The sequence below is a fragment of the Palaemon carinicauda genome, chromosome 23, assembly GCF_036898095.1.
Source record: "Palaemon carinicauda isolate YSFRI2023 chromosome 23, ASM3689809v2, whole genome shotgun sequence".
NCBI classification, from domain to species: Eukaryota; Metazoa; Arthropoda; class Malacostraca; order Decapoda; family Palaemonidae; genus Palaemon; species Palaemon carinicauda.
In genome coordinates, this window is record NC_090747.1 from 101,804,931 (window position 1) to 101,923,266 (window position 118,336).

At 45.3% G+C, this 118,336-nt stretch overlaps 2 protein-coding genes across 4 annotated transcripts in view; one reads left to right on the forward strand and one right to left on the reverse strand.

Annotated features, from left to right (window-relative positions):
- The first annotated feature begins 2,390 nt into the window (after positions 1-2,390).
- On the forward strand, positions 2,391-98,312 carry LOC137617309 (uncharacterized). Of its 3 annotated transcripts, none has more exons than XM_068347318.1 (8): positions 2,395-2,609; positions 16,294-16,488; positions 49,634-49,772; positions 64,051-64,187; positions 69,096-69,273; positions 69,671-69,821; positions 93,636-93,799; positions 97,668-98,312. In XM_068347318.1, exons 2-8 carry the CDS (start codon positions 16,298-16,300, stop codon positions 98,124-98,126), a joined length of 1,419 nt encoding a protein of 472 aa, XP_068203419.1. In that variant the 5' UTR covers positions 2,395-2,609; positions 16,294-16,297; the 3' UTR covers positions 98,127-98,312. The 3 variants fall into 3 exon arrangements, with proteins under 3 accessions (XP_068203421.1, XP_068203419.1, XP_068203420.1); XM_068347319.1 differs by lacking the exon at positions 2,395-2,609 and adding an exon at positions 2,769-2,791; XM_068347320.1 differs by lacking the exons at positions 49,634-49,772; positions 64,051-64,187 and having other exon boundaries at positions 2,391-2,609.
- Positions 98,313-103,548: 5,236 nt separating this feature from the next.
- The window catches only part of LOC137617312 (sphingosine-1-phosphate lyase 1-like), a 53,310-nt gene continuing 38,522 nt past the window's right edge, over positions 103,549-118,336 (reverse strand). Inside the window, exons 10-13 of the mRNA XM_068347322.1 lie at positions 113,091-113,193; positions 111,296-111,442; positions 105,152-105,272; positions 103,549-104,275 (exon numbers count right to left, since the gene is read on the reverse strand). Coding sequence (XP_068203423.1) covers positions 104,150-104,275; positions 105,152-105,272; positions 111,296-111,442; positions 113,091-113,193 — 497 coding nt within the window. The 3' untranslated portion in view covers positions 103,549-104,149. The remainder of the gene's footprint in view (positions 104,276-105,151; positions 105,273-111,295; positions 111,443-113,090; positions 113,194-118,336) is intronic.

A 118,336-nucleotide genomic window follows, 5' to 3' on the forward strand; every position in this document is an offset into this window, starting at 1 on the left:
ACCTCACCATCCTTGTGAGCTAAGGATGTGGGTTTGGGTGGCCCTATAGGTCTATCTGCTGAGTCATCAACAGCCATTGCCTGGCCCTCCTTGGGCCTAGCTTGGGTAAAGAGGGGGCTTGGGCACGGATCATATGTAAATATGGTGAGTCTCTAGGGTATTATAATGCTTGATAGGGCAATGTCACTGTCCCTTGTCTCTGCCATTCATGCGTGGCCTTCACTGTTCTATCTAGTTTCTCTTCCTCTTGTTTTGTTAAAAATTTTATAGTTTATATAGAAATATTTATTTTAATGTTGTAACTATTCTTAAGATATTTCATTTTTCCTTATTTCTTTTCCTCACTGGGCTATTTTCCCTGTTGGGGCCCCTGGGCTTATAGCATCCTGCTTTTCCAACTAGGGTTGTAGCTTAGCATTTACTACTACTACTACTACTACTACTACTACTACTACTACTACTACTAATAATAATAATAATACAACCGAAGTTCCCATAAGATTTTTATGCATTTACTTTTTAGTTAAGGAGAGAAATACCAGGGGCATCTATGGGTCTTCTTGTAACATCTGGCTAGTAATAGTAATGCGTTCGTTTAGCATTCGCAAGGCAGCAGATCGATCCCAGCTCCGGACCACCAGTTTAAGCTATTTATTGGGGAGGCCACTGCTCCGGTTGGGCTTGCCTGACTGACGTTCTGGTGATCATCTATTCTGGTGATACTGGAACTGCAACAAGACACCTTTACCTTTAAAATCACAGAATAAACCCAGAAAATCATTAGCAGCCATTACCTGGCCTTCCCTGGTCCTACCTTGGTTGGAACCAGGAGCAGATATAGATGATAAGGAGGAATTGATAGTGAATGTGTTGGGGTCTCCAGGTAAATAATTAAAAGGAAATGGAAAGTAAGGATTTTTCTCTGAGAGAAATAATTAAACCAAAGAAATACAAAATGTAAAGTAAAAAGAAATCTGAGATACATAATAAGTAGGATTTGATTGTGAATATGTTTGGGGTCTCCAGGTAAATTATTAAAATTAAATAGAAAAATAGGGAAGATTTTTATAAAAAAAAAAAATAATCCAATCAAAGAAATACAAAATTAGAAAATGCAGTACAGTAAAAAGGGGGTCTCCAGGTAAATGATTAAAATTAAGTATAAAATAGGGAAGATTCTTATAAAAGAAATAACCTAATCAAAGATATACAAAATTAGAAAATGCAGTACAGTAAAAAGGGGGTCTCCAGGTAAATGATTAAAATTAGATAGAAAATAAGGGAAGATTCTTATAAAAGAAATCATCTAATCAAAGAAATACAAAATTGGAAAATGCAGTACAGTAAAAACAGGGACACGTGAAATAGAAGAGCCTTTATAAGGGCGTCCTTACAAACTCCTTAGGTACCTTTACAAGCCACAGTTTTAGGAAGATTTGATACATTTTTTGCTATTTTGCCAGGAATATAGAAAAAAAAGGAATGAAGTAATTGAGCTCCAACAACCATACGACGAAGACCTGAAGAGAATAATAGGATTATTTTTTATTTAGTGAAACAAATATAGAAAAGAAAAAAGAAGTTTTAAACCTAATGTGGAAGAAAAGACAAAACAGTACAAGAAGATAAGAAGTTAATGCTCTTCCATAACATCATAAACTCCGAGGAAAAAAGATTAGTAAGAGAGATAATTGAGGATCAGTTGAAGAACCCGTATGGGAAGTGCTGGAGCAAGAGCGTAGAAGAAATCTGCAGTAAATATGGGATGGAAGTGGAAGAAATAAGAAGTTGGGGGAAAAGGACCCTGAAAAAAGAAATCAAGAAAAGAATTATAGAAAAAATAGAGGAAACTATTGAAGAAAAAAAGAAAATAATGAAAAAATTAAGATTTATTAAAGGAAATGGCCCTATGCCTTATATCAGAGAAATGTATCTGGATAAGGCATCCCTTGTGATGAAAGCAAGATTAAATATGCTCAACTTAAGAGCAAATTTCAGGGGAAAATATGATGACAATTTGTGTGATTTATGCAAAGAGGAAGAAGACACCACCGAACATTTATTTCTATGCCCAAAGTTAGAACAGCTGAAGAATGTAGAAATAAGTTTAGGTATGCTGAAAAATCCTAGCAGGGATCTGGCTGCATTTATAGATAGGGCAATGAATATAAAAGAAGAGTTTAGGAAGCCCAAACTGATTACCACAACAGGTTGCCAAAACTGATGAAAGCAAGGTGTTATCCTATCCAATTTCAAAGTAGAAGGGAATAAAAGTAAAGATTGAGAACCTCATTATGATATTAATTTATTTAAGGCACAGATGATATAAACTTAACAATAATAAGAATAAGCTTAGAAGCTTTGCACCTATCTATAAAGAGATAGAGTGACCGCAAACTTACTTTGCGGAGTGAGCAATAAGGAACCAGGACCAGGAACCAGGGTCTGCAGTCTGCACCTTCGTACTTTGTAGCTGAAATACCTTTTTGATAAGGACGCCGTCCTTGATATGCAATAAGATAAACTCGCCTGCTTGATTTGGAAACGCCAGAGTACCACCGTTGACATGACATAAAGCTCTTATCTTTATTTACCTAAAGCAAAGCAAGGTAAGACTATCCATTTCCTGTTTAAAATGGTAATATTACAGTATCTGGGTAAATAGTTAGTATTTTGAAATTGTTGAGATATATTTTTGGTTTTATATGTATTTTTGACCTTTTGTATATTGAATATCTGGGGTAAATTGCATTGTGAGTACCCTAGGCCTATTTACCCAAACCAAAGCCAGGTAAGATTATCCATTTCCTGTTTAAAATGGTAATATTACAGTATCTGGGTAAACATTTAGTATTTTGAAATTGTTGAGATATATTTTTGGTTTTTTATGTCATTTTTGACCTTTTGTATATTGAATTTCTGTAGTAAATTGGATTGTAGGTACCCTAGGCCTATGCTACCCATCATGTTCGTCTGCTGTTTAAAAGGGTCATATTACAGTATATGGGTAATTATTTAGTAATCTTAAATGGTTGAGATATGGTTTTGGTTTTATATGTAATTTTAACCTTTTGTATATTGAATTTCTGTAGTAAATTGGATTGTAGGTACCCTAGGCCTATGCTAGCCACCATGTTCGTCTGAATATGGAAACTAGGCCTATTCCTTTCCATCTAAAAATTATTGGGAACTTGCTTGGAGGCTTTTTTTAGCTCGTTGGGATAAAAATTTTGTAAACTTTCAAAAGTTATTACTGAAAAACCACACTTCAAAATGAAAACAAACCAGAATACATCTAATCTAAGATTCCCCACCTAACCTAATCTAGGAGCTGTGTCCTTACTTACTTACCCCTGCAATCTCCCTTTAGACTGCCATAACCTTAGCGGGGTGTATGTATGATAGCGGCCACCTGTATGTATGATTACGGCTATCTTAGAATATGCCAGTGTAACGGGATCGCAGGGGGCCATTTACCCCCCCCCCCCCCCCGCATTAGGTAAGTAGGTAAGGACACAGCTTATAGGTTAGGTTAGGGCGGAAAGTTTAGGTTAGTTGATGTCCATTTGTAATCCACACATGAGGAACTGGCCTCTATTATACAAAGGTTCCTCCTTAACTAAATCTGAGACTAAGGCTCAACCCTTTGTTCAATTTCCAACTGGCTTCTCTCCTAAATCATATTTCTTAAACCATAAAACCATCTTCATATTATCTTATTTCAGACCAAGATAAACAGCGTCTTCCCCATAGATAAAATTGATTGGGCAAGTAATGAGAAACTTTGTGCCTGTCTCAATGATCAACATTGGCCCAGAAAGGCTATTGCGTTTCCAACTAGGGTTGTAGCGGTAAATTTTAATATAAGATTAGTATGTTATACGGCTTTAAGCAATGGATACATGATGTAATTACAGGTGATTTGAAGGTTTTTGATATTGATTTCTGGCATAAAGCCATAATTTTTGCGTTATGGTGGGTCGACACCGAGTAATACTAATGAAACACTGACAAAACTCTCGATTTTTTGGTTACCAGGACGTCCGAACTCACAAAAATTGCGACTTTCCATCCCATTTTCTATTGAGTTGTTCATGCAGTGTTCGTCGTACTACAAATACCTAGTTACTTAATTGAGCTAATGATTTATTGGTTTTTGCTCTGCCGAATGCTCACTTCGCATGCGATTAAACATCTCACTATGTTCTGGCAAGCGTAATAGGTTTCACTACTCGTATAGGCCCATAGGCTAATATTTCGGCGTTAATTATCAATTATACAAACTTAATTTGATTATCTCGGTTATTATTACCCAGAGATTCATGGTTAGTGTTTAAACAAATTTACTAGTTATGATTTATTGAAATATGCTAATAAAATTGTTTTGGGAAAATTGTGTTAATGTAAAATTAAACTGTTGTAGCTTAGCTAGTAATAATGATAATAATAATAATGATGATGACGACAATAATAATGATAACCCTCTTAATCTAGCTTATGTAGGCCTAGGTAGTCCAACTTAAGATGTTGAAGCATATCAGACTAGGGTATGGAGGAAAATTTGCCTTTTCAGTTAATAAATGACGCTTTAATACCTAGCCAAATACATGAACCATATATTATTCCTGTGGCCTTTGTATGACAGCGGCTCAGGCCTTGTGGATGCATGAAAAATGGATTTGTTCTGTTACAAATACATACCTGTTTCTCTTTGCTATGGATATATTGTTCTGGCATAGCTGGAAACTAGCCAGAAACTTTTTACGTTAGGTAAAAAACCCGCCGCTAGTTAGTGGGGTAGACCAGTCGCCTTACTCACACACTCACCAAGTATATTGATCCACTTTTGTTTTTGGCAGTGTGGAGAGCATACATACTGTCTCTCTCTAATAATGAAACTGTCTGTAAATAAAAGTATTTTCAGGCGAGTGGGTTGGTTTAAAGGCTGCTCATATATGGCAGAGACAAGGGTCAGTGGCATTGCCCTGGAGACTGACCATACAGTGATGCCTCAGGATACGAAATTAATCCGTTCAGGATGCGGTTTCGTATCCTGATATTTTCGTATCCTGAGTCGCGTTTTACATGTAAATAGCCTAATCCGTTCCAAGCCTTATAAAAAGTCACCTTTTCTTTCATAAACACGCTAAACTGTAGTAATAAACATGCATTGCAGCCATTTCTATCATTCAATAATTAACACAACCATTAAAAACAGCCTAATCCATTCCAGAAACCACTATGAGATTATTCAGTAATGTAGTTATAGCCAAGTTATCCCCCCCAAGCCCAAAGAAAACGGTCCGTTTTCTTTACTACTGTATAAAAGTTACGGTACTGTATGTACGTAAAGCATTTAGATCAGTGAAGGTGTATTGTTACCTGTACGTACACCTAAATTAAGGATTGATACCTGTACACTCTGAAAAAAGGTTACAGTTAATTAGTGTAACAAAAAAGTTGAAACTTACCTTTTGATTGAGACGATGTCCGATAGCAAAGTCGCGGCAGAGGAGGATGGCATAAGGCAGAAAACGTAACAAGTGACAGACTACGTACAGTAATTTACACACTTAACACATTAACACTTAAACTTTACGAAATAAAAAAATGGCAGAAATAATTAACACTTAACATTACGTATGGAAAACTATAAAATGAAAGAAAAAATTACTTTAACACTTAACGGTAACATAAAACTTAAAATTGAATTTTTTTTTTTTGCTTTTTTATAACTTTACGTTTTTCTTATTTTCTAAATCTCTTCTACTTCTTCATCACTTTCTTTTTTCTGTTTCTTTTCTTTACTTTCACCTTCTAATTCTTCATCCCTTCCTCTTTTCTGTTTCTTTTCTTCACTTTCACTTTCGTCTTGGCCTACTAATACCGCTGGCCTCTTTAATAAGAAACTATCCATTGAAGCTTGTTTCTGCCTACTTTTCAACACATTTCTAAAATGCGTTAGGCAAACGTCATTGCAGTATTGAAGCGCACGGTTGGTATAAACTTTTTCTGGATGTTCCTTTTCGACGTAGTCTGCCATTTTATGGAAACATGCAAGAATTTCCTTGATGTTTGCCGTTTTCAAAGGTGCAACATCCTCCTCATCACCGCTAGAGAACTGCTCTTGAAAATCACTCACTTGCATCGTCTCCAACTCCTTCAAGTCGTCCGTCGTCAACTCCTCGTGGTGCTCCTCGATAAGTTCATCTATATCTTCCGCGCTAACTTCCAGTCCCATGGACGTACCAAGATGTACGATGTCAGCCACCTCAGACTGCTGAATTGGTTCAGGATCGTCAACGATCTCGGCTTCGCCTCCAGGCTTCCCGAACCCCTCGAAGTCTCGTGCAGAGACAGCATCAGGCCACAGCTTCCTCCAAGATGAGTTTAGGGTACGCCTCGAAACTTCCTGCCAAGCGAGATCGATGAGTTTGAGGCATATCACGATGTTGAAGTGATCTTTCCAAAATTCACGCAGAGTGAGGTTTGTACTCTCTGTGACTTGGAAACATTTCTTGAAGAGATGCTTCGTGTACAATTTTTTAAAATTAGAAATAACTTGCTGGTCCATGGGCTGGAGGAGAGGGGTGGTGTTAGGTGGTAGATACAGGACCTTTATGAAGGAATACTCGGCCAGAAGATATTCCTCGAGGCCAGGAGGGTGAGCTGGAGCATTGTTCAACACCAGCAGACATTTCATAGGGAGGCGCTTTTCTTCCAAATATTTTCGGACAGTCGGACCGAAGCAGACATTCACCCAATCAATGAACAGTTGCCTCGTTACCCAGGCTTTTGCATTCGCCTTCCACATCACGGGAAGGTTCTCCTTAATGACTTTGTGGGCTTTGAAGGCTCGGGGATTTTCTGAATGGTACACCAGCATGGGCTTTATCTTGCAGTCCCCACTGGCGTTTGCACAAAAAGCAAGGGTAAGCCTGTCCTTCATAGGCTTATGTCCGGGTAGCCTCTTCTCCTCCGCCGTGATGAACGTCCGACGAGGCATTTTCTTCCAGAAAAGCCCAGTTTCGTCGCAATTGAAAACTTGCTGCGAACTGTAGCCTTCCTGCAGAGTCAACTCGTCGAACGTTTTAACAAAGGCTTCGGCGGCCTTCGTGTCCGAGCTGGCTGCCTCCCCATGCCGTACCACTGAATGGATGCCAGTCCTTTTCTTGAACTTCTCGAACCACCCACGAGAAGCCTTGAACTCTGGGGGTTCCTGCTGGGATGTTCCTTCTCCTGCTCCTCCTTCGGCCTGAGCACGCACGAGATCACCGAAAATGGCGGAGGCCTTCTGGCAAATTGTAGTCTCAGTGATGGTGTCTCCTGAGATCTCTTTGTCCTTGATCCACACAAGAAGCAGCCTCTCCATCTCGTCATGCACGTGCATTCTCTTGCTGGAGAAAATAGTGACGCCCTTAGAAGGTGTTGCTGCTTTGATGGCCGCCTTCTGCTTCAGGATGGTGCCTATCGTAGACGGATTCCGGCCATACTCCTTGGCGATCGCACTTAAACGCATGCCAGACTCGTACTTTTTAACGATTTCAAGTTTCGTCTCCATCGAGAGCATTGTCTTCTTCTTCTTTACTTCGGCAACATTCTTGGGGCCCATGGCTACAGTAATACGTAATATAATACACTACGTAACGTTATATACATTCTATGTATAGTAAACACTAATACAGTACAGTGCACAGTAACGAATGTTTATTAACGATAACACGTGGCGTACGAATGTACTGTATATTAATACTAAGTCAAACAAGCGAAAGCACACAATGTCTGTTAACGATACCGCGGTCGGAACGAAAAGAGAGAGAGAGAGATGAACGCCCGTACGTAGGCAAGCTGGGATAGTTGCCGACTAATAGGAAAGCAGGGATCTTATGGGGTCAGCTAGCGTCTGAGTAGGGAGATAACCAATGGGTGAGCGGGAGGCTGTAAGTGAGTCTACCCAAGTTCAAAGTCAGGCGGCGCGCGCTTTTTAAAATTACTCTCGGCGAAGAGTTGGGATCTCGTAAGGTTTTCGTATCCTGAAATTTTATCCGTATCCTGGGGCATAAAAATCTTCGAATCACTTTTCGCATCCTGAATTTTTAGTAAGCAGAAACTTTCGTATCCAGAGATATCACTGTATATCAAAATCAGCGCCCAAGTCCCCTCTCAACCCAAGCTAGGACCAGGGAGAGCCAGATAATAGTTGCTGATGACTCATCAGATAGACATATAGGCTCCCTAAAGGTAAGATTTCAGACACTAAAGTAACTAACAAGTTTGGAGGGACCTCAATTCCCCATCTGGCGATCACGAGGTGGAGGCGTTACTAGTAAGGATTCGTCTCACCTGAGGTTTCCTCAATGGCTTAGAATTATTGACTTATTTCTCCGGCACCTCGATCCCTCCCTGCGGCCTCTGCCTGTTCTGTTTTCTTTGGAGGAAGAACTAGCATGAGTGTCGGTTATTGACCCCTGGATAACCCTCTCTTTTAGAGGACCCGGCTGTTTCCTCTAGTGAAGCGGCAACGCCACGCCCACGACCATAGGAGAGTCTCTCCCGTTAATGCTTGTGTCAACTCTTTAGGGCTTTCGGGTTACGCCGCTAAGGAATGCTTCTTGGAGGTGCTGATTTGTAGCACACAGCAGAAGCGCACATCTGCCTCTGATGGGGTCGGCCTTGAACTTCGCCCCCTGAGCCTGTGGAGGGATTTTTCCCTAGTAGGTCTTGCACCCCTCGCTGATGTGTCCTCTGCAACTCCTCACCATCAGAGGAGTTGCTGACTGGTTCGCTCCGGAGTCCCTGTTGGGCCTGCGATTCTTTTGGGAGGATTGGGCCAGCTTTAACTTTACTAAGGGAAAATTGTTCTGCCCTTGAACACTGGTGTCTTGGGCAATTTTTCCCCTCGAGAGGGGGGCGGGAGGTCTTGGTGAGTTTCGATACTCATTTGACTCTCTAGTTTGGTTTATGGTCAGCAGTGATAATGATGAGCTTACCATTACCATCTCGGAGTATGATTCATCTTAAAGGTTTGAGCATATACATTCTACAGAAGTACTGTAATCTATTTTGTCTGTGTTTATTGGTCCATGGGTGGGCTTATGCAAACGACTGCCTTTTCAACAAGTGTGATTGAAAACTTTTCATCCTTGTCTTTTGGAAGTCATTGCTTGTGACCAATCGTTTGGTTGGCAACAATCAGCTTAGAAGGTTTGCTTTAATGCCTATATCTGCTAGAGAGATAGTGGGTTACTTTGGTGTTTACCGGTCCGTAGGCAGACATAAGTGAACATTCCCATCCTAGCAAGTGCAGTTGGGGGCAACATTTCGTCTTCGCTTTCCAGAAACAGTTGCTTGCAACTGATTGCATGACTTAACACCGATCAACTTGAAAGGTCCACTCTTGGTGCTCCAGTCACCTGGACTGGAGTTAGAGGTGGTGTACAAGGGCACCATCCAACATCTCGGGAACAGCCATTTGTTCCGTAACGAAATACAAACCACGCTATTTAAATAGGGTATTACTTTCAGCGTAGCTGAAATGACGAGCCATTAGAATTTTAACGAGGGTTAACTACCCCCTCGCTAGTTAGCGGGGGGTAGGGGAGGGGTAGCTAGCTACCCCTCCCCCCTCACACACTGGTGAACTGATTCACTTCACTTTTGGCTCGGGTGATGGTCAGATGTTTCTGCTTTCACCCTCGCATTGACAGCCTTAATCTTTTTTGCTTTCTCTTTCAGTTTGTGTGTTTGGAAGTTGGCCTCTCTCCTTATCATGCGTAAATGCCCTGGTTACCCGACCGCCCTTGCGGGACTTATATGTCGGCGGTCGAGACGGAGCCTCACACCTTGTGTCCGTTCTGCAGAGGTCAACGGTGTGATAAGGATAAATTGTGCAGTGAGAGCAGGGAGTGGTCTACCTCCCAGTGGGAGAGGTTTTCCCGGCGACGGAAGAAGAAGTCTAAGCGGGATCTTTCTCCTTCAAGGGTTTCCTTGAAGAAGGAAAATTCCAAGGACTCTTCTTCCGTTGCCTGAACCTCCTCCGAAGCTCCCGCTCGATCGGTCTCTCGTGAGAGGCCGTCGAGTGGTAGCGTAGGCCGTTCTTTTGTTGACCGACCTCGGGGTTTGGGAGAGGGAGTTGCCTCCCATAGCGAGGCAGCTCCTCCTCCTCCTCCGGGGGAGGATTCATCTATTTATGCTTCTGTTTATAATGATGATTTATTGCAGCTTTGGGCTTCCTTGGGGCTTAAGGGTTCTCCCTCCAGGGAAGCCCTGTTTGACTTGATCCAGTTGGGCGCAGCTGTCAAACAGTCGTCGGTGATAGCGGAGGTTGACCCTCTGTCTATCGTCGACGTTGTTGTGGCAGAGGCTTTCGACGGGTCGGGCCAAACCCCTGCTGTTGTTGTGGATGTTGCTGAAGGCTCAGTTCCCCCCTCCAAACATCCTTCGAGGGAGGAGCTGGGTCCAACGGTCTCTCCTGCAGGTGATTCTCCCCCTCGGGGGAGTTCACTGACAGAGACTCCTCTTCGGAGGACCGACGATGGTGTTCCTGCTCCCAGAGGATGTATCCGTCGCAAGGCTCGCCCTCCTCTTCGCCGTAGAGGTCTTCCTTCTCCCCACAAGGGAGTTAGGAGGCGCCTCTTTGGCTCCTCACCCTCGCCGTCCCCCGCAGAGGATCCTCCTTGTCGTGAGTCGACCGTTGCAGCCGCATCTCTGGACCTCTCTGCAGATCATTCGCGATCTCCTATGCCTGCCAGACCTGCTGACACTCCTTCATCATTCGTGGCAGCGGATGCGCAGTGGGCGCCCTCGCACCCCGTTATCCAACGGGCACCGGTCCCTTTGGGGCAAAAGGGCTTGTCTCACAATGTGAGCAAGTCCCTTAAGTGCCAGGTCTTACCTGTGCGCCCACATTCTCGACGCGCAAGCCTTCTCCTGTTCCTGCTGTTGCTGAGTGTCATCCTGTGCCGGAAACAGCGCGCCAGCGATCTCATATGGCAGAGTCGACATGTCAGCGCTCTCCTGATCGCCATCGATCTCCTGCTCGCCAGCGCTCTCCTACTCGCAAGCGCTCTCCTGCGCGTCAGCGATCTCCTCCTCGCCAGCGCACATCTGCGCACCCTGATCCTGATATGCGCCCACGATCTCCAGCTCGCCAGCGAACTTCCCCTGCTCGCCAGCGCGTAACTACGTGCCATCGCTCGCCCGTGCGCCCACGATCTTCAGATCTGGGCGTAGGAAGGAAGCCTCATCCTTCTCCTTCTCGCCAGCGTTCACCTGCGCGCTCTCGGTACTTGCCCTCTCGTCAACCCTCGCCTCCGAGCCATCGCGCTCAGTCACCTTAGCGCCCACAGGTTTCAGCTCCTACCGTGCGCACTTCCAGAGGTGGACGGGATACGATGCGCCCACGAGCAGTCTCCTTCACGCTATTCTAAGCCTGCTGATCCTGCGCCCCATCTGTCTTCTCCAGATCGCGCACCTGCACGCCAGCGATCTCCGGCACGTCCGCGCGCCATCACTCTCCAGCACGCCCAAGTGCCCACGAGCCTGCTCGCGGAAGATCACCTGCGCGCCCATGCACAACCTCACCTGTGCGCAGTCGCTCACCTGCTCGCCCTGCGCGCCATCGCTCTTCTGTGTGCCATCGCTCGCCTACGCGCCGTCATTCTCCTGGTCGCCAGCACTCGCCCGCGCGCCCGCGCCTCCATCTTCGCACTCACGCACACGTGCGCGAACGTTCGCCCCCGCGCGAACGCCAGCGCGAGCCCAAGCGCGATTCCCTCCGGGTTTCGCAACGCGAGCTTCCTACCAAGTCTTTGGAGCGAGGGCGGTCAGGTCATCTTCATCACGGGCCCCCCCTGCAAGCGCAGAACAGCGCGCTCGCAGGAGGAGGGGAGGTCTTCAGAGAGGTCTAGGCACCAATCTTCTTCCCTTTCTTTTCAGGCAGGCCCTATGGTATCTACTCCGAAGGATCGCCCGATCCCCTTCCCTCCAGCGGGAGTCTCTGACGCTGCGTCTGTCAGTAAGCAGCCATGGTTTAGGTCCCTTATCAGAGCTGTCGTCCAGGCTGTTAAGCCTGCCTTCGCTGATTTGGGTCTCAAACCAACGGCAGCTCCGACCCCACTGAAGAGGAAGAGAGGAGTAGAGATCGTGGTGACTTCTCCCAGGGTCAAACTGGCTCCTAAGAAGTCTGTAAGGAAGGCTCCTTCCCCCCACCGACGTTCTCTCCTTCTCCTGTGGACGAACCTTTTCCGTCCTCAGGAGAATCTACCGAGGTGAGACCTTCTCCCACCGCACCAATGGGAGAGACCCCACTTCTTCCAGGATTCGACCAGAGCCAGCGAGACCCCAGGAGAACGTCCACGTGTCCCCCCAAGTAGAGCATCTGGGGACAGGAGACTTTACTGCCAGTTCACCAGGAGGAGAGCAGCAAGAGTCAGAAGATGCCGTCTGGCAAACGACCTTCACAGCCCACTACCTGCAGGACGTGACCCACAGGAGGCTTGATACGTTCTCTATCGGCCCTGTGGTGGCTGCACAACAGCTGGTTTAGAACCTCAGGCTCCTTAGTGGACAAGTAGCAGAAGGTTGAGGGTATTGTTACCCGGTTTAAGTCTGCATGAATGAAAAAGTATGCCTGGCCCTTACTCTTTTCTTCATCCTCCCCTCTCTTGGGGAAAGCAGCATCCTGGGTTCTCTGCACAGCTGACCTCAAACCATTGCAGGTAAACCATGTTTCCTTGTGTTCCTAGTATTAAGATGATACTGTCGCGTCCCCCATACCCTGACGAGGTGGTATTGGGAACGTCCTATCCTAGAATTCCATCTAAAGGATTCCAGGTCAACTTCCTAGGACGAGTGACACTTCATTCCTTCACACACAAGCTTACGTAGGCCGCATGTTCCTTGCAGAGCAAAGGATTTGCGAGGTGCAGGGACTCCTTATCTCAAGTGCTACACACTCGGATTCTGAGTCTCCGGGCAAACCCAAAGCCAGTAAGGCTGGGACTTACCACCCTACCTAAGGGTTAAGTCACCCTATTTAGATAGCGTGGTTTGTATTTCGGTTACGGAACAAATGACAAATTCATAGATAATTTGTATTTTTCCTAACCATACAAACCTTAGCTATTTAATCATACTTGCCCGCCATCCCTGTCCCCCGTGAAGTTCTACCTCTAAGCGATGTGAATCAGTTCACCAGTGTGTGAGGGGGGAGGGGTAGCTAGCTACCCCTCCCCTACCCCCCTCTAACTAGCGAGGGGGTAGTTAAACCTCGTTAAAAATCTAATGGCTCGTCATTTCAGCTACGCCGAAAGTAATACCCTATTTAAATAGCTAAGGTTTGTATGGTAAGGAAAAATACAAATTATCTACGAATTTGTCATGTTTTATTCAGATTGTTACCAGGCTGCCTCTTAAAGAACTGTCGACAAGCTCGAATCACTCATTATCTTAGTAGGAATCACAGTGCTTTGATAAGTATTCAGTGAGATCTGTATTTCCACTTGACTTATAAGATCTGCCTTACTGCTGGATTTCCTTGGATTAGTAGGTTCTCGTTAGTTTCTCAGGGAGGGATTCTCAGACGTCTCATGGAAGAAGGAAATGATTCGCAGAGGGTGTAAATTGGATATCTGAAATTCCTCATGAATTTACCACCGTCATAATTCAAGCCAAGACTTCTTTTGCAATCTGCTACGTCGTGGGGGAAGGACATCTCTCGTGGTACTGTATCCATTTAGTTTGGGTACCAGCTGTTGCTGTCCCGTTAAGAAGACAGTTGAGAGCCAGATAGGACAAGGCTGTTGCTAAACATGTTCCATTTACGAAATAAAGCTTCCTGTTTGGGACCAATAATAGAGATCTATCCCTGGCTATGGAATCATGCCTTTAATAATTGAGGTGGCGCATCAATGGTAGAGCAATCCTCATGAGTGTAGTACGGATGGGACTTTTTTCTTCAAAAGATGGTCTACATTTTAGGTATGTGACCAAAGTGTGCTGTGCCTGTAGGTCAACCCTGGACTGATTATTAGTTGGACTATGGACAGAGTATGCCCTCAGAATAGTCTCCTCCAATTTTAGGATATGAAGACAATTCCTCTCCTCCTTAGTACATGGTACAGTATTGCGGGTCAGAAACCGGAATGGGAGGAAACAATTAATGGTTAACTGGGTTACTCTTATTTCTGAAGACTACACCTGCAATGCTTTTTGTCAACACTGGAAGTAAAGGTAGGGGGAACAAGATCATTTTGTTTAAGGCTGAGGGAGGTCATTATAGAAGGTCTATGTGGTGCTGGTATTGAGGAGACATCAAATGACGTTTACAGCCCGTTACCTGCAGGATGTGACCCACAGTTCTTTAATCTTTTAGGGCCTGTTGTAGTTGCACTGTGAGTGGTATAGCTACCTTGGCTACTTTCACAGGACCTTTAGTATTGGATCAAGGGCATGCATTGTGTGTGATTCTGGAACGAAAGGAAAGATTGACCGGCCTTTTCTTTCCCCCTTCAGCCCTCCCCAATTGTTATGTACAGCTTCAAAGACCTTGTTAGCGTAACTTGATTTCGATGCATGTAGGGCCCATTCAGCTTTTGGCTGTTTTGTATGCGGGTACGGAAGTCTTTTTCTCACTCTCCATACAATGGGGAGTGTTACGAAGCCAGGCATACGACATGATTCAAGCAGAAACATCAGTCATATATACCAGGTCTACGACCCAGAGTTATTAGGCTTAGAACAACCCTTGAAGCAGGGGCGTGGACCTGCTGGCATTACAGTACTAAACCACTGATACATGTTGTGGTAGGATCCTTAACTCTTTCAGCATCCCAGATGTGTGAGTTCTAAGCGCTGTATACCAGGTTAAGTTTTCCATCTAGTTTGAAAGGGGCCTTCCTCCCACCTTTGCTCATACTGTATTTTCCTGACAGCACAAACCCCCTTGAAAGTCCCAGCTACTATCTAAGTGAGTTGTCAGTGTGCCAGTGGGGAGGGAAGGTTGCCGCCCCGTTACCAACCGGTAGTTATAAGTTTTTAATTGCCGTATTCCCATCTTCGGTGTTATCGTTCTCTTATGTAAAGGACTCATGTTTATATAGTTAGAAAAAATACAAATTACTTTGAAAAAAATTTCTTTTTATTGGCTCTGAGCTGAGTTTTTGCTTTTTGTTTATTAGAATTTCCATACCCAGAAGCTTTTTAAAGAATCATTATTTTGTAACTTCCATAAGAGTAATTGCACAGTTTAAAGAGTAGCCTAAATACTGGTACAAGTACTGCATATAGGCTAGTTGCCATATTCCACTACAATTGCATTTAGAAATAGAGTACTCTTTCTTGTCTTTGCTCATTACAATATTACATATTAGTTTATAAAACCTCCGAACTTAATTTTTTGTGATGGTTAGCTGCCCTGCACAATGTTTTAAAGCTATGGTAAAAGATTGGAGTAAGAAATTTTTGAAGCACTTAGATGGTTATGTTAGAGGAAACCAAAATGAATAAACCAAAATAATAAGATGTAGAGCAATGAAACTGTAACAAAATGCAACAAAGAATTTTATCACTGCCTGTGGTATCATGCAGAAGGCACACCATAGGAAGCCTCAGTGTTACCTACACTGAGGAATGAGTAGTTGTACGATCTATTACATTAACTTGTAGCCAGTTTTTAAAGTTGTGGAAATATTGGTTGTGGTTGTTATTCCATGTAATATAATTTTCTTTGTAAGCTTTCAGATTTTACTTATGTGACCCAAAGAGAAATTTGGAAGATTTATAAGTCCCGAAAGTCAGTGAAATTATTAAGCTTTTTTGTGTAGTAGGTTAGTTTATTTTAACAAGGGAGTTTTATCTATATATTTGAATTGATTAACTTTTTGAGCATCAACCCCTCACTGAAAAATTTGGCACTTAAGCCCCATGACCTTTTTTGGGACATTTTACTCAACTCATCTTAGCTAAAAAACAATAAGAGATAGACATTACAATATTTTTTATAACATGGATGATTAAATTTCCTTTTTTTATGATATATAATGTTACATGTTTTGTAAAGTTTTCATACTCATAAATAATAAAAGAAAAAAAAACGTAGTAACTAGATGTAAAATAATTCCAATGGCACCGAAGGGAGTAGAACTATCCCAACCTAAAATACGTCTAGTGGCTTTCAAAGATTAAGGATTTATGAGTTTGTAGAAGGTTTATCAAGTTTCACATTTATATGTGAGGAGTTAGATTATTTGAATGAAATATTAAATACAATAACAATTTGCTTTGACTTTATAGGAACATGAAGGTTATTGGCATAATTGGAGCAGGGGCCAGTGGTTTGTGCGCCGCTCGTCACGCTCTTGCTGCTGGTTTGACACCTGTGGTTTGGGAACAGTCAGCTGAACTAGGAGGAACATGGAGGTTATCTGATGAAGTTGGTGTTGACAAATTTGGGCTTCCTGTCCATTCTAGCATGTATCAGAACCTGAAGTAAGTTATCAAATGCTTATCGATAGTCAATTCTTTTCAGTGAGGCAGATTTGCACCGACTCGCAGGGGTGCCCTTTTAGCTCGGAAAAGATTCCTGATCGCTGATTGGTTGGACAATATAATTCTAACCAATCAGATGACAGGAAACTTTTCTGAGCTGAAAGGACACCGCTGCGAGTAAGTGCAAATGCGCCTCATTAAAAAAAAATTGAGTATAGTACTGTACAAGGTATTTGTTCCGTAACCGAAATACAAACCACGCTATTTACAAAGGGTTTACTTTTAGCGCAGCTGAAATGACGAGCCAATAGTTTTTAACGAGGGTTAATTACCCCCGCGCTAGTTAGCGGGGGGTGGGGAAGGGTAGCTTGCTACCCCTCCCCCCTCCACACACCGGTGACTTGCTTCACTTCACTTTTGGCTCGGCGGTGATCAGACGTGTCTGTTCATCGCCTTCGTGACAGCCTTTAATTTTCTTCTTTTTCTTTTCAGCTTGTGTGATTGGTTGGAAGTTGACCTTCAGTTATTTTCTTTTATTTAATATGCGGACATGCCCTGGAGTTGCCGGCCGTCCTTGTGGGACTTTCATGTCGGACGTGATTACGGATCCTCACACCCTCTGCCCTCAATGTCGGGGCCGACGGTGCGACCAGGATAACATGTGCTGTGAGTGCAGGGAGTGGTCTGCCTCCCAGTGGGAGAGGTTTGGCCATCGGCGTAAGAAGAAGTCCAAGAGAGACCGTTCTCCTCCGGGGTTAGCCTTGAAGGAGGAAGGTTCTCGGGACTCTTCTTCCGCCGCCCAAACCTCCTCCGAAGCTCCCCCTCGTCCGCCTCCTAAGGAGAGTCGTCCGAGTGGGAGCGCAGGGCCTTGTTCTGTTTCCCTACCTTCGGTGGGGGGAGAGGGCGTCGCCTCCCATAGCGAGGCGGTTCCCCCTCCTCCTCCGGGGGAGGTTATTGATAATAATGCTTTATCCAGTGATGATCTGTTACAGATTTGGTCGTCCCTGGGGCTTAAGGGCTTGCCCTCCAGGGTCGCTCTTATTGACCTTGTCTCGTTGGGGGCCGCTGTTAAACAGTCGCCGGTGGTAGCGGAGGTAGACCCTCTGTCTATTGTCGACGTCGTGGTGACAGAGGCCTCCGACGTGGCTGGGCCTTCCGACGCAGGTGCTGTTGCTGGTGATGGTGCTCTAGGCTCTCCTCCTCCTTCCGTGCATCCTTCGAAGGGGGAAGTGAGTCCTTCGGTCTCGACTGCTGCCCAGCTTCCTTCTGAGGGAAGTGTTTTGAAGGAGACTCCCCTTCGGAGGACCGATGGTCCTGACGATCTCCCCCGAGGCCGCCTCCGCCGTAAGGCTCACCGCCCTCTACGCCACAAGGGCCTCCCTTCCCCTTACAGGGGGACTAAGAGGCGCCTTTTTGGGTCTTCGTCCTCCGGGGGGGACTCTCCTCGTCAGCCTCAACCGACTTCTCCGCCCTCCTTGAACCTCTCTGCAGACCGCTCACCATCTCCTACCGGATCTTCGCCTTCTGGAGAACTCGTCACCCAACGGGCAACGGTCCCTTCGGGGCTAAGGGATTCTTCCCTTACGCGAGCAGGGCCAGCGCACAAGCGCTCTCCTGCTCGCCAGCGATCTCCTGCTCGCCAAGACTCTCCTGCTCGCCGACGCTCACCTGCTTGTCGGCTCTCTCCTGGGTTCGCGGCGAATTCCACAGCCGGTGGTAGCAGCAGGGACGCGTGCTCCTAGACGGCACTCGGGATCACCTCCATCCAAGCACAGGTTGGTATTGCAGGACGAGGACAGGTCATTACAGCATTCTTCCCCACCTTCTTTTCAGGCAGGTACCGTCGTGTCCACTCCAAAGGATCGCCCGATCCCTTTCACCTTAGCGAGGATTTCGGACTCTGTGTACTTTGAGCAGCAGACTTGGTTTGGTCCGCTGGCACGGGCGTTAGTGAGGGTTATGAAACCAGCACTCGCCGGCCAGGGTAACAAACCAGCGGCTGTCTCTCCTACGCTGAAGAGAAAGAGAGGAGTGGACTTCGTGGTGACTTCCCCCAGGGCGAAGTTGGTTCCCAAGAGGTCGGTCTCGAGGGTCCCCTCTCCTGCACGAGTACTCTCTCCTTCTCCCGTGGACGAGGCCTTTCCGTCCTCAGGTGAGTCCAGTGGGCCGGTAGTCTTCCCCTCGGCACCAGGGGGGGAGACTTCGCTTCAGGCAGGAGAATCGTCTCGTGAGGAAGGGGCCCCTCGAACCTCGTTGTTGGGATCCTGTATCCCTCCTAGGAGGGAACCCAAGGATTCCAAGACCATCCCTAAATCCTCTGCAAGGATTCGACAGGAACCCACGACTACCCAGGGGAATGTCCACATATCACCCCAGGAAGAGATTCCTGGGGCAGGAGACTTAGCTGCCAGCCCGCAGGGAGGAGAACAGCAAGAGTCCGAACATGCCTTCTGGCAGGTCCTAAGCCTGATAAGGCAACTTAACAGTCTTACGGATCCAGTCATCCCCCCCCGTGAAGGCAAAGACACGATTCTGGATGAAGTGTTTGACGTTCGGAAGGCACCTAAGACCAGTGCAGCTCTGCCCTGGTCTCGGGGGCTGAAGAGTGCCAGAGCTAGGGCCAATGCTCAGCTCGCACTTCTTGCCTCCTCCAGTCGTTCCACTGCCGGGAACAAACTCATCCCTCCTCCTCGCCTTCAGCAGAGGAGGTATTTCGAGATCCTGGGTGAGCACAACCTCGCTCTTCCTCTCCATCACTCTGTGGAGGAGCTGGCGAAGGGAGTTCCCTTGGAGAAACTCTCTGCCCGGCAGGTGTCGTTCTCGGCGGCAGAGATCCTTAACCACGAGAAGGTCGCTAAGTGTGCCATGCAGGCCACTTCGTGGCTGGACTTCTGGTTAGGATCTCTGGGCATCTTATTGCGATCTGAGGACTTGTCTAAGGAGACCAATAGGAAGGCCCTAGAGACCTTCTTGCTCTCGGGCACCCGCTCCATCGAGTTCTTGGCGCACCAGGTTACCACCCTGTGGGCCAACTCGGTGTTGAAGCGTCGCGATGCTGTGTCCGAGAGATTCCATCCGAAGGTCCCCGCCGTAGATGTGTGTAGGCTCCGACATGCCTCCCTCCTGGGGGAGAGCCTGTTTGAGCCTCAAGACTTGGAGCGAACGGCTGAGAGGTGGAGGAAATCCAGCACGGACTCCCTCCTCCACAGGGCCCTTACAACTCGGCCCTATAAGCCTCCAGCCCCGCCACAACAGCAGCAACAGCCTCGTAAGGCTCCCAAACAGGCACCGGCAGCTAAGAAAGTGGTGTCTAAGCCCCAGCCCTTTCCAGCCAAGGTCAAGAGGGGCGGTAAGTCCTCCAGGGGAGGCAAGACTTCTAGGGGTGGCGGCCGCGGCCGCAAGCCCTAGGGGTGGCAGTCCCCCTGCGTGTCCACCTGTGGGGGGATGCCTTCAGCGTTGCGTCCGCAGGTGGCAACATCTCGGGGCCCATGCTTGGACGATCTCAGTGATCGGCCAAGGTTATCGCGTCCCGTTCACGTCATCTCAACCTCCCCTGACAGCGAATCCAGTGTCGTTGAGCTCCTATGCCATGGGATCGGCAAAGGGGCGGGCCCTTCAGGCCGAAGTCGAGACCATGTTCGAGAAGGGTGCTCTCCAGGAGATCGTGGACGGCTCTCCAGGCTTCTTCAGTCGACTCTTTCTTGTAAAGAAGGCTACTGGAGGCTGGAGACCCGTCATCGATCTCTCGGCTCTGAACAGGTTTGTCAAACAAACCCGGTTCAGCATGGAGACAGCAGACACGGTCAGACTTGCGGTGAGACCACAAGACTTCATGTGTACACTGGATCTAAAGGATGCGTACTTCCAGATCCCATCCATCCGTCTTCCAGGAAGTACCTGAGATTCTGCCTAGACAACAAGATCTACCAGTTCAAGGTGCTGTGTTTCGGTCTCTCCACAGCTCCTCAGGTGTTCACCAGAGTGTTCACCCTGATTTCGACTTGGGCGCACAGGAACGGCATTCGTCTCCTTCGTTACCTAGACGATTGGCTGATCCTAGCAGACTCGGAGTCGACCCTTCTTCGACACCGAGACAGGCTTCTAGATCTTTGCCAGGATCTGGGGATCGTGGTAAACCTCGAGAAGTCCTCTCTGCAGCCGTCCCAACGACTGGTTTATCTAGGCATGCTAATAGACACCAATCTCCACAAAGCCTTTCCATCAGACGACCGGATAGCAAGGCTGAGGAGGGTGGCGGAACCTTTCCTCAGGCGAAAAGAACTCCCCGCCCAATCGTGGTTGCGTCTCTTGGGCCACCTATCCTCCCTGGCCCGTCTGGTTCCAAACAGCCACCTCAGGATGAGATCCCTTCAATGGCGGCTCAAGTCCCGGTGGAATCAAGGATCCGATTCCCCGGACACTCTGATCCCAATGGGGTCTCTGGAACAGACGGACTTGCGGTGGTGGCTGGCCGACGAGAACCTGCGAAAGGGAGTGAGTCTTCTCGTCCTTCCCCCGGAATTGACTCTGTTTTCGGACGCGTCAAAAGAAGGGTGGGGGGCGCACGTTCTGAACCAGAGGGCCTGAGGCCTTTGGTCAGAATCAGAAAAGTGCCTACACATCAACCTGCTAGAATTGAAGGCCGTCTTTCTGGCCCTTCAACAGTTCCAACGGTTCCTGGCGGGTCACTCCGTGGTGGTGATGAGCGACAACACCACGGTAGTGGCTTATATCAACAAGCAGGGAGGCACTTTTTCGCAACAGCTATCCCATCTTGCAGTAGAGACTCTGAGGTGGACCGAAACCCACTCGATAACACTATCAGCTCGCTTCATTCCTGGCAAGAGGAATGTGCTCGCCGACAGTCTGAGCAGGGCTTCGCAGATAGTGAGTACCGAGTGGTCTTTGGATCCTCAGATAGCCAACAAAGTCCTGACTTTGTGGGGTTCCCCGACGGTGGACTTGTTCGCGACAGCCTTGAACTTCAAGCTGCCCCTGTACTGCTCACCAGTCCCGGACCCCAAGGCACTCTGGCAAGATGCTTTCCAGCAACGGTGGGACAACATCGACGTGTACGCCTTCCCACCATTCTGTCTGATGAGAAGGGTGCTCAACAGGACCAGACTATCGGTCAACTGTTCCATGACTCTAGTAGCTCCGCTATGGCATCACGCGGAATGGTTTCCGGACCTTCTGCAACTCCTGACGGAACTCCCAAGGGAGCTTCCTCCACGACACGAGCTTCTCAGACAACCCCACTCCGGTGCCCCTCACAGGGCCGTAGCCTCGCTTCGGTTTCACGCCTGGAGACTATCCAGCGTCTCCTCGCGGAGAGAGGCTTTTCGCAACAGGTTGCGGAGAGAATGTCTCGGCACCTGCGAAGGTCCTCTGAGGGAGTCTACCAAGCGAAGTGGAGAGTCTTTTGTGGTTGGTGTCGTGGAAGGGGTATCTCTCCACTCGATGCCACTATTCCAGCAATAGCGGACTTCCTTGTGTATCTGCGAGAAGAAATGCGCCTTTCTGTCTCGGCAGTGAAAGGCTATCGCTCAGCCTTAAGCTTGGCCTTCAGATTGAAGGGCGTGGATATTTCTTCATCGCTAGAACTCTCTTTACTCATACGTAGCTATGAGCTTACCTGCCCCCAGTCGGAAGTGAGACCCCCTCCTTGGAACGTGGTTCGAGTTCTCAGGTGTCTCAAGAGACCTCCCTTCGAGCCATTACGCCAGGCCTCCGATCGCCACCTGTCTTGGAAGACGGCTTTCCTACTCGCCTTGGCCTCGGCCAAGCGAGTTAGTGAACTTCATGGTCTCTCGTACGACATCGCCCATTCAAGGGGATGGAGGGAGGTAACGTTCAGGTTCGTCCCTGAGTTTGTGGCCAAGACTCAGAATCCTGGAGTGCCGGATCCTCGGTTCGACTCTTTCAGGATCGCGAGTCTCCGTTCTGTAACAAACGACCCAGACCAGCTGCTACTATGCCCAGTGAGGTGTCTGAGGTACTACTTGAAGAGAACGGCTGCAGTCCGTCCTCATGTGCGAGCTTTGTTTGTGAGCACAGGCAGGACAAAGAGGAGGGTCACAAGGAACACCATCTCTGCTTGGATTCGAAGGGTTATCCACCATGCCCTGAATCCTGACCCTCCTCCGTCACGTCGCCCTCGGGCCCACGATGTCAGGGGTATTGCTACATCCCTGGCCTTCAAGAGAAACTTCTCTGTGACGCAGGTACTTCAAGCGGGGGTCTGGAAGTGTCAAACGACCTTCACAGCCCACTACCTGCAAGACGTGACCCACAGGAGCCTCGATACGTTCTCTATCGGCCCTGTGGTGGCTGCACAACAGCTGGTCTAACCTCAGGCTCCTTTTTGGACAAGTAGCAGTAGGTTGAGGGCGTTGTTACCCGGTCTTAGTCTGTGTGAATGAAAGAGTATGTCTGACCCTTACTTCTTTCTTCATTCTCCCCTCTCTTGGGGAAGCAGCATCCTGGTCCTCGCATAGCTGACCTCGACCTCTGCAGGTAACCCATGCTTCTTTGTGCTCCTAGTATTAAGCTTAATACTGTTGCGTCTCCCATACCCTGACGAGGTGGTATGGGGAACGTCCTATCCTAGAATTCCTATCTGAAGGTCTCAAGGTCAACTTCATAGGACGAGTCACACTCTCCTCCTCACACTACTTATGTAGGCCACTCGTTCCTAGCGATGCTAGGAACCTGTGAGGTACAGGGGCTCCCTCTCTCTAGTGCTGCTCACTAAGGGATCAAGCCCCCGGGCAAGCCGAAGTCAGTAAGGCTGGGGACTTTCCACCCTTCCTAAGGGGTAAGTCACCCTTTGTAAATAGCGTGGTTTGTATTTCGGCTACGGAACAAATGACAAATTCGAAGATAATTTGTATTTTTCCTAACCATACAAACCTTAGCTATTTACACATATGTGCCCGCCATCCCTGACCCCCAAGTCAAGTCCTACCTCTAAGTGAAGTGAAGCAAGTCACCGGTGTGTGGAGGGGGGAGGGGTAGCAAGCTACCCTTCCCCACCCCCCGCTAACTAGCGCGGGGGTAATTAACCCTCGTTAAAAACTATTGGCTCGTCATTTCAGCTGCGCTAAAAGTAAACCCTTTGTAAATAGCTAAGGTTTTTATGGTTAGGAAAAATACAAATTATCTTCGAATTTGTCATATTTGTTCCAACACCCAATACTAACGATTTCGCTCTTTACTATGGATATATATTATAGCGTAAGCTGAAAACTAGCCCTAAAACTTTTAGGTAGGTATACTGTAATTGCCTGCCGCTGGGAGACCAGCCACCCTTCTCACATGCACATCAGTGATATGATGCCACATTTTATTTTGGCTCGGTAGAAAGCGGATGTACCGTCATTCTCACGTTAACCCTTATTCCTTTTGAATAAATGATTGTAATTATGTATTGTCTTTCTCTTTTGAGGAGTTCTTGCGTATCGTGAGGTTTCCATACGATGCGGATTTGTCCTGGCATGGAAGGGCGCCTTTGCGGCACTTTCATATCGACCTCGTAGATGGATCCTCACATTCTTTGTCCTGCGTGCAGAGGCCATCTTTGTTCGCAGGAAGCACCGAGGTTTACCTTTCCATGTTGAGGCCCTCCTCACCGATTGGTCGCCCCTACAGGGCATTAGGAAATGTATACTGGATTTGTCCATGCTTTGTTCCAACTCTTCGGAGCATTACTTTACAGAGCAAGACGATGATGGGCTTATAGCATCTTGCTTTTCCAACTAGGGTTGTAGCTTGGCTAGTAATAATAATAATAATAATAGAGGCTGTTCACAGTCCTTGCCCTTCGCCATTGCGTCCATAGGACACATCAAAGTGCTCTGCGCTTTGTTAGGCCAGGACCTTTGGAACCTGCGTCTGGGGTTTCTCCCTCTCATGAGGAAAAACCTATTTTGTTCCGTAACTGGAATACAAACCACGCTATTTAAAGTGGGTAATTACTTTCGGCGTAGCTGAAAGGACGAGCCATAAAAATTTAACGAGGGATTATTACCCCACCGCTAGTTAGCGGGAGGTAGGGAGGGTAGCTAGTTACCCTCCCCCCTCACACACCTGTGTTGTAAGCTCACTGTGCTTACGGCTCGGGTGCTAGACGGACCTGTCTGCTGTCACCCTCGCCTACACGACAGCCATTAATCATTGCTTTTTCTTTCTTTTTCTCAGAGTGTTGTGAAGTTGGCCTCTACAATGCGGAAGTGCCCTGGGTTACCTGACCGCGGGACCTTCATGTCTTCCATCAAGACGGATCCTCACACCTTATGCCCTTATTGTAGGGGTCAGCAATGTGAAAGTAATAACGTATGTATGGAATGTAGGGAGTGGCCTACCTCCCAGTGGGAGAGGTATTCTCGGCGCCGAAGAAGAAGTCCAAACGGGATATTTCCTCTTCAAAGGTTTCGTTGAAGAAGGAAAATCCCAAGGACTCTTCTTCTGTAGCCCAAACCTCCTCCGAAGCTCCCACTCGGTCGGCCTCTCGTGAGAGGCCGTCGAGTGGTAGCGTAGGCCGTACTGTTGTTGACCGATCTCGGGGTTTGGGAGAGGGAGTTGCCTCCCATAGCGAGGCAGCTCCTCCTCCTCCCCCGGGGGAGGATTTAATTATTTCTCCTGTTAATAATGATCTTTTGCAGCTTTGGGCTTCCTTGGGGCTTCAGGGTTCGCCCTCCAAGGAAGCCCTGTTTGACATGATCAGGTTGGGAGCAGCTGTCAAACAGTCACCGGCGGTAGCAGAGGTTCACCCTCTGTCTATTGTCGAGGCTGTTGTGGCAGACGCTTCCAATGAGAGTGTTCAAACCCCTGCTCCTGTTATAGTTGAAGGCTTAGCTCCCCCCTCCGAACATCCTTCGAGGGAGGAACTAAGTCCAACGGTCTCTCCTGCGGGTGATTCTCGCCCCCGGGGGAGTTCACTGACAGAGACTCCTCTTCGGAGGACTGCCGATGGTTTGCCTGCTGCTCCCAGAGGACGCATCCGACGTAAGGCTCGCCTTCCTCTTCGTCGCCGAGGTCTTCCTTTTCCTCACAAGGGTGTTAGGAGGCACCTCTTTGGATCTTCATTCTCGCAGTCCCCCGCAAAGGAACCTCGTCCTTCAGCTACCGTTCCTTCTACTTCCTTGGACCTGGACCTCTCCGCAGATCGTTCGCGATCTCCTACGCCTGCCAGACCTGCTGACCTGTCTTCACCTTTCCTGGCTGCTGACGCGCTGTGGGCTCCCACACATCCCGTTTTCAAACGGGCACCGGTCCCTTCGGGGCAAAAGGGGCTTTCACACATTGTGTGTAAGTCCCTTAAGCGCCAGGTTTCCCCTGTGCGCCAATGTTCGCCTGCGCGCCAGCGCACTACTGCGCCCCAGTGCACTACTGCGCGCAAGCGCTCACTGGTTTCTGTCTCATCTTGCCAGCGCTCTCCTGCACGCCCACAATCTCCTGTTTGCCCTGCAGTTCCAGAGACTACGCATCCACGATCTCCTGTTCGCCCTGCAGTTCCAGAGACTACACGCCCACGATCTCCTGCTCGCCAACGGACCTCTGCGCGCCCTCGGCCTGATACACGCCATGGACGCCCTCGGTCTCCTGCTCGTCAGCGCTCTCCTGCTCGTCAGCGATCTCCTGCGCGCCAGCTCTCTCCTGCTCGCCAGCGCTCTCCTGCTCGTCAGCGCTCTCCTGCTCGTCAGCGCTCTCCTGCTCGCCAGCGCTCTCCTGCTCGCCAGCGCTCTCCTGCTCGTCATCGCTCGCCTGCTCACCCTCGATTTTCGGATCATGGCTCCAAGGAGAAGTCTTCTTCCTCTCCTGCTCGCCAGCGCTCTCCTCCACGATCGCCGACTCGCCATCAGACCTTGCCTGCTTGCCATCCCTTGCCTACGCGCCATCGCCCGCAGTCTCCATCGCGCGCCCACGCGCTCACTGCCAGAACTTCGCATTCCTGATGAGCGCCCTTCTGCGCGCCTGCGCGCTAGGGATATTCCCCCTGCACGCACGCACCCTACGGCTTTGGCCTTACGGGCCCTTCAACATCCTGTGACTGCACTCCATTCGAGGTCTCCGGAACGCACACCAACGCGCCCATGCGCCCCGTCACCTACGCGCCCACGCGCCCTGTCTCCCGCGCGCCCACGTGCCCTGTCTTCCGCGCGCCCAAGCGCTCTGTCGCCTGCGCGCCCACGAGCTCCTTCTGCTCGCCATCGTTCGCCCACGCGCGAACTCTCCTACGCGCCCCCTCGCCTACGCGCCCCCTCGCCTACGCGCCATCGCTCGCCTACGCGCCATCGCTCGCCTGTGCGCCATCGCTCGCCTACGCGCCATCGCTCGCCTGCGCGCCATCGCTCGCCCGCGTGCCCTCGCTCGGCCGCGCGCCCACGCGCTCCCTCACCCACGCACGCCCGCGCGCGAGCAATCGCCTCCCGAGCTAGGCAATGGCCTAGCGCGATACCCAGTATGATGCCCAGCGGGACACCCAGTACAATGCCCAGCGCGACCCACAGCGCGTGCCCACACAGGATCCAGCAGTACGACGCGTCAGGTCATCTTCATCGCGTAAGCGCAGGACAGCGCGCCTAACGGGGGGAGGAAAATCTCCGGACAGGTCCAGGATCTTTTCTTCTATAGCTTCTTCCTTTTAGGCAGACCCAGTTGTAGTTTCCACTCCTAGGGATCTTACGATCCCCTTCCCTCCAGAGGGTGTCTCTGACAGCACTGCTGTCAATCGGCTGCCCTGGTTTGGGCCCTTGATCAGAGCAGTTGCGCAGGCTTTCAAGCCCGCTTTCTCTGAACTAGGCCTCAAATTAGCAGCTATCTCGGCCCCCCTGAAGAGGAAGAGAGGAGTGGACGACGTGGTTACTTCTCCAAGGGCGACCCCCCAGATGCTGAAGCCTTGATGAGGATGGGGGGCTTAGGGATTAGCAGCTGGGCTCTAATGAACAGTGGGAACTACTTCCCATTGGACCTCGGTGCCCAGCTGTCGATCCAACTAAATCAGTCAGCACTTTCTCTTTTACTTTTGATAATTTCTTTTTTCTCCCATCTCTTCCTTTTGGGCTCGATATTGTTGACGACTTTGGCATGTTCGATTTTACTTTGGATGCTGCTTTGGATTTGGCAGAGTGTGGGTTGGACTGCATTCCATCTCAACCTGTGCCAATTTAGACGCCATCACCCTCTGGCAGACCCCATTGGGTGCAGACCAAGTCTGTTAAGAGTCGGGCTCCAGTGATCCGGTCTTAAGTCACCCATATTTGCGGGTAATGGGTGACGCCAGGCATTGGAGTCGACGGTGGGAGGGGCTAACTACCCCCACTGACCAGTGTACGCCCACCTTAAGAGAGGCAGCCCCTCTCTAATAGAGGACTGGTCCCCGCTGAAGCCTCTTCTCGTGTTGGGCCACATGGGATAGGAGGACTGACATCCTCCGATAAGAGGTGGATAACCCGGCTTGCTTTTTCAAAAAAACCCAACACCTCTGTTGACGACCTGGAAAATACAAACATGGACCTCGGTACAGACAGCTCCAACTCGGGTTCTAACATTGTAACGTTAGAACCTTATTCACGTCATGTGAATAATAAAACGCTAGAGAAGAAAGAGAGAGTGAAAAATGATGACAGTACAGAAAGATATAGAAAAGTAGAAGTATTACCTGGTCACTATGAAGTAGTGAATTATGAAAAATTTTTTATCTTGGAATTTGAAAACGGAAGAAATGAGCGTATAAATGTTTTTAAAGCTAATAGGGAAATAGTTACTTTATGTGGAGGGCAGCCAAAAATTTTACCCCAGGAAAATGGAAGTCTCTTGATAGAGACACTGTCCCCATTACAAGGTGAAAGGTTAAAAACACTTACAACATTGAATGGTCATAGCGTAAAATGCGTTTCGCACCCTACTTTCAACCAGAGTAGAGGTGTGATATATGCTCCAGAATTGTTGGATATAGAGGAGAAAGAAATAGAGGATGAACTGAAAAATCAAGGAGTAGTTAAAGTAGTCAGAATGAGAAAGAGAGTTGGAGAACAACGTATCCCTCTTGCTACTCTGATTATAACATTTGATCAATGCCGATTACCAAATGTTATAAAAGCTGGATGGCTATCTTTGAAGGTAAAACCATATATCCCGTCACCATTGCGATGTTATCATTGCCAAATGTATGGCCATTTAAGCCAGAAATGTAAAGAAAAACTAAACAATAAGCCAGCTATTTGTGCCAACTGTGGAAAAAGTAGTCATGGAGTATGCATAGAAAACCCTAATTGCATACATTGTGGGGAAGCACACCTAGCTACATCTAAAAGCTGTGTAAAGTTTATTTTTGAAAAAGAAATCCAGGCCATTAGGACCATGGAAAGGGTTACTTTTAAAGAGGCTCATAAAAGAGCTCTTGAAAAGCAAATAAGACCAGGGCAACCTTTTTCAATGGTTCTGAAGAAAAACTTGCCAAACCACACAGACGAAAATTATATCTCTACTTCTAAGATAAAGAAACAAATGAAAGTAGTTAAAGAGGTTGAAAGTCCCATCGAAAATCTATATCCAGAAATTGTAGAAAAATCAAAACGGATACTTAAAGATCTGAAAATTATTCAAAAGCCAACTACTCCGATTTTAAACAATAGTACAAACCTCTCGCAGGCCGTGTCCTTGCCTGATCTGATGGAGGTTGCACTCGAAACCAATTTACCTGGTGAACCCGTAGTGGGGAAGGTGCAAAAACCTGACAGATCACAACCTTTTAATCGGAAAAGAGAGAGACCTCCCTCCCTCTCTCCTCCTACCATAAGAAACATTAAAGTCACGACTTCCAATAAATATGATATCTTGTCTGATGATGTTTCTGAACAACTAGAAGGTAAATTGAACCAATCAGAAATTCAAGTTGAGGTCCACCATCCTCCTCAACAATTAGATCAAAAGGACACAAAGAAAAAGAGAAACACAAAACCCACTATATCAAGATCCTCTCTAGAGTTACCTCCGGGAAATATTGTTAGATCAAATATTGCCAATGGGAAGACTTCATCTAAGGTGTCTTCCAAAAAATAAAACATAGTTTTCCCTCCACTCTGCAATGGAATTGCCAGGGTTTAGGGGCGAAATATGAACAACTTAAGCTCCTCATACGTGAGCACTCCCCTATAATAGTATGTCTACAAGAAAGCAAGCTCGATGCTAATACTCCTTGTCCTCGAGAGTATGTTAGCTATAGGACACCATATGATCAACGAGCAGGGAACCATGGGGGAAGTCTTGTATACGTTCGTCGAGATGTTCCCCAAATATCTTTGTCTATCTGTACCCCTCTGCAGGCAGTGGCTGTACAGATTGATATAGGGAGAAAATACACAATCTGTTCTCTTTACTTGCCTCCAAATGATAACATCTCATATGATAATATAGTAGAGGTGATTAAACAACTCCCACAACCCTTTCTCTTACTAGGAGACCTTAATAGTAGACATCCTTTATGGGGTGATGTTTTAGCAAATGCAAGGGGTAATATTATATCGTCAATTTTGGAGAATGAAGATGTCGGACTCCTCAATACAGGAGAGCCCACACATTTTCATGTACAGACAGGTACCTTGTCCTGCATTGACCTATCAGTCGCAAGCTCTAACTGTCTTCTCGATTTTAATTGGAGAACATTAGATGATTGGCATACTAGTGATCATGCACCAATCATTATAAACACCAACAATGGTCCACCTTTACAAAGATCACCTCGATGGAATCTTGATAAGGCGGACTGGAATAGATTTCGGGAGTTAAGTGAAATTGAAGGAAATGCAGAACAGTTTGAAAGTGTTGATGATGCCATAGACTTACTTAATGGAACTCTTCACACAGCAGGAGTGAATTCCATTCCCAAAACAACTGGGATATTCAGACGACGACCAGTCCCCTGGTGGTCATCAGAACTAACTGCCCTGCATAGAGCCACAAGAAAGTCTTTAACTCGATTGCGCATGCGCCGTAATGAGGAGAATTTAGTCATATACAAGAAAAGTAGAGCACAGTTCCGCCGTGCCATGAAAGAAGCTAGGCGCCAGTCTTGGATGTCCTTTGTTTCCTCCATTAACAGTAGAACACCAACATCATCTGTGTGGAGGAAAGTCAAAAAGATAGCAGGCAAATTCACCCCAAACCCACCACCAGTGTTAAAGATAAATGGCAAGTATATGACTGGAGCAACCGAAGTTAGCAATGCCCTGGCTGACCATTTCTCAAATGTATCGTGCAAGTGTGAAGCAGCTCCTGGTCTCCAGTATAGGAGCAATGAAGAAAAGAAAGTTTTAAACTTCGCAACAAGAAAGCAAGAGTCATACAATTCTCCTTTTACTGAAAGAGAATTTGATTCTGCTCTTGCTACTTGTAACGATACAACCCCTGGACCCGATGGAATTCCATATGCAATGATTAAACATGTACCTTTTAATACAAAGTTATTTATTTTAAGCATTTTTAATAGAATATGGCATGATCATAGTTATCCAAGTGTTTGGGAACTAGCCATTGTTTTAGCCTTTTCAAAACCCGGTAAGGACAAGTTTTTAGCAGCAAACTACCGACCTATTGCATTGACATCTTGTTTATGTAAAATCATGGAGAAGATGGTCAACGCAAGACTGATTTGGTACCTTGAAAAGAAGAATATTTTATCACCCATTCAATGTGGATTCAGGAAAATGCACTCAACGACTGATGTGCTGATACAACTTGAGTCCTCCATTTGTGAAGCCTTTGCTTCCAAACAGCACCATGTGACAGTTTTTTTTTATCTTGAAAAGGCATATGATACCACATGGAGATACGGTATACTTAAAAGAATCCATGAGTGCGGATTGAGAGGTGAGCTACCACTATTCATCCAGTCATTTCTTTCACATAGAGTTTTCCAAGTGAGAGTTGGGGAAGCTCTATCACAGAGTAAGTGCCAGGAAGAAGGAGTTCCTCAGGGGAGTGTGCTGAGTGTAACCCTTTTTGCACTAGCAATTAATGGGATATCCTCAGTCATTCCCCGGGATGTTCTCGCAACATTATTTGTGGATGATCTCTCCATATCATTTGCTGGGGCCAGAATGGCAATGGTTGAGAGAAAAATCCAACTCTCTATTGATAAAATTATCCATTGGGCCGATATGAATGGATTTAAGTTCTCAACAAGTAAAACTACAATTGTCCATTTCTGTCGTATACGGGGAGTACATCCAGACCCGGATATATACATCAAAGGTCAACGGATCCCATGTGCAAGTGAAGCAAAATTTTTAGGGTTGATATTTGATTGTAGGCTTACATGGGTTTCTCACTTAAAAGCATTAAAAGCTAAATGTGTTGAAGCTATAAATCTTTTAAAAGTCTTGTCCCATACGTCATGGGGGGCAGACCGCAATACAATTTTAAAATTATACAAGGCCTTGATATTTTCCAAAATTAGTTATGGTTGTGAGGTATATTCTTCAGCCACCCCAAGCCGGTTAAAAATACTAGATTCAATACATCATGCTAGCATTAGATTGTCCACAGGAGCCTTTAGAACCTCCCCTATCACAAGTCTCCTTGTTGATGCTGGGGAGTTGCCTCTGGACCTTTACCGGATGTCCTCTATTATTCGGTATTGGTTTAGATTGCAAAGACTCCCTAATTCTTCAGCCTTTCAGACTGCAAGCCCTGTAAGGCACTCAACCTACTTTGAGTTGCACCCAAAATCTCCTCAACCTTTTGGGTTTCAGGTTAACCAATTATTAAACAATCTGGATATAATTAGAAATAAGGTGCTTCCATTCAAGGTATCATCAACGCCTCCATGGAGATTACCTGACATATCTTTTTGTAAATACTTTATTGGAGTTAAGAAGAATATGACTGACTTAGAATCCAGGTCTCTTTTTATGGAACATGTCGAAGAACATAGGGGATCGACTTTTATATATACTGATGGCTCCAAATCTGATGCTGGCGTTGGATTTGGAGTACATAGTAATGATTTTAATTGTAGAGGTGCACTTCCTCTAACAGCTTCCATATTTACTGCCGAACTGTATGGCATATTAACCGCTATTGAGAAAATAGCTTTGGAAAAGGAGGGTAATTTTACAATTTTTAGTGATGCAAGGAGTGTTCTTCAAGCTTTAGAAGTTTTTAATTCTAGTAACCCTCTAGTTTTAAAGATTTTAGAATGGCTTTTCATTATTGGACGGAAAGGTATAACTGTTCGATTTTGTTGGGTTCCAGCACATGTAGGTGTGTCTGGGAATGAGAAGGCAGATTTACTGGCGAAGAATGCGGCATCCGAGTTGCTACCAAGGAGGTATCCCATTCCATGTAACGATCTCCTACCTTACATCAAGAAATTGGTTTGTGATAAATGGCAACAGCACTGGGACAGTCAAGATGGCAATAAAATGAGGGAAGTAACAAATATCATATCACCTTGGAGGTATAACATGATTCCCCGAAAATGGGAGACGACTCTTTGTCGTCTCCGTATTGGTCACACACGGTTGACACACGAGTTTCTGCTGAAGGGCCAACACCAACCGTATTGCGAGGACTGCTTAGTACCTTTAACAGTGAGGCATTTGTTGACCGAATGCCCTAATTTTACTAACTTAAGAAATAGATATCTGTTTGAGGCTCGAGGTGAGGATGGTAGGTTTTTCCTTGCCAAGATTCTTGGACATGATGTGTCTTACTATGCGAGTGGAATTTTTAGATTTATTTCAGAAGCAGGTCTTCTGAAAACTATTTAAATATTGTAATGACTTCTTAATTTTTATGGTTTTAATTGAATTCTCTTTTAATTTTCATATACAGTAAATGGTATCGGCGTCAATGACCTTAGATGTCAGGATGCCAGAAAACTTTCAATCAATCAATCAATCAATCTCCAAGGGCGAAACTGGTTCCTCGGAAGCTGTCGAGGAAGGTTCCTCCCTATCCCCAGACTTTCTCTCCATCCCCGTGGACGAGGATTTTCCGTCCTCGGGATTCTCGTGAGGTGAGGCGTTCTCCCATCGCACCAATGGGAGAAACCCCACCTCGCGCCGAGAAGTCTCCTCGGGTGGAGGCGGAGAAGAGCCCCCAACCATCTTTGTTGGAATCCTGCATCCCTCCCAGGAGGGAGTCGAAGGACTCCAAGATGGTTCCGAAATCTTCTTCGAGGATCAGACCAAAACCAGCTAAGCCCGCAGAGAACGTCCACAAGTCCCCCCAAGAAGAGATTTGGGGACTGGAGACCTTGCTGCTAGTCCATCAGGAGGAGAGCCGCAGGAGTCGGAGCATGCCTTTTGGCAAGTTTTGGCTCTGATGAGGAACCTTAACGGATTTTCGGATCCAGAGATTCCTCCTCGAGAGGGCAAGGACACGGTCGTGGACTGAGTCTTTGGTACTCAAAAGCCCCCTAAAACCAGCGCGGCTTTGCCTGGTCCCAGGGGGTCAAGATTGCCAGAGATAAAGTCGAGAACCAGCTCTCCGAGCTAGCCTCCTCCAGCCGTTCCAGTGCCGGAAACGAACTCCTCCCACCTCCTCGGGTCCACCAGAGGAGGTACTTCGAGATCATGGAGGAGTCCTGTTTAGCTCTTCCCCTCCACCACGCGGTGGAAGAGCTCTCCAGGGGAGTCCCTCTCGAGAGACTCCAACCGGCCAGTGTCGTTCTCGGCCCCGGAGATTCTCTGCCAGGAGAAGGTAGCAAAGTGTGCCATGCAGGCCACTTCGTGGCTGGATATCTGGCTGGGATCTCTTGGCATCCTGATACGGTTCGAAGACTTGTCTAAGGAGAGTACCAGGAAGGCCTTGGAGACCTTCCTTCTTTCAGGCACTCGTACCATCGAGTTTCTGGCCCACCAAGTCTCGAACTTGTGGGCTAACACTATCCTGAAACGCCGTGATACGGTGTCTGAAAGATTCAACTTGAAGGTCCCCAACACCGAGGTCAGTAAGCTCAGACATTCCTCCCTTTTGGGGAGTAGTCGTTTGAGCCAAAAGATGTAGAGCAGGCGGCTGAGAGGTGGAGGAAGTCTAACCAGGACTCCCTCCTCCAGAGGGCTTTAACATCAAAGCCCTATAAGCCTCCAGCACCTCAACAACCTCGCCCTGAAAAGACGACAAAGCCGGCAATAGCAGCAAAGGCAGCGGTGTCCAAACAGCCCTTTCCCCTCAAGGACAGGAGAGGCAAGAAGTCCTCGTGTGGAGGCAAGAATCCTAGGGGGAGTTGCCGAGGACGCAAACGCTAGGATTGGCAGTCACCCCGCATGTCCACCAGTGGGGGGATGCCTCCAAACTTGCGCGAACAGGTGGCAGCAACTCGGGGCCGATTCCTGGACGATCTCCGTGATCAGCCAAGGATATCGCGTCCCGTTCATAACATCTCTTCCTCCCCTGACAGCGAATCCAGTGTCGTTGAACTCTCTTGCCATGGGATCGGCAAGAGGGCAAGTCCTTTGGGCAGAAGTCATGACCATGTTGAAGAAGGACGCTCTCCAAGAGGTCGTCGACGGGTCCCCAGGCTTCTACAGTCGACTCTTTCTTGTAAGGAAGGCGTCTGGAGGCTGGAGACCAGTCATCGACCTCTCAGCTCTGAACAGGTTTGTCAAGCAGACCCCGTTCAGCATGGAGACGGCAGACACGGTCAGACTCGCAGTGAGACCGCGAGACTTCATGTGCACACTGGATCTGAAGGACGCGTACTTCCAGATCCCAATCCTTCCGTCCTCAAGGAAGTACCTAAGATTCAGCTTAGACAACAAGATCTACCAGTTCAAGGTGCTGTGCTTCGGTCTCTCCACAGCACCTCAGGTTTTCACCTGAGTGTTCACCCTGATATCTTCGTGGGCACACAAGATCGGCATCCGTCTTCTCCGTTATCTGGACGACTGGCTGATCTTAGCAGACTCGGAGTCAACCCTTCTTCGACACCGAGACAAACTTCTGGGGATTTGCCAAGATCTAGGGATCATGGTAAATCTCGAGAAGTCTTCTCTGCTTCCTTCCCAAAGACTGGTATATCTAGGCATGATCTTGGACACCAATCTCCACAAAGCCTTCCCATCAGACGACAGGATAGCAAGGCTGAGGAAGGTCGCAAGTCTTTTCCTCAGACGAGACGAACTCCCAGCCCAATCGTGGTTACATCTCCTCGGCCATCTCTCATCCTTGGTCCGTCTAGTTCCCAACGATCGCCTCAGTATGAGATCCCTGCAATGGCGACTCAAGTCCCGGTGGAGTCAAGGACACGATTCCCCGGACGTCTTGATCCCTATGGGTCTCGCGGAACAGACGGACCTTCAGTGGTGGGTGGCAGACGAGAACCTACAAAATTGAGTGGATCTTCTCGTCCTCCCCCCCGGATTTGATGCTGTTTTCAGATGCCTCAAAGAAAGGGTGGGGGGCCCACGTTCTGAACCACAGGACCTCAGGCCTGTGGTCAGAATCAGAAAAGTGCCTCCATATAAATCTGCTAGAAATGAAGGCCATTTTTCTGGCCCTTCAACAGTTCCAACAGCACCTGGCGGGTCACTCTGTGGTGGTGATGAGCGACAACACCACAGTAGTGGCTTACATCAACAAGCAGGGAGGTACCTTTTCAGAACAGCTATCCCATCTTGCAGTAGAGATACTGAGATGGACCGAAGTCCACTGGATTCCACTTTTGGCTCGCTTCATTCCGGGGAAAAGGAATGTGCTCGCCGACAGTCTGAGCAGAGCGTCTCTGATAGTGAGTACCGAGTGGTCTTTGGATCGTCAAGTAGCCAACAAAGTCCTGACTTTGTGGGGTTCCCCGATTGTGGATCTGTTCGCGACAGCGTTGAACTTCAAACTGCGGCTGTACTATTTCCCAGTCCCGGACCCCAAGGCTCTCTGGCAAGATGCTTTCCAACAACGGTGGGACAACATCGACGTATACGTCTTTCCCCCGTTCTGTCTGATGAGGAGGGTACTCAACAAGACCAGACTATCGGTCAACCTCTCGATGACTCTCATAGCTCCGCTGTGGCATCACGTGGAATGGTTCCCGGACCTTCTGCAACTCCTTACGGAGCTTCCGAGAAAACTCCCTCCACGACACGAGCTACTCAAACAACCATACGCCAACATCTTTCACAAAGCCGTAGCTTCGCTTCGGCTTCACGCCTGGAGACTATCCAGCATCTCCTCGCAGAGAGAGGATTTTCGCAACAAGTTGCGGAAAGGATGTCTGGACACCTGCGAAAGTCATCCGCAGGAGTCTACCAGGCGAAGTGGAGTTTTCTGTGGTTGGTGTTGTGGAAGGGGTATCTCTCCACTCGATGCCAGTATTCCAGCAATAGCGGAGTTCTTCGTGTATTTGCGAGAAGAAATGCGCCTTTCAGTCTCGGCAGTGAAAGGCTATCGCTCAGCCTTAAGTCTTGCCTTGAGGCTCAAAGGGGTAGACATTTCTTCTTCGCTAGAACTTTCCCTACTCATACGTAGTTATGAACTTACTTGCCCTCAGTCGGAAGTGAGACCTCCTCCATAGAACGTGGTTCGAGTCCTCAGGTCTCTTAAGAGACCTCCCTACGAACCATTACGCCAGGCTTCAGATTGCCACCTAATTGAAGACGGTGTTCCCACTAGCTTTGGCGTCAGCCAAGCGAGTTAGCGAACTTCATGGTCTCTCGTATGACATCGCCCATTCAAGGGGATGGGGGGAGGTAACATTCAGCTTCGTCCCTGAGTTTATTGCTAAGACTCAGAATCCGGGACTGCCGGACCCTCGCTTTGACTCCTTCCGGATTTCGAGTCTTTGTTCCATAACAGATGACCCAGACCATCTCCTACTGTGCCCAGTAAGGAGTCTGAGGCTATACCTGAAGAGAACAGCTGCAGTTCGTCCCCAAGTGCGGGCTTTGTTTGTCAGCACTGGGAGATCGAAGAGGAGGGTTACCAAGAACACCATCACAGCATGGATTCGAAAGGCAATCCATCTGTCCCTGAATCCTGACCCTCCTCCATCACGTCGTCCTAGAGCTCATGATGTCTGGGGAGTAGCTACCTCCCTGGCCTTCAAGAAAAACTTCTCAGTGACGCAGGTTCTGCAAGCAGGGGTGTGGAAGTATCAAACGACCTTCACAGCCCACTACCTGCAAGACGTGACCCACAGGAGGCTCGATACGTTCTCTATCGGCCCTGTGGTGGCTGCACAACAGCTGGTTTAAACCCCAGGCTCCTTAATGGACAAGTAGCAGAGGGTTGAGGGCATTGTTACCCGGTTTTAGTCTGCATGAAAGAAAAGGTATGCCTGGCCCTTATTCTTTTCTTCATCCTCCCCTCTCTTGGGGAAAAGCAGCATCCTGGGTTCTCTGCACAGCTGACCTCAAACCACTGCAGGATAACCATGTTCCCTTGTGTTCCTAGTATCAAGTTAATACTGTCGCATGCCCATACCCTGACGAGGTGGTATTGGGAGAGTCCTAGCCCTAAGTTTCCATCTAAAGAACTTCAGGTCAACTTCCTAGGACGAGTCACACTTTTTTCATTCACACCCAGCTTGCATAGCAAGGTGCGAGCGAGGTGCAGGGACTCTTTATTGTTGAGTGCTGACACACTCAGATAATGAGTCCCCGGGCAAAGCCAAAAGCCAGTATTGTATGGCTGGGACTTTTTCCACCCTTCCTAAGGGTTAAGTCACCCACTTTAAATAGTGTGGTTTGTATTCCAGTTACGGAACAAATGACAAATTCGTAGATAATTTGTATTTTTCCTAACTATACAAACCTTAGCTATTTAATCAAACTTGCCCGCCAGCCCTGTCCCCCGTGAAGTCCTACCTCTAAGCAAAGTGGAGCTACAACACAGGTGTGTGAGGGGGGAGGGTAGCTAGCTACCCTCCCTACCCCCCGCTAACTAGCGGTGGGGTAATAATCCTCGTTAAATTTTTATGGCTCGTCCTTTCAGCTACGCCGAAAGTAATTACCCACTTTAAATAGCTAAGGTTTGTATAGTTAGGAAAAATACAAATTATTTACGAATTTGTTATGTTCCTGTTACGCGTAAGTGCGCAGATATCCCAGACCAACCTTGCTCGCCACTATATGAGCGCTCACCTCCTAATGCTGACCTCCTGCTAATGAAGGTCTGCGCATACTTGCGAACTCTAGCGAGTTTCCAGCGTGCTGTGCTTCAGTAGCGCCAGAGCACCCATATGTCTGCGCTCCCTATTGCTCTCTATGCTTCAGCAGCGAAAGAACAGTCTTAGGTGTGTGCTACTTTGATTGCCTGCCAACATTCTCCTCGTCAACTTGTGAGGAAACAGTTGTGCTCATCGGTGCGCTCCACTTTCACCTCCCGCTACCTCGGTTGTTCACAATGGAGTGCCTGTTTGTGATCCTCTTTGGCGCACTCGCGCTCACCAATATAACATTTAACACTTGCTTGTGAACACAACAGAACATCTAGTCGTGCTCCCCCTTTCCTGGGTACACTTGGAAGGGACTGCAAGCATACTGTACTCACTCCTGCAGTGCCTCAGCGGGTGCATGTCCTTTTACGAAGGATGTTCATTGATTCCTAGAGCTAATCAAGCAGTGCAGTAGGCGATTTCCAGACTGGCCCCAACACCACCTATCGTTCCCCCCGGCAGGTGCTTCTCTTATTTCTTTAGAGGCATCAGAATTTTCTGGAAGGAGCAGTCCACCCTCAGTTCTTAGACTAAGTAGCACTACCTTGAGACAGGCTCTTCTAACTGCTCCTTGCTCTTTTTTCCTCAACAGAAGAGAAGAGGGGAACTGGAACCAACACCTCCCCCAGGGGATACATTGCACCCGAGGAATAGCAGGGGTTCGAGATCTCCAAGATAGAACTCGTTCACTGACAATTATCGGCTTTCACCGATAGAGATTGTCCAACCTGAATCTTGCGCTCCTCCCTCGTAGGCAGCAGTCCCTTCTCCCATACCTCCAAAGGTTTCGTGAACTAAGGAGGATACGAGAAAGAAATCTTCACCTTTCCTTTTGAATGGCTCAGTTCAGCCCTGAGAGAGGAAAGACACGAAGAACTGGACCTTGAAATCCAGATCCGTGGAAGTTTGTTCTTGGTTTGGCATCAGCCTCAGGAAGACCAGAGGTCTCAAACCCCTGCAATGGATTTACCTGACGACTCTGACCCACCCCAGGCTCCTGTGGGTGTGAGCTTGGGAGTGGATGATCCATTCAATGATGGCTGAGACCATTCCAAGGGCATGCTGCCTGTTTCCACCAGTCCTAAGAAGTCCCCCTTAGAGCAAAAGAAGTTGGATCATGTCTTCCTTCAGGTTTTATCCTGCATAATGAAGATAAACTCCTTAGGCGATCTAGCCCATGTTACTCCAAGAGAAAGGATAATGTTCTGGACCTTTTCTATGATACTCCCAGACCACCAAAACTTGGGTAACCTTGCACTGGTGTAGGGGAGTTATGGGAACCAAGAAGAAGGCCTTTGCTCAGGTAGCAGGAGTGTTCCAGTTCCTCAGGCCAGTGAACTCATCTCGTCTGTTTCCTCCACTGTATCTGCAAAAGAGGAAGTATTATGAGATAGTTAACAATGATCTGTCTTCTGTGACTTTACTATGTCTTTACTCCCGGAGGTTATCCAACATCTCCTCCCGTCGAGAGGCTTTTCGCAAGCAGTGATAAAAAAGATTATCTGGATACCTCAGGGAATCTAACAGCAAAGTGAGCAATCTTTTTTAGTTGGTGACATGGAAGGGGGTATCGCTCCTCTTGACGACACTATCTTAGTGATAGTGGAGTTCTTATTATACCTTCGGGAAGAAAAACTCTTTTTGGTCTTGGTGAGGAAAGGTTACCACTCAGCCTTGAGCCTTGCCTTTAGACTAAACAGAGTTAACATTTCCTCCTCGATGGAACTGTCTCTCCTCATACATCATTTTGAGCATTCTAGCCCTCAGCCGGAAGTCAGACCACTTCCTTGGAATGTAGTTCGAGTACTACGAACCCTGAGGTTTTTATTAAAAAGGCACCATGTCTTATTAGTTTAGACAAGCCATTGTGAGACTTTTAAGGGTACTGAGGAATTACAGGTACTGAATTTTGAAACAACTTAATGGTCATGAAATCTATGCTATTATTTGTTAAAGGTAATATGGGAGTAGACACGATTATAAACTACCTCCCAGAGGTTTCCTACTACTTATGTTAGATTTTGTCCTAGAAACCTTACTCGTAAAACATTAAGAGATGCTTCCTATTATCATTATTATTGTTGCTGGTTATTTACAGTCTCCCAAGGTAGTTGGGGCTCCCCTATACTTCCTCATCATCCTCATGACACTCTTATCAATCTGTTTATGGCATGGCACTCGTGGGTTATATGTTTCTGTGTTATAAGGAACATGTAAGTACTTTTGTTACATCTATGACTTCTTTTTGCCATTGTCAAGACTATATCATGATTTTATTAAGTGTATCACTTCTTATCATGACCCCTTGTTAGATCTAGAGCTTCTAAATCACTAGAAACATTCCAGGGGCTCATTGGCTCCAAATACCCAAACTTTACAAGCAGGTCAATAGTTCACCTAGAATACTCGTTACCTTAGAGTAATAGGTATTTGTTCCGTAACCAAAATACAAACCACGCTATTTACATGGGGTATTACTTTCGGCGTAGCTGAAATGACGAGCCATTAGATTTTTAACGAGGGTTAACTACCCTCTCGCTAGTTAGCGAGGGGGTAGGGGAGGGGTAGCTAGCTACCCCTCCCCCCTCACACACCGGTGAACTGATTCACTTCACTTTTGGCTTGGGTGATGATCAGACCTGTCTGTCTCACCCTCGCATTTTTGACAGCCTTAATTTGTTGTCTTTTTTTTACAGCTTGTGTGCTTGGAACTTGGCCTCTCTCCATCATGCGGAAGTGCCCTGGACTTCCCGACCGCCCTTGTGGAACGTTCATGTCGGCGGTCGAGACTGACCCTCACTCCTTATGTTCATACTGCTGAGGTCAACGGTGTGATAGGGATAAAACTTGTAGTGAGTGCAGGGAGTGGTCTACCTCCCAGTGGGAGAGGTTTTCCCGGCGACGTAAGAAGTCTAAGCGTGACCTTTCTCCTTCAAGGGCTGCTTTGAAGAAGGAAGGTTCCAAAGACTCTTCTTCCATTACCCGAACCTCCTCCGAAGCTCCCACTCGATCGGTCTCTCGCGAGGGGCCGTCGAGTGGTAGCGTAGGCCTTTCTGTTGTTGATCAACCTCGGGGTTCGGGAGAGGGAGTTGCCTCCCATAGCGAGGCAGCTCCTCCTCCTTCACCTCCGGGGGAGGATTTTGATGTTGATGACCCTGTTTCTAACAATGATCTTTTGCAGCTTTGGGCTTCCTTGGGGCTTAAGGGCTCGCCCTCCAGGGAATCCCTGTTTGACCTGATCCAGTTGGGTGCAGCTGTCAAACAGTCGCCGGTAATAGTAGAGGTTGATCCTCTGTCTATTGTCGACGTTGTTGTGGCAGAGGCTTCCGACTGGTCGGGCCAAACCCCTGCTGTTGTTGCGGATGTTGCTGAAGGCTCAGTTCCCCCCTCAAAACATCCTTCGAGGGAGGAGCTGGGTCCAACGGTCTCTCCTGCGGGTGATTCTCTCCCTCGGGGGAGTTCACTGACGGAGACTCCTCTTCGGAGGACCGACGACGTTGTTGTTGCCCCTCGAGATCGTATTCGCCGTAAGGCTCGTCCTCCTCTTCGCCGCAGAGGCCTTCCTTCCCCTTATAAGGGAGTTAGGAGGCGCCTCTTCGGTTCCTGGCCTTCGACGTCCCCCGCAGAGGAGCCTCCTCGATGTGAGCAGACCGTTGCAGCTGCATCGCTAGACCTCTTAGCTGATCGTTCGCGATCTCCAACGCCTGCCAGACTTGCTAGCCTGCCTTCTCCGTTCGCGGTAGCAGATGCGCAGTGGTCGCCAACGTACCCCGTTTTCCAACGGGCACCGGTCCCTTTGGGGCATAAGGGCTTATCTCATAAAGAGAGTACTGTAAGTCCCTTAAGCGCCAGGTGATACCTGCACACCCACGTTCTCCTGCGCGCTGTAGCGCGCAAGCGCTCTCCTGTGGACCCTTCGGACTCATCACGCCAGCGATCTCCTACAGCGTCTTCTCGCCGTAGATCTCCTGCTCGCCTGCGCGTCAGCGCTCACCTACGCATCAGCGCTCTCCTGCTCGTCAGGGATATCCTGTGCGCCAGCTCTCTCCTGCTCGCCAGCGCACATCTGCGCGCCCTGTTCCTGCTGCGCGCCCATGTACTCCTGAGCGCTCACCATCGCCTGCTCGTCAGTGCACATCTGCGCGTCCTGGTCCTGATGCGCGCTATACGCACCAACGTTCACCTGCGCGCCCACAATCTCCGGATCTGGGTGCAGGCAAGGAAGCTGTTCCTTTGCCCCCTCGCCGTCGATCTCCTGCGCGGCCCACGCGCCAGCCTTTGCCTGCGCGCCATCGCGCGCACTCTCCTGTGCGCTCTTCTAGACCTGTTCGAGTCTCTGCGCGCCCACGAGAAGTCTCCGGTGCAAGCCCGCAAGCGTTCGCCTTTACGCGCCACTTCACCTTCTGGTCCTGCGTCCCAGCTGATAGCTCCTGACCACGCCACTACGCGCGAGCAATCTCTAACGCGCCAGCGATCTCCCGCACGCCCGCGTGATCTGTCGCCTGCGCGCAAGTGCTCTCCAACGCGCCCGCGCGCCCACACTTCAGATCGCCGAAGGTCTCCTACGCGCCCACGCGCTAACTCGCCTGTGCGCAGTCGATCGCCTTCTCGCCCTACACGTCATCGCTCGCCAACGCGCCATCGCTCCCCTGCGCGCCGTCGTTCTCCCGGCCGCCAGCGCTCTCCCTTACAACCGCGCACTTTCACCTACGCGCTCACTTGCCTGCACGCCCGCGCGCCCACTCGCCTGCGCACCCACACGCATGTGCGCCAACGTTCGCCCGCGCGCGACCCCGTGATTTTACAATCGCGCGAGCGCCAGCGTGACCCCGACCGCGATTCCCGCCGGGTTTCGCAGCACGGGTAACCTTGCAAGTCTTCTGGAGCGCATACTTCCAGATCATCGTCGTCACGATCTCCACCCCGTAAGCGCAGAGCAGCGCACTTGCAGGAGGAGGAATCATCTTCAGAGAGGTCTAGGCAACACTCTTCTTCTTTTCAGGCAGGCCCTGTGGTGTCCACTCCTTAGGATCGCCCTATCCCCTTCCCTCCAGCGAGAGTCGCTGACACCGAGTCTGTCAGCCGTCAGCCTTGGTTTGGGTCTCTGATCAAAGCGGTCGTCCAGGCTGTTAAGCCGGCCCTCGCAGATCTAGGCCTCAAACCAACGGCAGCCTTGTCCCCGCTGAAGAGAAGGAGAGGAGTGGACTTTGTGGTGACTTCTCCTAGGGTTAAACTGGCTCCCAAGAAGTCCGTCAGGAAGGCCCCTTCCCCCCCTCAGACGGTTTCTCCTTCTCCTGTGGACGAAGCCTTTCCGTCCTCAGGAGAGTCCAGCGAGGTGAGACATTCTCCCACGGCACCAATGGGAGGAACCCCACCTCGAGTAGGAGAATCGTCTCGTGTGGGAGCAGAGAGGAGCCCTCAGACTTCTGTACTGGAGTCCTGTATCCTTCCTTGGAGGGAGCCCAAGGACTCGAAGACCGTCCCTAAGTCTTCATCCTGGATTCGACCAGAGCCAGCAAGACCCCAGGAAAACGTCCACGTGTCCCCCCAAGTAGAGCAGCTGGGGACAGGAGACTTTGCTGCCAGTCCACAAGGAGGAGAGCTGCATGAGTCGGAGCATGCCTTCTGGCAGGTCCTGAGCTTGATGCAACTCAACAGGTTCGAGGACCCGGAGACCGCCCCTCGCGAAGGCAAGGATACGGTTCTGGACCAAGTCTACGGGACTCAAAAACCTCCGAAGGCCAGTGCGGCTCTGCCCTGGACCCAGGGGGTTAAAAGCGCCAGAGACAAGGTTGAGAGCCAGCTCTCCGAACTCGCCTCCTCCAGCCGTTCCTCTGCCGGCAACAAACTCCTCCCACCTCCTCGCGTACAACAGAGGAGGTACTTCGAGATCATGGGGGAGTCTTGTTTAGCTCTTCCTCTCCACCATTCTGTGGAAGAGCTCTCCAGGGGAATTTCTCTTGAGAAACTCTCCGGCCGGCAGATGACATTCTCGGCTACAGAGATCTTGAGCCAGGAGAAAGTCGCAAAGTGTGCCATGCAGGCCACTTCGTGGCTGGATGTCTGGCTGGGGTCTCTGGGCATCCTGTTGCGATCCGAGGACTTGTCCAAGGAAAGCACCAGGAAGGCCATTGAGACTTTTCTCCTCTCGGGCACGCGCACCATCGAGTTTCTAGCTCACCAAGTTTCGAACTTGTGGGCAAACTCGATCTTGAAGCGTCGTGATGCGGTGACCGAGAGGTTCCATGCGAAGGTCCCAGCCGTGGATGTCTGCAACCTCAGACACTCTTCCATCCTTGGAAAGAGCCTGTTTGAGCCCAAGGATGTGGAACGGACAGCTGAGAGGTGGAGGAAATCGAATCACGATTCTCTCCTCCAAAGGGCTCTTACATCCAGACCCTACAAGCCTCCAGCACCTCAACAACAACAGCCTCGTCAGTCTAGGACATCGAAACGGGCTCCAGCAGCAAAGGCAAAGGTGTCCAAACAGCAGCCCTTTCCTGTCAAGGACAGGAAGGGTGGGAAGTCCTCCAGGGGAGGCAAGAATCCTAGAGGGAGCGGCCGAGGCCGCAAACGCTAGGATTGGCAATTTCCCTGCATGTCCACCAGTGAGGGGATGCCTGCAGAGTTGCGCGTTCAGGTGGCAGCAACTCGGGGCCGATTCCAGGACGATCTCTGTGATCAGCCAAGAATATCGCGTCCCGTTCATAACATCTCTTCTGCCCCTGACAGCGAATCCAGTGTCGTTGAGCTCCTATGCCATGGGATCGGCAAAGGGGCTAGCCCTTCGGGCAGAAGTTGAGACCATGCTCAAGAAGGATGCTCTCCAAGAGGTCGTCGACGGCTCCCCAGTCTTCTTCAGTCGACTCTTTCTTGTAAAGAAGGCGTCTGGAGGCTGGAAACCCGTCATCGACCTCTCAGCCCTGAACAAGTTTGTCAAACAAACTCCGTTCAGCATGGAGACAGCAGAGACGGTCAGACTTGCAGTGAGACCGCAAGACTTCATGTGCACACTGGATCTAAAGGACGCGTACTTCCAGATCCCAATCCATCCGTCTTCCAGGAAGTACTTGAGATTCAGCCTAGACAACAAGATCTACCAGTTCAAGGTGCTGTGTTTTGGTCTCTCCACAGCACCGCAGGTGTTCACCAGAGTGTTCACCCTGATATCTTCGTGGGCACACAGGATCGGCATCCGTCTCCTTCGCTATCTGAACGACTGGCTGATCCTGGCAGACTTGGAGTCGACCCTTCTTCGACACCGAGACAAGCTTCTGGGAATTTGCCAAGATCTAGGGATCATGGTAAATCTTGAGAAGTCTTCTCTGCTTCCATCTCAACGACTGGTATATCTAGGCATGATATTTGACACCAATCTCCACAAAGCCTTTCCATCAGACGACAGGATAGCAAGGCTGAGAAGGGTCGCAGAGCCTTTCCTCAGACGGGAAGAGCTTCCAGCCCAATCTTGGTTACATCTTCTAGGTCACCTGTCCTCCCTGGCCCGTCTAGTTCCAAACGGCCGCCTCAGGATGAGATCCCTGCAATGGCGGCTCAAGTCCCGGTGGAATCAAGGCCATGATTCCCCGGACTTTCTGGTCCCTATGGAGCCTGCGGAACGGACGGACCTGCAGTGGTGGTTGACCGACGGAAACCTTCGAAAGGGAGTGGATCTTCTCGTCCTTCCCCCGGATTTGATGCTGTTCTCGGACGCGTCAAAAGAAGGGTGGGGGGCCCACGTTCTGAACCACAGGATCTCAGGCCGGTGGTCAGAATCAGAAAAGTACCTCCACATCAATCTGCTAGAAATGAAGGCCGTATATCTGGCCCTTCAACAGTTCCAACAGACCCTAGCGGGTCACTCTGTGGTGGTGATGAGCGACAACACCACAGTAATGGCTTATATCAACAAGCAGGGAGGTACCTTTTCACAACAGCTATCCCATCTTGCAGTAGAGATTCTGAGATGGGCCGAAGCCCACTCAATACCACTATCAGCTCGCTTCATTCCGGGCAAAAGGAATGTGCTCGCTGACAGTCTGAGCAGAGCTTCGCAGATAGTGAGTACTGAGTGGTCTTTGGATCTTCTAGTAGCCAACAAAGTCCTGACTTTGTGGGGTTCCCCGACAGTGGACTTGTTCGCGACAGCCTTGAATTTCAAGCTGCCGCTGTACTGCTCCCCAGTCCCGGACCCCAAGGCACTCTGGCAAAATGCCTTCCAACAACGGTGGGACAACATCGACGTCTACGTCTTCCCACCGTTCTGTCTGATGAGAGGGGTGCTCAACAAGACCAGACTATCGGTCAACCTGTCGATGACCTTGATAGCTCTGCTATGGCATCATGCAGAGTGGTTCCCGGACCTCCTGCAGCTCCTGACGGAACTCCCGAGAGAACTCCCCCCACGACACGAGTTACTCAATCAACCACACTGCAACATCTTCCACAAAGCCGTAGCTTGGCTTCGGCTTCACGCCTGGAGACTATCCAGCATCTCTTCATAGAGAGAGGCTTTTCGCAACAAGTTGCGGAGAGGATGTCTCAAAACCTGCGAAAGTCATCTGCAGGGGTCTACCAGCAAAGTGGAGAGTCTTCTGTGGTTGGTGTCGTGGGAGGGGTATCTCTCCCCTCGATGCCACTATTCCAGCAATAGCGGAGTTTCTTGTATATTTGCGGAAGGAAATGCGCCTTTCGGTCTCGGCGGTGAAAGGCTATCGCTCAGCCTTAAGCCTGGCCTTCAGGCTGAAAGGATTGGACATTTCTTCCTCGCTGGAACTTTCCTTGCTCATACGAAGCTACGAACTTAACTGCCCTCAGTCGGAAGTGAGACCTCCTCCATGGAACGTGGTTGGGGTTCTCAGGGCTCTTAAGAGACCTCCGTTCGAACCATTACAACAGGCTTCTGATCGTCATCTGACTTGGAAGACGGTGTTCCTGCTCGCTCTGGCTTCAGCCAAGCGGGTCAGTGAACTTCATGGTCTTTGTACGACGTCGCCCATTCAAGGGGATGGGGGGAGGTAATGTTCAGGTCTGTCCCCAAGTTTGTTGCTAAGACTCAAAATCCTGGAGTTCCGGACCCACGGTTCGACTCCTTCAGGGTTTCGAGTCTTCGTTCTGTAACAGATGACCCAGACCATCTCCTACTATGCCCAGTAAGGAGTCTGAGGCATTATCTTAAAAGAACAGCTGCAGTTCGCCCTCGCGTGCAAGCCCTGTTTGTGAGCACGGGAAGGACGAAGAGGAGGGTCACCAAGAATACCATCTCGGCTTGGATTCGAAGGGTCATCCATCATGCCCTGAATCCAGACCCTCCTCCGTCACGTCCCCCTAGGGCACATGATGTCAGAGGCATCGCAACGTCCCTGGCATTCAAGAGAAACTTCTCTATGACGCAGGTGCTACAAGCTGGGGTCTGGAAGCGTCATACGACCTTCACAGCCCACTACCTGCAGGACTCTCTATTGGCCCTGTGGTGGCTGCACAACAGCTGGTCTAACCTCAGGCTCCTTAATGGACAGGTAGCAGAAGGTTGAGGGCGTTGTTACCCGGTTTTAGACTGCATGAATGAAAAAGCATGTCTGGCCCTTACTCTTTTCTTCATCCTCCCCTCTCTTGGGGAAAGCAGCATCCTGGGTTCTCTGCATAGCTGACCTCAAACCACTGCAGGTAAACCATGCTTCCTTTTGTTCCTAGTATTAATATAATACTGTTGCGTCCCCCATACCCTGACAAGGGGGTATTGGGAACGTCCTAACCTAGATTTCCATCTAAAGGACTTCAGGTCAACTTCCTAGGACGAGTCACACTTCTTTCCTTCACACACAAGCTTATGTAGGCTGCACGTTCCTTGCGGAGCAAGGAATTTGCGAGGTGCAGGGACTCCTTTTCTCGAGTGCTGCTCACTCGGATTCTGAGTCCCCTGGCAAAAGCCAAAGCCAGTAAGGCTGGGACTTTCCACCCTACCTAAGGGTTAAGTCACCCCAAGTAAATAGCGTGGTTTGTATTTCGGTTACGGAACAAAGGACAAATTCGGAGATGATTTGTATTTTTCCTAACCATACAAACCTTAGCTATTTACAGATATTTGCCCGCCAGCCCTGTCCCCCGTGAAGTCCTACCTTTAAGCGAAGTGAATCAGTTCACCGGTGTGTGAGGGGGGAGGGGTAGGTAGCTACCCCTCCCCTACCCCCTTGCTAACTAGCGAGAGGGTAGTTAACCCTCTTTAAAAATCTAATGGCTCGTCATTTCAGCTACGCCGAAAGTAATACCCCATGTAAATAGCTAAGGTTTGTATGGTTAGGAAAAATACAAATTATCTCTGAATTTGTCATTTTTATACCAAATGATATTTAGAAAAAGTTTATTTTTCAGTACAAACCCATCACTATAGAAGTTTTTTATGGCCTTCCTCTCATCTTTTTTTGTATATAGTGAATTAGACAACCCTTGGAATTATTGTATTGCATTTGAAAGGTACTTCGAAGTTTGGATGTGCACAAGACTAAGTGGAAACTCTTCATCTATTTTAGTAATATGTTTGGAGAATGAACTAGTGCACATCTAAAACTTCTTTCAAGCCCTAATGAGAGTAGGACTTATAAAGATTCAATTATAGTTTCAAGAAAATTTTGTGTTTATTTTTACCTTTGACTTCAATCATATATAAAATATGAGGTTTGTATTAATTTCTTTAGGATTCAGAGATAAGATAACAGTATGCCAAGAATGCCTTTCCGAAGTCTTAATTGTTAATGTTCATTGTAAGTGTGTAGACTCAGTGTTAAAAGGATACATTGGACAAGATCTTCGTACTGCTTGCTAGGCTCAGTAGATGTTCACCTTGTGGTTTGTTTGACCTTAACCAGCTCTTTAGGTCTCAGTAATAAGAGTTGGTATGTGGGAATTATAGAAATTTTGTCAAATTTTGCTTGTAAGTTTTTTATTTATAAGGAAAATTTAAAAGATATAATTTTTTTCATGTTTTAGGTGTGACTTACCAAAGGTGATGATGAGTTTCCCAGATTTTGCCCTCCCAGAAGAGGGAGAAGACTTTGCTCACCATTCTGTTGTTTTGAAATATTTAGAAGACTACTCAAAACATTACAACCTTTTACCATGCATTAAGGTAAGAAAATCTCTAGTCACTTTCAGAATTTAGTGGTAGCATATGCTTACAACACCCATAGCAAAAAATTTTGAAATGTCTTTTGGCAAAACTTCTAATTAGGTATGCTGAAGATAATCATCTGTTCCATTGTTTGCAGTTTGGCTTTTGCAGAGGTCTAGAGGTATTTACTGTAATGCCCTTCTGACAATTCTGATGCTGTACAGAATTCCCTTGATTGTGGTTTGGAAATTTATATGAATGGCCTCGTTTTTAGCTCTGACCACATTAACCCTTTTACCCCCAGGCTATTTGGAAATTTCCAACCCTTAACCCCCAGGGGGTTATTTTTTTCCCAGCACATTTTGCAGTATATTTTTTTTAATTGCTCTAACAGCCTTCATTTTTGTCATAGAGAGGTCAGGTTGGTCTCATTCTCTTAGAAAATGCCTGAATTTTCTCAAAAAATTATCAAAAATATGAAAAAAATAATTTTTATAGCATTTTTTTGCAAGGACGTACCGGTACGTCCATGGGGGTAGAGGGATGGCTTTTGTGAAATGTACCAGTACGTCCTTTGGGGGTAAAAGGGTTAATTGTGAGGTCCTTATTTTCAAACTTGAACAGATGGGAGTAGGTGGTTCTTTTCTTAGCTTCATTATTGAATTTTTAAGTAATAGATTGCAAAGAATAGTTGTTAATGGATACCATAGTTTCTATAGGAATGTAATATCTTTTACTTCTCTAGATAGTGTTTTTGATACTTTAATTTTCATACTGTATACACATGGTACAGTATGTGGTTTGACCTAGAAAACAAGCTCATTGCATAAGCAGATGATGCTACAGTACTCTCTTTGCATCAGTTCCATATACAATACTGAATGTAGACCTATAATAGTTGATGAATCCTTTGATAGAGAACCAGCTAGAATTAGTACATGGTACAAATTATGGGGGATGAAGTTGAACCAGAACAAAACTCAAAGTATGATAATAAGTAGGTCAAGGACATAGGCTCCTCAAGATTGAAATCTATGTTTTGATGTCTTTTTAACTAATGAGAATACAACTCATTTAAAGTTTTATGTGTGATTCTTGATTACAAATTTACTTTTGAGAAGGATATTCCTTCTGTTTCTTCTTCAATTGCACAAAAAATTGGCTTATTAAAAAAGTCTTTTTAGATTTTTGATGATCAGTTATCTTGAGGGACTATTTTGAATCTTTCATTCAACCATGTTTGTTCTTACACAACATACAAACCCTCCTCCTTCAATTAGGGAAATTACTTAGGTGTGAGCTGGAATTTGTTCTTGAAATGGATAACAAGCAGATATCCAACCGGTGAGGGAGTGGGACAAAGCCCCCTCCCCCACCACCACAATCATTCCTCTATTCACTTTTGCTTTGACGGCTGAGCTTTTCTCTCATGGGTGATAGCGCTCTTCAAGCTTTTGATTCTTTGCTTTACAGTATGCTTTTTCTTCTGCTTGTTTAGTTGTTGACAATGAAATGGAAACAGGAAATTTATGGCTAGGACATATGTAGACCCAAATTCCCTCTGTGTATTGTGTTGGGGGCATGTCAGTTTGCAGACATCCTCTTGTGCTAAGTGTTAATTGTGGACTTTAGTGCAGTGGTAAGGGTATGCTCTGAATGGGAAGAAGCAAGCTAGGCATTTGTCAGGGTTGGGCTGGGCAATGCCCAAGAAAATGTCATGAAAGTTGTCACCTCTACTCCCTCCTCTGGATGCATTTCTTGCTGCTGCCCTGCACTTACGCCTCTGGTTCTGTCCTGGGAGTATGGCACGCGGGTCAAGAGAGTGTGGATCGACACCAGCTTTTTTTTCAGGCTTAGCTGGTCTGCTGGGAAGCCTGAGTGGTCGCCACTCCCCCGAGGAGACTGGAGGGACTTCTGTTGGGGCTCGGCTATTGATGACGAGTTTGACCTAAGGGAGGCATGGACTTCCTTAGGTCTTTCAGGTAGGCTCCCTAGGACTTTGTTAAGGGAGATGGTTGCCAAGGCTGCCACTCCAGTAACCCTGTGCAGGTTTGTGTTCCCATGGTACCACGTATGAAGGAAGTGGTGGTGTTCCAGGTGTCAAGGAATCTGGTTTCTGGTATATCCAAGGTGAAAGGTAAAGTTGAGAGTAATGCTAAGAGTGTGACCCCGATCCCTGACCCAGTGCCAGAGCTCTCCACTCTTTCCCCTATGTCCATTGCCCCAACCCTTGTGCCAGGGTTTCTTGGTTCTGTGTTTCCTCCCTCAGTATCAGTAAATATGCTACCCTCATTGAGAATGTGTCTCTCCGGCCATAGCTTTTTTCAGCAAATCACGTACAGTACACATTTGTCTGCCTTGGCCGAAGAAGCCCCTCAGTAAAGTTTGGATTCTTCCTCCTTGGAGGGAAGGATTCATGCTCGAAGGGAGCTTCAAATAGTCTTGTTTACCCTGGGACTTATGTCCTAGGGTGGAATAGTCTTTATCCTTAGGGGATGGGCACACATGTCTCCCAACCTGAAGAGGGTATCATAGAGTGTTTCCCTCAAAACTCTCTCTCATCTCGGCTTAGGCAAGAGAATTGAAGAAGAAGAGGCTTCTCGGTAATGTGCAGATCTCTCCTCCTTTTGGGGATCGGTCCGTGCTTAAAGGTAACTTCAAGTGTTCTCACCAATCATGGGACATAGTTCCCAGTATGGGATGGTCCTCATCCTCAGGGTTCTGATGCATATGGTAACCTGAGGAGGGCATAATAGGGAACTCTCTCTTTTCTCATTCTGTAAGAAAATAGGAGAGTTTCAGGTTCTTTATAATGACCCTCTTTTGAGCGACTAAGGATGTGTTACCTTTATTATTTGACAGACTGTACAACGAAGACCCAATACCAGTTGGTCTCAAACACCATTTCGGGACCTTCTCAATCCTGTCTCTCCATGTAAGTTGACACAAAGTTGCCTGGTGATATGTCAGGGCACTGCAGTGCTACTTGAGGAGGACTCGATACCTTGCTTGCAAGTATCACAGTCTTGTTAATCCAGCAGGAACAAGATGGAAGTGTCCAGAAGCGGTTCTTTCTGGTTTGGTGAGGCTGTTTGCTTGCACATGCGATTTTGGTCAGTACGTACCTTAGCCGTCCCAAGTAAGACCTCAAAAGCCTAGCCCTGTTAGTACCCTTCTGGTTTACTTGTTGGCATATTTGGAGCTGATGTCAGACTACCTTTGCCCATCTGCACCTTACAGACTTTACCAACAGACCTTTGGACCCCTTTTCCTGTATCCGCAGGAGACTGCTCAGTAGTTGTGTAGCACTCCAAGCTCCCTCCTGGGATTTGGTTTTCATCCCATTCAAGATAACATTATTTGGCAGAAGTCTTTAAGAGATGTAGAATGACTGGTTCTTTTACATCTACTCTTGTTTCTCTCTAGAAGGGATGCAGCAACCACAACCATTTTATGCTGGAGGGTTACTCGATAGTGCACCTTTTTTGCAGTCTGTGTCTGCCAAGAAGCAGCTCCTTTATCCTCTAGGTAATGGGGAGTATAGGTTGGTGTCTTATCAAACATTTCTATGGATGTGGTTGGTTTGATACTGCCAATGCCCTCTCCCTGGTAAATTGATAGGTTTTCATGGTCTTACTACGAGCTTCATTTTAAGCCAGTACTGGCTAAGACCCTAACAGCTTCTAAATACTTTGATTAGCTGTTAAAATTTTTTTAGGCACCTTCCTCACTTCCATATGGAACCAGGATGGATGATATGGCCAGTTTGGTTCTAAAGGGCTTCCCTCTACCAATGTGTGTGTCCCTATTTTAAAGGACAATAGATTTGTATGCACCTTTGAAATAAATTTCCTACATCAACCACCTAGTTCTAAGGGTAAAAGTGGCTGTTCTGTGACAAGTAGGTGGGTTAACTACCTTGTTAACTATTTTGTGGTCATTCCAGTGCCACTAAAGACATGTCCCTATATTAAAGGATTCAGGTTCGTATAGAGAATACAAATTATTTTTCTTTCAGAAATTTTTACCTTTTGTCTGTTTTCTTTTTAATTCCTCTTGCTTATTTAATTATTTTTTTCTTTGAATAATGTCAAGTTAATTTGCGCATGTATTGTAGTAAGTGCTCCTGAGTTGGTTGGGTGTCCTTTTATGATAATTTTTTTGTATTATTTATTAGTGGGTAGGAGCATATTCCCTTAAAATCAAATTTTTGAATTTTTAATAACGGAACCCAGTTTGTTTAGCATTGTATGCGCATATTGTACTACAAATTGCAAATTGTATACTTTTCAATATTTAACTTAGCCGGTGATTATATAGCTGCAACTCTGTTGCCCGACAGACAACTCTACGGTAAAAACTCGCCAGCGATCGCTACACAGGTTGCGGGTGTGCCCAACAGCGCCATCTGTCGTCCAGATACCCAGTACTCAATGTAAACAAAGACTCAATTTTCTCTCTGTCGAGCTATCGACAAGACGTACTTACTCGCTGTTGCTAAACTGGAGTTTTTTCACAACTAATTGGTGAAGTACTTTATTCTAGTTTTGAGCTTTCGCTATGCAGGTGTTTTATCTTCATCTTAAAGAGAGGAGAGAAAACGTTCCGTTCAAGGATAGATTTAATTATGGTGACAAAGAGAGTATGGACTTTCTTTCACTTTTAAATGGCCGACCCTTCCCTTAGACGGAAGTGTGTTTAGGCTTTTAGTAATTATATCACGTTATAGATTTTCCTCTATATATTTTATATCTCTCCGCCTTTATTAGGCCTCTTCGATTAACTTTCCATTTATTATAAACATAATAATTTTAATGTTTTGTTTATATAGACCTTTCCTGAGAGTAGGCGGTCCTAACTTGGAAACCGAAGTTAATCAACGTTGAGCCCTTTATATCGTAATTAGCTTTTAAAGAGCTAAGGATTTAAAACTTTTTAAATGTAATATTTTATGAAAGAATTTCTTTGATAGTCTTCGTACTGTTTTCAAAGATGAACTAACGTTTAGTTTATTTATGCTACGCAGTTGTTGACGTTCAGGACGTTCAACATGCGCTCTATCGTTACGATAGAGAGAGAGTGTATCACGGTTTCACTTTGCAGTAAGAGTAAATCGATTCTGACGTTTTGCTCATTCTTTCTTAGCTTAAATGTTTTAAATTCTATTTTAAAGGAACTTTTTATTTGAAAAACCTTTCAGTTTTTTCCTTTAGTCAAATAACATGTTTTTTTGACGAAATATAATTGGGCTCTTCTCTTAGGTGCGAAATCAAGAGAGAAAGAGAGAGAGAGAGATAGAGACGGAGGGAGAGAGAGGAGAGAAAACGTTCCGTTCAAGCGGGTAACGTTGTTCTCGAGTTACTCTCGTCCCTAGTCGCTGTACGGGGAGGAAGGATAAAACGTTTTAGTTTTTTATTCTCGTCCCCAGGCTATGTGCGGTGAGAGATTGAAAACGTAGTTATATGAACTAGTGTTTAGTCTCTTTCCCAGCCACTGATTTTTTTTATCTTAAAATATGTTTTCTGTTTTTTGCTGGTATTAATGAGCTTGCATTATACGACTGATTTCGCAATTACTACCTTTTAATGAAGGGTAGAATTGCGTGTTTCAGGTAGAAATCAGTAAAAGTTTCAATTTCAGTGAAATAAGTGCAAAACAGAAAATCGAAGTGATAAAGTGATATGCGCAAAGTGTTACAGTGTTGCGTCCGAGGGTTCGTCTGTTCGTGCCTGTCGTTCACCTAGTCCGGGACCTCTTACATGCTCCCAAGCCCAGGGGAGAAGTAATGTCAAAAGACTTATGGGTTCGAGAGGCCTTGACCAACGAACAGACGTTTTCCCTCTATGGTATCGGGTGTATCTTACCAAGATCTCCCCTACCATAAGACGAGAGAGACGTTGTTTCTCCTCGTCATCCGAAGGCTTTTCGCATAAGAAACCTGTCACAAGGTTTCGAAGCCCTTAAGCGAAAGTCAGTCCTTTCAGGACAGGTCCAGCGCCCTGGTTACAACCATTAGGACAGCTCTGACCCTATGCAGTCATCGGATAACTGCTCGCCGCCTAACAAAAGCGTAACACAGACTCCGAGAGTCTTTTTTTGTAGGCAAAGTGTTGCGGTCACAGACGTTACCCTCGTCTCTTACCACAACCATTTCCGTTGATCCTTAATGGGTTGTATGGCAAGACATGCAGTATATGCTTGCCTCCCTTATGGAAGACTATTCTGCCGATTAGTCCGTTGAGTCTAGCCGTTTATCTCATCGATATCCTGGCTTTCAGCCAACCTAACGTTCCTTTGTGCTTACTGTTGACGTTGGCGTAGCTTAGTCACGTCAGTCAGGTTTTTTAGAACCACACTCGATGCGGTCTCGTGTGGTTTTTCAGCCGCATTTGGACGTTAGGCCACTTGCTGATGCTCCTGTTGACGTTCAAGACGTTCACTAACAATCGGAGTTGACTTGTTTTGACGCTGTGCGTCAACCTCCGCATTCTAGAGTTGTTTTGACTGCTCAGTCTAGGCAGTCAAAGCAGTCTCGAGTGGACGCTGTGCGTCCTCACGCACCTGTTGTGGTTGACAGTTCAGTTGTTGACAGTTTACAGACTGTCAAGCAGTTACATGACGTTGCGTTCTGGTCCGCTACTAATGCACCAGTGAGTGTGGACTCTGCTTGTAAAGCATTGCCACCACGGTAGGTCTCTCCCTTGCTTGAGACTCAGCTTTTATCGGACAAGGTTCCTGTAGATGAGGAAGTTGCTGTTCCCCCTCCTACTGATATTCCTTTGAGGACTCTGTCAGATGGAGAGGAGCCTAAAGCTGCTTAGCCTCCTATGGACTTTAATTAAATCATGATGATTTTTTTTTAAAGATCTTTGTCCGGATCTTTTTGTAACTGCTGCTCCTCGTTCGCCTAAACGTCAGAGCTTACACTAGGCCTAGCTACTTCGAAGCCGTTGTTTTTAAGCTAGTGCTCTCTCGCTCTCCTAGAGAGCTTTACGTTGGCTAGGCGACTGGTTTTTCACCAGGAGGAGTTTGGGGGATACAGCCTTTGCTTTCCCTTCTTTTAAACTGGTTTATAGAGCGAGAGTCTGATATGACACGAGAGAAGTTCTCGGCTTGGGAGTTCATGCCTCTGCCCAGATAGACTTCTCAATTCTCGTAGACTCTCCCTGGCGCCTGGCCAGGAGACGCTCCAAGTTGTTTACAGGTCAACTTCACAGCTGTTTTCGAGCCTTTGAAGTTTTGCTGTACAATTATGTCACGCATAACAAGGCTTTCAGGGATGGTAAACGGTACCGCCTCAGTCGCTAACCCCGTCTGTTGCCACACCTGCTCCCGTAGACCCTAAATGGGCTTTGCTGCAAGACATGCAGTCCAAGCTTGCGTCCTTGATAGACTTTAATGCGGAGAAGGTTGCTACCGAACCTTCTGGCCAACAACCTTCCAACCGGTCGGTTGTGCGCCCTGTTGACGCTGAGGTAACCTACTCGCGTCTGCCAGTTGAGGTGGTTCCTCCACCGATGCGACCCAGTGTGGGTTGCCAGCCGCACGTTGACGTTAAGCGACGCTCGGAGGTGGTTGTTGACGTTCAGGACGTTCAACAACCAGCAGAGGTGACTTGTTTTGACGCAGTGCGTCAACCTCAGCAACCCGGTAGGGTGTTGACTGCACAACCCAGACGGTCTAGACAGTCTCGGGTTGACGCTGTGCTTCCTCGCGCACCCATGGTTGTTGACAGTTCACAGACTGTGCAGCAGTTCCATGATATTGCGTCCGGCTCCGTCACGCATCCACCAGTTCGACCGGACTCAGCGAGCCAGACGTTGCCCACTCCGTTGCCGTTTCCTCATCAGTTTTCGGATGAGGAACCCTCTGATGAGGACGTTGCTGAACAACAAGACGATCAGCCCCCAGAATAGATCAAGCCCTGCTATCCATCCAGAAGATGCTGAAGAAGGAACGCTGCTCAGTCAGGCTGTGGATGAGTCTGGTAGGGACGCTGTCATCCGTGGAACAATTTGTGTCACTAGGAAGACTACACCTCCGTCCTCTTCAATACCATCTAGCTTTTCACTGGAAAAAGGACAAGACGCTAGAAGCGGTCTCGATCCCGGTTTCCGAAAAGATAAAGTCTTGTCTGACTTGGTGGAAGGACAATATCAACCTAAGAGAGGGTCTTCCCCTGGCTGTTCAGACTCCCAACCACGTTCTCTTCTCGGACGCATCGGACGTGGGCTGGGGCGCGACACTAGACGGTCGGGAATGCTCAGGACTGTGGAACTCGAGTCAGAGGAGCATGCATATCAACTGCAAGGAGCTGTTGGCAGTACATCTGGCCTTGAAAAGCTTCAAGTCTCTCCTTCGAGGCAAAGTGGTGGAAGTTAACTCGGACATCACCACGGCCTTGGCGTACATCTCCAAACAAGGAGGTACCCACTCACTGACGTTGTACGAGATCACAAGGGACCTGCTCATCTGGTCAAAAGGTCAAGACATCTCCCTAGTAACGAGGTTCATCCAAGGCGACTTGAACGTCATAGCAGATTGTCTCAGTCGGAAAGGGCAAGTAATTCCAACCGAATGGACCCTCCACAAGGATGTGTGCAAGAGACTTTGGGCCACTTGGGGTAAAACCATCCATAGATCTCTTTGCAACCTCGCTGACCAAGAGGCTTCCAATCTATTGCTCTCCAGTCCCGGACCCAGCAGCAATACATATAGATGCTTTCCTCCTAGATTGGTCACATCTGGATCTCTACGCATTCCCACCGTTCAAGATTGTCAACAAGGTACTGCAGAAGTTCGCCTCTCACGAAGGGACAAGGTTGACGTTAGGTGCTTCCCTCTGGCCCGCGAGAGAATGGTTCACCGAGATACTTCGATGGTTAGTAGACGTTCCCAGTAGTCTTCCTCTAAGGGTAGACCTTCTACGTCAGCCACACGTAAAGAAGGTACTCCAAAGCCTCCACGCTCTTCGTCTGACTGCCTTCAGACTATCGAAAGACTCTCGAGAGCTAGAGGCTTTTCGAAGGAAGCAGCCAGTGCGATTGCTAGAGCAAGGAGAGCTTCTTCCATTAGAGTCTACCAATCGAAGTGGGAAGTCTTCCGAGACTGGTGCAAGTCAGTTTCTGTATCCTCGACCAGTACCTCTGTAGCTCAAATAGCTGTTTTTCTCTTATACCTGAGAAAAGGACGATCCCTTTCAGCTCCCACTATCAAGGGCTACAGAAGCATGTTGGCATCGGTCTTCCGGCATAGAGGCTTAGATCTTTCCAAACATAAAGATCTGCAAGACCTCCTTAAGTCTTTTGAGACCACCAAGGAGCGTCGTTTGGCTACCCCTGGATGGAATTTAGACGTGGTACTAAGATTCTTCATGTCAGACAGGTTGGAGCCGTTACAATCAGCCTCCCTGAAAGATCTCACTCTTAAGACTCTTTTCCTGGTATGCTTAGCCTCGGCTAAAAGAGTCAGTGAGATTCATGCCTTCAGCAAGAACATAGGGTTTTCGTCAGAAAAAGCCACTTGTTCGCTACAACTTGGTTTTCTACCCAAAAATGAGCTGCCTTCTCGGCCTTGGCCTAAATCTTTCGATATCCCCAGCTTATCGGAGATCGTAGGCAATGAACTAGAAAGAGTCTTATGCCCTGTTAGAGCTCTTAAGTTCTATTTAAAGCGTACTAAACCTTTACAAGGCCAATCTGAAGCTTTATGGTGTTCAGTTAAGAAACCATCCTTGCCTTTGTCAAAGAATGCTTGGTCAGACTTTATCAGATTGTTAATACGAGAAGCTCATTCACATCTGATTGAGGAAGACCGAACTTTGCTTAAGGTGAAGACGTACGAAGTTAGAGCTGTAACAACTTCCGTGGCCTTTAAGCAAAATATATCTCTGCAAAGTATAATGGACGCAACCTATTGGAGAAGCAAGTCAGTGTTCGCGTCATTTTACTTGAAAGATGTCCAGTCTCTTTACAAGAACTGCTACACACTGGGACCATTCGTAGCAGTGAGTGCAGTAGTTGGTGAGGGCTCAACCACTACAATTCCCTAATTCCATACCCTTTTAATCTTTCTCTTGAAATGTTTTTATTGTTGTTTTTTGGGTTGTCCGGAAGGCTAAGAAGCCTTTCGCATCCTGGTTGATTTGGCGGGTGGTCAAAGTCATTTCTTGAGAGCGCCTAGATTAGGGGTTTTGATGAGGTCCTGTTGTATGGGTTGCAACCCTTGATACTTCAGATCCTAGGGGTCGATCAGCATCCTAAGAGGATCGCGAGGCTCCGTAAGGAAGACGTACTTAAAAGGCAGAGTAATTGTTCAAGTCGACTTCCTTACCAGGTACCTATTTATTTTGTTTTTGTTATTTTGATAACTTCTAAAATGAAATAAAAACTCTTAGCTCATAAAGTGTAAACATATATTGCTGGTCTCTACCCACCCCCCTGGGTGTGAATCAGCTATATAATCACCGGCTAAGTTAAATATTGAAAAATGTTATTTTGATAATAAAATAAATTTTTGAATATACTTACCCGGTGATTATAAATTAAAGGACCCTCCCTTCCTCCCCAATAGAGACGCAGTGGGACGAGGAGAAAATTGAGTCTTTGTTTACATTGAGTACTGGGTATCTGGACGACAGAAGGCGCTGTTGGGCACACCCGCAACCTGTGTAGCGATCGCTGGCGAGTTTTTACCGTAGAGTTGTCTGTCGGGCAACAGAGTTGCAGCTATATAATCACCGGGTAAGTATATTCAAAAATTTATTTCATTATCAAAATAACATTTTTCAGTAATTAATAACAAGGTGCATAGTTAAAGCTATGCAGAGAACAGTGATAAGCTTGAAGAAGTACTTACAGTAAAGGAAAGAGGCTCATATTTCTTTGCAACTTACTCATGAATTATATGTCATTTCCTGCTTATAAAGACCACTGTTGTTTAGACTGCAGTAAACAAATGATAAAAATGCCAAATATGTTTCATAACAAGATACGGTATATATATGTGTATTATGCAACTGATGTCATTGGCGGGCACTGCCTGGATGGTGCGGTCGAGCTGGGTGTAGAAGGCAGCTCGTTGTGCTTGGCGACTTTAATGCCCGAGTAGGCAAAGACCATCGCCTGTGGGAGGGAATCATCGGCCGCCATGTCATTGGAAATTGCAACGCCAATGGCCAATTCCTACTGGGTCTGTGTGCAGAACACCAACTTGTGGTAACCAACACCATCTTCCAGTTACCAAAGCGACAAAAGACCACATGGAGACACCCACGGTCTAAACACTGGCACACCCTGGACTACGTCCTGACCAGAGCCAGAGACCGAGGAGACGTCCGCATCACCCGATCCATGCCCGGAGCGGACGACTGCTGGACGGACCACAGACTCCTCATCTCCCGACTCTCCGTGACGACCCTACGACCACCCAGAAGCGCACCTGACAGCGTACCACACCAACGCTTTGATTGTAGTAAGCTCCGCAACCCACAGGTGGCACAGAACTACAAGGAGGCCTGCGAACAATACCTCGCAGACCCTGTGGGTCAGGCCACTGTCGAGCACCACTGGACCACCCTCAGAAACGCCATGGCCCGTGCCGCGGAGGAAACACTAGGCTTCACCACCAAGAAACGGCAGGATTGGTTTGATGAGAATGATGCTACCATCTCTCTTCTCATTGAAACCAAACGACAAGCACGCCTGACTTTGGAAAACCAACCAACAGCAGCTAACAAATGTGCTCACAAGGTGGCTGAAGCTGGTTGCCAAAGAGGTATCCGTGAAGCCCAGAACACCTGGTGGCAAAGAAAAGCTGCAGAAATACAGAGTTTCGCTGACCAACGTGACCTGCGCAGCTTCTATGCAGCAACAAAAGAAATATTCGGTCCCACACGGTCATCAGTGGGCAGCCTGAAGGACGCGGATGGGGCCACGACCATCACCGACAGCGAGGGCATCCTGGCCAGGTGGAGGTCTCACTTTGAGAACCTCCTCAATGACCAAGCAGACACCCCAGACGATCTCCTGCGAATGACCCCGCAGCATCCCATCCGTCACTGGATGGCACTACCACCCTCCATCCATGACTTCAACAAGGCCCTGCAGCGCATGAAGCCCGGCAAAGCCCCAGGGCCAGACAACATCCCGTTGGAGCTCCTCACTCACAGTGGCCCCGGCTTGAGGAACCGTTTGATGCTCCTTATACTGAAAATATGGGAGACCAAGACCCCCCCCAGTGACTTCCGCGATGCAAACATCACTACCATCTTCAAGAAGGGAGACAGGGAGAACTGTAACAACTACCGGGGAATATCACTATTAAGCATCGCGAGTAAGATTTTCGCTCGGATTCTCCTTGACCGCCTCCTTATTCTCGCAGAAGACGTCTTGCCAGAGTCCCAGTGCGGCTTTCGACCTTCCCGCGAGACCATAGACATGATCTTCTGTGCGCGACAGCTACAAGAGAAGAGCCTCGAACAACAACAGCCCATAATGTTCATCTTCTGGGATTTGAAAAAGGCCTTCGACAAAGTACCTCGACCTGCCATGTGGGCTGTCCTCAAAAGATATGGCTGCCCACCCGATTTTGTCAAGCTGGTGCGTGCCCTCCATGACGGAATGGTTGGGAGAGTCTGCCACCAGAACTCTCTTTCAGACCCATTCCCCATCAACGGCGGCCTGAAGCAGGGCTGTGTTCTGGCCCCGACGTGTTTCTCGCTATACACCGCAGCAATGCTCAACGAGATTCCCCCAGACACACCCTCAGTCGACCTACGTTTCCGCATGGATGGAGGCGCTTTCAACCTCGCTAGACTCCGCGCCAGAACCAAGACCACCTTGTGTGCAGTGCGAGAACTGCAGTATGCTGACGACAATGCCACCCCAGGTCAGACGGCAGAGGACCTGCAGTCGTTAGCTGATGCATACAACTCTGCCTACGAACGCTTTGGGATGCAAGTCAACTCAGACAAAACCAAGACCCTCGTCCAACATCCACCAGGACTGATGCTCCCCAACTTCAATACCACAGTGAATGACCAACCGTTAGAACAGGTGGACCAGTTCTCCTACCTAGGGAGCATCCTAACATCAGCTCCCACAAGCAAAAAGGACGTGGAGAACAGGATCAGGGCAGCCCACTCCGCCTTTGGCCGACTCAACCGCCGCGTATTTAACAACCACGCACTAACAATGACCACCAAAATAATGGTGTTCAGGGCAGTAGTCCTCTCCACGCTCCTGTATGCATGTGAAACATGGACGCTATATAGTAACGATCTTAAAAACCTAGAACGCTTCCAACAAATGAAACTGAGGCAGATCTTGAAAATCCCCTGGGAGAGCCACACCACCAACATTGAAGTCTTAGAACGTGCCTCGCTGTCCAGCGTGGAGGCCACCATCATCCACCACCGCCTCCGCTGGATAGGACACGTGCATAGGATGGAGCCATCTAGGCTCCCAAAGAAAATATTCTACGGAGAACTGACCCAGGGCACCAGACCACGAGGAGCCCCGAAAATGCGCTATAAAGATCAACTAAAGCGCACCCTGGCTCTAACTGACATCGATCCTTCCTCATGGGAAGAAACAGCCAGGGACAGGAAAACCTGGAGGAGTACAGTACACCATGGCACCGTGGACTTCGAGGAGAGGAGGAGACAAAATGAGGAGGCTAGGAGGAGAAGAAGGAGAGAGCGATTAGAACAGCCCCGCCCACCACCTACCCTCCCTTGTGAACACTGTCCGCGACTCTTCCACCACAGACTAGGACTTAACAGCCACATCAGGCATAAGCACCCACCCCATAGATAGGAGGCTGATGGCTAACGACAGAACCCAATACTCGGACACGAGTGGGCGCCGACGACGATGCAACTGATAGTGAAATGGACTGTGTTATATACAGTGGTAATTTCTTGTTATTATGTATTGTTTAAGTTTAATTGGGTTACTATTTTATAGTGTGCCTCTCCTGCATACTTGCGTGTTAGTAATGATACTTTGATTACAGCTACTGTTTTCCATATTATCTATGGTATTTTGTACAGCTAGATGACAGTATAAACATACATGAACCTCTATCCAATGCTGTATTTAGCCTTTCTGATGTTGATAAGGGTAATACCTTCTTAAGAAGATACATTACAGTATTCCTTTCTCTCATCTCTACTTGTGGGGACTGATGGCTTAATGTGTTCCAAAACCATATTTATTCACAGTTTACATTTGAATAATTATATTTATAGCCTTTAAATATTTTCCCAAGCTTATATTCAATTACCTATTCTCAGTTTGGTCACTGCGTTGAAAACGTTTCACCAGTTTTTAAGGAGGACGGTCAACCCCCTTCTTGGGAGGTAACAGTCACTTCATTGGCTAAGGGAGTGACAACAACCGCTGTTGTTGATGCTTTGTGTGTTTGCAATGGGTAAGAAGAAGCTCTTATTTATTTTGGGGCTTTTTATGTTTCCTGTTCTCTTATGATACCTACAAAATCAAGTGCTTTTTGTTGTCGGTTACTACAAATTCGTTTTTTGTGGAATCCCAGTCGAACTAATCTGTCCAAATCAAGAAAGAGGGGAGACCCTCTATGTGCATCCAACATGCTGCTTCACTAGAATTAAACATCTATGTGGCTTGGAATAGTTAACTTTGCTTTTTATTCTCAAATTCCTCAAATTTAGCTATCTGTGTCAAATTGCATCTTGTACTCTTCATTATTTTCCTCTCTGTGCAGACTTTATTGATGCTGTTTTGCATAAAAATTTTTTTTCAGCATTTCTGTTTAATTTTACAGTATATTTTGGTGTTTTGAATCTTCTGCTACTGGTGTTACTTGCCACTCACAGAATGTGAGTACTTTCGTTGTGTATATTAATGTTTTTTGGTCAATATTTTTAAAGTGGATTTAGTTTAAATCATATACACAATATTTAATAGGGTTTATAAGAGCCTTTTTGGGGTTAGAGTGCTCTGTAGTCTCCAAGGATTTTCCTGTGAAGGCCAGAACAGGGAATACAAATAATATCAATATGCTTTTTAAGTGGTTTATTTTTCATATCCCCCCAATATTTGCATTTTGGTGGAATGTATTTGCAGTGCACATCTTGCTTTGTTTACAGTTCATGGTGATATAAGTTACCTTTCTTCTGGTTATTCCTTAAGCATTTAACCCCAGGCTATTTGGAACTTTCCAGCCCTTAACCTCCAGGGGTTATTTTTTTTCAAGCACATTTTGCAGTATATTTTTTTTAAATTGCTCTAACAGCCTTAATTTTCATCATAGAGAGGTCAGGTTGGTCTCATTCTCTTGGAAAATGCCTGAAGTTTCTCAAAAAATTATCAAAATTATGAAAAAAATGTAAATAGCAGTTTTTTGCAAGGACGTACCGGTACGTCCATGGGGGTAAAGGGATGAGTTTTGTGAAACGTACCAGTACGTCCTTTGGGGGTAAAAGGGTTAAGCATTTTTTCCTGTTGTCTCATCATTCCCTCAAGACACTTTTTATTTTATAATTACCTTCGCCAAGGTTATAAAATTGAATCATTTTATTTATTTATTTGTCTGTGTGTGTCTCTATAGACAGGATTAAGACAAGACTACTCGATGGATTTTGATGAAATTTTCACCACAGATAGATCTTTAGGTCAGACACGAGTCCTTTAAATTTTGGAGATGATCTGGATCTGGATCCAAATTTGCATTTTTTGCCATCTACAGTCAGCATATGAGAAGGGGGATGCGCTGTCCGTAGACTTTAGTTAAATTTTACAGTTGATTCATCCATGGTCAGCATATGAAAAAAAGAAGTGTTTCATCCATAGACTTGAGTAAAATGTTGGCAATATTATTATTATTGTTATTATTATTACTTGCTAAGCTACAATCGTAGTTGCAAAAGCAGGATCCTATAAGCCCAGGGGCTCCAACAGGGAAAATAGCCTAGTGAGAAAAGGAAACAAGAAAAAATAAATTATTTTAAGAACAGTAACATCAAAATAAATATCCTATATAAATTATAAAAACTTTAACAAAACAAGAGGAAGAAAAATTAGATAGAATAGTGTGCCTGAGTGTACCCTCAAGCAAGCAAACTCTAACCCAAGACAGTGGAAGACCATGGTACAGAGGCTATGGTACTACCCAAAACTAGAGAAGAATAGTTTGATTTTGGAGTGTCCTTTTCCTAGAAGAGCTTCTTACCCTGGCTAAAGAGTCTTTTCTACATTCATTGGGGAAGGTCTGAAATCTCTAATTGCTCTTGCTCACATTTTGTTCTGGTATGGGAGTGTCATCTTAGCTTTGTTTTTATTTTAGCACTTAGATTACTCATTCTGTGGAAATAATGCTACTTTTATCGATGATGTGAAAAGTGTAGCTTTTTATTACTGAAATTTCAAATATCATTCACATAATTGTTAATTTATATTGTGATTAGTTTTATTTTTCATGTACGGTGTTGCTTTTAATCAATAGATTGAGGGCGAGGGTTAATAAGATTCTTTTTATTTGTTAATGTTTTCTTGTTTTGCTCTTCTTTCAAATTAACAAATTAATTTAGAAATGGATTTGTTGCTTTTTTTCATCATTTTACGTATTTTGACTTGATGTGTCTTAGCCATTCTCATCTTGAATCAATTTTGCATGACCATTTAGTACACCTCACAGTACTTTTATTGCAAAGAGGTGTGTCCTCATTAATACCCTTTGTTATCTATAATATTCTAGTAAAGATTTCACAGAAGGTAACGTCCTTGAAATGAAAAAAGCCAGAAGTATTATCATTTCTAAAATGCTTAGACCACATGTTAGATGATAGAGCCAGTGAAGCGTCAGTGTCTTCTCTAACGGGATGAACAGGAGGAGGGAACAATTATGTGATGGTGGCTCAAAAGCAAACATTTTAGAGCAAGTTTTAAACATGCAACAATTTGACATCTTTGCTCAGGCTTCAAAGTTTTCTATTAATAAACCTAGTCTGAATCCCCCAAGGCCTCTGTCATGTAATATGTGAGAATTGTCAGAGCCCAGTGCAGTTAAAGGTCCTTTAACTTCCCTTTCGCTAGAACATGGAAAAAGAATCTTCGTCTTCTGAGTAGCTGACGTTGAAGATACTATATAGTCTCAGGAAGTTTAGAGCTTCACTTAACCTTATCTCCTCTCTGTTTAAGTATACAATTATGTGCACTCCAAGAAGCTTTTTATATTTCTATTTCTTTGCTTGAAATGCATTTGTTTCCCATCATAAGCTTTCTCCTATGCCATTCTGTGAGAATTTTGCTCTAATGAAGGAATGGTATTGTGATAGTGGAGCCTTATGTCCTCAATTGATATCTGACATTTGTTTATCTTATGTGGCCCCAAACCCAATGGTTTAAGAGAAGAATTACCTTTCTCTGTCATCACATGAGCTCAAGAAGAGCTTACTTTGTTTGTTATAGAATTTACCTCCTCCTGTTATGGGTATGACAGGAGATCTTCCTACTCTATAGCTAATTGTCTTTCTGTCATCTCTACTCAAACTGAGATAGATGCAGAACCCACTGCCCCTGATTTAACAGTTCCAGAGGTTGTCACTATCTCTGAGATTCTAGTGGCCAGTCTGTCTCCCATAGGTGGTTCTGCCAGTGTCGCCTCTTTATTCAGTTAAACACACTAAATATTCCAGTACAGATGTTTAAACCTCCTCAACCTAACTGTCTGTTATAAGTAGCACTCACAATAACTGCTTTAACAGGTGATATTGCCAACAACTCTTCTGATTTAGACCTCAGTCTTTAGCTCCTGCCATCCCACAGGTATTGCTAGCTGTCTTGGCTCTGGTCATTCTTCTTCTAACTATAATCATGACTCTCTTCTTTCCTGGAACCATCCCTGCTCTACTGGCTTGCCTTCCAGTTTTGACTGTGTTTAAAGACACATTAATAGCATTTATTTGACTGACTCTCACAGTACTTAAGCATCGAGGCATAACACGAATATCGGTTCACGTGCTTCGAGCCATTATTCTACTTTTTGCTGTTCCTCTCAAGTTATCAGGTCTCCTGTTCCTGCTTCCAGTATCTTGTTAATACCCTTTTGTTTTTGTTCCAGATGGTATACATACAATTAGCAGTAGTTCCATGAGGCTTCTTGACCAATTTAAACAACTATCAGTTAGGTTTCCGCTGTATTGAAGTGTATTCTTTTCACCCTATAAAGGCTCCTGGTCAAATTGTCTCTCACCTGGAAAAGAAAAGGGGTTGAGATCCCATCTTACTATCCTTCTATTTCTCATAAACTTCTTGAGCCGCTTTCAACTTAGAGGTATACCGTATATCATCTGGGGTACATGCTACTCCTCTTCACTTTTGTGGAAATGTCCCATTTCCTCCATAAATGCATAATAAAAACAAGGTACAGTCTGTGAGTCTATAACCTTGCTGATAAGGCCTTACCAAATTCATAACTAATTTTTGGATTGAATTATTCTCATGGATACATTTGACTTCAAGCAAGAATACCACTACAGTAGTTTATTTCTTAGCTTTTACAGATAATTTAAACACCAAGGTCGTCTAGCCAAAGTAACTACTTATGCTATCATAAAATGGGTTTATCTTTCAACAATTCTATTATATTTTACAGAATTTAATTTTCGCTGACAAACTCTACTTTGCAAAAGATTTCCCACCTCCATAACTTTACTGATTGCAGCTTTTTCAAACTTTTTGTGAGTGTTGATCAACTTGGGTATATATATGAACTGTTTAAAAGAAGAACGCCTTGGATAAATCTTGGATCACTGCTACTGCAAATTAGGCTCTTGTTAAAGTAATGTGGTAGTATTGGAAATATGTGATTTTATATATGCAAGACTGGATATTTTGTATATGAATGTTGCTTGAGTATTGAAGTTAATATGGTATCATTGCTTTTATGTTTTTGTGCGTGGGTCTTTTTATTTTGGTGCGAGTATACGTATTTAAGCTACAGTACACTATTATATTAATTCCCAATTCATAAGCCATTGTATAAGTAGAAGTAAAAGAAGACTGTTGCTAAGTGCTTATTGCAAATTGTCACTAAACAAGAGCTCTCTAATAATTTTAGATACATTTTCATGTTTTTTTGTGAATGACAGTCCTAAGTATAGGTATACACTTGTAGCATTAAGTAATATTATGAGTTAATGAATAGTCAAAATAGTTTTGACTATTGCATGTACAGTAATGCACATTTACCTTCATTTTCATATTTTATCACCTAAATAAGCCTTGTAATTATTTCATCTTTAAGCTGTTTTCCACCATTTAACTATTCTTATAATTTGTAACCTTATCAACACTTTTTCAGCCATTTTAGTGTACCGGCATTTCCTGATATCCCTGATATTAAAAGATTTAAGGGCGAGAAACTTCATAGTCATGATTATAGGGATCCAAGAAAATATGTAGGTCGACGAGTGTTGATACTGGGAGCTGGTGCTTCGGGTTTAGACATTTGTGTGGAAGTTTCATCTGCTGCCAGTAAGGTAAGTTATAGGCAATTTTTTTTTAATGAGGCATATTTGCACTGACTCGCAGCGGTGCCCTTTTATCTCGGAAAAAGTTTCCTGCTATCTGATTGGTAGAATTATCTTGTCCAACCAATCAACGAGCAGGAAACGTTTCCGAGCTAAAAAGGCACCCCTGCGAGTCGGTGCAAATCTGATTCGCTAAAAAGAATTGACTATAGTGTTTCTTGTTACCGAATATGTTTGAATATGAAAAGAATGTATTCAGAAATGTGAGATTATATATTGAAATGAAGTCCAAAGGTTATGAGTTTTTTAAAATAAACTGTTTGACTGTGGCTGGAATTTCATTCTTCATAGTTTAATTATGCAACAAATGTAAATTAATTTTCTGTTAATGTTTTTCTTTTTGTAGGTGTACCTAGCTCACAATTTTCCTGTGTTAATTCCCAGCGAATTCCCGGCAAATATCATTCAAGTTCCCAGTGTGAAAAAAGCAACTGACACGGGATTCATTTTGAATAATGGAAAGTCTGTAGAAGTTGATGTGATACTTTATTGCACAGGTGAATTTTCATTTTGGTTTTGTTTCCTGTTTTCCATCCTCTGGATAGCAAACATTCAGTTTTCTTATTTTTTTTCATCACTTTTGCTTTTTACCACTTTTTTATGCAGTGGAAAAGAATAAATCGAATTGTCAAATTGTTCCGTAACCGAAATACAAACCACGCTATTTACATTGGGTTTACCTTTCGGCGTAGCTGAAATGACAAGCCAATAGTTTTTAACGAGGGTTAACTACCCCCGCGCTAGTTAGCGGGGGTAGGGGAACGGGTAGCTTGCTACCCCTCCCCCCCCCACACACACACCGGTAATTTGCTTCTCTTCACTTTTAGCCCCGGCGATGAACAGACGTGTCTGTCCATCGTCCTCGTTGACAGCCTTAATCTCTTTTTGCTTTTTCTTCCAGTTTGTATGTGTGCATTTTGAAGTTTGCCTCACCCTTTATTGTTCACCATGCGCAAGTGTCCTGGTATTGTCGGTCGTCCTTGCGGTACTTATATGTCTGCGGTGGACACAGATCCTCACACCCTTTGCTCGCATTGTCGAGGCTGACGGTGTGACAAAGAGAACACGTGTAGTGAGTGCAGGGAGTGGTCTGCCTCTCAGTGGGAGAGGTTTGGCCGCCGGCGTAAGAAGAAGTCCAAGAGAGACTGTTCTCCTTCCGGGGTTGCCTTGAAGGAGGAAGGCTCTCGGGACTCTTCTTTCGCCGCCCAAACCTCCTCCGAAGCTCCCCCTCGTTTGGCTCCTAAGGAGAGTCAGCCAAGTGGTAGCGCTGGCCCTAGTTCTGTTTCCCGACCTTGGATTGGGGGAGAGGGCATCGCCTCCCATAGCGGGGCGGTTCCTCCTCCTCCTCCGGGGGAGGGTGTTGCTAATGACTCCTTGTGTAAAGATGATCTTTTTCAGATTTGGGCTTCCTTGGGGCTTAAGGGCCTGCCCTCCAGGGAAGCCCTGATTGACCTTGTCCAGTTAGGGGCCGCTGTTAAGCAGTCGCCAGTGATAGCAGAGGTAGATCCTCTGTCTATCGTCAACGTCGTGGTGGCAGAGGCTTCCGACGGGTCGGGTCAATCCTCGGCAGGTACTGTTGTGGATGATGGTGCTGTAGGCTCTCCTCCCCCTTCCGTACATCCTTCGAAGGGGGAAGGGAGTCCCGCAGGCTCTTCTGCTGCCAAGCCTCCCTCTAGGGGGAGTGCTTTGACTGAGACTCCCCTTCGGAGGAATGATGGTCCTGACGATCTTCCTCGTGGCCGCCTTCGCCGTAAGGCTCACCGTCCGCTGCGCCGCAAGGGCCTCCCGTCTCCCTATAAGGGTGCTAAGAGGCGCTTTTTTGAATCTTCGCCTCCTTCCTCCGAGGGGGACTCTCCTCGCCGTAAGCAGCCTGCAGCTCCAGCTTCCTTAGACCTCTCTGGGGATCGGTCTCCTGCGCCTTCCAGACCTTCAGCTTCTGGTGCAGATGTCCAGCAGCCTGACCTCGTCACCCGACGGGCAACGGTTCCTTCGGGGCAAAGGGATGCTTCCCACGGTGTGGATTCTTCCCTTGCGCGTCAGGGTTCCCCTGCGCGCCCTTCTGCAGTGTTAGCGCACAGGCGCTCCCCTGCGCGTCAGCGCTCTCCTGATCGTCAGTGCTCTCCTGTTCGTCAGCGCTCTTCTGATAATCATCGGCCCACTGCTCGCCAGCGCTCTCCTGAGGACTCCGAACATCCTACTGTTCCTGTTGTGCGCCCTGCGCGCCATCGGTCTCCTGAGCGCTCTAGTTCTCCTGCCCGTCAGAGCGCACCTGCGCTTCCAGTTCCTGATACGCGCCCACATTCGCCCGCGCGACCTAGAACTTCGGTTCAGGTCTTGACCAAGGACTCTTCTCCTCGCCCTCGCGATCCTGCTCGTCAGCCTGTTTCAGCGCAACAACGCTCGCGGTCTCCAGCGCGTACTTCCAAAATGCCTGTACGCCCACACGCCTCCTGTTTCTGAGCCCGTTCGTGAGCGTTCGCCTCTGCGCCCCGCTCCGGCAGTTCCCTCTCAGGATTCCACGCGTCGCCCTCCTGCTCGCCAGCGATCACAGACGCATCAACATTTGCCTGCTCGTCAGCGATCTCCTGCGCGTCAACGGTCCCCAGTGCGTCAGCGATCACCTGAACATCGGCGATCTCTAGACCGCCCGCGTGACCTATTGCCTGCGCGCAAGCGTTCTCCAACGCGCCGTCGCCCAGAGGATCTGGAGGGACATGGGTCGCCTTCTGTCAGCTCGCCAACGCGCCACCATGCGCCAGCGCTCGCCTACGCGCCAGCGTTCACCAGCGCGCCGCCGATCGCCTGCTCGCCATCGCTCTCCCACGCGCTACAGGTCTCCTGAACAACATCGTCAGCGGTCATTGGAGCGATCTCGTTCACCCACGCGTCAACGCGCTCCCTCGCCGACGCGCCAACGTGCTCGATCGCCAGCTCGCCCACGCGCTCGTTCGCCCGCGCCCCCACTCGCCTGCGCGCCCGCGCGATCGCTCCCTCGCTCGTTTGTCTCCGCGCGTTTGCGCGCCCGCGCCTCTACATTCTCTCGCACGCGATCCAGTAGTTTCGCCTACGTATGAGCGTCAGCACGAACCCCGTTCGCGTCGGGTTTTGCAGCCCGCGACAGCAGCAGGGACGCGTGTCACGAGACCGCACTTAGGATCGCCTCCGCCGAAGCGCAGGACTCTTGTGCAGGATAGGGAAGACACATCAGAGAGGTCAGTACAACTTTCTTCCCCCCTTCCTTTTCAGGCAGGTCCAGTGGTGTCCACTCCGAAGGATCGCCTGATCCCCTTCCCTCCAGCGGGAATTTCGGACTCTGTGTCCTTGTCTCGGCAGACTTGGATTGGTCCTCTGATGCGGGCGTTAGTGAAGGCTATGAAGCCGGCACTCGCCGATCAAGGACACAAGCCATCGGCTGCCTCGCCCCCGCTGAAGAGAAGGAGAGGAGTGGACTTCGTGGTGACTTCTCCCAGGGAGAAGTTGATTCCTAAGAGGTCTGTCAGGAAGGCTCCATCCCCCTCGCAGGCGGTTTTTTCTTCTCCCGAGGACAAGGCTTTTCCGTCCTCGGGAGAATCCAATGAGGTGATAGTCTCCCCCTCGGCACCAAGGGGGGAGTCTTCTCCTCATGGAGGAGAATCGTCTCGCGCGGAGGGCGCTTTCCGAACCTCTTTGTTGGGGTCGTGTATCCCGCCCAGGAGGGAACCCAAGGACTCCAAGACAATCCCGAAGTTGTCTTCTAGGATTCGTCAGGAACCAGCTGCGCCCCGGGAGAACGTCCACGCATCTCCCCAGGAAGAGATTCCGGGAACGGGAGACTTAGCTGCCAGTCCGCAAGCAGGAGACCAGCAGGAGTCTGAGCATGCCTTCTGGCAGGTCCTGAGCCTGATGAGGCAACTCAACGGGTTCATGGACCCCGTGATCGCCCCCCAAGAAGGCAAGGACACGGTCCTGGACCAGGTGTACGGTACTCAGAAGCCCCCTAAGACCAGTTCGGCTCTGCCCTGGTCCCAGGGGTTGAAGAGTGCCAGAGCCAGGGCCAATGCCCAACTCGCGACTCTTGCTTCCTCCAGTGGTTCCTCTGCCGGGAACAAACTCCTCCCACCTCCTCGTCTCCAGCAGAGGAGGTATTTTGAGATCTTGTGTGAGTCTAGTCTCGCTCTTCCTCTCCATCATTCCATAGAAGAGCTTGCTAAGGGAGTTCCTCTCGAGAAGCTCTCCGCCTGGCAGGTGATGTTCTCGGCGTCGGAGATCCTGAGCCATGAGAAGGTCGCGAAGTGCGCCATGCAGGCCACTTCGTGGCTGTATATATGGCTAGGGTCTCTGGGCATCCTATTACGCTCCGAGGACTTGTCTAAGGAGACCAATAGGAAGGCCCTGGAGACCTTCCTACTCTCGGGCACCCACTCCATCGAGTTCCTGGCACACCAGGTTACCACCCTGCGGGCCAACTCGGTATTGAAGCGGCGTGATGCGGTGACCGAGAAGTTCCACCCGAAGGTCCCCGCCGTGGATGTCTGTAGGCTCAAACATGCTTCCCTCCTTGGGGGGAATCTGTTGGAGCCTCAGGATATGGAACGAACGGCTGAGAGGTGGAGGAAGTCTAGCCAGGACTCCCTCATCCATAGGGCCCTTACAGCTCGGCCCTATAAGCCTCCAGCTCCGCAGCAACAGCAGCAGCAGCCTCGCAAGACACCAAAGCAGGCACCGGCAGCTAAGAAAGTGGTGTCTAAGCCCCAGCCCTTTCCAGCCAAGGTCAAAAGGGGCGGTAAGTCCTCCAGGGGAGGCAAGACTCCTAGAGGGAGCAGCCGCGGCCGCAAACACTATGAGTGGCAGTCCCCCCGCGTGTCCACCTGTGGGGGGGATGCCTTCGACGTTGCGTGCACAGGTGGCAGCAACATGGGGCCGATACTTGGACGATTTCTATGATCGGCCAAGGCTATCGCGTCCCGTTCATAACATCTCAACCTCCCCTGACAGCGAATCCAGTGTCGTTGAGCTCCTATGCCATGGGATCGGTAAAGGGGCTAGCCCTTCGGGCAGAAGTCGAGACCATGCTCAAGAAGGATGCTCTCCAGGAGGTCGTCGACGGCTCCCCAGGCTTCTTCAGTCGACTCTTTCTTGTAAAAAAGGCGTCTGGAGGCTGGAGACCTGTCATCGACCTCTCGGCTCTGAACGAGTTTGTCAAGCAAACTCGGTTCAGCATGGAGACAGCGGACACGGTCGGACTTGCGGTGAGACCTCTAGACTTCATGTGCACACTGGATCTAAAGGACGCGTACTTCCAGATCCCAATCCATCCGTCTTCCAGGAAGTACTTGAGATTCAGCCTAGACGACAAGATCTACCAGTTCAAGGTGCTGTGTTTCGGTCTCTCCACAGCACCTCAGGTGTTCACCAGAGTGTTCACCCTGATTTCATCTTAGGTGCACAGGAACGGCATCCGTCTCCTTCGTTATCTGGACAACTGGCTGATCCTAGCAGACTCGGAGTCGACCCTTCTTCGGCACCGAGACAGGCTTCTAGGTCTTTGCCAGGATCTGGGGATCATGGTGAACCTCGAGAAGTCCTCTCTGCAACCGTCCCAACGACTGGTTTATCTAGGCATGCTGATAGACACCAATCTCCACAAAGCCTTTCCATCAGACGACAGGATAGCAAGGCTGAAGAGGGTGGCGGAACCATTCCTCAGGCGAGAAGAGCTTCCCGCCCAATTGTGGTTGCGTCTCTTAGGTCACCTGTCCTCCCTGGCTGGTCTGGTTCCAAACGGCCGCCTCAGGATGAGATCCCTGCAGTGGCGACTCAAGTCCCGGTGGAATCAGGGATCCGATTCCCCAGACGTTCAGGTCCCGATAGGATCTTTGGAACGGACGGACCTGCGGTGGTGGCTGGTCAACGAGAACCTGGGAAAGGGAGTGAGTCTTCTCGTCCTCCCCCCGGAATTGACACTGTTTTCTGACGCGTCAAAAGAAGGGTGGGGGGCGCACGTTCTAAACCAGAGGACCTCAGGCCTTTGGTCAGAATCAGAAAAGTACCTGCACATCAACCTGCTAGAGTTGAAGGCCGTCTTTCTGGCTCTTCAACAGTTCCAACGGACCCTGGCGGGTCACTCCTTGGTGGTGATGAGCGACAACACCGCGGTAGTGGCTTATATCAACAAGCAGGGAGGCACTTTTTCGCAGCAGCTATCCTATCTTGCAGTAGAGATTCTGAGATGGACCGAAGTCCACTCGATAACACTATCAGCTCGCTTCATTCCTGGCAAGAGGAATGTGCTCGCCGACAGTCTGAGCAGGGCCTCGCAGATAGTGAGTACCGGGTGGTCTTTGGATCCTCAGATAGCCAACAAAGTCCTGACTTTGTGGGGTTCCCCGACGGTGGACCTGTTCGCGACAGCGTTGAATTTCAAACTGCCTCTGTACTGCTCCCCAGTCCCGGACCCCAAGGCTCTCTGGCAAGATGCTTTCCAGCAACGGTGGGACAACATCGACGTGTACGCCTTCCCACCGTTCTGTCTGATGAGAAGGGTGCTCAACAGGACCAGACTATCGGTCAACTGTTCGATGACTCTGATAGCTCTGCTATGGCATCACGCGGAATGGTTCCCGGACCTTCTGCAGCTCCTGACGGAGCTCTGGAGAGAACTTCCTCCACGACACGAGCTTCTCAGACAGCCCCACTCCAACATCCCTCACAAGGCCGTGGCCTCGCTTCGGCTTCACGCCTGGAGACTGTCCAGCGTCTCCTCACGGAGAGAGGCTTTTCGCAACAGGTTGCGGAGAGAATGTCTCAGCACCTGCGAAAGTCCTCTGAGGGAGTCTACCAGGCAAAGTGGAGAGTCTTTTGTGGTTGGTGTCGTGGGAGGGGTATCTCTCCCCTCGATGCCACTATTCCAGCAATAGCGGAGTTCCTCGTATATCTGCGGAAGGAAATGCGCCTTTCTATCTCGGCAGTGAAAGGCTATCGCTCAGCCTTAAGCTTGGCTTTCAGTCTGAAAGGCGTGGACATTTCTTCCTCGCTAGAACTCTCTACTCATACGTAGCTATGAGCTTACCTGCCCCCAGTCGGAAGTGAGACCTCCTCCTTGGAACGTGGTTCGGGTTCTCAGGGCTCTTAAGAGACCTCCCTTCGAACCATTACGCCAGGCCTCCGATCGCCACCTATCTTGGAAGACGGCTTTCCTGCTCGCTTTGGCTTCGGCCAAGCGGGTTAGTGAACTTCATGGTCTCTCGTACGACATCGCCCATTCAAGGGGATGGGGGGAGGTAACGTTCAGGTTCGTCCCTGAGTTTGTTGCCATGACTCAGAATCCTGGAGTGCCGGATCCTCGGTTCGACTCTTTCAGGATCGCGAGTCTCCGTTCTGTAACAAGCGACCCAGACCAGCTGCTACTATGTCCAGTGAGGTGTCTGAGGTACTACTTGAAGAGAACAGCTGCAGTCTGTCCTCAAGTGCGAGCATTGTTTGTAAGCACAGGCAGGACAAAGAGGAGGGTCACCAGGAACACCATCTTGGCTTGGATTCGAAGGGTTATCCACCACCCCTTGAATCCAGACCTTCCTCCGTCACGTCGCCCTAGGGCACACGACGTCAGGGGTGTTGCTACGTCCCTGGCCTTCAAGAGAAACTTCTTTGTGACGCAGGTGCTTCAAGCTGGGGTCTGGAAGCATTAGACGACCTTCACAGCCCACTACCTGCAGGACGTGACCCACAGGAGCCTCGATACGTTTTCTATCGGCCCTCTGGTGGCTGCACAACAGCTGGTCTAACCTCAGGCTCATTTATGGACAAGTAACAGTAGGTTGAGGGCGTTGTTACCCGGTTTTAGTCTGCGTGAATGAAAGAGTATGTCTGACCCTTACTTCTTTCTTCATTCTCCCCTCTCTTGGGGAAGCAGCATCCTGGTCTTCGCATAGCTGACCTCGACCTCTGCAGGTAACCCATGCTTCCTTGTGCTCCTAGTATTAAGCTTAATACTGTCGCATCCCCCATACCCTGACGAGGTGGTATTGGGAACGTCCTATCCTAGATTCCTATCTAAAGGTCTCAAGGTCAACTTCATAGGACGAGTCACACTTTCCTCCACACACAACTTATGTAGGCCACTCGTTCCTAGCGAAGCAAGGAACTTGTGAGGTGCAGTGGCTCCTTCTCTCGAGTGCTACTCACTGAGAGGCGGAGTCTTTGGGCAAAGCCTAAGTCAGTAAGGCTGGGTACTATCCACCCTTCCTAAGGGGTAAGTCACCCAATGTAAATAGCGTGGTTTGTATTTCGGTTACGGAACAAATGACAAATTCGGAGATTATTTGTATTTTTCCTAACCATACAAACCTTAGCTATTTACACATATTTGCCCACCAGCCCTGGCCCCCAAGTCAAGTCCTACCTCTAAGTGAAGTGAAGCAAATCACCGGTGTGTGGGGGGGAGGGGTAGCAAGCTATCCCTTCCCCTACCCCCGCTAACTAGCGCAGGGGTAGTTAACCCTCGTTAAAAACTATTGGCTCTTCATTTCAGCTACGCCGAAAGGTAAACCCAATGTAAATAGCTAAGGTTTGTATGGTTAGGAAAAATAGAAATTATCTCCGAATTTGTCATTTTAAAAATGATTAGGCTAGGGTATTAAATTGACTAGCACTTTTCTTTACTATCCCAACTCCATTAATTAATGGGATTCACCTACACTGTATGAATCTGGAGTGAGATTCATAGAGATAAACTGAATTTTGCTGATTAAATTGATTTTTTCAATATTAATCTTACCCGGTGATCATGTAGCTGCAGCTCTGCTGCCCGACAGAAAAAACCTACGGGCGGGATACGCCAGCGATCGCTATACAGGTGGGGGTGTACAACAACAGCGCCATCTGTCGAGTAGGTACTCAGGTACTTCTTGTCAACAAAGAACCAATTTTCTCTCTGTCGTGCCACCGGCAAGACCTACTTGATACGCTGTTGTTTCTGGAGTTGATTTTCACGCTTTTTGGTGATGTATTCTCTCTAGTTATTAGCTTTCGCTGTACAGAAGTTATCATCAATACTTTATCACTTTCATTGATTAGATTTTGGATTATTTGTTGACGACTTGGATAGATTTTGGATTTCCCCCTTTGACTAATTCAAGATGTCTGACCCTACTCAAGTCCCCAAGTACAGGCAGTGTAGCGCTAGGGACTGTTCTAGGCGTCTTCCGAAGGCCTCTATAGATCCTCACACCGTTTGTTCCAATTGTAGGGGTAAAGCCTGTCAATTGGAAGATCGATGTGAGGAATGCGCTGGGCTTTCGGAATTCGATTTTCAAGAATTCCTTAAGAATGCACGTAGGCTAGAGAAGGATAGGATCAGGAGGAGTTCGTCTCGCTCTTTTGATTTTTCCTCTCCCCATGCCCCTCAACCTATTCCTTCCCCTGTAGTGGTTACACCCGACCCTTCTACTAGCTCTCATCAACCTTCGATGGCGGATATGATGCGTGCCATTCAGGCTCTTGGTGACAGAGTTGAGTCATTAGCGAATGACCGCAATCAACTCTTGGCCGACGTCAAAGAGTTGAAGGAGAAAAGTGCAGTGGGAAGTGTAGTGAGTGTCAGTGCAGTGAAAAGTGTCAGTGTTACGCATGAGGGTGCGTCTGTTCGTGCCAGTCGTCCTCCCAGTCCGGGACCTCTTGCAAGCTCCCAAGCCTAGGGGAGAAGCAATGTCGAAGGACCAAAGGGTTCGACAGGCCTTTATCAGCGTACAGATGTACCCTCAGTGGTTGAGGACGTATCTTGCAGAGATCGTCCCACCCACAAACAGACGAGTGAGCCCATTCATTCCTCGTCCGGGAAGAAGTTTCTCGTCAGAAACGCTGGACCAAGGTCTCACGACCTCTCCAGCGCAAGGTCCCTTCCGAGCGAGTCCAACGGCCCAGGTGTAGCCACTGGGTCAGTTCGGACTCGCCGCAGTCTTCTGAAGACTGCACACCTCCCAAGAGAGGTAGAGTGGTTCCGCAGCAGGCAATCACTCCGTCTGTTGCTGCACCAACCGCTGTAGACCCTAAGTGGTCTTTGCTGCAGTCTATGCAGACTCAGCTAGCTTCCTTCATGCAGGAGTATCGTGCTGAGAAGGTTCACGCTGCACCCGTTAACCTACAACCTGCCACGGTTGTGCGCTCAGCTGACACTGCGGCTGCCTGCTCCCACACTCCGGCTGTGAGAGCTCCACCACCGATGCGCAGTCGACCCTGCCAGACGCATGTTGACGTTAGCCGACGTGCGGCACCCTCCGTTGACATGCGTGAGCTACCGCATCAGCAGTGGGAAGGTGCAGTCAAGCTGCCGTGTTTTGACGCAATGCGGCAGTCTCCGCAACCCACGGCAGTCCCCACCACGCAGCACCACTCCGCTTTTGTTGTTGCCAGCTCTCAGACTGACCAGCAGCGGCATGATGTTGGATCCAGTGCAGCTACGCATGCACCCGTGCTGCCGGATTCAGCCGTTCAGCTTTCTTCTCCTCCTTTGCCGCTTCCTCCTCAGCATTCGGATGAAGGAATCTCTGATGACGACGAAGCTGCGCATTTGGACGATCAACACTCCGACATAGATGAACCCAAGACTACGCCTCCCTCCTTAGACTTTAGGAAAGTCCTTGCCCTGTTTAAGGAGTTGTATCCGGACCAGTTTGTGTCTGCAGCTCCACGCTCACCTCCCTCTGAGTTCGCTTTAGGCATGCAGTCAGCAGCTCCTGCCTTTACGAAGCTCGTACTCGCTCGCTCATCCAAGAGAGCTTTAAGGGTACTGGGAGAGTGGTTGCAGGCCAAGAAGCAACTTGGGAAGACAACCTTCTTGTTTCCCCCGGCCAAGCTTGCTTCCAGATCTAGCGTTTGGTATGCCACAGGAGAGGTTCTAGGCTTGGGAGTTCCTGCCTCTGCCCAGGGCGACTTCTCAAGTCTGGTAGACTCTCCCCGCAGATTGGCTATGAGACGGTCCAAGATTTGCTGGACCTCTTCGGACATGGACCATCTTTTGAAGGGAGTTTTCCGTGCTTTTGAGATCTTCAACTTCCTGGACTGGTGTTTGGGAGCGTTGAGCAGAAAGACCTCCCCTTCGGATAAGGACTCTGCCATGCTCATCATGTCCTGCATGGACAAAGCCATTCGGGATGGGTCTGGCGAGCTTGCGGCTTCTTTCGTGTCTGGAGTTCTTAAGAAGCGAGATTACCTTTGCTCCTTCTTGTCGGCAGGGGTCACACCATGTCAGAAGTCAGAGCTGATGTTTGCTCCGCTATCCAAGTGTCTCTTTCCTGAAGAGCTGATCAAGGGGATTGCCGCCTCGTTGATCCAGAAAGACACCCATGACCTGGTGGCGTCATCCGCACGTAAAGTCACAGCTTTACCTTCCGTGCCTAGACCTAGGATGGACACACCAGCGTCTAGGTTCATTCCGCCCTTTCGTGGCAGAACCTCCAGCAGAGGAGGTACCCGTGCTGATAGTCAACGTGGCAAAAAGAAGAAGGGTTCCAAGTCCTCAAAAGGCAGAGTCTGACTGCCATCTTCTCCAGACAGCAGTGGGAGCCAGGCTCAAGAACTACTGGCAGGCCTGGGAGAACAGGGGTGCAGACGCACAGTCTGTGAAGTTACTCAGAGAGGGGTACAGGATTCCATTCTTGCGCAAGCCCCCTCTAGCAACAACTCCCATCGACCTCTCTCCCAGGTACAGAGAGGAGGACAAGAGGCTAGCTTTACAGCAAGAGATGTCTCTCTTGCTACAAAAGGGAGCGGTAGTCATAGTCCGGGACCATCAATCCCCGGGCTTCTACAACCGTCTCTTCTTAGTAGCAAAGAAGACAGGAGGGTGGAGACCGGTGCTAGACGTCAGTGCTCTAAATGTCTTTGTCACCAAGCAGACGTTCACCATGGAGACGACGAAGTCAGTACTAGCATCGGTCAGGAAGGAAGACTGGATGGTCTCGTTAGACCTAAAGGACGCGTACTTTCACGTCCCCATCCACCCAGATTCCCAACCTTTCCTAAGGTTCGTCTTTGGGAAGGTGGTTTACCAGTTCCAAGCCCTGTGCTTTGGCCTAAGCACGGCACCTCTAGTGTTTACCAAACTGATGAGGAATATTGCCAAATTCCTGCATTTAGCAGACATCAGAGCCTCCCTCTATTTGGACGACTGGCTTTTAAGAGCTGCGTCAAGTCGTCGCTGTCTGGAGAATCTCAAATGGACTATGGATCTGACCAAGGAATTGGGTCTCCTGGTCAATATAGAAAAGTCCCAACTCGTCCCATCCCAAACTATAGTCTATCTAGGTATGGAGATTCAGAGTCAAGCTTTTCGGGCTTTTCCGTCGGCCCCCAGAATCAGTCAAGCCCAAGAATGCATCCAGAGCATGCTGAAAAGGAACCGATGTTCAGTCAGACAGTGGATGAGTCTAATAGGGACGCTTTCATCGCTGGACCAGTTCATCGCGTTAGGGAGACTCCACCTCCGACCCCTTCAGTATCACCTAGCTGCTCACTGGAGAAAGGACATGACGCTAGAAGCGGTCTCAGTTCCTATCTCCGAGAAGATGAAGTCTGCACTGACTTGGTGGAAGAACAACATTCTTCTCAGGGAAGGTCTACCACTGGCTGTTCAGACCCCCGACCACCTTCTCTTCTCGGACGCATCGGACACGGGCTGGGGTGCGACACTGGACGGTCTGGAATGCTCGGGCACGTGGAATCCGGATCAAAGAGCTCTACACATCAACTGCAAGGAGCTACTGGCAGTTCATCTGGCCTTGAGAAGCTTCAAGTCCCTCCTTCTAGGCAAGGTGGTGGAGGTGAACTCCGACAACACTACAGCCTTGGCGTACATCTCCAAGCAAGGAGGGACTCATTCGATGACGTTGTTCGAGATCGCAAGGGACCTCCTCACCTGGTCAAGAGATCGAAACATATCGCTTGTAACGAGGTTCATTCAAGGCGACATGAATGTCATGGCAGACCGCCTCAGCCGGAAGGGTCAGATCATCCCTATAGAATGGACCCTTCACAAGAATGTTTGCAACAAACTATGGACCCTGTGGGGTCAGCCCACCATAGATCTGTTCGCTACCTCGATGACCAAGAGGCTCCCAAATTATTGCTCACTGATTCTGGACCCAGCAGCAGTTCACGTAGATGCCTTTCTTCTGGATTGGTCCCATCTAGACCTTTATGCGTTCCCCCCGTTCAAGATTGTCAACAAGGTACTGCAGAAGTTCGCCTCTCACGAAGGGACAAGGTTGACGTTGGTTGCTCCCCTCTGGCCCGCGAGAGAATGGTTCACCGAGGTACTGCAATGGCTAGTAGACGTTCCCAGGACTCTTCCTCTAAGAGTGGACCTTCTGCGTCAGCCGCACGTAAAGAAGGTACACCCAAGCCTCCACGCTCTTCGTCTGACTGCCTTCAGACTATCGAAAGACTCTCAAGAGCTAGAGGCTTTTCGAAGGAGGCAGCCAGAGCGATTGCCAGAGCAAGGAGGACATCCACTCTCAAGGTCTACCAGTCAAAATGGAAAGTCTTCCGAAGCTGGTGCAAGGCGAATTCAGTATCCTCAACCAGTACCTCTGTAACGCAGATAGCTGACTTCCTTTTACACCTAAGGAAGGTAAGATCGCTATCAGCTCCTACGATCAAAGGTTACAGAAGCATGTTGGCAGCAGTCTTCCGCCACAGAGGCTTAGATCTTTCCAACAACAAAGATCTACAGGACCTCCTTAAGTCTTTTGAGACCTCAAAGGAGCGTCGGTTAACCACACCAGGTTGGAACTTAGACGTGGTCTTAAGGTTCCTGATGTCAGCAAGGTTCGAACCGCTTCAATCAGCCTCTTTTAAAGATCTCACTTTGAAGACTCTTTTCCTCGTCTGCTTAGCAACAGCTAAAAGAGTCAGTGAGATACACGCCTTCAGCAGGAACATAGGATTTACATCTGAAACGGCTACATGTTCCTTACAGCTTGGTTTTTTAGCTAAAAACGAACTCCCTTTTCGTCCTTGGCCCAAATCGTTCGAGATTCCAAGTCTGTCCAGTTTGGTTGGAAACGAACAAGAGAGAGTACTATGCCCAGTAAGAGCTCTTAAGTACTATTTAAGACGTACGAAGCCATTACGAGGACAATCAGAAGCTTTATGGTGTTCTATTAAGAAACCTGCTTTACCGATGTCGAAGAACGCAGTTTCTTATTACATCAGACTTTTGATTAGAGAAGCCCATTCTCATCTGAATGAGGAGGACCATGCTTTGCTGAAGGTAAGGACACATGAAGTTAGAGCTGTCGCTACTTCAGTGGCCTTCAAACAAAACAGATCTCTGCAGAGTGTAATGGATGCAACCTATTGGAGAAGCAAGTCAGTGTTCGCATCATTTTACCTTAAAGATGTCCAGTCTCTTTACGAGAACTGCTACACCCTGGTACCATTCGTAGCAGCGAGTGCAGTAGTAGGTGAGGGCTCAACCACTACATTCCCATAATCCCATAACCTTTTTTAATCTTTCTCTTGAAATGCTTTTTATTGTTGTTTTTGGGTTGTACGGAAGGCTAAGAAGCCTTTCGCATCCTGGTTGATTTGGCGGGTGGTCAAATTCTTTCTTGAGAAGCGCCTAGATTAGAGGTTGTGATGAGGTCCTTTAGTATGGGTTGCAGCCCTTCATACTTCAGCACCTAGGAGTCGCTCAGCATCCTAAGAGGATCGCGAGGCTCAGTAAGGAAGACGTACTTAAAAAGGCAGAGTAATGGTTCAAGTCGACTTCCTTACCAGGTACTTATTAATTTTATGTTTGTTATTTTGAATAACTGCTAAAATGAAATACGGGATACTTAGCTTCTATTGTTAACATGTATGCTGGTCTCCACCCACCCCCCTGGGTGTGAATCAGCTACATGATCACCGGGTAAGATTAATATTGAAAAATGTTATTTTCATTAGTAAAATAAATTTTTGAATATACTTACCCGGTGATCATGAATTAAAGGACCCACCCTTCCTCCCCATAGAGACCCAGTGGACCGAGGAGAAAATTGGTTCTTTGTTGACAAGAAGTACCTGAGTACCTACTCGACAGATGGCGCTGTTGTTGTACACCCCCACCTGTATAGCGATCGCTGGCGTATCCCGCCCGTAGGTTTTTTCTGTCGGGCAGCAGAGCTGCAGCTACATGATCACCGGGTAAGTATATTCAAAAATTTATTTTACTAATGAAAATAACATATTTCTATACTCACCTAAGGTTCATGTTATGCCTCCTTTCTATCTCCCCTCCTCACTGACTAGTGATGTTAAGAGGGTGTTAAACAGGTTTTGACTTTGAAATTGAAGTGGCCCTTACTATTTGGTGTGCCCAAGTGCTCTTTTTGCCACACACTGCCATATAAACGCGATACAGTAGTCCACTAAAGTGGAATGGCTATTCTTAATCAAAGTAATCTTGAAATTTTCCATTTTTAGTATAGATGTCGTCATTTAGCTAGCTTCGAGAACGAAGCCATATGAACATCAAGTGGGTATAGAGATAATTTATTTTATTAAAATTCAATCTTTTATCACATTATTATATAAAATTATCATTTGTATATAAGAGAGAGAGAGATTACAAGAGAGGAAGTGGGGAGAGCACTAGATGAAACAAGAGTAGGAAAAGCATCTGGTATGGATGGTGTGAGAGCTGAGATGTTGAAGGAAGGGGTGTGACTGTACTTGAATGGTTGGTGAGATTGTTAAATATGTGTTTTTCAATATTAATCTTACCCGTTGATCATGTAGCTGCAGCTCTGCTGCCCGACAGAAAAAACCTACGGGCGGAATACGCCAGCGATCGCTATACAGGTGGGGGTGTACATCAACAGCGCCATCTGTCTAGTAGGTACTCAAGTACTTCTTGTCAACAAAGAATCAATTTTCTCTCTGTCGTGCCACCGGCAAGACCTACTTGATACGCTGTTGTTTCTGGAGTTGATTTTCACGCTATTTGGTGAAGTATTCTCTCTAGTTATTAGCTTTCGCTATACAGAAGTTATCATCAATACTTTATCACTTTCATTGATTAGATTTTGGATTATTTGTTGACGACTTGGATAGATTTTGGATTTCCCCCTTTGACTAATTCAAGATGTCTGTCCCTACTCAAGTCCCCAAGTACAGGCAGTGTAGCGCTAGGGACTGTTCTAGGCGTCTTCCGAAGGCCTCTATAGATCCTCACACCGTTTGTTCCAATTGTAGGGGTAAAGCCTGTCAATTGGAAGATCGATGTGAGGAATGCGCTGGGCTTTCGGAATTCGATTTTCAAGAATTCCTTAAGAATGCACGTAGGCTAGAGAAGGATAGGATCAGGAGGAGTTCGTCTCGCTCTTTTGATTTTTCCTCTCCCCATGCCCCACAACCTATTCCTTCCCCTGTAGTGGTTACACCCGACCCTTCTACTAGCTCTCATCAACCTTCGATGGCGGATATGATGCGTGCCATTCAGGCTCTTGGTGACAGAGTTGAGTCATTAGCGAATGACCGCAATCAACTTTTGGCTGACGTCAAAGAGTTGAAGGAGAAAAATGCAGTGGGAAGTGTAGTGAGTGTCAGTGCAGTGAAAAGTGTCAGTGTTACGCATGAGGGTGCGTCTGTTCGTGCCTGTCGTCCTCCCAGTCCGGGACCTCTTGCAAGCTCCCAAGCCCAGGGGAGAAGCAATGTCGTACGACCAAAGGGTTTGACAGGCCTTGATCAGCGTACAGACGTACCCTCCGTGGTTGAGGACGTATCTTGCAGAGATCGTCCCACCCACAAACAGACGAGTGAGCCCATTCATTCCTCGTCTGCGGAAGAGGTTTCTCGACAGAAACGCTGGACCAAGGTCTCACGACCTCTCAAGCGCAAGGTCCCTTCCGAGCGAGTCCAACGGCCCAGGTGTAGCCACTGGGTCAGTTCGGACTCGCCGCAGTCTTCCGAAGACTGCACACCTCCCAAGAGAGGTAGAGTGGTTCCGCAGCAGGCAATCACTCCGTCTGTTGCCGCACCAACCGCTGTAGACCCTAAGTGGTCTTTGCTGCAGTCTATGCAGACTCAGCTAGCTTCCTTCATGCAGGAGTATCGTGCTGAGAAGGTTGACACTGCACCCGTTAACCTACAACCTGCCACGGTTGTGTGCTCAGCTGACACTGCGGCTGCCTGCTCCCACACTCCGGCTGTGAGAGCTCCACCACCGATGCGCAGTCGACCCTGCCAGACGCATGTTGACGTTAGCCGACGTGCAGCACCCTCCGTTGACATGCGTGAGCTACCGCATCAGCAGGAAGGTGGAGTCAAGCTGCCGTGTTTTGACGCGATGCGGCAGTCTCCGCAACCCACGGCAGTCCCCACCACGCACCACCACTCCGCTTTGGTTGTTGCCAGCTCTCAGACTGACCAACAGCGGCATGATGTTGGATCCAGTGCAGCTACGCATGCACCCGTGCTGCCGGATTCAGCCGTTCAGCTTTTATCTCCTCCTTTGCCGCTTCCTCCTCAGCATTCGGATGAAGGAATCTCTGATGACGACGAAGCTGCGCATTTGGACGACCAACACTCCGACATAGATGAACCCAAGACTACGCCTCCCTCCTTAGACTTTAGGAAAGTCCTTGCCCTGCTTAAGGAGTTGTATCCGGACCAGTTTGTGTCTGCAGCTCCACGCTCACCTCCCTCTGAGTTCGCTTTAGGCATGCAGTCAGCAGCTCCTGCCTTTACGAAGCTCGTACTCGCTCGCTCATCCAAGAGAGCTTTAAGGGTACTGGGAGAGTGGTTGCAGGCCAAGAAGCAACTTGGGAAGACATCCTTCATGTTTCCCCCGACCAAGCTTGCTTCCAAATCTAGCGTCTGGTATGCCACGGGAGAAGTTCTCGGCTTGGGAGTTCCTGCCTCTGCCCAGGGCGACTTCTCAAGTCTGGTAGACTCTCCCCGCAGACTGGCTATGAGACGCTCCAAGATTTGCTGGACCTCTTCGGATATGGATCATCTTTTGAAGGGAGTTTTCCGTGCGTTCAAGATCTTTAACTTCCTGGACTGGTGTTTGGGAGCGTTGAGCAGGAAGACCTCCCCTTCGGATAAGGACTCTGCCATGCTCATCATGTCCTGCATGGACAAAGCCGTACGGGATGGGTCTGGTGAGCTTGCGGCTTCTTTCGTGTTTGGAGTTATCAAGAAGCGGGATCACCTTTGCTCCTTCTTGTCGGCGGGAGTCACCCCATGTCAGAAGTCAGAACTGATGTTTGCTCCGCTATCGAAGTGTCTCTTTCCTGAAGAGCTGATCAAGGGGATTGCCGCCTCGTTGATCCAGAAAGACACTCATGACCTGGTGGCGTCATCCGCACGTAAAGTCACAGCTTTACCTTCCGTGCCTAGACCTAGGATGGACACACCAGCGTCTAGGTTCATTCCGCCCTTTCGTGGCAGAACCTCCAGCAGAGGAGGTACTCGTGCCGTTAGTCAACGTGGCAACAAGAAGAAGGGTTCCAAGTCCTCAAAAGGTAGAGTCTGACTGCCACCTTCTTCAGACAGCAGTGGGAGCCAGGCTCAAGAACTACTGGCAGGCCTGGGAGAACAGGGGTGCAGACGCACAGTCTGTGAAGTTACTCAGAGAGGGGTACAGGATTCCATTCTTGCGCAAGCCCCCTCTAGCAACAACTCCCATCGACCTCTCTCCCAGGTACAGAGAGGAGGACAAGAGGCTAGCTTTACAGCAAGAGGTGTCTCTCTTGCTACAAAAGGGAGCGGTAGTCATAGTCCGGGACCATCAATCCCCGGGCTTCTACAACCGTCTCTTCCTAGTGGCGAAGAAGACAGGAGGGTGGAGACCGGTGCTAGACGTCAGTGCTCTGAATGTCTTTGTCACCAAGCAGACGTTCACCATGGAGACGACGAAGTCGGTTCTAGCGTCGGTCAGGAAGGAAGACTGGATGGTCTCGTTAGACCTAAAGGACGCGTACTTTCACGTCCCCATCCACCCAGATTCCCAACCTTTTCTAAGGTTCGTTTTTGGGAAGGTGGTATACCAGTTCCAAGCCCTGTGCTTTGGCCTAAGCACGGCACCTCTAGTGTTTACCAAACTGATGAGGAATATTGCCAAATTCCTGCATTTAGCAGACATCAGAGCCTCCCTCTATTTGGACGACTGGCTTTTAAGAGCTGCGTCAAGTCGTCGCTGTCTGGAGAATCTCAAATGGACTCTGGATCTGACCAAGGAATTGGGTCTCCTGGTCAATATGGAAAAGTCCCAACTCGTCCCATCCCAAACTATAGTATATCTAGGTATGGAGATTCAGAGTCAAGCTTTTCGGGCTTTTCCGTCGGCCCCCAGAATCAGTCAAGCCCTAGAATGCATCCAGAGCATGCTGAAGAGGAACCGATGTTCAGTCAGACAGTGGATGAGTCTGATAGGGACGCTTTCATCGCTGGACCAGTTCATCGCGTTAGGGAGACTCCACCTCCGACCCCTTCAGTATCACCTAGCTGCTCACTGGAGAAAGGACATGACGCTAGAAGCGGTCTCAGTTCCTATCTCCGAGAAGATGAAGTCTGCACTGACTTGGTGGAAGAACAACATTCTGCTCAGGGAAGGTCTACCACTGGCTGTTCAGACCCCCGACCACCTTCTCTTCTCGGACGCATCGGACACGGGCTGGGGTGCGACACTGGACGGTCGGGAATGCTCGGGCACGTGGAATTCGGATCAAAGAGCACTGCACATCAACTGCAAGGAGCTACTGGCAGTTCATCTGGCCTTGAGAAGCTTCAAGTCCCTCCTTCTAGGCAAGGTGGTGGAAGTGAACTCCGACAACACCACAGCCTTGGCGTACATCTCCAAGCAAGGAGGGACTCATTCGATGACGTTGTTCGAGATCGCAAGGGACCTCCTCACATGGTCAAGAGATCGAAGAATATCTCTAGTAACGAGGTTCATTCAAGGCGACATGAATGTCATGGCAGACCGCCTCAGCCGGAAGGGTCAGATCATCCCTACAGAATGGACCCTTCACAAGAATGTTTGCAACAGACTATGGGCCTTGTGGGGTCAGCCCACCATAGATCTGTTCGCTACCTCGATGACCAAGAGGCTCCCAATTTATTGCTCACCGATTCCGGACCCAGCAGCAGTTCACATAGATGCCTTTCTTCTGGATTGGTCCCATCTAGACCTTTATGCGTTCCCCCCGTTCAAGATTGTCAACAAGGTACTGCAGAAGTTCGCCTCTCACGAAGGGACAAGGTTGACGTTGGTTGCTCCCCTCTGGCCCGCGAGAGAATGGTTCACCGAGGTACTGCAATGGCTAGTAGACGTTCCCAGGACTCTTCCTCTAAGAGTGGACCTTCTGCGTCAGCCGCATGTAAAGAAGGTACACCCAAGCCTCCACGCTCTTCGTCTGACTGCCTTCAGACTATCGAAAGACTCTCAAGAGCTAGAGGCTTTTCGAAGGAGGCAGCCAGAGCGATTGCCAGAGCAAGGAGGACATCCACTCTCAAGGTCTACCAGTCAAAATGGGAAGTCTTCCGAAGCTGGTGCAAGGCGAATTCAGTATCCTCAACCAGTACCTCTGTAACTCAGATAGCTGACTTCCTTTTACACCTAAGGAAGGTAAGATCCCTTTCAGCTCCTACGATCAAAGGTTACAGAAGCATGTTGGCAGCAGTCTTCCGCCACAGAGGCTTAGATCTTTCCAACAACAAAGATCTACAGGACCTCCTTAAGTCTTTTGAGACCTCAAAGGAACGTCGGTTGGCCACACCAGGTTGGAACTTAGACGTGGTTTTAAGGTTCCTGATGTCAGCAAGGTTCGAACCGCTTCAATCAGCCTCTTTTAAAGATCTCACTTTGAAGACTCTTTTCCTCGTCTGCTTAGCAACAGCTAAAAGAGTCAGTGAGATACACGCCTTCTTGCAGGAACATAGGATTTACATCTGAAACGGCTACATGTTCCTTACAGCTTGGTTTTTTAGCTAAAAACGAACTCCCTTCTCGTCCTTGGCCCAAATCGTTCGAGATTCCAAGTCTGTCCAGTTTGGTTGGAAACGAACAAGAGAGAGTACTTTGCCCAGTAAGAGCTCTTAAGTACTATTTAAGACGTACGAAGCCATTACGAGGACAATCAGAAGCTTTATGGTGCTCTATTAAGAAACCTGATTTACCGATGTCGAAGAACGCAGTTTCTTGTTACATCAGACTTTTGATTAGAGAAGCTCATTCTCATCTGAATGAGGAAGACCATGCTTTGCTGAAGGTAAGGACACATGAAGTTAGAGCTGTCGCAACTTCAGTGGCCTTCAAACAAAACAGATCTCTGCAGAGTGTAATGGATGCAACCTATTGGAGAAGCAAGTCAGTGTTCGCATCATTTTACCTTAAAGATGTCCAGTCTCTTTACGAGAACTGCTACACCCTGGGACCATTCGTAGCAGCGAGTGCAGTAGTAGGTGAGGGCTCAACCACTACATTCCCATAATCCCATAACCTTTTTTTAATCTTTCTCTTGAAATGTTTTTATTGTTGTTTTTGGGTTGTACGGAAGGCTAAGAAGCCTTTCGCATCCTGGTTGATTTGGCGGGTGGTCAAATTCTTTTCTTGAGAAGTGCCTAGATTAGAGGTTGTGATGAGGTCCTTTAGTATGGGTTGCAGCCCTTCATACTTCAGCACCTAGGAGTCGCTCAGCATCCTAAGAGGATCGCGAGGCTCAGTAAGGAAGACGTACTTAAAAAGGCAGAGTAATTGTTCAAGTCGACTTCCTTACCAGGTACTTATTAATTTTATGTTTGTTATTTTGAATAACTGCTAAAATGAAATACGGAATACTTAGCTTCTAATGTTAACATGTATGCTGGTCTCCACCCACCCCCCTGGGTGTGAATCAGCTACATGATCAACGGGTAAGATTAATATTGAAAAATGTTATTTTCCTTAGTAAAATAAATTTTTGAATATACTTACCCGTTGATCATGAATAATATTGAAAAATGTTATTTTCCTTAGTAAAATAAATTTTTGAATATACTTACCCGTTGATCATGAATTAAAGGACCCGCCCTTCCTCCCCATAGAGACCCAGTGGACCGAGGAGAAAATTGGTTCTTTGTTGACAAGAAGTACTTGAGTACCTACTAGACAGATGGCGCTGTTGATGTACACCCCCACCTGTATAGCGATCGCTGGCGTATTCCGCCCATAGGTTTTTTCTGTCGGGCAGCAGAGCTGCAGCTATATGATCAACGGGTAAGTATATTCAAAAATTTATTTTACTAAGGAAAATAACATTTTGTGTTGTCAATGGTACCAGTCGATTGGGTTTGTGCATGTATTGTACCACTATATAAGGGTAAGGGAGATATGCATGAGTGTTGTAATTCAAGAGGTATTAGTTTGTTGAGTGTGGTGGGAAAAGTGTATGGTAGAGAACTGATTAATAGGATTAAAGATAAAACAGAGAATGCAATCTTAGAAGTACAGGGTGGTTTTAGAAGAGTTAGGGGTTGTATAAATCAGATTTTTACAGTTAGGCAGATATGCGAGAAATATTTAACAAAAGGTAAGGAGATGTATGTTGCGTTTATGGATCTGGAGAAAGCGTGTGATAGAGTTGATAGGGAAGCAATGTGGAATGTGATGAGGTTATATGGAGTTGGTGGAAGGTTGTTGCAAGCAGTGAAAAGTTTCTACAAAGGTAGTAAAGCATGTGTTAGGATAGGAAATGAAGTGAGCGATTGATTTACGGTGAGAGTGGGGCTGAGACAGGGATGTGTAATGTCGCCGTGGTTGTTTAACTTGTATGTTGATGGAGTGGTGAGAGAGGTGAATGCTCGAGTGCTGGGACGAGGATTAAAACTGGTAGACGAGAATGACCATGAATGGGAGGTAAATCAGTTGTTGTTTGCGGATGATACTGTACTGGTAGCAGACACAGAAGAGAAGCTTGGCCGATTAGTGACAGAATTTGGAAGGGTGTGTGAGAGAAGGAAGTTGAGAGTTAATGTGGGTAAGAGTAAGGTTATGAGATGTACGAGAAGGGAAGGTGGTGCGAGGTTGAATGTCATGTTGAATGGAGAGTTACTTGAGGAGGTGGATCAGTTTAAGTACTTGGGGTCTGTTGTTGCAGCAAATGGTGGAGTGGAAGCAGATGTACGTCAGAGAGTGAATGAAAGATGCAAAGTGTTGGGGGCAGTTAAGGGAGTAGTAAAAAATAGAGTGTTGGGCATGAATGTACAGAGAGTTCTGTATGAGAAAGTAATTGTACCAACTGTGATGTATAGATCGGAGTTGTGGGGAATGAAAGTGATGGAGAGACAGAAATTGAAAGTGTTTGAGATGAAATGTCTAAGGAGTATGGCTGATGTATCTCGAGTAGATAGGGTTAGGAACGAAGTAGTGAGGGTGAGAACGGGTGTAAGAAATGAGTTAGCAGCTAGATTGGATATGAATGTGTTGAGGTGGTTTGGCCATGTTGAGAGAATGGAAAATGGCTGTCTGCTAAAGAAGGTGATGAAAGCAAGAGTTGATGGTAGAAGTACAAGAGGAAGGCCAAGGTTTGGGTGGATGGATGGAGTGAAGGAAGCTCTGGGTGATTGGAGGATAGATGTGAGAGAGGCAAGAGAGCGTGCTAGAAATAGGAATGAAAGGCGAGTGATTGTGACGCAGTTCCGGTAGGCCCTGCTGCTTCCTCCGGTGTCTTGGATGACCGCGGAGGTAGCAGCAGTAGGGGATTCAGCGTTATGAAGCTTCATCTGTGGTGGATAACGGGGGAGGGTGGTCTGTGGCACCCTAGCAGTACCAGCTGAACTGGATTGAGTCCCTTGTCAGGCTGGGAGAAACGTAGAGAGGAGAGGTCCCCTTTTTTGTTTCATTTGTTTGATGTCAGCTACCCCCCAAAATGGGGAAGTGCCTTGGTATATGTATGTATGTATGTATATAAGGTGTCTACCTCCAGTCCTTGTCTTTTGCCGTTTAGTCTTCGCAAACTATAATGATAGTTTTTACCTTTTGATGAGTTCAGTGGACGTACTGACAAGTAATCTCTCTTCTGTCTTTAAAACAAAGACTGTGTATTCAGAGACATATGAGACCATGACGATAGGCATAACATATTTAAGAAATTAGTATGACAATTTTTGTTTTGATTAAATTTATCAGTTAGGTCATTTGGATTAAAATATACAGAACTTTTTCTGAAATGTTTGTTCCATTCAAACCATAATAGGTAGTTCTCCAAACCAACTTACAAGGTAGCCAAACCAGAAATATAATACAGTATACTGTGAAAATAAATTGTCTCATGTTTTTGTTGCTTAATTTTTTCTTTTTTTTCCAGGGTATGAGTACAAATTTCCATTTCTGTCAGACTCCTGTGGAATTCATGTAGAAAATAGCCAAGTGAAGCCCTTGTACAAGCACATCATAAATGCACACTATCCAACAATGGGATTTATTGGGCTACCTTCAAGAGTAGTTGTGTTTCCTTTAGTGTATTATCAGGTAAGTAATATGTTTCTTTATAAATTCCTTCCTATAACTCTTGTCATTTATGTATTCTGTATTATGTACTGAAAAATGTTGCACTTGTTTATGTGCTTTGCATATTTTCTTCTAAAATATATTTTCTTCCTTTTTCCATGTTCAGGAAATATATTCTGTTTCTTGAACTTGATATTTATTTATAAAAAACCATTAATCAGCTGTTATAGTATATGGCCCTTTCTAAGTAGGGATACCTTAAATAGGTGAAAGGATTTGGGTTTTGCTATGATCAGCAAAGCTGTGCTAGTCAGATCCACCCATACTAGGTTGGTTTGTTGTGAGCAATCAGACTAAAGTCTCCCATCGTCACCAATCTGCAGTGGCCACTGTTGTGATGAAAATGGCCAAACCCTAGACATGGCTAAGGACACGTCTGAGGCCTTTGTCCTGCAGTGGACTATAAACGGCTACATTTGTTGTTGTTGTTGTATATAACGGCAGAGAACGGTATGAAAGACAATTCAGATGATACTTGAACTAAAACCATGCCCCTTTAACCTTTAGTATTAACACTTCAAAAGTTCAAACTTGCAGCAAATGTTTTTGTGTTGAATAGGCTGACATAAGTCTTTTTTTATAGTTTATAGTGTTGTAATGTTGTCACTCTTCTTAAAATATTTCATTTCAATTGTGTATTGCTTCTCTTGTAGGTTATTTATTCTCTTCTTAAAGTATTTCATTTTAATTGATTATTGCTTCTCTTGTAGTTTATTTATTTCCTTTATTTCCTTTTCTTCCTTTCGTCACTGGGGTATTTTTCCCTGTTGGAGCCCTTAGGCTTATAGCATCCTGCTTTTCCAACTAGAATTGAGCTTGGCTAGTAATAATGATAATGAGGATTAGTTCATATAGGTATATAGAAACTTTGTTCAGCTTTCTAATCCTATTTTCAGTTTATTTCTATCTGTATTGCTTTGTTAGTTACGCTACGAAACGTCAACAATGTGAGATCATTGCTCACCATAATATTACCTTTCCTAACCTAATTTACTCTAAGGTGCCGTACCATTTATTGGCCCGGAGCGTCCTCATAACCTTTCATAAGGGGATGCTTCCTAATGTGAGCTAACCCAAATTATGTACCACATTCTACTTTACCTTGACCATGTGTAAAGAGATGCACAGTACAGTAGTCCCTCATTCTTGTAGTTTAATTCATTCTGGGAGTGAGCTTACAAACTAAAATACTCATAAACTAAAACAATTCCCATTTACTGAATGTATTCCACACATCCATAGATACTCATATACAGTAATCTAATTTTTAAAGGTTTTTAATGCTAATTATTGAGCTATTCATAATCCTCAACATGAGGAATTAATATAGATTAATAATTCATAATAAGAAAAATAGAGTTATTGACAAATAATCTCTCACTTTACCTTTGAAGAGTGTCATAACTGGCATGTTGGAGACGAGAGAGGAGAGGGAGAAGAGGGTTACTGCTTGGAGGGAGAATTTTCTTCCATGAGAACTTCTGGCATAAGATCATGAGTTCTCTTTCTTCAACGACGTTCATTATCCTCAATTAAATCACTTAATTTACATTTTCTGGAAGCTTGGTCATAATTTTTTTACACTCTTGCGTTCAATTTTCACTAGGAATCTATCTAGAGACAAATGCTTTTTCCTTTTCTTTGAAATGGCATGAAAATGCGATATCGCATTGTTTGTTAATAGATTTGCTGCTCGCCCTGCTGGAGCTTTATCTTCGGTGATGTGTTTTTAAAAAATTTTGTAGGGTTTCCCACATTTTCAACATCTCCCTTATTTCACTTAAAGCAAAAAGTTTATCACTCTGTCCCTCATCAGTCTCAGATGAAATGCCCTCCACAACCTCTTGTTGCTGCTCCTTGTGCAACTTGAAACGCTCAACGGTTGTCAGCTGCTAGTTATGTTCTTCAAGAAGATTGCTCATGTCGTCCTTGTTCCAAACCAGTAGTCTTTCCCAAGGACACAGTTTCATTATCAACTGCCTCCTGGATGGTTTTTAATCCCTTACAATTGTGTGCAGCAATGCATTCAGGCTACAGTTTCCTCCACACAGAATTGAGGGTTCTGTTGATGACCCCTTCCCAGGCTTTGTCAGTAATTTTGAGTGTGATTTGCCACAAACAAATATTAGGAACTGCTTGGAATCTTGAGAATTAAACAACTGGGTACGTGAAGAAGTAAAAAGACAGTGTAATAGCCATGGTCAATTAGCTTTAGATGATGGAGTATGTTATTCTTTGGTGATTGCTATTTGCAAGAATTGCAAAGTGAGCCAATCATAGATGATCAAACTCATCTACTATAGATTAGTGACAATGATGTGTAGCTAGAATGAAGATTACTAAAGTTTGGTGGTCATTTGAATACTAATCAGTGTTAGATTGGAAGCCTGGGAGATTAGTGAAATAAACTGACATTAGCTTGTTATTATTATTATTATTATTATTATTATTATTATTATTATTATTATTATTATTATTACTTACTAAGCTACAACCCTAGTTGGAAAACCGTAATGCTATAAGCCCAGGGGCTCCAACAAGGAAAATAGCCTAGTGAAGAAAGCAATCAAGAAAAAATAATATATTTTAAGAACAGTAACATCAAAATGAATATTTATATAAACTATAACAACTTTCACAAAACAAGAGGAAGAAAAATCAGATAGAATAGTGTGCCCAAGTGTACCCTCAAGCAAGAGAACTCTGACCCAAGACAGTAGAAGTCCTTGGTACAGAGGCTATGATACTACCCAAGACTAGAGAATAATGGTTTGGTTTTGGACTTTCTTTCTCCTAGAAGAGCTGCTAAAGAGTCTTTTCTACCTTTACCAAAAGGAAAGTAGTGAGTGAACAATTAAAATGCAGTAGTTAAGCCCCTTGACTGAAGAAGACTTTTTCCGTTATCTTAGTGTTGTCAGATGTATGAGGAAAGTGAAGAAGATTTTTTCCGTTATCTTAGTGTTGTCAGATGTATGAGGAAAGTGAAGAAGATTTTTTCCGTTATCTTAGTGTTGTCAGATGTATGAGGAAAGTGGAGAAGCTGTAAAGATTAGGCCTAACTGTTCAGTGTATGTGTAGGCAAATGAAAAATGAGCCATAACCAGAGAAGGATCAAATGTAGTATTATCTGGCCAGTCAGAGGACCAAATTACTCTGCAGTGGTAGTATCTTGTGTGGCTGGTACCTTGGCCAACATACGACCTAGTTCCTGTGAATAAAGGTTTTGGTATTTCATTTAAAACATCTAAAGAATTTCAAATGTGTTAAGAATGAGTGCTTTCTTCCTTCTATGCTAGTTATCTGCAAGTTTTTGCTCGGCCCTTTAAATAAAGAAGAAATCATTGTTTCATCACGATTGAGATGAGATCAGATTTACAGAACACTCGCTTGCCAACTAAGCCCCTAGTTTTTGTTAATGAGAAATTCCAGATTTGTAATTGAGAAAAATAAGGCATATAGAATAAGGGTTTTTATCTATAAACCCAAATTAATGTTAGAATATAGCATTTTCTGTGAAACGGCTTGAAAAAAAATTGGCTTAGCAGTTGCGTACTATTAAGGAATATCTGAAATGTCTATACAAGCAGTTATATCATAAGGTACATTGATTTTGACTTTTATCTATCATTAAGATGTCATTTAATTACAACCTGTATTTGCCTGGATACAATTGACATCTAAATTTTCAAGGTTTATACTTTATCTTGATGCTATTTAAATACAAAGCAGCTTTGTTTATATAGAAAAGTTGATGATTTTACAAAGCATAAAAGGGATTACTGGGTGATAGTCAGCGAATGTCATTAACCGATTTTTCTATCCATAATAGGTTTGCTACTTTTTAGCAACACTCACTGGCGAGACCATACTGCCACCGTTGGCAGAGATGATGTCAGTGGTAGAGGAGGGTTTAATGGACCTCCGGTTGAAGGGTAGGAACGCAAAAGAATATCACCGCCTCCATACCGAACAGTGGGATTACATGGAAGACCTGGCATTCCGATCAGGACTAGATCCACCGCCTGCTTTCAGGAAAAAGATGTGGGGTATCGTCATTATCAGGCTTTTCTTGTCCTTTCCGCTCTTCAAGACGTATTCTTACAAACTCGCGGACGACGGAACAATCGTCGAGTCGAGAAATGGTGAAATACTAAGTTCCCGCTGGGATTTGACACATTTGGCCTTCAAACAGCTACTTCGTCTCATGTGGAGGGATTTCTTTAATGTTTTTTGGTTGATAAGCTCTGTAACTTGGCAAGCAACTACAAAATTTTTCAAGAAAAATTAATATTTTCTTCCTCAAAATCATAAGATAAGGTTCACAAATATACTTTTTATTGCTATAGTTTTTTAAGTTCATGAAAATAAATACTCTGGTTTTATTAGTTAATAAAGATGACTTCAGAGGTACTGTTGTAATTGTTTGTAGAGTTAATTTTGGAACTCTGCAGTAAATAAAGTATTTCAATGCTCATTTAAATTTCTCTGCCCCAGATGGACAGAAAAAATTTGCATACACAATAGAATTTTCTCTCAGTTATTAACTGCAAAATTAACTGATTTCCTACATTTTTTTCTAAAGATGCAAGCATACACTTGAACTGACTGCTAGTTTATATATAATTTTCTTATGCAATTTTGCCGTCTGCCACGAAGTTGAGGTTTTGTAAATTCTAAAAGCTTAATCACCCCTTGTCCAAGAAGCTCAGAGAAGAGTGAAGAAGCTCAAACACAGATAGTGTACTATGAATAAAGAATATATAACATCCATGAAGTCTGCCAAGTGCCACGTAGATGTCCTGAGCTATTGATGTGAAAAGAATTAAGGCAAAGTGAGATGCAAGTGAATAATATCATGGAAACAGGCATCTATTTGGGAATATTATAGAGAAATAACTGGAAACAAGGAATCAATTAGTGGAAGATTGATATTCTAGTAACCTGATGAGCATCCCCCACGGATGACCCCGATGCTATCGTACCGTCACCCCATTCACCTTTAAGGTATTCTATTGAGTTATCTTTATCTTCAACCATAAATTTCCCACCCGATCAGCAACAAAAGCAGAGGGCTCTCTCTCTCTCTCTCTCTCTCTCTCTCTCTCTCTCTCTCTCTCTCTCTCTCTCTCTCTCTCTCTCTCTCTCTCGTTGTCCAGTCACTCAGTAATGAAGAGTTATCATCAATCGGTATAAAAAATAAATTGACTTCTTCAATATCTTTATCACTGGAGGATTCAGAACTAGAGTTCTCCTCATGCAATGGGTTGTCAGTGCCTGAGTCCTTTTGTAGTAATTATTCAATTTCTGACGAAATATGCCTCATCTTTAGCGAGCTCATTGTAAAATAAAAGATTGAAGCATATTGAAAAAATTGTGAATTCTAATGTCAAGCCCCTTACTAAAAAGTGTTGCCAGGTAGCCTATTCCTATCCATTTACAACTTCCGTGTGCGGAGTGTGTTGCCAAAGACATTCCCAACACTTCCTGTAAGATTAACGGGTTAAAAGAACTACAAAAAGTAACAAAAGTGTGAAGTGTGACAATGGGAAAAGATGCAGGAAGGGAAAAGCAATGAAGGCAAAATGAAGAGATGCTGAGGGCAATAGGAGAGAGGAAATTTTTCATACGAGATATGAATGGAAGAGAATAGATTGAAGAGGGAGGCTGAGAGGCAGGTGCCAAGGTCAAAGAAGAGGATATGGGTTATTGGAAACTATTAACAATTCAAAGTGAAGAAAAGGTATGGAATAGCAAAGTGGATGAGGAAAGTGAAAAGGTTTTGAGAGGGAAAAAAATTTAAAAAATGGAAATGAACATCAGAAGCAGTACTTTTAAAGTCTACTAAATTAAATGAATGGATATGAACAGGAGAATGGTCATATAACTGAGTAATATCGTTTCGCGCTGAAGAGCTTTGGATAATTCTTAAGAAGCCAAAAAATTTTAAGGAGGCAGACAAGAATATGTTTCTGAATAGTTTTTGATGTGGTAAAATCTTCTGAAGAACTTGTCATTGAAGAGTGAACAGAAAATTGTATACTGCCATATCACAGAGGGAAAGGAGACCTGAGGAATAAATTTAGAGTCTTTACAACAGCAATATGCAAAATAAAAGGCAATCTGCTGATTTTAGGAAGTTCTAGTAATAAATTTTTTGGAACATGGTATGAATTATACATACATATATATACCAAGGCACTTCAGACAATTTTGCGGGGGGCGGGTAGCCGACATCAACAAATGAAACAAAAAAGGGGACCTCTTCTCTCTACGTTCCTCCCAGCCTGACAATTATGAATTATGTTAGTTGTTAAAGGCTGATTTAAGGAATAGATTTGAGGTAACAATTCTCAGTTAAACTTTGTGTTAAAGATATTGACTGCAGAAGTAGTTTTATAGTAAAGCAAATGCAAGAAAAGATCATGCATATTTTATTCAACAAGAATACTAAATAAACAACTAGCTGGGTACTATGAAGGCAAAGTTTATAGGAAGGCTTGTTGATCAAACGATAGTATCATATTTGTTTTAATAATAGAAGTTGGGAATTATGAGAGTATGTGTGTAAAATGATGGTACTCATCAAGGTTTAATAGTGAGCCCAATGCAACTATTCACGATAATGGAGGATGCTGCGAAGTAGCTCGGAAATGAGCTCCAGAATCTACTCTGTGAAGGTGACTTGGTGCTAATACATACATACATATACCAAAGCACTTCCCCCAATTTTGGGGGGTAGCCGACATCAACAAATGAAACAAAAACAATAAAGGGGACCTCTACTCTCTACGTTCCTCCCAGCCTACCAAGGGACTCAACTGAGTTCAGCTGGTACTGCTAGGGTGCCACAGCCCACCCTCCCCCATTATCCACCACAGATGAAGCTTCATAATGCTGAATCTTGGTGCTAATAGCAGAATAAAAAAAAAAACATAAGAAGAGATCTTAAAAATGGTTGTTATATGGTACTGTAAGAAGGTTATAGGATTGAAAATGGAAATAACAAAATTAGAATTATCGTAATAGGAAAGGAAGGAAGAGAGAAGATGAGGCTGGAAAGAGTCCTTGCCGATGCTTTATGCATTATGTTGGTAAATACAAAAGTATATAACTGATGATGTGACAAGAAATGTTACAAATTAAATAGAAAATGGGAAGATGAGAATCATGTTTCAGTGATGGGCAAAGCATTTTTGGAACATCCCTGATTCTGCAATCATCAAAAAAAAGTAACACAGTTTAGCAAAAGGAGAGTTGATGGTTGGTTTACTAGTAAATAAAAGTATCCCATTAGAAATCAGATTAAAAGTTTTCTTATACTTTATATATATGTAAGAGCTTTATATTTGCATTAGAGGCTGGGTAGTGATGAAAAATATAGAGGTTCTGAAAATCTCTATGAAATGCTGAAATTTTGGGCCAAATACTCTATACAGTACAGGATATGTTTGGCCTTGAAAATGAATGTGTGCTTAAGCAGGTTATGATACTTTTTCCATCAATATAATCTTAGTGTAGACCTGTGGATGTTGAATCCCTTAATATAAATGACTGAAATTACTGTATAATACAGAATGAACGAGGAAGCTAAATCCTAACAAAACCCGGTGAATGATTGTTAGTAGGTTTTGGGCATTGGATTCTCCAGCCCAAAAAATTACTTTTGTTTATTCTATCTTTCATCCTCTTTCATAGCGATAACATGTATTTTGCTTCATGCAAAATGGCAATTAGCTTACTACTGTATTCTTCAATTACATATTTTGGGTAATTTTAACAATTGGATAGATGCATTGTACACCTTATGGATGCTAATTTTCTGGATTGCAGCTGATGCTGTCTTACTTTGTGTAAAGGGTTAGTTTGTATTTATAGCATTCCTTGTGGATTGTTAAATTTTGTCTGTACTGGTGCCAGGTAATTAGTGAATGGTAGGCTAATGAGCTATTTCTTGAATGTCAACTTTTAAGTTTAGAGTTTTACTTCTATAGTTTAGCATTAGGTTACCTTATTGTCATATTTTGCATTGAATTATGTGTACTCTCCTGATTCTCTTGCCATTTCTTTGCATTGACATGCTGAAAGTTTTGTTGATGAGACCATCTTTTGGTGATACCATATCATGAACTTTGACATTGTCTTTGGTAGATAGTAAAATCAATGATTATGGCCTCAGCAACGGGATTCAAGACTGATGCTGCAAAGACAGGGGATTCATTCCTACCATTTTACCATCCCATTACAAAACATGAATTGATGGCAGGTAGAGAAGAGCAATGGGAAGGGCATTATATACCCATCAAGTTTTCAAGCTGTATACTTTCCAGATGATTGAATGTTCGTTCCACACAAGGTGGCACCCACCTTTAGGTACTGAATTCATACCCCAGGAGGTAGGAACACAATCTTGCAACTTTGCATCTTGTGTGCACCTGTCTTTTATGAGGCCAAACTGATGATCATCAATTTTATCACCTTTGTTGATCTTTCCTCCAGCACCACTGATATTTTCATAATACAGTACAGTATGCTTAGGCCATTTTATTCATCAGTAGTGTTCCCTCTTCTTTTCCTGTGATTGTTATTATAAGAATCTTTTCTGACTCTTATGGTCATATTTCTTCCCATGCCAGATTATCATATTTTGATAATTGATTTCTTGGTTTGCTGCCACCTTTATTAATTTTTCTTATTGCTGTTGCTCCTGTTTTATATGTTAGCCTACATCTTTTTTTCTGATGTATTATTTATCATGCTAATATCCTTTAGTTCATATTTACTTTCTCCATTCAGAGGATATGCTAAATATGTAATTGCTTCAGTTTCATCTTTTAGATGCTTTGCCCCGTTCACATATTTTCCATCTTGCATCTTTTCTGTCAAAATTTCCCTTCCTCCAAACTTCTCATCTTTGACCATGCCACCTGTATTTAATCATGAGAAAATCAGCATGTTAAAGAAATTCAGTATGTTCATTTTAGTTTCAGTGAAGACGTTCAACTATTGGAAATATTTTGTTGAGTGTATTGCTTAGAATTGAAAAATAATTCTTCTGCGACTTGGTTCTACAAGTACACTACTTCCACTCACCAAATTCCACTCTCGTCTTGGGCATAGAGCTACATTTCCAGTAATTTTCAAGGGTGTTTGTTGGGCATCGTTAGATGGATTAAGAATTCTTAATATGTAGCACTTTATTGATAGAATCTGCTCACAGGATGAACTCTGTGTGCAAGGAGGTGAATACTCTGCTCCGATTTATTGAATGACATCCCACGTGTTGCGTTATAGGGAAGTGAGGTATAAAGAAGGAGACATTAAAATGCATTATGTATTTTGGGTCGCTTCTATAAGAATTTTAGATATAGTATGCACAATAATTCATCTCTTATCGTAGTGAATGTGTTGTAGTGCTGAATTTGATAGTCTGTGTTCGTTACAGTATTTCGTATGGTACCAAGTGGAAGCTGTGTAAGTCAGTGAGAGTATGGAAAAACTGCCTGATCTATTTCCAAATATACTCTACTGGAAGATTTAGAAAACAGAGAGAGGAAGAAAGAGAGCAATGTACTTTTTATTTTATCATTTAGTATGTGCTTTAAAATAATCATTATTTTAGAAATTAAAGTGTAGTATGACTAATATAATTTCATAATGCACAAGACATGACAGTACTAAGTAGAACTGTAGGTAGGAATGAGAGTTTAAAAGTATTGTTTGTTTTATTTATCTTTTGTATAAATTATTCCCGTATTCCATTTAATGAACGATATGCATAGTGTTGAATATTGTTTATTACTAGAACATACAGTACTTTCAACATTCTTTATTGATCGTTATGAATGCCAACATACAATACTTTATTGATCATGATGAATGCCTCAATTTAGACATTTTTGTTAGCAAAGTATAATATTTATAGGTGTATTTAAGGGTAGAATTTGTTTATGGGATTGTGTTTAAGCTAACACATCCATATGAAGTCAGCATAAAGGGATTTTGACGAAGGAAAAATCTATTTCTGGGCGAGGAACCTGTGTCGCCCAGTGAAATGCTCCTCTAGCACCATTTCTAAGTTATAGTTATTGCTGAATATACAAGAGAAAAAAAGAGATGCATGGAATGCCAGAAATAAACCTAGCTCGCTCACTCTTTGAGTGTCGGTATAGAAAACTGGGGCGTGATTGAACCACGACCATAGATCCCTCACCAATTAGACCTCTCCTTCATCAACATCCCCCTTCTGTACCCCTACATCTCCCCACCCCCCATTCTCCGTCACCCGTTCTCCTTATCAGTTACCCGTTTTCCTTAAATGTCTTTGGAAGAGGTCTCCTCTTTAAATCCTGTATCATAGTAGCAAGTCAAAAATATCTTGGCTGCTTCACCAATCAAAGACTTATCAGGTATGGTAGCAGCTGTGCCATATACCTTCCCCTGAAAAAGAATAAGAAGACATTTAGTATGTTTTAGTGGAACAAGGAAATATTTTAATGATAGGGACATTAGGAGAAATAGGAGCATTACATGCATCGAATTTACAGACTAGCATCGAAAACTGGTGTTCTCATGAGTCCGTGTTTTTAGAATGCAGTTATTTAATGTTATATGAAGTTATAAATGGAGTTTGGATCAATCAGGTAGCCAATAGTTTATATTATATGAAGTTATAAATGAAGTTTGGAACAATCATTTAGCCAAGAATTTATAATACATGAAGTTATAAATGAAGTTAGGAACAATCATTTAGCCAATGATTTATAATATATGAAGTTATAAATGAAGTTTGAAACAATCATTTAGCCAATAATTTATAATATATGAGTTATAAATGAAGTTAGGAACAATCATTTGGCCAATGATTTATAATATATGAAGTTATAAATGAAGTTTGAAACAATCATTTAGCCAATAATTTATAATATATGAGTTATAAATGAAGTTTGGAGCAATCAGGTAGCCAATAATTTGTATGATGGTATTTGTTTTCCTCAGACTGAATGAGGTAATGAATATAGTGAATTTTCCAATGTTTGGTGACAATAATCACTAAAGAACTGTACAAATTGGAAACATTTTCCAGTTCTGAAAAAAATTAAAATCTAAACTTAATTGTATTTTAACTTGAAATAGAGCGAGCATATAGATAGAATAAAGAATATGACAATAAAATATGAAAATATTGTACTTTGTAGAAAAAAAACTTTAAATGGTAATAATGTGAAAAAATTAGACTACTGTTAAGAGTACATTTGCTGCCAAATCTATATTTATATAAGCTGCTAAGACAGTGCTTTCACTCTAAGCACTTACTATTCCAGAAACAGCCAAGTCTGATGTTTGCTGGAGCTCTGCTAAGGTCTTCTTGAGATCATTAGCCAAATTTTTGGCGAAGTCATGTGTTGCTTGGAGAGATGTGAGGCAGATGTGTAATCTGTGGGGAAAAATTATACAGATTATTTTGTAATAAGACAATCGAATGTCATATTTTCAAACCTTTTAATAATTATATTTGCTGTCTTTGTACAGGAGCCTTATATAATGTTTTTAGAATGTTAAGTATATTTTAAGTATCGTTTTAAAATTATATTTCTGCCTTTCAATTACAATGCCATGCGAAAGTTAAGTACTGTACATTCCTTCCTTCCAAGACAAGCTCAGAGATTTTATTAATAAATATCACTTAACATACATACACATACCAAGGCACTTCCCCCAGTTTTGGGGGGTAGCCGACATCAAACAAAAGAAACAAAAAAAAAAAGGGGGGGGGGGGACCTCTCCTCTCTACGTTCCTCCCAGCCTGACAAGGGACTCGACCGAGTTCGGCTGGTACTACTAGGGTGCCATATCACTTAACAATAACAACAAATGCAGCCGTTTATAATCCACTGCAGGACAAAGGCTTCAGATGTCCTTATTCATGTACTGTATAGTATGGGGTTTGGCCAGCTTTCATCAACATGCTGACCACTGTGGATTGGTGATGGTAAGAGATTTGTCTGATTGCTCACAGCAAACCAACCTATTATGGGTGTCCCTGACTTGTATAGCTTTGCTGATCATGGTGATACACAAACTTTTTCATCATGTTAAAGTATCCCTTCTCAGTAAGTACATTATATGGTTTCAGTCCTTTTTCATTTTAATGTTGGTTTTGCCTGTGTCAGTAATAATGGTCTAGTTTTCAAACTTAAACTGGTTTCAGTGCCAACCTTTGATAAAAAAATAACTGCTGTATTTGTTAAACTGCTGTTAAATAAACCTGTTGATTTTTTTTATGTAAGGAACAAAGTCTAAAACTAGAATAATTATACTTCAAAGAAATGCAGGTTACTCTTAAGGGCCTCTGGTGGCAAGTTATAAGTCTAGTTATTTTGGGGTTATGTAACAGTAAGGAACATTGAACTTCTGGTATCTGAGATGTCAGGATGCCAGAAAACATTAAATCAATCAATCAATCGAACTTCTGGAGTAGAGTAAATCTGTGTCCATCTTTCTTTCCCCCAAAAACAATTTGAGGAAAAAAACTGAATTTATTCACTTTTTTATACATTTACAATTCAATCTTATCAATAGGCACTTCATAGTGAGTGTATAGTGGGATTTGAAATGCCACATGAATATCCCTCTCTGTCCTAAGGTGTGCTCAAGTAGCAAAAGCCTGTGCTGTCATAAATCGTGCGTAATCTCTAATTTTCAGTCATTTGGTTAGGGTCGACAATTAACCCTTTTACCCCCAGACTATTTGGAACTTTCCATCCCTTAACCCCCAGGTTTTTTTTTTCAAGCACATTTTCCAATATATATTTTTTAAATTGCTCTAACAGCCTTAACTTTCGTCATAGAGAGGTCAGGTTGGTCACATTCTTTTGGAAAATGCCTGAAGTTTCTCAAAAAGTTATCAAAAATATGTAAAAAAAAATTTAAATAGCAGTATTTTGCAAGGACGTACTAGTACGTCCATGGGGTTAAAGGGGTGAGTTTTGTGAAACGTACCAGTACGTCCTTTGGGGGTGAAAGGATGACAGCTAGCAAAATTGACACAGCTTTTAAAGCCTGATCACAAGTTACATCATGTAAGAGTGACAGATGAATTCCTAACCCTAAAAGGTACTATGGAAGTAAAGGGAGAGGAGTCAGTTCACGACTTACCCTATAAAAGTGACAGCTGACCTGAAAACGTTTATATAATACTATGTAATATTCATGTGAAAGATGAATCTGCATGGGGAGAGACCTCCCTCTTCAAAGTATTCTTTGGTTCCAACTTATTTTCTCCCGTAGAGGGTTAGTGCCCTCATTGCACATCGAGTGTTGTAGGCCTATTGTTAGTATTATAGTACAGTAGTAGTACATATGTTTATGAGTGACCGAATATGAAGTAGATCGGTTTGTAAACATTGTATCGGTCTGCAAATAAAAATTTCCCTTATGTGCATTTCTTGTGGACAAATATTAACAAGACTATCATGAAATGAGTCATGTGGAGCCTCCAAACGCCACACAAGTGGCGTTCATGCTGAATTCCTGGTAATTTTACCCTATTTTCATGCCATTTCAAGAAAAGGCAAAAGTAGTCGTCTCTAGAAAGGTTCCTTGTCAAAGTCGAATGTAAGAATTTAAAAAAAAAAGAAAAAAAAAGAGGACCAATTGTCCAAAAAACACAAGTTAAGTGGTTCAGTCAGGGATAGTGAATGTCGTTCAAAACAGAAAACTCCCAATGTTTTACCAGAGTTGCTTGTGGAAGGAGATTCTTTCTTCCAAGCAGTAAGCGCTACTCTTCCTCTCGTGTTTCCTTCACCCTAGCCACAACTCTCCAAATAGGTAAAATGAGAGTTATGTTGTCAATATTTCTTTTATTGTGAATTACCGTACTATATTAATTTGTATTCATTTCTGATGTTCTTATTATTATTTGATAACTAAATTACATTAAGAATTTTTAAAAATGTGTTCAGTATGTATAGATGTGGAACCCATCATGTGAATTTCCTTTATTTCTTATGAAATTTTTTTTTTTTTCGAATATAAGCATTTTAGGTTACAAGCTTGCTCCCAGAACAAATTAAACTTGTAATCGATGGGACTTCTGTACTTAATAATTAAAAATCTTTGTACAGTAGTTTCCTCTCCTCGCTCATCGGCACTCGTTTGATATCCTTTTACTAAAGCGTACCTCCATTCGGCTTTTTGGCTTCTCTGTTGCTTCTTTTTTGTTTATACTGAAGGTTTTGATCCAGTTGCATCTGGACCCGGAATGTCCTCCCAGGTCCTAGTGCTGGTGGGCATTCAGGCTAAATTTACAAATCCAATCCAGTCACCCCATTTTCTTTTTTTTTCTCCCAAGGTCAGATAAGTTTTTATCAAAGGAATTTATATCTTATTTAGGGTTATTGTAATTTGGATGTAGTTATGAGCTTGGCAAAAGTTGATCATTTCCTTATGTTATATGCCTAGATTTAAAGGTTTAAAGGCTGCTCATGAATGCCAGTGGCAAGGGACAGTCTTAGTGCCCTAGTTAGCAGGGCAATGCCCCCTCGAAACTGACCATATATACATATTATCAGCACCCAAGCCCTCTCTTCACCCAAGCTAGAACCAGGGAGGGCCAGGCAATGGCTGCTGATGACTCAGCAGGTAGACATATAGGCTCTCCCAACCCCCTTCTTTAGCTTATAAGGATGGTGAGGTTGCAGACCCTACAATAAACTATGGAGCTTGAGCAAGGACTCGACCTCCCGTCTAGCAGAATGTCAGGCAGGGACATTTTCAATTGACCACCACAAGAAACTATCGAGTTTGTGTAGGACTCAAACCCCAGTCCTGTGTTGAGGTGGGTCGTAAATGATCATATTATATATCATCCAGGAGATGATATTTTGAGTTCTTGTCACAAAGCAAAGATGGTTTAAAGATCAATCGGGAGTGGCAGAGGCATGGGGGAGGTCATTGCATTACTACACAATATCCAAAAAACCAAACGTTTACACAGGCTTGTGGTGGCCGATGTGGTAACGTCCCTAACCGGTGAACGCCAGACGGAGGTTCAAATCCTGCTCAAACTCATTAGTTCCTTTGGTTGCTGCAACCTCACCAAACTTGTGAGCTAAGACTGGGTCGTTTGGGGGAGCCTATAGGTCTACCTGATGAGTCATCAGCAGCTACTGCCTGGCCCTCCTTGGTTCTAGCTTGAGTGGAGAGGGGTCTTTGGCGCTGATCATATGGTCGGTCTTTAGGCCATTGTCCTGCCTGATAGGGCAACGTCACTGTCGCTTGCCACTGCCATTCGTGAGCGACCTTTAAACCTTTAGGCATGATCATTGCCCGGGGCCCCTTTCCACCCTTACTGAGACAAGAGTGGATGGTTGATGATGATGACTGAGCAGGGAGATCTATGGGCCACCCCAAACCCCATCCTTAGTTCAGGACAGCAAAGTTATGGCCAATAAGAAAACTACAGTATTGAGAATTTGAGCTTTGAGAACAGATCAAACTAGGGTGGCCAAGGTGGCCTTTTCAGACTCAAAATCTCCCAATTTGGCCCTTTTTTCGTGCTAGATAGCTAAATTTGTCCTTATTAATAATTGGTTAGCCTTAAATGCTATATTTTTTTCGGCCTTTTTCTACTATTAGGTTGGTCTTTTAAAGCTGCAGTTGATCAGACGTTGGCCTTTTAAATCTGCAGTTCATCAGACGTTGGCCTTTTAAAGCTGCAGTTGATCAGACGTTGGCCTTTTAAAGCTGCAGTTGATCAGACGTTGGCCTTTTGAAGCTGCAGTTGATCAGACGTTGGCCTTTTAAAGCGGCAGTTGATCAGACGTTGGTCTTTTAAAGCTGCAGTTGATCAGACGTTGGCCTTTTAAAGCTGCAGTTGATCAGACGTTGGCCTTTTAAAGCGGCAGTTGATCAGACGTTGGCCTTTTAAAGCTGCGGTTGATCAGGCGTTGGCCTTTTAAAGCTGCAGTTGATCAGACGTTGGCCTTTTAAAGCTGCAGTTGATCAGACGTTGGCCTTTTCTCATTTTGAAAACCTGGCAACCCTGCATCAAACTATGAACCCACAGCTTGCAAGTTCGTAATGTTTCCACCTGGTAACCACAGATTCAAAAGTGTTGAGATAAGCTATCTTGGGAGTTTATCATCCCACGCTTGCCTTATCTTAGCACTCGGACGGCACGGAAGATAATAGGATTAACAATTAAACAAAATTGAATTCGAATTTTGCCTTAGGAACTAGTTTCTTGGAATAAACTCGGTCTCATAAATTCTGAATAACTTCAAACGATTAGTTGTGAAAATGCTGAAATGATAAAAGAACGTTTATTGTGTTGTATAGCTTGTGATTCCCGAGTTGTTGAAGCTTTATTAAGATAGTGGTATAGTTGAGGCATTGTTGTAGTAAAGAAATTAATAATTTTGTTTTAAATACGTGAATTTTAATATTTTATTCTATTCCTTGGTTGAATTTGAAGCCTTTGTAAATCGGGTTTATTATTTTTTTCGTCTGAAAGTAGGTTTGAAACCGCAATTAATTCACGTTCCGTTAGAGTAACATAGAAGAAATTACGAAAACAGGAGTTAAAATGGTCTGTGAGCAGTTTAAAATTACCGTTGTGGTTATACATCATAGATGCTAGCCAATCGATGTCCTGAACATGTCTATGGTTTCCACTAAATTAATAATGTTCCATGCCCTAGCCATAAGTAGCATAACCAATTTTAGATTCCACAGAAAGATGCGTTCAATTGTTCCTGGCGTTTTGAACTCTTTCTGTTGTTCAACACTGATTTTTTATGTTCCCTTTCATATCTAAAATGGTCGTACTTTTACTGTCAGCTGATTTTACTTATTGTTTAGTAAAATTTGCATTTCACTGTACTTTTCTAGTTTGTATTTATATATTTCTATTAAAGTGCTTTCTTGACGAAATGAAATAATACTATTGATTTATTTCAAGCTAATTGGTACGTAAGATTAATTACGTATCATTTTCCCGGTGGGTCTTTGGCATATTATATATATATATATATATATATATATATATATATATATATATATATATATATATATATATATATATATATATATATATATATATATATATATATATATATATAGAGAGAGAGAGAGAGAGAGAGAGAGAGAGAGAGAGAGAGAGAGAGAGAGAGAGAGAGAGAGAGAGAGAAAATAATAACCAATAATTTACCACTAAATTCAACCTTGAGGTTTGCTACCTATGATTTGAATTATTACATAAGAGAACATTTTTTTTTTTAATATATTTTCCCCTGCCTGCATTCTACTTCCAAACCCGCTTAACTTGTTGATATGATGCATTATTACCACTTAAACCATGCAAAACTAGCAAATTGGTTACCACACGCATACACGAATAATTAGACAAGGCAATGAGTCAAACAAACACGCACAGACAACAATAACATCGGTACTTGCCCTGGGGGATACTGAACGTATGTTAGGTGCCACCCACGCTGGTTCATGAGGTCGCCCACTTTCAAGATGTTGACTTTGTCGCTCGTGAACGCAACTATCCCCGCTTGGGGATCTCCCATAAGTTGCAGTTCTGGTATGTCTGAGATTCTGAAAGATTATATTTAAAGGGTCAGTCAAAAGAGAGAGAGATAGAGAGATACTGAGAGATTACGTATAAAGTGTCAAAATGGTCTTTGTGTGCCGTTTGTAGAAAGGATGTTGAGAGAGAGAGAGAGAGAGAGAGAGAGAGAGAGAGAGAGTTGTGATATATCTGAGATTCTGAAAGCTTACTTATAAAGGGTCAGTCGAAATGATCTTTGTGTGCCGTTTGCAGAAAGGAAAATGTTGAGAGAGAGAGAGAGAGAGAGAGAGAGAGAGAGAGAGAGAGGAGTTGTGGTATATCTGAGATTCTGAAAGATTACATTCAAATGGTGATTCAAAATGATCTTTGTGTGCCGTTTGCAGAAAGGAAAATGTTGAGAGAGAGAGAGAGAGAGAGAGAGAGAGAGAGAGAGAGAGAGTAGTAGTATATCTGAGATAATGAGAGATTACGTATAAAGAGTCAGTCAAAATGGTCTTTGTGTGCCGTTTGCAGAAAGGAAAATGTTGAGAGAGAGAGAGAGAGAGAGAGAGAGAGTCAAAGTCAAAGTAAAAAACCTTTATTCCATTATAAAATGGAAGAGAGAGAGAGAGAGAGAGAGAGAGAGAGAGAGAGAGTGAGTAGTTGTGGTATATCAGATTCTGAAAGATTATATTTAAAGGGTCAGTCGAAATGATCTTTTTGTGCTGTTTGCAAAAGGGAAAAGGTTGAGAGAGAGAGAGAGAGAGAGAGAGAGAGAGAGAGAGAGAGAGTTGTGGTATATCTGAGATTCTGAAAGATTACATTTAAATAGTGAGTCAAAATTATCTTTTTGTGCCTTTTGGAAAAGGGAAAAGAGAGAGAGAGAGAGAGAGAGAGAGAGAGAGAGTAAAAGCAAAGCTAATTTTGGTCTGACATTTGACCTGAGAGACATTACAAAATGCACGATTTTGTGGCCTGTGTCAAAACAGACCTCGTATTGTAAGAGAGTTTGTTTTAAATACTGTTTTATGTTAAACATACGTAGAAGTAACTATATATATATATATATATATATATATATAGATTGTAGAGTTTGCTATGTAGATCCAATTGTATTACATATATACAATACTAACTGAAATATATGCTTTTATAGTTTATATATGAAATATCTAATTTAATGTTGTTACTGTTCTTAGAATATTTAATTTTGATTTATTACTTCTCTTGAAGTTTGTTTATTTCCTTGTTTCCCTTCCTCACTGCGGTATTTTTCCCTGTTGGAGCCCTTAAGCTTATAGAATCTTTCTTTTCCAGTTAGTGTTATAGCTAAGCTTGTAATAATGATATGTTTGCATAATGTTCATTTCTTAACAAGCCTCCAGGATTGATAACTTGGCTACAAGGGTTAAAATCATATCACAATATTCAAAGCCGTATTTTCCCTCACCTTTCCCTATTCATAATATCTTTCACATATTAAGCAGATATTAGCACCTCTTACATTTCGTGAAATGAAATATTGCTCAGATTTGAGTTGCCAGCGTTTAAAGATCAAGCTTTGGTTAAGTTTTACTCCTTAAAATGTTCTTTATCTGGCCATGAAGGGATTATATCTCGACCATTTTGACTCTAAAGCATATCAACTCGATATTGCTCTCGTACTTGAACTATAAAATGTGGCGGATAACTTACAGCGATTTGATTGTTCTTGCAGTCCTAACGATATTCCTGGCTGCTTCTGTGTAGCCGGAGAAGCCGTGAGATAGGAGAGCGGCCCAGCAAACAGCCACTAGACCTAGAAAGTAAACAATCATATTTAAAACAATTAATATATTGGCTGTTCATATTTGATTTCACAACACAATTTATGTATTTTTCAGTGTAGGTTGTGATGGCTTATGCAGTAACGTTACTGACTGGTGTTTGAGTGCCGTTTAAACTCGGTTATTTATTTTGGTCGTTGCAACTTCATCATCCTTGTGAGCTAAGGATGGTGGTGTTTTGGGGAGCCTATAGGTCTATCTGCTTAGTTATCAGCAGCCATTTCCTGGCGTTCCTTGGTCTTATCTTGGGCGCTTATCATTTGTATATATGGTCAGTCTCTAGGGCCTGCTTGATAGGGCAATGCCATTGTCCCTTGCCTCTGCCATTCATGAGTAGCCTTTAAAAACCTTTAAACTGACGAGTTGAAAACACTTTTTTTACCCTTTTTGCACAATCTTGACCCTTGTCACTTTGCCGCTTGTGTCTGTAACCTACCATAGCTAGTTTGTTGCGAGTGTGCCAGAGGCTTAATATGAAATATCTATAACTGCTAACCTTTTGTTACCCAGATAGTCTATGCATTATAAACCAGCTATGTTCGTTCCACCCCGTGATTATAAAGCGATAGATCAATATATTACCTTCATAAATTTATTTTCCTTGCTGTGTCAATGTAGCGTAATGACTCACTTTAATACATTAGTATCAATTATACTTTGTACCAATCAATCAATATAACCGCTTTGATTTTACAAAAAATCAAATAATCTCAAGCAAGATATTTAAAAAAAAATCACATTAGGAAAGCAGTCATTTTTTAAAATTATTTTTTTACAAATAAATGTATTACGTTATATAGTTTTTAATGATTATTTTAGCATTATTATTATACTCTGCATATATAGGTTACATTTTCTTAACCCTAACAATGTTTTGCAATAAAAATTTTTTTTACAAATAGTTTATCAGTAACATCGTATTTGGTAAACTTTTGAATATATTTTCCTAGGCATTGATTGATTGTGTGTGTGTGTGTGGTCCTAAAAATAAATTGAGATTAATGCGTATTCGTTCTTATTTTTTTTTCTTACGTCAGAACGATATTGTTCATTGTTAAGAGGCAATGGGAGAACCCGTAATTACCTGTTTGTCAACGTATGAGAGAGAGAGAGAGAGAGAGAGAGAGAGAGAGAGAGAGAGAGAATAATAATTAAGTGTTCGCTGAGTCATAGTAATCTTGAGAGAAATAAGGGGGGGAGAAAGAATAATCAAATGCTCGCTGAATCATTATAAGAGAGAGAGAGAGAGAGAGAGAGAGAGAGAGAGAATAATTAAGTGTTCGCTGAGTCATAGTAATCTTGAGAGAAATAAGGGGGAGAGAGAAAGAATAATCAAATGCTCGTTGAATCATTGTAAGAGAGAGAGAGAGAGAGAGAGAGAGAGAGAGAGAGATTATTTCTAGCCCTTGGGGTCTCGCTACTCTAGCGAACTTCAAGAGATCGTGCTTGCATAAGAACTGGCATATTTGTCGGGAGAGAGAGAGAGAGAGAGAGAGAGAGAGAGAGAATAATTAAGTGTTCGCTGAGTCATAGTAATCTTGAGAGAAATAAGGGGGAGAGAGAAAGAATAATCAAATGCTCGCTGAATCATTATAAGAGAGAGAGAGAGAGAGAGAGAGAGAGAGAGAGAGAGAGAGATTATTTCTAGCCCTTGGGGTCTCGCTACTCTAGCGAACTTCAAGAGATCGTGCTTGCATAAGAACTGGCATATTTGTCGGGAGAGAGAGAGAGAGAGAGAGAGAGAGAGAGAGAGAGAACATTCATAATGTTATTCAAAATCTTAAGAAGAAATATATAAATATAATTTTATAATTTTTAATTTCAGCTTAAGAACCTTTACATTTATTGAAAATTTAATTATATAGATTCAGCCTTTGACTGCAGTCTGCACAATAGATCTCCATCTGTTTGCCAAAATAATAGCCAAAAATGTAGCCACAATAATAGCTAACTTGGTAACACTGCTGCATAAAAAGAACCGCTGTTCGTAGCTTGGTTTTGGGAGGGAGATTGGCCCTCCCCTTGGGTGGGGGAGGGGACGGATCCAAGGAGAGAAAGGGTTTTACCACTGGTTGGGTGGTAGTTCCGGCGGTAGGGCGAGATGGGAGTTGAGGAGGATAGTCTTGGGAGGGGAGGGTGAAGAGGGGCTTTAAGTCTGCTATTGATTCAAGCAGGTCATAGGCTGGAGTACGCGGCTCAAATGTTTGTGTGTTGGGGGAGGGGAGAGAGAGAGAGAGAGAGAGAGAGAGAGAGAGAGGCTGACTAGCAAAGCAGTTTCGTCAATTGTCTTCTCTGCTTCCGGAGAACGTCTAATGTCTTGAAATGCTACTCTTTTTGGGTTTACTATGAAGGATTTCTTCCATTCTTATTTCAAGGGATCTTGTTACTCTTCGGGAGAGAGAGAGAGAGAGAGAGAGAGAGAGAGAGAGAGAGAGCGTGAAAAGGGAGACGCCGAATTCTATTTATGCTAATATAAACGCGCTCTCATGTTGATGGCGGCGTGAAAAAGACGATAACTAATCAGAAATGATCATAGGAAAACGACAATTTAGATGAAAAATATATCTTTTTAAGGCTACGAAACTACTAAAAGAAGTATAATCGTTAATAATATTTCCCAATTTAATCATACAACAAGCCATGGGTACGGTATATCCGATTCATTTTCTAAATTCCCGCTCTATAAAAATGAAATATGGCAACTTAAATTATTCCATTACAATTCTAGCATCATCTTGCATCTGGAAGACACCCCTCATTATCAGCCGCGTAAGGGCAACCCATGTCCGATGGTGACAAGAGGCCCCTATTTTTTTTTTCTTTTTATTTTTCATTCCATTCTTCCTCTTCTGTGCATTGAGTACGAACTGTGGGAGATAAGAATAGTTAAAAATCGTTCTATTCTTAACGTAGATGAATATAATGATGTATTTTTAAAAGGAGTGTCGCTAGAAATGCGGTATTTGATAATCAATGACAATCCAAGCCAGGAATTCATTTACATACTGCGGTGAGAAGCAGCAACTTAAATGTGTGTGTGTGTGTGTGTGTGTGTGTATGCGAGCGCGCGAGCGACTGTGTGTGTGTTTGTGTGTATGTACGTTTAAGCGTACCTTCGGACCCGCCAAAAATCTTAGCAGCGGTAAGCGCGTTTTGTCCAGAAATGTGAACTCGTCCCAAAGCCTCTTTAGTTCTACGTCCTCTCTTCTTCTTCTTCTCCTTCTCCTTTTCTCCCTTTTACTCTTCCTTTTTCCTCCGAGTTCCTCATTTCCCGTTCGCGGCGATGTGCGATTCCTACCCTCCCCAACATTACCCAATCACACTCCCCACCTCTCTCTCTCTCTCTCTCTCTCTCTCTCTCACCGCGCGATTTTTTATTCTCCCCCTCTCACCTCCCGAGTCAGATTCTCCCCCCCCCCTTGTGGGCCACATCACAGAACGAGAAGTGTAATCTTAACACACCCTTCGTTTCTCTTCTTATTTTAACCGACCTCTTTTTTCATGTACATTTTTCTCTCATTCATTTTAAAACGTCTTTCACAGATCTCATTATATACAGCTCTCCTAATCAAGACTTTACATTTGTAATTGTAATTCGCCTTTAGTTTCTCTCCTTATTTGAACCGACCTCTTTTTTCATGTACATTTTTCTCTCATTCATTTTAAAACGTCTTTCACAGATCTCATTATATACAGCTCTCCTAATCAAGACTTTCTACATTTGTCTTTCTAATTCGCCTTTCGTTTCTCTCATTATTTTAACCGACCTCTTTTTTCGTGTACATTTTTCTCTCATTCATTTTAACACGCTATTATGTAAATCTCATTATATATAGCTCTCCTAATCAAGACTTTACATTTGTAATTGTAATTCGGCTTTAGTTTCTCTCCTTATTTGAACCGACCTCTTTTTTTCTTGTACATTTTTCTCTCATTCATTTTAACACGCTATTATGTAAATCTCATTATATACAGCTCTCCTAATCAAGACATTTTACATTTATTGTGATTCGCCTTTAGTTTCTCTCATTATTTTAACCGACTTATTTTTTCATGCACATTTTTCTCTCATTCACTTCAACACGCCTTTCGTAAATCTCATTATATTTAGCTCTCCTAATCAAGACTTTCATTAATTATTATTATTAGCTAAACTACAACCCTAGTTGGTACAGCAGGATGCTATAAGCTCAAGGGCTCTAACAGGGAAAAATATCCCAGTGAGGAAAGCGAATAAGGAAATAGAATAAACTATAAGAGTAGTAATGAACAATTAGAATAAAAAATTTTAAGAACAGTAACAACATTTAAGCATATTTCATATATAAACTTATAATTCTCCCCTCGTTTCTCTCATTCTAAAGTCACAGTCTCTCATTTTACCACATATTTGATTGATTTTAACATCTTACCGAAGGTGTAATTAAAGTATGTAGTCATGCTGGGTTTTCGAGAAAAATGCTCGAACTCACTTTATTTGTGCTGAACGCTGGAAACATTTTGGAAGTTTTTATTTTTTTTTTTGAGTTTTATCAATAGGGAAACTCATTTCATACAATGCTTTCTTATATTTCTTTTTTTTTAGCGTATATTATTCTTATAAATTATTAAAAAAGTTTTCCCGAAGGACAGGGTACTGTAATATATATATATATATATATATATGTATATATATATGTATATATATATATATATATATATATATTAATGACTTTCATGTATTTTAGGTATTATTATTATTATTATTATTATTATTATTATTATTATTTGCAGATAAAGTTGATAGGCTAAATTTGCGCTCTCAATTGAAGAGCCAGAGAAATTTTACTCCTCTCTCTCTCTCTCTCTCTCTCTCTCTCTCTCTCTCATATATATATATATGTATATATATATATATATATGGTGTGTGTATATATATATATATATATATACATAGATAGATAGATAGATAATATCTTAGGGGCATCCAATAATCGAAGACATCTCTCCGGAAAATAATGCATTTATTAAACAGGAACGGCGAAAAAATCGTTGCGAGTTCAAGGTAAATTTTCGTGAAAAAGCTATTTTTGGCAGGGATAGGCAAATGTGAATATCAGGGACTCAGTCCCCAAA

Coding starts and splice junctions, on each gene's coding strand:
- LOC137617309 (XM_068347318.1), top strand. CDS start 16,298: ATGAAGGTTATTGGCATAATTGGAGCAGGGGCCAGTGGTTTGTGCGCC. Junction 16,489..49,633: donor AGCATGTATCAGAACCTGAA/GTAAGTTATCAA, acceptor TTCATGTTTTAG/GTGTGACTTACCAAAGGTGA. Junction 49,773..64,050: donor ACCTTTTACCATGCATTAAG/GTAAGAAAATCT, acceptor ACCTATTCTCAG/TTTGGTCACTGCGTTGAAAA.